Below are 144,179 nucleotides of genomic sequence, written 5' to 3' on the forward strand. Positions count from 1 at the left end.
TTTACATTTCGAATTAATGGAGTTCTAATTATTTAATGCGTGTTATTTTGTAGCCTAATGAGTTTCAATATCTCTTTACTGTTACAAACTCTTGCTTTATGATATCATCTCCGACTTAAGCATGAACACACAGGGAATGAAATGTCATTATGTCTTATTATTATGTCGGGGTTTCTCCATACATCATATTACTCCGAAGTAATGTAGTTAGCTCTGTATCTCTCCAGAGGTGATTATATTTATGGGCCATGGGTTGCAGTATGAACCATGTGTAGCGTATTAAGAATACCCTGTAATCATATCTTGCTACACGACATCATTTGTAAACTGTTTATGCTGTCTGACATTTGACGGAGTTTGAAATTTGTCCTGCTATAACAATAACAGCGTCTTAGTCAATAGGGTGTATGTGGTAGTTTAAACTATTTTACAAATATTTTACTTCTACAAAAACCACACTTGAATGACTAAATTTATTCTGAGTGAAATGAGCTAGAAAGTGCACTGACGTGCTCGAATAGTCGACTTCCATTCTGCATCTGTTTAATAAGACCGTGCCTCTATGATGTGTACAATTAAAGTTAATTACATTGTGACCCTTACTAGTTAATCCGTTGCTTCAGAGGCTGAAGTGCCATCTGGAAACTTTCCTTCTGTTTTTCTAAACCGTCCGCAAGGGTTATATATATATATATATAAATATATATATATATATATATATATATATATATATATATATATATATATATATATATATATATATATATATATATAACTTGCAGTTTCTCTAAAAAGATACATTTAAAAGATAAGTGATTAGTCATGGTCAAATATAGCCTTTTGTGTCCAAAAAATTATTTTATTAATATAACAGTGATGTTTTTTTTTTCAAGACGGACAAAGAAAAGAGAGACGAGTTTATTACACGACATAATTAATTATGGATTAATGATTACCCATATGAATTAGGCTACGTATGCCTTAATTTTCATTTACATGGCAAATGGAGAAAAAATAGTAAAGCGAATATTTGAAAAGCCATTAAATTGTAAAGATGATGCACAGTACCAGGTCGCAGTAATAATAATAATAATAATAATATTATTATTATTATTATACTTTTATCTGTATATCTTTAGATGGTCTAGTTTATGCGATTTTTATCACAATTTCTGACCGCATGGTGCCTGTCTTTCTAAGCTGTGCTCATTGAATCGAATCATAATTGCAGCCATTTGGTTTTGTGCATCCTCGCGCATTTTCCTCTGTCTGCCGCAATTACGAGCAATTTCTGGCGCTGAGGGAATCTTTTCAGTCGGACAAAAGAAAAAAGTAATAGGCGGAGAATCAATTGGCGTTTTTCTTATGTAGATACAGCGTGCAGCCTATGCTGAACCGTTTGCAGGTGTTGTTTATTCTGTCATGAAGGATGTTCTTGCGATCAATATGTCCTTAAGTAAAGTTACATTCGCAATTCGAATATTTTTCGTTTAGTTATTTCCATAATATTTTTAATTACACCTTATCTTGTCTTTTGTTTTTATTTTCATTTGTGTCTGCACATGTTGACTGTGAAATGCTGATTCTATAGCCCAAGATCCTGCAGTTCTTTCTTTAGCCTATTCTTAATCTTGTAATATATTAGTCGTCTAAATATATAAATATCTTATAGAAAAAATATAAATATTTTAATCCCATTAAATCGCAATTATATAAATAGATTATAATTCGCATATATTACATTATTGAGTACACCCCTCACATATCTCTTGTAATAAAAAAAAATATTGGATAGTTTACAATAATGTATGTGTATATACATTGGATTAATCATTACCAAAGCCAAAACTGGAACTAATCTACCAACAGTCCAAAAATTTGTAGACCTAAATTAATATGTTGGAGCAAATATTAAATCATAATTCTTGTAAATATGAAAAAAATCAATGAAATAATAAATAATAATTTTTTTTACAATATTAGAGTTTTTGGTTGCAATGTAACTCGTAAAATTTAAACATAATATTATTTTATACCTAAAGATGTTAAGTGACCAAACTTATTTCAAACGGTTTAGTAAAACTGTTTTGTTTACATGCACCGAAATATATTGTCTATTTTCACTAAAATTTGATAAAAATATTCATTTTCTAAAAGGGTGTACTCATTTCTGCTGCACTGAATACATATCTATATAGAAAAGAGATGAATGAGATCGAACAAAGTGTTGCAAATCAAATTTGTCCATAGTGACAACCCACCCAGCGCGAAAACTTGCAGCAGCTTTAACAAAACTGATTGATGCACTAGAAACAAAACCGCAAAATGTTTCGTTTCGAGAAATATTACAGAGACCCTCTCTTTCATGCAGATGTAGCTTTGAATCCAAACGGAAGCAGTCATTTGGACTCATAGTGGTGTGGTTGCAAATAAGCCCTGGCATTTCAATTACTCCCAGCTGTGAGTGTTGACATAAGGAGTTAAGCAAAACAGTTCAAATGTGCTTATAATCATAGTAGCCTTTGCCGTACCCTACATACGCCACCACAGATACCTGCTGCGTTCGAGAATGAGATGGTACCCAAAATCAGATTAAAAATAGACGTCTTTTTCAATAGGAATCAAAGGATCCGGCATCAAACCACGAAGTCCTTATTTAGAAAAACCGCGGAAGCTCAAATGAACCTCAACAGAAACAAATCATGTAAGATAAACAATTAGTAACAACAGCGCCTGAAAACGCTATTCTTTATAAATAACTTCGTGGGTAAACTTCGAGAACACAAGTGATAATGTTATGATGTTTGTTTGTTCGTTCAAGCTATTTGATTTCTTCCTCTGTATTTCATTTTTTTTATTTAACTTTAAATGCAAGTAAATATTTTAGCTATGTTGTGTTGGTTTATTTTAGAAATTAGACTAATAGTGGTTCATGAAAACAATTATATTTAGACGATTTGAGGGCCTAATTGTAAAATATGCATTCTGCGTTTTGTGATATACAAATTAATAATACTAATAGGCTAATAACAATTAACTAATGTCAATTTCCATATATGATAAAAGGCGACGTGGACATATTACATATAATGCTGCAGAATGCAAACCAGGCAGAGTCATATTAGTGGAAAGTAATGTACACTTGAGCAAGTGCTTGTATGCTTTGCTCCTATAGTAATCCGGGTTTTCCACCTATCCAGTATCTATTTTAGTTTCAAAAATATTGAAGTTGACCATGTAAAGACGTGAGGCAAGCTATGAGAACTGTGTGTCCCCGTACAAGAATAACTCAAGGCTGTGCTGGAGCTGGAAGCGAGGGCTTGAGGAGAATGTTTCCAGGGCGGTCTGCTTGAGGCGGTTTTATGTATTTTTTCTCTGGTTGAGTGGCGTTCATAAAACGTCTGGAAGAGGAGCGAGCTGACTCCAGAGAGTCTGGAGTGGGAAGAGCCCTCGCCGCACGCGGAACGCCCTCGCATCTCCTTCTGCGCATGCCAAGACGCGTCCGAATGCCAGGCGTTCCCCCTCATACCGAGAGGTACAGGATAGTACCTCTTCACCAAGACAATTTACAAAGGGATAAAAAGGAGTAGAGTTGTTGCATAATCTCTAAAGATAAAAAATATATACTTTATGCATTGTAGGAATTAGAGGAAGATATGAACAAAGAGAATCTGCATGTGTATTCTACAGAGATTCTACACCGTTAATGCGGACTGAATAAAAAAAAAAAATCTAAATTAGTCCATATGTTACTGAGTATCCATCTAATATTATCGAAGGATAATTTCAAGTGTTTATTAAAAAATCGTTGATGTCAGCTTAAAAGGATCCTTTATGGGACTTTTATGATCCAGTAAGATCTAGATTTGCTTTACAGCACAAACATATGGCAATATAAAATACTTTAAATGACAACCAAATAATGAAACCTTAACTGAGTAAAACGCACATTTAATTATTACTGCAGATTGCAAGCATTTTAATAGATTTATTACTAAACCTAATCATTTCTGTACAACACTCAAAAAGGCTACCCGTTTGTACTTGGAATGTGAATTAAAAGTATCTGATTACCATTTTCAACTGGACTAAAACAAATAAATAAATAGAAAAATAATTTAATGTGCGTTGCTCGAGCGCATTAGTCGCGCCAAAGAATTCCACGGCAATCATCTTTAACAAACCCAGCCTGAAAATAGATTTTGAAGTTAATGTTCTCCTAAAATACAAGTCCAGTGACAATAGGCCTATCATATCCTCCTACAACAGGTGTATTCGGCCATTTTAGTCCTCTGTTAGAATATGGTCCCTGTACTCATTGCAGAGCTGTGATGAGGTTGTATTAAGGTACTGGGTTGTAGATGTGTAACCGCATTTGTAGATGAGTACCAGGAATAGTTTGTTAAGAACGATGGGGCAGTGGTGTTTGGCGGCCCAGTGGGCTGCTCTGAAACTGTGTCCCCGTCGTTCTGTGTTGGGTTCGGTGGGAAATCCCAACCTGCTTGTGGCGGTGGAGAGCTGGAAGGAGAGTCACCGGAAGCAACCTGCTGGTCTGCAGGAATCTCGCCATTTTTCCACAACTTTTTGAATTTTGAGCGTCTGTTCTGGAACCATATCTTCACCTGTTGATATCCAAAAACGACGCGCAAATGTATGTTAAACATGGGATGCAGTTCTAGAAGAACTAAAAAACAGCAATGCAGAACTAAAGTCTAAACATGTTGTCAAAAAGTGCCGCGTTTTACCTGGGTCTGCGTGAGCCCCAAAGACGCCGCCAGTTCGGCGCGCTCTGGAAGCGCGAGGTACTGGGTCTTCTGGAATCTGCGCTGGAGAGCCGCCAGCTGAAAACTGGAGTAGATGGTTCGCGGTTTCCGTACTTTTTTTGGCTTTCCATTCACCATGCGCACCTCCGGTTCACTCTCTTCTTTTTCTTTGAAAATGAACCACAAAAACCATTGTAAACTATAAGAATTCAAACTGACTTTTCTTAACATTTGGTAAATCTTCAATAAGGGTAAAAGAAAACGAAGTTGTACAATGGCTGAGAGATGGTCTTACCCGGTTCAGTTGGTGTGGGTGAAGAGCTGGCTCCATACGTTCCATAAGCGCCATAGGAGGAAGCATAGCCTAAATCGTACGCTTTGGGGCTGTAATGAACATTACCCACCGTGCCAGGATGATAGGAATATGATGCCAGTTGTGCGTACGCTGTCCCTGCACAGTGACCTGTCTGTGAACTGCTGAAGAAGCTGCTGTCGGTCACCGTTGACACCGGCAGTGTTGGAGAATCCTGTGACTTGTGAACGGTGCTGAAGCTGCTCGAGGTAATATGGTTTGTATGCATATCCGAGCCAAGGCTATCCAGAACAGCGGTCATTTCGCAGGAAGAAGAGACTACTCAACGTGATCACTTCTAAAATATATTGCTGTACTTCCTAACAGTTAATAGTTGATTCAAAATCACACAACTTCTAGAGGTAGTTTGTTTTGCCTTGAGTCACATATCCATAGTTGATGGAGGGTTTGAGCTCCGCGGCGGTCTCTGCCTTGGAGATGCTACAGGCGGGCCATATACTGGGCGTCATGTGGTAAAGCGAACCAATCGGTTCACAGGCAATGCTAAGAAGCTCTGCCAGCTGAAGGAAGACATCTGACAAGTAGAAATAACAAAACATCCTACAGCTGGACTTAACATGCCTTTTCTCCATAAAGAGCTTAAAATGTAATTGGTTTGCTAAATTAATTTAAAATTTAAGCTAAACATTTTATTTTCAGATACAACACAGACCTTTTGTTTGTGTCCAAGACATTTATCTTTTTTAGGCTATATGTGTTCAGATTTTTTTATGTAGAAACTGAATTAAATAATCCGAATTTGTTTTGTTTGTGTGTTTATTGGCAACAATAACCTTTGAATGAGGAGTGCGCATATCAAATATTGAAGGATAAATTAATGTCTTGATTAAAGTATCTCTCTAGGTGAAGCAGAAGCAGCTGGAATGCCATCTATCGTTGAAATGTTGTCAGTGTATTTTACGGAAGCAGTCTGCATTCCACTGACTAATCACAGACGGCGCCAGTCTCCTCACACCCACAGGTGCGCAAAACAGCAATTATTGCCCGGTAAACACCAGGGATAAAGCGCGGAACCAGCCCTATGTGATGCTCTGTCGCGCCAAACGCCTCGTCCATAGACCTACATAGAAAACTACCTCAGTCACGAGAAGTAGCAATTTAAGTATTCTGTCAACTCAACAAACTTTGTGGCCTTCAGCTTTGCAAGCCATAATCCCCAGCTGTGATGCGATTTAAAATAGTTTTTTGTTATTTTATAGTATACTAAATATTAAATAAATGAAACATATTAGGATAAGAATAGCATATAAAGAAGCAATTTAACTGATAATGCACAGTGTGTAGGTTACAATACAGAGTTTGTAGTTTGTGGGCTGAAATGTCGGCTAAATCCAGTGTATGTATCTACACAAAATTACAAATAATAAACCAATATTCAAAAGAGTGTTCTGCTTTTCTTTTAAATTGCGCTTCCCTCAGGTATGCTGAGCCCTCAAAGGAGCTCTTGCGCCCTCTTTTGTTCATTGCTATGTATTTTTTTTGTTATATGTAAATAAAACAAAAACAAAATGTAGACATCTTTATTTATTAACTTGAATTAACTACTTCATTTATTAATGTATTTTAATGGCCCATATTTCGCCACCAAGAAACTATGAGAATCCAAAAGTCATAAGAAAAAAATGTGGTGGTTCAGTGACTAAGATTGTAAACGAATGCAATGACAAACACACATAGGCAAAAAACAGACAGCCCTTTTTATTTGCATTGTAATAAATGCAGTTTGGTCCTATGTGTTTTACAATGTAGCCTAAATATAAAATTTATTTTACAACTTAGGTATTGCATCTGCGAACTACATAAGTACACACAAGATGGCGCTGTTTCATTTTTTTAAATATTTATTTATAGAAGCTTTTGTAAAAACATAACACCAAATAATGTACATCATGTATATATGTTAACAAGCTTGTCTCAGTGTTATTACCTTATACTAACTAGAACATGCACCAAAACACAAGCAAACATAACAGCAATTTTACAGCACCATCACAAAACAATAAAGAAATTTTAGCCAGACTGATGTAATAAGAAACAAAATAGAATAACATGTAAAAAGGAAGTGGAGAGAAGAAAAAAATTATTACCAGAAAAAAAAATTACAGAAACATTAATAACCTATACATCTAAGGAAGGGGCCCCATGTTTTGTCATACAACTTTTTTTTGCCAAATCTAGAGAAGCGTATCCTTTCCAACTTGAGGGCAGAAATCATTTCAGCTAACCATTTAAAAAAATTTGGAGGTGTTGTGGATTTCCACTCCATCAGAACCACTCTCTTGGCCAACACCATGCCAAACATAAAGGAAAGTTGTTGATGTTTAGGCCAAGTTAGAGCCTGGTCTGACCATCCAAACAATGCTATTTCTACAGCAATTTTTATGTCCATTTCAAAAGCTTGGGAGTAAAGTCCGAAGATACTTTTTTTCAAAATTCAGATACTTCTGGACAGGACCAAAATATATGACCATAGGTCCCGACTGCGCCTTTGCATTTATCACACAGAGGAGAGACAGAAGGATACAGCTTATTAAGTTTGGCTTTTGAATAGTGCAATCTATGCATCACTTTAAATTGAATGAGCTGTAGCCTTACATTTACAGAGCAAGAATGAAAACGACTCAATCCCTCCTAGAGGGTGAAATGTCAATTCTTAATTCCCTCTCCCAAGAATCTTTAAGATGTGCAGTAGAGACCGAGACGTGAGAAAAAAAAACAGATCTATAAATTTGGTCACTAAATGTTTCTCCATTGGGCACTGCCTCAAAAGCTTGTACAAATCATGGTCAAGAGAGACTTCCTCGCACTGTGGAAAATTGTGTTTGATAAAATGACGCACCTGTAAATAACGAAAAAAGTGTGATTGTGAGAGTCCAAAAGTTTTATATAAGTATTCAAATGTGGCCAGTTTGTTATCTACATAAAAATCTTTTACTGAACGCAGTCCTTTGTTACTCCAAAAAGTAAAGATCTTATCAAGTTGTCCAGGCACAAAATCATGATTTTTGCAGATAGGTAAATAAACAGAGGGATGCTCGATCTTTAATGCCATTTTCACTTAATTTAAAATTTTAATAGAGTTAAGAACAATAATATTCTTACATTGAACTTTTTTCAATAATAGAGCTTTCGACCACAAAATTGCAGCCAAAGAACTGTTACCAACTGAACAAGCCTCAAACTGTAACCACTTAGGACATATATCTGACTGATCGGAAGCAACTTGATCACACTCATGCCAAAACATCATAGCCCTCATGTTAGCTGCCCAATAGTATTGACGGAATGTGGGCATTGCTAGCCCTCCCACTTCCCTAGACTTTTGCAAATGAGGTTTCAAAATTCTGTGTGCCCTATATCCCCAAATGAAAGTAAAAATCACAGAATCTAACAATTTAAAAAAGGATTTTGGGAGAAATATGGGTAAATTCTGAAAAAGATAAAGAAAACGAGGCAAAATAACCATCTTGATGGCATTAATTCGGCCTATTAATGATAATGGAAGAATCCTCCACTTCTCGATAGATAATTTTAATTTGTTAATAGCCTCTAGAAAATGTAATCTATAAATATCCTTAAAATGTTTGGGGATGATTAATCCCAAGTAGGTGAAATGATTATCTACAATTTTAACAAGATGGCGCTGTTTCTTAATTTATACTCTCAAAATAAACGTTCTTGGTGGTGAAATGAAGAACCTTTAATATTCATTTAAAATTTAGACTGCCAAAATGTTCTTCACGCAGGTGGGAGGGATGTTTCTTTTAAGAACGGTTGACTGAAAGGTTCTTTAGGGACATTTTATATACATATTAAATGGTTTCATGAAATCACTCTATAAAATTTCCATTTACATATCCTAATAAATCAATTACACACTGCTTTAGTCAAAAAACATAACTGATTCATTGACTATGCAATAATAACTTATACAATTATAAAATATATAACATAATATCTAACAAGAATCCCAATATAGCGATCACCTCAGTAAAAACCAAACAAACTGCATGCACATAGTAACATAGTAAGGTTCTTTACAGATCAAACCAGCAATAAGTCTAAAATAACATCCACCTAAAAAAAGAACATCACAAGAAAATAATTTTACATTGTGTGTAGTTAAACTTGTTCTTATTTTAAAATGGTTCTATTCGTTTATTTTTTAGCTAATTGTGTATATATTTACTGTAATCATATGTTAATTTTTATTGAACTTTGTTTGATGCAAGCTACTTTCCCATAAAATCAATTCACCAATAATCATTTATAGTAAGACAAAAAATGTGGAATATTACAATGCCCAACACATCATATATTACAATAATGTGGCACATCAGCTTTCTCCAGATCAAAATGACTCAAGTTAAATTTTGGTTTGTGCAGTTTCTTAGTCATCGTCCTGATTCATTTTTGCCCCAAGACTGTTAACTTCCTGTGTGCTTTGTATTTTGTACTGAGAAATGACCAACATCCATTCATTTATTTGCAGTTTCATAATCCTGATTTCCGGTGTTCTGGCCTACAGGAGGATCCTAGATATGCTGCGGCAAGAAAAAAATACTTACTTTGAAGAAAGCAAGAAGGAAATGTGTGCTGCAGGGTATGTATGTCATGAAGAACAAACAAATACACAAATAAACATGGTCCGCAGCGTTTGTCTCTGTAGGGTAACGTAAAATCAATTGAGTTTACTAAAAATAAGAGCACATATATGTTAATGAGTTAACCCTTTTAAACTGTTGATTTTGTTTTGGAGCCAGTTGGCAGATATTTCTTGTTAAACCTGCATAATTTGGTTTACAATCATGTCATTTTGTATCCTAAATAATGTTTATTTTAAAATTCTTGAGAAATCGCTAAAACAAGAATTTTGTAATTTTAAAGAATAAAATGTTGCTAACACAACTCATTGTCTGCTCATTTAAGAACACACTGACATAATGTGTTCACTTCCAGATTTTAGCTTACTGTTTAGCTTACTTTTGATACTAATCAAAGTATGCCTATGAAGTGGGGCAATTCTGTATCTGATACATTTGAAGTATGTAATGGAACACGACAAGGAGGTTTAATTTCACCTGCTCTTTTTAATGTTTAGATGAATGAGTTGTCTGAGAAATTAAGTTATTGTAGGACTGGCTGTGTGCTTATTGATGCTATAATAAATCATTACATGGATGCTGATGATTTGGTTATCTTTTCCCCAAGTAGTGTTGTTTTTTAAGCAGCTGATTAATATTTGTATAGATTATGGACAGAGATGTGATGTGCAACATAATTCAAAAACGTGTTTACAAGATGTGTAGAACCAAAGAACATAGAGAAATGATTTTTCCAGATTTTATATTTGTCAGGGCAAGTTTTAAATGTTAGTAAAACTGTAAAATATTTAAGGCATTTCATTACTGAAGATATGAGAGATGATAATGATATGTAGAGGGAACAACGAACATTATATGCTCAAGCAAATATGCTGTAGAGAAAGTTTTATTTGGGTTCAGAGCAGTTTAAGGTAAACATCTTTAGAACTTATTGCAGTTATTTATACACAGCCCCTCTGTGGTATAATAAAAAAAGAGTCTCCATAAGCTGCAGGTTGCATACAAGGATTGTTTGAGGATTCTTCTTAAAAAAAACATAGATGGTGTAGTGCAAGTGAATTATTTTGTAAGGTAGGCTAAAAGGTTAATCATTATTTGCTTTGATGAAAAACTTGATCTACAAATTAGTTTATCTGTCGATTGGAGAATTCTCAGAATATCATTTTAATGTTGTTGATAAACCCTAGGTGTCCTGAGGTGTGTTATCAGTCACCTTTGATGAAATATTGGCATAACTCATTCGGCTTAGTCCCTTTATTATTCTGGGGTCACCACAGTGAAATGAACCAGTAATTTATTCAGCATATGTTTTACACAGCGGATGCCCTTCCAGCTGCAACCCATCACTGGGAAACATCTTAGATAATCATTAATAACATGTAGCTCCCATTTGCTAGCATGAGTCAAACTAGCTAATACCCAGGTCCCAGAGTTTCAATAAGGTAGTTGTATATTTCGGGCTGGATGCTTGGCCATTTTATCTTATCCAATATCCATTGGGAAGTGCTATCTCAAATGATCTGCCATATGAACGCCACTGACCTTAACATTAATTTTGCATTAATCATTAATAATATATGTCATATGTATTCAATATAAATTATCCCTATGCAACAACAAACGCTGTACTGCATCGGATGTCATTCTCTCGCTGTAAATACTAGCACTCCTGGTTTTTTTTTTGCAACCTTGCTGCGCACACATCCTGAATGTTTACACACCCGTAATTTGTCTATAATGCTTAATAAGTGTGAAAGGGATGTAAAAAAGGGCCTGCCATATCAATAAAAATATGTAGTTTAAGTCAAAAATGGCTTGCCATATTTTGAGAAAAATAATGCTTTAAAATTATTTATTGGAAAACTATAAATCTGAATAGTCATAGCAAAAAATTCTCATGTAGAACACGACTTTTGGCCAATTTAAATAATTATTCATTACATTTTCTTAGAACAAGTCTTAAAATTGTACATTTTACATCAAAAACCTGCATAAACCCTGAAATCACATCATATGATATTAAATATATATGATTTCATAAATACAGATAATAAATAAATACAAAGACTACATCAAACGCCTTTTAACACGCACACACTAATTTTTTATATAGTAAATAATTAAATATTTAATATAATATGAAATATTTTTTATAAATTAATCTCTATTAGGTTCTTGCTAATAGATGTTGTATTGCTTCAATAATATCTATTAGCAAGAACCTAGTAGAGAGGTCATTCCACTAGATAACTAAACATCAAACATGCAGTACATAAAACACTTGCTGGCCCAGAGGGGGATTTTGGATTTTGCTAGCAAAGGAAGATTGCTTTCTCATATCTTTGAAGAAAGTAAGAAGGCAATGTGTTGTGCCGCAGGGTTTATGATAGAGTGGCATGAAGCAAAAACAAGAAAGCAGACAAATGAACATAATCAGTGTCTGCTTCTGAGGGTAAGATTCCAACACGCCACCCAGCCCCCCATGAATCCCCCTTTTCCATGATGGGACCTGCACACCTGTCAGTTGTGCTTTTGTGAATATCACTTCCAGATGAAGTTGACTGATCTGCTCTTCTCATGTTCTCAGTGGAATAGAATTTCAGTGTTCAAGAAGTTTCCTCTCTGTCCCCTCTTGATGGATTCCATCAGTGTGCAGGAAAGATCCGTTTGATGTTGATATAAATCGTCGTATCAGACCATTTTTAAGATTAGAGCTGGAAAAAGGGTGTTTTTTTTTTTTTTTTGGACAATGGTCACACTAGTTTTTCATTTTTAATTGTGATACTGTTTTTAAGTTTACTGTAAATTCCAATTTAGCTTTACTTAACTTTGATTAATAGTTTTGTTAGTTTCGTTTTTGTTTTGTGAACACATTTCTATTTTGTTTTTTATATATTTAGTTTTGGTTTGTTTTTCTTCTTTAGTAAAGTTAACAGAACATGTCCAGAGCAAAGTTTAGTGTTTGTACAGCTAACATTAATTGCTCAAACCTCTTAGTAATAAAAATCAAATAATCATGCACTAAAACCACACAAGCCTGGTACGGTGCAAGAAAGTTGCTTTTTCTAGCCTCACAGTCCAAACACATGTGCTATAAGTGAATTGGTTAAGCTAAATTCCTGTAGTGTATGTGTGTGAATGGGAGGGTATGGGTGTTTCCCAGTGATGGGTTGCAGGCTGGAAGAAGAGCATCAGCTGCCTAAAACATATGCTGGATAAGTTGGCGGTTCATTCTGCTGTGAAGATCCCAGATTAATAAAGGGACTAAACCGAAAAGAAAATGAATGAATGAATGAATGAATGAATGAATAAACCACACAAATGTAAAGAATAAAAGTTTAGTTTTAAAGAGCACCTATTTTTACAATATGTAAGATATGTTTTTGGATAATTCAGATTATAGTAGCCTCCAGAATCTGTCCATTTTGCTGTCTGAATACATTATAGCTGTTTTTGTAGCCTGTGGCTTTAAATGCAAATGAGCTGCTTCTCCCCACCCACCACTTCCACGTGTGTCTGCTTCAGTCTGCTTCAGTGTTGCCAACTTACGCCCCACCCCATTCACACGGGGCGTCTGCTTCAACGCTTCCCATCCATTTTGAATGGGTGACGTCAGGCATTGAAAATCTACATTGTAGATCTGTCGGCGTCGCTTCAAAGTCGTTGCTTGCTGCAGAAGTTGGGACTTGCTCAACTTTTCAAGTGCCGATAGAAGCGTCAGCCAATCAGATTGCTGTATGCAAATACACCAGCACAGACAGTGACCTATTGCTGACTAATTTGATTGGCTGACGCTGCAATGACAATCGCGTCAGCCCCAACTTTAAACGTGCCCTCTGTCAAGCGTTGACGCTGAAGCACCATGAAAATGGGGCATTAGTGACTCACTGTATTTAAAGACTTTTCAGACCTCCTAGCGACAAATTTGGAGATTTTTATAGACTCTCATGTGTCCGTACTGTACCGTTCCTACTCTTATCAATGAACTGCGGATGATGCCGTTGGCCCCTCCCTCGCCTCAGAGCACTTACTTGCGGCCCAGTCCTCATACAGCAGTCTCTCCCACCTGCAGCCTGAGAGCAGATCACCCCTCTGCGTACCAACGGCAAATGATTTAGTGAGATATTTCCCTTGTCAAACCGATCTGCTTCTCCAGTTTTAAATGTAACAGTTTTATGTGACTGTTTATTCTTTTCTTGTTTACAATGACAGATATTTCAGTGATAAACTTGTTTGAATTTATTATTACGTCTGAGAGATTACTGCTAATTTACTTCACATCTATACTGATATGCTGTATTCAAACAGCAATAAATTTTGTTAAATTTACATAAAGCGTACTGCAAATATAAATACACCTTTATTAAGCATAGGCTGTTTTTAAAAGAATCTTTTGATTGATTTCAATAACAAACATACAAATTCTAATCTTACAAAAAAAGGACAATGATAGTAACAATGATAATAACTTAACAGATCAGGTTAAATAATATTATAAACAAACATAAAACTGTAAAAAAAAAAAAAAAGAGAGAGAGAAAGAGATTTTTTTAAACAGATATATATATTTAAAAAACACAAATACAGCAAGTGGAAATGACTTATGTATCCATGATATTTCCAAAATAATTATCATAATAATCCAAGAATCTATCACTTTTCTTGTTTTTAATCAGTCTAAGAGATTTAATAAATACATTAATTTTAATTTAAAAATGTAAAAAAGGAGGCTGCGAATACAAGAATTTGTGTTTGTGAATAAAATATTTTCCATACAAACTAAAAAAGTTTATAGTGTAGTTCTCTGATATATCAGTTTTACCTTTATAGTAACAAATAATATAGTTGAAAGGGTCTGGAAGAAGCAATGTAATTACGTATATGGAGATATAAGCTATTCCAAAACAAAATATGAAAAATTTTTTGCCCAGCACCCATTCTTTAAAAGGTAATGGAAAATTATAATGAGTCATAAATTGTTCGCTGGTTCGATCCTCGTCTCCGTTGGCGTTTCTGTGTGGAGTTTGCATGTTCTCCCTGCATTCGTGTGGGTTTCCTCCGGGTACTCCAGTTTCCCCCACAGTCCAAAGACATGCGGTACAGGTGAATTGGGTAGGCTAAATTGTCCGTAGTGTATGAGTGTGTGTGTGTGTGTGTGTGTGTGTGTATGTGTATGTGTGGATGTTTCCTAGAGATGGGTTGCAGCTGGAAGGGCGTCCGCTGCGTAAAAACTTGCTGGACAAATTGGCGGTTCATTCCGCTGTGGTGACCCCAGATATATAAATAATAGATATATATAAGATAGATATATATAAAACGGGGACTAAGCCGACAAGAAAATGATTGAATGAATAAATTGTTCATAAGAAAAGAACTTGCCAGACTTCTCAAAAATTGAGAGAATCCTAAATATATTTCTGTTAAACCATGTGGATAAAAAATTATTTCTAATTCTAAATCAGAGTTGTTCCTTAACCATATGCTGTTAACAAACCCGGTTTGATGTGATGACATCAGTAATGTGCAAATTGACAGGACGTAATCTAGCGACACTTTTCATGCAGAGCTTTAGCGCCTTTTTATTGAAAACAATTGGGAACACTGGTCTGCTTTTCATTATTGCATAAGTCAGAAAAACAGCACACTAATAGAGACAGACTCGGATGAAGCTGAAACACAGCTCAATAGTCAAAAATACCAAGTGAGTTTATTTGATCTATTTGTAGTGGAGTTTATTCAAACCTTTCTGAGATGAGCCACACACTAATGTCGTTTGCAGTACACACACATATATTAGCGTTTACTGACACCATGCGGCCGTGGTGATTATAGCGGTTAAGAATTACATAGCTTTACTGTCTAATTTTACTATCTTTATTACAAACATGCTGTATTAAACATTTTAGACTTAAAAAATGAAAAAAACAAACAAAAAAAAAAAAACAGAGAGTTGGAACAAATACTTTAATTCCAGTTTATTTGCAAAAAAATATGTTCTTATACATGTCATTATGGAAACATGGTGCCTGTCAATTAATTCGGTGGGCGGGGAAAGTCACACTCCTTTGTCACATTGTGGTGGACCACAAAATCACTGGAATTTTGGTCCCATTTTAACATCAGAAAATTAAATAAAAGAGACTTGTTGGGTTTACATCACCCGAATATGACAGTGGACACACTAAACCTACACACGATGTTGTCTACAAAAGTTGATTTTCATCATAGGTGCACTTTAAAGATAATTTATGATACATTCACATAGTTTACATTTATTTTGTCAAATTAAGTAAAATTAGGATTCATGTTTTTGGTTTATACATAAAACATGTTTAATATTGTGCTCAAATAGTGAGTTTTGCTTTAGAAGCTTTTTTTATTTTTTATTTATGATAATTTTTGTACGTATTTATGAACATTTTTTAAATGAATAATAGTGGTAGTCTTAGTTTTAATTCACCCAAACAATTAGAAAATTTGGATCATTTGATTTAGACCAACCAAACTGTTGTGTTTTAAATTATTGTGTATGTTGAGTAAATGCCTACTTTTGGCTACACCAACACATTTATGCTGTTGATTTATAAGAACTATATGAAAACTATTAGCACACAATTGTTTCAAAATTCTGTGTGTACATTTTGTTTTGGGACAGTCTGTACAAACATTTTGGAAAATGACTGGGAAACTGCCAAAGTTACAATCATACTGTAGGTTGATTGCGTAAAATGTTGAGTATTTTCGCTGAACTGCCGTCAGCAGCTGAAAAGCAGTCTGAAAACAGGAGGACCTGCAGGAGCTTGTGAAAAACAGAGCTGCAGGGCTGGGAGGAATCAAGGGAGGGCGAGGTGAACATGAGGTGGGGCTGGGTGAGGCACACAGACACGTGTGATGATTGGGCAAGCTTTTACTGTGGCCATAAAACCTTCAAAATCTCAAACTTTCACAAGTTTAGGATTTAGTAAGATTACTGTTATTATTTAGAATTTTAAAAATGGGGAAATTTGACAGGACATTTCAGTGTATGTTAAATGAAAAAGTAACTTTAATAAATGTAATTAAACATAGAATACTAATACACTTCCATATAAATATTTAGCAGCATTATAAAATATTGCCAAATAAATTAAAGTTTTTTTTTTTGTTTTTTTTACACTTTTACTAAATAGATTTCTATATTCCTCACCTCTTTAATTGCATGTATTCGGACAACTTTTGTGTTTTATGTCCTTTGCTGGTCTGTGATTAAAATTAAAGGGATAGTTTACCTCTCAAAGTGTTAACATTTTTCACTGACACAAAAACATGTCACCCTGGACCACAACTTGAGATTTATTCATCACCTAAAAGTAGAATAAACCAGTTTTCATGATTTATGTATTGTTTGTTTAAAAAAATACAAATATTTGGCTATTAGGGTACATAGAATCTGATGGTTAAAAATAAATAAATAAATACAGAGAAAATGCATTTTAAAAGGTTAAATGAAGTCAACAGTAATGCACATAGTTTTGATGTATTTACAGAAGGAAATTTACAAAACATCTTCATGGAACATGACCTTTACTTAATATTCTAATGATTTTTTTCACATAAAAGAAAAGAAAAACATATATTTTTTAATATATAAAATAGCACAAAATAGCAGCACATTTGTGAATGCTTATTATGAAGGTCTCCGCAATCTGGAAAGCCTGTTGTACTCTATCAGCTTTTCTGAAGGATGTTTATAAACATTTTTACTCAAACATTTTTTTTTACACTTGCAGGCTCACATACACTTGAAGAGGAATGTTGAAAATGCAAACATTATGTGCAACACAAATTAAAATGGTACATCTTACTTAAAGAGCTTACTACTACTACTAAAGAGAGTACAACTCACTATCACTAGTACAACTACTTACACTCAAGAGGTTCTGCAATTTCCATGAATTTCTACACAAAACAAGATATTCTAAAGATTGTAGAAAAAAAGACATTGGCATCTGTAGTAGGAACAAAAAATATGGAAGTCAGTGACTTTTTTCCAACACTCTTTAGTAGGTTATATCTTCATTTGTGTTCAACATAAGAAGTAAACTCAATTGAGGGTTAAAGGAGAGCAAATGAAGCAATGAAGCAGACTCGTTCCCTGGGTCAAAATCGAGGGTTCAAAGGTATATCCATGTAAACATCCCCTGTTCATTTGACAAAGTGGAACACACTTTAAAATGGTGGCAGGGATTCCCCCGAAGAGAAGTGCTTATAGGGAAGTTTGCGAATGTCCTAGTTTTCTGCCCTATTACCCTCCCGAGTGACAACTTTGCAGGGATTTGGGCAAAGGGATGAGCTCTTCTGCATAGAAAGCAGTGTGCAACACCAAACAACTGCCATGTGCAAAGGACATCGATGGGCCCAAAGTTTTTTGAGCATTTCCTTTTGGAAAGCCATTTAAATATGGCGGCCATGATTGTTTTTACTCCAGCGCACTCTTTGCAGGGTGATATATCCTGTTTGGAAAGCGTTGCCTCTTTGCTGCAGAATTCAGTTCCATCCATGATCAAACTCACTTGCATGTAACTTACTTGCAATCCCGAAGAAATTCAGAAGTTTTCTACAGGTATTTTTGCATTTATATCCTATTTTGTGTATGGTGTCATCTTCAAAGTTATAGTGTACATTCCAGATTTAAGCATTTGAATGAACACAAAATCTGATGGGATCAATGTAATCAAAATGGGTGATCAATGTGGCAGAAACAAGGTTGTGCATTTTAAATGTTTATCTTCGAAATTCAAATTGTGTTATTATTTTGGAGCATACTTGATAACCTTAAAAATATATATACAAAAAAAAAAATAAATAAATCAAACTAATTGTTTGTCATACTCAATGCTTGCTAATTTACATATTTGATAATACTAGCGTCAACTTAACTTGTTCAAGTTAAACAGCTGCCACCAAACTGCAGTTATGAATCAGTTGCGATCTTAAGTCAGATGTAGTGGCTGTTTTTGGTTGACTACTGTTTAAAGTGTTTTGAAGTGTGGTAAAGGAGAATACATGCTTGCCTAATTCTATTCACACACTTCCCAGAACATGTATCTGACTGTGAAAAACAGACAGACAAAGAAAAGTAGAGGAAAATCTGGACTAGTACATAAGTGTATCTCCTCTGGGTAATAAATATTACACATTTGCACAAAAGCTCTTGCAGATGTTCTATGTACTGAAGCCCTGCATAACTCGCATACACTCAAACAACGGCAATAATAAACTTTTGTTTGCATATCTTAATTCAGTAGATCAGCTTAAATTCTAGCCAGCTTAAATTCTAGCCCACAAAACTAAGTAACACTTTATTTTGATGGTCCCTAATTAAAATAAGTACTAAAAGTATTGGTCAAAAATAAAATAAAAATAAAAACACAATATATGAAAATGTACAACCAATTAAAACTAACAACAGTCACTGAAAACATTACTGAAATAAAATAACAATTAGCAAAAATCCTTACCCATACCGCATCTCAACAGCAGCATACGTGTACACAATAAATACATTGTACTTAAGTTTTTGCTGTAAGTACCAAGTAGTTAAGATCACTTAATATAAAGTGGGACCAGTAAATCTAATATTCAGCAGCAGAACTTGTTCAACAGAACTTGAACTTCTTTTTAAATCATAAATGATGTTATAAAAATGAAACAAAATCAACATTTAACATTTCTAAATACTCACACTGTTTGATTTGCCTCATACTGTATATGATTCTGTAAATGTTCCCTTTATTACGCTACCAAGATGCTAAAACAAAGGTGACTTTATTTGACTTGAGTTAATTAGCTGTCCTACATTGACTTCAGTTTTATGTAGTTTTAGGTAATAAAACATGCATTGCAACAACAGTTAAGTATTTTAGGCTAACATTTACAGTCATGTCACTACAAGTTAAATGACATACCCTGGTGTCTATTCATGGATGAAAGCTGTTATAGTCACAAGAAAAAGATCATCCTCCAGCAGACTTCACGTTCTTATTTCTTTAGGGAGAAGGAAAGATTAAAAACGACCTTCTCACTATAAAACCTACTAATTCCTTGATGAAAGGAGGTAAAATGAGTACAGAGGTAACTGCAATAACAAGCGGTAATAAGAGAAATTAAATAAAGAAGAGAGAAAGGCTAGGAACTGAGTTGGTGTGGGGAATTCTGGGGGAAAAACAAAGGGACATGTGGGAAGATAAAAAGCAGCTGCCTTATTAGCATGTGTGTTAACATTTGTTTTTGATTTTTCAGGATTTCTCAATATATCACAAATTCCACATTAGTTTGAGTTATGGGGTAAGATCACAAACAATCTGTATTTTATATTTGGAAATGGTAAAACATGGTAATTCTTTAATACTACAGTGCACATGCTTCCATAACACATGGTCAATTATAAAAAGAGCCAGTCTAAACAGGCCCATGTTTAATCCTTTTTTGAGCTGTGATTGGCTACAGCTATATCAGAATGTGATTGGTAAAACACTTTTCTCTGCTTAATGGTGCTGATGTGTATGTGCATGTGTGTATTCTGTAATTGTGGGTGTGTCACACGCTCCATGGAAACAAGGCAATTTGGTTGCAAATAAAATGCAGTCATTTAGCTTCATCCTCGCCGGGGGTCAAACACTCATGTTATGAAGTGTGAATTAATCCATGTATGTCCTAATCATCTTTTGTATTCTTCCTCATCTCCTCTTTCTCTCTCTCCATTCCTCTACAACCGTGGTTTATAAACCCTCTGGGTGTGGTTCAGGCATTTGAGCTCAGTCAGTAAAAGTTTATCAGCGCATCTGTTTAGGATTACAGAGCTTTGGGTGAGATTTCATTTACACTTTCATAATGGAATTTTTTTTATAAACATTTAAATAGTTAGTTGACATAACATTACTTACCCGCATTTTGTTATTTCAAACCCAAAAGATTTGTATAACATTTTTGAGTATAAATAAAGCTCCACTAAATTCTTCATACTTTTAAAAAATGCAGTTTAATCTAAAGTCATCTGAAGGGATAAAAGTGTTTTATACTGTATGCATGTATATTTAATTCGACTTTATATACAAATTGATGCACACATGTAAACAAAACACATTAAACCTCTTTAATGTGTGATAAGTTAGTTTGGGTCGTTTGGCAGTCCCAAAGTCAATTATTGTTTTTATTTAACCGCTCTGCATCAGCTGAAAGTACTGTAGCCCAATACTTTATTTGACGTCAGCTGTCACCCAGATGTCCTGAGTAGAAAGTCCTAAGTCAACAGAGCTAAGTAGAAAGTTTGTGACAGGAATGTGAGGTTTAACTGTCTGCTGTGTGGAAATATGAAAGCAGTCCGATGACAACATGCAGTGTATGCAATACAGTACATGAATATTTAGTATGGTAGCATTCATTCGTTCGTTTTCTTTTCGGCTTAGTCCCTTTATTAATCCAGGGTCGCCACAGCGAAATGAACAGCCAACTTATCCTGCGTATGTTTTACGCAGCAGATGCTCTTCCAGCTGCAAGTCATCGCTGCGAAACATTCATACACACTCATTTACACTCATACACTACGGACAATTAAGCCCGCATGTCTTTGGACTGTGAGGGAAACCGGAGCACCCGGAGGAAACCCACGCGAATGCAGGGAGAACATGCAAACTCCACACAGAAACGTCAACTGAGCTGAGGCTCGAACCAGCGACCCAGCGACCTTCTTGTTGTGAGGCAACAGCACTACCTACTGCGCCACTGCTTCGCCCTTTCTTCTAACAGTAAAATATTAAAGTCTTGTGTCAGTTCTTTCTCAACAAAATTGAGAAAAGTAATATGTTTACTATTCATTAAAGCATTCTAAAAACATAACAACATAACACTCATGCAAAATCGCAAGTAAAAAAAAAAACAATAAAAATGAATAAATAAAAAAAAATACATTTAGAAATAAAGAAGCAAAGACAACAGAGAAAAATACATTAACAAAGGTCCTAATAGGTATTCTAAAAATTAAGTATATTTCTGAATTCTTGCCCATCTTTTCTGGAGTCATTTGTATGTCCATCAGTCACTCCCACTCAAAGATCTAAAACTTTTTGTGTATACAAAAGGCCTGTTTTTGTCAAAAATTGTACACACTTTAGTCTAAGGCTCAATCCTAATTCTACCCCTTAGCCCTGCTCCTTACCCCTACCCTTTGCTTTGCATGTTCACGTGAAGGCATAGGGGTGTCCCAATACAGCTTGAAGAAGTAGGCCTAAAGCCCCCTTTCCACTGCACACAACATTTGGGTACAACTGTCGGAATACGCCACTTATGGCAGCCGCACAGTATTTTCAGTGTTGTCGTGCACCACAAGGGAGAAGCTGATTCTCACAGTGTCTGAAATAAAGGAGTGCAAAAGCAAGAGCCTTTAATCTCTGTGCGTTTACATGATTTAATGGATGAATGAATACTAGAAACTCATAGACCGCTAAAATATTGGAGGAAATGGGGAAACAACTGTAAAAATATATACTTTTATTACTTTCTTACTTTCTTTGTAAACTTACTTACATTTATGAAAAGAAAAGTTTTTTTTTAAATATAGACTTTATAATTAAAAAAATAACCAAATAAACTCCTATTTCTCATCTACCGTGCACGGATCTGCTTGGACAACACTGGAATACTTCACATCCGGTTGGGCGGTCGCATACGGTCTAGTCGCAGGAGTTTAAATATTTCAACGTATCCGCAGCTCAATTCGGATCCGAATTTTCCACATATGGAGATGATCGGAACTCAGCGCAGCTCCTGGACTGCTCTCCATTGGAAATGAATGACTTCCGGTCTGTCGTTTGTCGTGTGCAGTGGACAGGAGGTTTAAGGGGAAGGGCTAAATTGGCATTTAGAAATTGTAGAAACCAAGGGGTAAAAAAATTTCCAAGAATACACCAGCTACAACACAACATAGCTGCAATACAAAATTATTGGCATTAAGAAATTTTACAACAAATAGTAAATGAACAAACTAACAATAAAAAATAGAACTGAGATCGGACCTGAATCTGTGTCAGTGGGCACTTTGACGAGTTAATACATCAACCTTACAGGTGTGTCATATCAAGATGGTGATTAGACAGCATGATTGTTGCACAGGTGTGCCTTAGGCTGGCAACTCAAAAATGTGCAGTTTCATCCGAAGATGTTGGAAGTTTGAAGGGAGCATGCAGTTTACATGCTGAGCTGTTTACCATGAACATTTATTTAAGCTACCTCCAAAGGCGTTTTAGAGAATTTCAGTACATCCAACAGGCCTCACAACCACAGACCACAGCATCTTCACATTCAAGATGCCTGAGAACAGCCACCAGGAAAGCTGCTAAACAATCAGATAGCATGAGCAAATCACTTCTGCCAGAAAGCATCTCAGGAAAGCTCATTTGCTGTTTTATTTGTCTTATTAACATACACTTGTATATTTTACATATTTTAACATATTTTACTGTCAGCACAAAAGTAAAAAAATATAAAAATGTCTTTCACATAAGATTAAATTTGAAGAAATTAAAACTCGCCTTACTAGCTGTAGAACCACTGTAGAACATTTAACCACTTCAAGTTCAAACGGCGATATGCTGTTGTCAAAAGATGTAAGAGTTGGTCAGCCAAACAATTCCAACTAAATGAGGCGAAGTTTAATACCAATGTCTGGTAAAAATGCTGGTGTTCATGTTTAGTGCACTAGTTTCACAATTTTAACTGCACTAAGCTGAGTTATTATTTTACGAGAAAATGCATTTAATTGGTTTATTTAGTAAAATCACAAATGGTACTGTTGGACCAAACCGGTTGGACCTTTTTTCTTTATGCGTTACCAAGGTATGTAGTTAGATATAAACTGTATTGATTTTAATAACCAAAATGTGTCTTACGCGACCTAGTACTAGATAAATATATCAGATTGGAGCTCATGATAGTTGAAAACTCATTTTTAAAGACTTATCTCTGAGGGTGTACCCAGCCACATAGATTAACTGGTAAACAGAGAGCATTGCCTTTTGGTTCATCTAGTTCTTTACCACAATGAACCCCTACATCAATGACATTCATGTTCCATCCTTTACTGTTCACTTGTGAACAAAACCACACGATACTTTAACTCCTTCATCTGGGGTAAGGACTCTCCTGAAACCTGGAGATGGCAAGCCAACTTTTTCCGGTTGAGCACCATGGCCTCAGACTTGAAGGTGCTGATTCTTATCCAGGCCAGATCATACTCAGTAACAAACCTTCTCAGTGCATGCTGAATGTTTATGTCCGATAAAACAAACAGGACAACATCATCTGCAAAAAGCAGGGATAAAATCCTGTGGACCCAGAATCTCTTCGAGTCTGACCAGTAGTCTTCCTTCATGGGCCTGCCAAACCTTTTTCATGTCTGAGTTTCCTATGCCTGGGCTGCAGCACGCATGGCCTGTTGGTACCCATCAGCTGTGTCAAGGAGTCCTACAAACCAATAAAGCCTGGTAAAACTCCCTTTTCAGATTGACAGACTCCCTTACATTTGGTGTCCACCATTGGGCTCATGGAATGCCACCACAACCGGCACAACAGGCCTTACAGCCACAGCTCCTCATGGCTACATCAACAATGGTGTCAGAGAACATGGACCACTCAGTTTCAATGTCTCCAGCCTTGCTCAGGATCTGGTCAAAGTTCTTTTAGAGATGAATTCCTCTGACATGTGATTCAGCCAGATGTTTACACAGGACTTAACTCTATGTTCGGGCATGCCAGGTCTTTATGGCCTCCTCCTTTGCCAGCAAATCTTACCACCAGTTGATCAGTTGACAGCTCTGCCCCTCTCTTTATCAGAGTTTCTAAGACACATTGTTAGAGATCAGATGAAACATCTAGAATGTTGATCACTGACCTCTGGCCTATAGTGCCTTGGTGCCATGTGCTCTGATAGAGACTATTTTGCTTGAACAAGGTAAGTTTCAACAACAAAACTTAACTCGGATTTGGATCAGAGAAGCCATTCCTCTCTATCCCACCTTTTCAGGTATCACAGTCATTATCCATATGGGCAGTGACGTCCCCAGATAGAACAATAAAGTCACCAGTTGGAGCCACCATCGCTTCCAAGAACTCCAAGGAGGTGAAGTAGTCTGCACTGGTGGTTGACTTGTAAGCACAAACTAAAGTAAGAGACCTATCCCTGATTTGAAGGTGCAAGGAGGCTATCCTCTTATTCAATGTGGAAAACTTCAACACAGCGTGGCTAAGTTGGGGAACTATAAGCAAGACCACACAGTCCTTCACTATGGGCCTCTCACCATGGCCAACTTCAGATTAGAGGAAAGTCCAGCCCTTCTTAAGAAGTTGAGTTCCAGAAGCCAAACACTATAAGGAGGTGAGCCCAACTATCTCTAGTCAGTACTGTTCAACCTCCTGGACAAGCTTAGGCTTATTCCCTCCAAGTTAAAAAAAAAATCAAAATATAGGCTAGGTTAGGCAAGATATAGTCCAGAAATGTATTACATCCAAGTTCTCAGCTTTTAAATGGCTATTGTCTTGAAATTTTCATATATGACGACTCTGAACTTCAAAATTCATAATTTATTATTTTTTAAAGACATTTTGTCTATCTAGAAAATGAGTTTTAGCCTGTGAAGTTGGTCAAGGTCTTTAGATTCTCACAGTAGTTCATTTCATCAGTCTCTAGTGGAATCACATGATCACTAATTATGGCTAACCACAGGAATGCATAACAGACACTGTAAACTCACATCACCTGACCCTGATCAAAAGACAGCAAAATATGGACATAAAGAAAGGTAAAAAAGATGCACAAATAAAACAGCCTGTAAGTAATCAAGCCTATTTTTTTTCTTGTTCATTTTTAAAGCAAGGTCATGCCTTTTTTAGCACCAAAAATAGTGGGAGTTTCTTGAGTTTATTAGCTGTAACTTTGGAACAAATGTCTCCCTTTACGCTGTTAAGGCAACACCAAAGCATCTAAGTTGCTGAATTTAGGAGAGGCTGAAAATAAGCATGAAATTAAAACCAGGTGTGTGATAGAGAAATAGAAAACAAGACAGAGGGAATTATAGTTACTCAAAAAAGTTCATAAATCAATAATAATCATGTCTTGGAGGGCACCATGGAGTTCAATTATTGTGTCTCTGCCTAAATTGGATTATGTTCCTCTTAATGTAAAATGACTTAACTTAATGGAGTGCCTTTTATGAGTCTAGTTTAGTGAAGCTGACCTGTATCTGAACCTAAATGTTCACTGAAGCCGCCTCTCCACAACATCAAAATGAACGTAAAGATATACTGTAGATTTCAATAGAAAATAGATTTCACTTTTGTTCAGTTAAATGTAATAAAATTAAATAAATGGAAAAGCAAAATACCAAAGATAAAGATGCACATAATGGATCATTTCTGTCGTCAAACTGATTAATTGTAAATAGTTTTGACAGAAATCCATATGAAACATTTAAAGAGACTTGTTACTTTAAAAAGTAAGTAAACCTGTTGTAACTTGGATCTGTTAAGTTGACAACATAATTTTTTTATTATAATGCTCATACACTGTAAAGATTGCTGGGTTCCACACAATCGATTTGTTGAGAGAACATGAAGGAATTAATTTAACTTATTCGTTTTTAAAAAGTTAAATTATTAAAAACTATTTTACATTTATTGAACCATTTAAATGGTTCCATTTAAAACTCATTTAAATGTATTAAACCATTGACATGGATTTGCGCCCACAATGAAAAAAAGCTAATTTTTAATAAGTACATTTAAACAAACAGCATTTTTAGTTCATGTACTTAATAATTTAAGGCAAAGTCTTTACTCAATTTTTAAGTACAGTCAACTAATTGCTTTAAAACATGTATAATCACACATTTTTTTTACAGTGTCTATTTAGTTCCTCTTCAGTGGGAATTTCGACGTGTGTCTGGAAAGACACTTTTAAAAAATCGCTAGATGACCAATCACCCTAAAGAGTAAGAAACGGGACAATGAATGCCAATTAGTTGGCAGAGCTTGGCTCTGCAGGTGCCAGTCATTAATCATTAGTAGAGCGAGCACTTGCAGAGCAAGTAGTTAAATTTTCACTTCAGAAACTCAGACTGAGACAGAATAGTGCTTTCTGCCAACCTGATTTCAACACATAACCAGTTCTCCTACAAGTACAGGCGACAATGTGACAGTGGCAGTGCAACTAGGCTTCTTTCCTTCCCCCTGGACATCTCACTGGTAGCTTAAAGAGCTGTTTCTACTAATAGAGCAAATCCTGTAAGAAAGCAACAGTCGAGCAGGGTGTCTGTTTAAAGATTTCATTCTGACCATGCATTTCTGGATACGGTGGTTTCCTCGCACGTGATGATGGAAACAAGTACTGCATCACGTTTCTGGGGGTCCAGCATGTTGCGGCGGTGCTAACGGACAGCCCTTGCCCTCACTGCAAGGGCTTGACTGTTGAGCAACTGAGGTTGTGGCATAGTTTAGCATTAGGGTGTGCCACCCCTCTTGCTCCCTGCAAACTGGTTAGCCGACGGGCAGGCCTGGGGATTACAGTGGGGGCTCATCCGTGGCCTTCAGGCTCGTGGACTCCTCACTCCTTGACAATTTGCTCCATCCAAGCTTTGAGTAAGAGTGTCGGTGCAACCCCCAGGATGGATGTGCTCTTGTTAGATGACACGGGGGACTAGATGTCTATCACTGCATCAGAGGACATGTTCTGATAATGATCTGAATCCTGCCACCCTCCTAGGTTGTAAATGAGTTGTCAGATTTAGAATCAAACATGTTAGCCCTGTCATCCTGGGCTTCTTTGGCAGTGTGGATGGAGATGGCTTGTTCCCCACTCCTGCAGCCAGACTGCTTAAACAGGTGTTACGTGGGGGCTACGAAGAACATCCAACTTCTAAGCCTCTTTTTTTTTTCTCCCTTGCAAAACATGCAGGTTTTCTATGTCTATCACGGCCAGTGCCTACACTACTGCAGGCTAGGCTGCTTCTTGTTTCCACGCTATAACCACCTATCAACGCTACCAAGAGGAGAAGCTGGCTGAGCTGCAGAAGGTGGTTCTTTTCCAGGTTTGATGCACAAGCTCCACACAGTGACCAATATGCTATCATGACCAGCAAATTGGCCACCCATGCCCTAAGAAAGATGGTGTTCACACTAGTGGTCCAGGAACAGCACCCCTGGTTGAACCTGGCTGAAATGCGTGGCATTGACAAAGCTTGCTTTCTTAAGTTAAGCTTTCTTGACTACGTGTATGTAAGATGGAAGTCGTACGACATCTTCCCTGTCCGCCTTACTCTGAGGACAAAGTGAACTCTCAATTATCTCTTTTGGGTTTGGGCAGGTAAGAGTTGTGCCAAAGTAACAAACAAACAATCGAATATAAATGTACAGAAATCACAAAGTCATTCAAAAATGGGCAGAAAATATACTAAATAAATTTATCCAAACGAAAGTTAAGCAAAATTAATGAATAACAAAATCATGTCGGCAAAAATACACAAAAACGGGATCAAAGGAAAATCGCGCTGTCATCCGCTCTCCCTAGCGTCCTTATTTGTGACAGCGCCACGTCACCCAATGATGAGTGACTGGTCTCCTGACCAATCAGATTCCGCGAAGGCGGACCTAAAGGATATGACAGGTAGAGATGGGGAGAGAGAAAGAGAGGGAGAGAGAAAAAGAGAGAGAGAATGGGATGCAAAAATTCCACCAATATACGGCAACCGTTACATGCACCCATATCCCAGGCCGGCCTATTCAGTGACACCATCAGGGACATTACCCAGGAGTACTCGGTGGTGAAAGACCAGTCAAAGGCAATGGGTGTTGTGGTTGAAAATCTGCCACATCAAACTGTTTCTACCTGTGGCTACAAGACTTCCTCTGCCTCCGCAGCCTGCTCTACCAGCCAAGCGGTAACACAGAGCCCCCATGAGACTGAGACACCCCCAGAGAAGAGAGGACCTGCTCTTTTCTCGGTGGAGGGCCAAGGACTTCAGTCCATTAGGGTGACCTCAAAAACAACACTGCTGGCCTCCAGGCCGGTGGTGACCAAATTTTAAGTAAAAGAGCAGTTCCCTCTCTCTCCGGGTGTGCAAACCCAAGCTTTGCCAATGTGGGACACTCTGCCTTCCAGCTTGAAGCGCCAGGCCATATCACCACAAGCTCCCTGAGTGCAAGATAAGGGTCTAATTTTTCTCACTACAGCCTTATCATGGGATCCAGAAGGAAGGTAAGAGACAAGCTCTTATTTTCAGCTCTTTCTCAGAATGCTCTACTTCCTAAGGTGAGCATTGCTCTCCCAAGCTGCCCCTCCATCAGTGATTGCTCCGATGATGTCATTAGCTCTGCCATCCTTGTTAGCACTTCCCAGCCCATTGCTGTGGTCAATGTGGATGGTAAGACCCAACTATGCAATTTAATTGACCATTCTCCCTACCAAGTTCACAGGTGTACATTTTTACGGGGGTCAGTCCAATGTCTGCCCCTGTCTTGCCTAGGAGATTGCTGCCCTATTGGTGAAGGATGCAATCAAGCTGGTCCCTCCAGTCAAGATAAAGAGCGGGTTTCATAGTCCTTGCTTCATTGTAACCCAAAAGAGCAGTAGGTTAAGATCAATCCTAGATCTGTGCAAACTGAACTGTCATTTACACAAAATGCCGGCTGAGCTGGAGGCTTGTGCGAAGCTGGCTGAGCTGGAGGTCAGTGAGGAGCCGGCAGGGCTGGAGGACTGTGGGGAGCCAGCATGGCTGCAGGCCTGTGAGAAGCCGCCTGAGCTGGAGGCCTGTGAGGAGCCAGCAGGACTGGAGAACTGTTGGGAGCCAACAGGGCTGGAGGCCTGTGGGGAGCCAGCAGGGCTGGAGACCTGAGCAGAGGCAGCAGGGTAAGGAGTCTGGGTGTGGCCGGCAGGGCAAGGAACTGGGCTGGGGCCGGCAGGGCAAGGAGCTGGGCTGGGGCCGGAAGGCCAAGATGTCAGGGTGGTGTCTGCAGGGGAAGGAGCTTGGTTGGAGGTTGCAGGGCAAGATGTCTGGGTGGTGCGGCAGGGCAAGGAGCTTGGCTGGGGCCGGCAGGGCTAAGAGCCTAGGTGGCACAGGCACTGAGCTGTGCTCTGGGGCTAAAGCTGACACTGGCGAGTGCTCTGGGGCTGGAGCCGACACTGAGCTGCGCTCTGGGGCAAGAGCTGACACTGGGGGGCACTCTGGGGCTGGAGCCGACAATGGCAGGTGCTAGAGCTGCACAATTAATCGAAAAAAGTTTGCGTTCTCGATTCGACCCCCTAGATGATCTTAATACAGCATTTCTACGATTCTGTCAATCATATTTTCAAGTTCAGGAGAGAAGAAAAGGCGGCTACACCAGTCTTTTCATTATTTCACACACATTGCTCAGTGACATGGATACCTCCAAATGATGTTGAATGAGTCACATACTGTATTTATAAGGTATAATTCACCTAAAAATGTCATTTTTGTCGTCATATAATGATGTTTTCGCGGCCAGGAAATCACACGTGATGTGAGCTGTAAGAGGACGCGTCTACTTTAGTGAACAGAACTTGCATATGCTGTAACAGGTAATACAGTTGTAAATAATATTCAGTTTGTGGCACAGAGTGATCGTTTGGGAGCCGCGCGCGAAGTATGAACAAGCACTTAGCAGTCAAAATGAAACCGAAAGTGTGCACTTAATTTAAATGAACAAATCGCGTTTTAGAGTTATGATTACGACAAGCATTTAATATGTGTTTTCTTAGCGAACAGAGTTGGGCATGAAAATAAATGTTTACAGTGTCAGTATACCTACTCTAGCCTATATATTGTTGAATATAATCTAATAATGACAAATGTATGATTTTACCAGTGAATAAAAATGTCTAATAATGTTGTCAATGACAGATTGCAATCTCAAACATAATAATTCAACATCAGAATTATTATAAGTAGAACATAATTATGTATAGAAACCAGTAGACCTAAACATAATGTTATTATTGATGTTTTGCCATATGTTTGTTTTTACCATACCTTTATTTTACATCTACAGAATTGTGAGAAAATCGTGATCTTTATTTTAAGCAAAAAAAAACAAAAAAAAACGCGTTTTTCATTTTAGCCAGAATCGTGCAGCTCTTGCAGGTGCTGGGGGGCTGGAGCCGACACTGGCGGGCACTCTGGGGCTGGAACTGACACTGGCGGGTGCTCCGGGGCAGGAGCCAACTTCACTGAAGAGGCCTTTCTCTTCAGCCTCCGCTTTTGGGTGCAGGTTAACCCTTAGGGGTTGGTCATGGGCTGAGAGGTGGTGCTGGTGGTGGTGAGAGGGTTCCATTCTCCTAGCAGGATCTCCCTCTCCTTCCTAAGGCAGGCATATTCCACCACCTCCCAATAAGTCCATCTTCCAACTTCAACCAGCTCCTCCCAATCAAATGGATCATCCAATCCAGCCAGAAAGATGTGGATAAGGTGGGTCTCGCTAAACCCAAGCCCCTGGACAGCCTTAAGGAGACCTTTAGCGAAGATGCCGAAGGGGCAATGGTTCTGCTGGTGAGGCAGTTCTCTGGCTAGGGGTTGGTCTGGGGGTCCTTCTTGTTGGGAGTGAGCTGGGTGCAGAAATAAACCCATCTCTGTTGAGTCTTGTTGTGGCAAGTTCGTAATGTCACGGTTTGTGGTGGGGAAAAGGAGCGAGGACTCAGGTGCAGTAAAAAATGGGTAATTAACAATAATAAAGTAAAATAAAAGGCAAAACAAACTACCCCAAGGGGGGGAAACATTAATAAAACAAATAAACATTAAAAAAAATAGACGGGGTAGGCTGGCAGGAATCAGAACTGGAGGACAGGACAAAGCGGGAAACAACGGCAAACTGGCAAAGGACAGCAGACATGAGGAGAATATAAGCAGAAATAAATTACCACAAACAGGTGAACCTAATGAACCAATAATGGGTTAACAAGGAGGGTGGGACAACACAATAGACAGGAGAGCACATGACACAAAGAGACAACACAAGCCATGCGCTCACATAAAACTAGACTAGAACACGCAGCCAGTCATCAGCAGGAAACGTGCTCACAAATGTGCTCACAAATGGCACTCAGACACACACAATGAAAAAAGCAGTGCCCAACCCGAGAGAACTCAAATTGAGCACAACACAAGGCATGACCGGACTAGCGTCTGTACTGCCACTAAAACAATAATTAACAAGACCAGAGTGGCAGAACCCTGACACTATGAAGGCAGCATTGCTGGTTGCATTGGCATCGATCAAGAAGGTTGGAGATCTAAGTAGTATGCGGCACCTCTCTCACTGATATGTGTCGAGTTGCGGGCTAGGTGACACCTAATATATTTGAGAGATTTTGTAATCGTCGAGTGAAGCCGGTATCCTCTCGATAACCCTGGTCAATAGGAAGTAAACTAAGCTTGGTGTCAAGAGCGCTTGCTGCACCATGCTCCCTAACCTGGAGATACATGTGCTTATTCTGCTCTGCTAAATCAAGTTGGCGTTTGGCGAATCCTAGAGAGTTCCTGTTTTTCAGCCAATGCCTGTTACCCCTTATCAGGCAGACCCATGTCATATGTAGCACTCCCCTGGATAGGGCTAGTCCATATGTCAATATTGCCATCAAGTCTTCCCTTTTGGGTAACAGGTGACCCCCTCAGCATCCTCCTTTTTCAGAGGAGACTGCAATTAGCTAGGTAAAAGCACATTTACGACCCCCAATCTAAATTATTACTAATTATTCCCATGTAATAGTAATTAATTAAAAGGGCCTATAGGGGACGTTGGACGGTTGTGCTCTTGGTGATGCTTGTGCACTCAAACTATGCTTGACAAACTTCACATGAAGGGCGTGACAGGCATAGCTGCTGTGGCGTTTTCCATACACTCTCCCAAAAGTGTATTTCCAGACCCCTGTCGAAGTTTCCACCGAAGGAGTTTTCTTGTTGTAATCGAACATATTTAGTCTATCATACTAAAGGATCATGAAACATAAATGTATGTCACTTTTCACCATAAATTGATAAATAAACATATATTATAATTTTGATTGACTGATTGATTGTAATGTATACAAATTTTCAATATATTTATAATGTTAAATATTTACTTTTCTTATCTATTTTTGTTTGATCTTCATGTGATTTTTGGGCAAATATTAAATGTTTTACACTAATACATTTCTAAATTATCACATAAAAATTTTTAAGTTTGTTTCTCCTGAAGACCTGAAGAAAACAAGGCCAAACAGCTTTAAAATGAACTACTTCCACAGTAACATTGCATCTAATGTAAATGTTTTGTGAAAAAACGTGTGTGTGTGTGTGTGTGTGTTTTAAAGAGATAGCAGATTCAGTTTGCTTGTACTTGTCCTTAAAGGGCAGGGCTGAACACTGGCAGCTATGTGTGCCCTAAGGGTGCACTTTCTCTCTCTTTCTCTCTCACTCTCTGTTGAATCTTTTTGTTTTGTTGAGCTGTGGGGGAAACCGGTTTGACTGTTTCACTCTTTCAGACACATTTTCCTGCCACCAAGGAAAGAGAGGTCAGAGTTCATTCATGCATGGATTTGTAAAAACCAAAACAAATGTGAGGAAACCTGGCAAAGTCACATTTTTGTTTATTTCCCCCCAATTTTCTCTTCCTCCTCTTTTCCCTTCCTCTCTATGCCCCCTTCATTTTCCACACCCAACATGAATATAAAGAATGCACTGTGAAATGGCCTTTGAGAAAATGAATAGGAATAATTATGAGCGGACAGTAGCTGATATGAAACCGCTTAGAGAATGAGAATTTGTTTGATGTTTAATTCAGTTTTACAACAGTGTGTTAGAAAGAAGTTCCAGTGTATTTAATGATAGAGGCAGTTTTAGACCCACCCAATATCTGCAGTTGAAGTTTTCTCTGTAAAACCATCATGACACATGCTCATTTCTCCTGACTTGCAGCCATGTTTGCTCTCTTTTTCCACTAAAGTTTTATTTTTAACAACAATGGTTTAATAGCTGCTTGGACTCGACAAAACAACTGGAAGGAAGTCTTAGGGTTTGAGAGGAGGGAGGAGGACAGGGAATAACTGAGGACATGCAAATTTCAAACATCTGAAAAGTACTGACACACACAAGCGCAGATACCCACACACAGCTTAGGATTCTTTAAAACCTTTTTACATAGTTACACAAATGATCAGTATGTCCCAAGACAATGAAAGAATATCTGTGTGTGTGTTCCACTCTAATTAGAGGGCAAAGTTTTCCATTTAATTTGTTTTATTGCAATGGGTTTTGAGAGTAATAACTGAATGTTAAAACATAATGAATTTACAAAACTCCTAAAGTAACCTCTGGAAATATCTAGTGTTCCAGAGTGCACTGGTCTCAGTCAGCAACTGTAATAAAAGACACAGTAATCTTATTCACACACTAAATATGCATTCTGGGTGCAAGTTCTTACAGTATTGTTTTCTGTTGCCATGGCATTACTCTGTTTTCCACGTCACTCCTCCTTTCTCTCTCTCTCTCTCTCTCTCTCTCTCTCTCTCTCTCTCTCTCTCTCTGTGTGTCTGCTTAGTATGACTCGCAGCAGGATTTAGTTTGCTTTTGTTTGCTCAGGCAGAAACAGCCACAAATCTGTGGTGTACAGCACAAATAATTATTATAGCATTTACTGTTTTTCTCTGAATATCTATCTTTCCCTCAACCACACCCTTCCATAAATCCCATATTTCTGCAGTCAACAGGTTCAGCAAGCTTATTTTAATCTCTCACAGTCACTGCAAACAGATACATTCATTCATTAATTTACTTTTCGGCTTTGTCCCTTTATTAATCTGGGGTCATCACAGCGGAATGAACTGCCAACTTATCCAGCATATGTTTTACGCAGCAGATGCTCTTCCAATCGCAGCCTATTACTGGAAAACATCAATACACACTCATACATACGGACAATTTAGCTTACCCAATTCACTGATACCATGTCTTTGGACTTTGGGGAAACCCATGTGAACATGAGGAGAACATGCAAACGCCACAAAGAAATGCCAACTGACCCAGCCGAGGCTCAAACCAGCAACCTTTTTGCTGTGAAACGATCGTGCTACCCACTGCGCCACTGCATCGCCAAAGGATCGGTGAAGAACCTCAAGCTTGGGTTGCCATCAGCGCGTCAGTGTTGTCGCCAACAAACAGATGTGATCAGAATTTAATCATATTTTTTTTTCATAAATTATTAAATGAATTTTGAAGTTTGACTCATAAATTTTTTTTTCTGTTTTTGGATAATCTTAAAGTTTCCTCCAGGAAAACCACCTCCAGGAAACTTTGAAACATTTGTAATTTTATTATCAAGGCATGTTATAAGTAAAATGAACGATACAGATTTTAATGTTTATGTTAGCAGTGGTATGATTTTAGAACCTGAAACTGCAACTTGCTGTTCTTAATGATTATTAAAAAAAAAATAAAACTAAATATGTTGCTCAAAAAAAAAAAAAAAAATACATACACTTTGGGATACAATCAGGATACACTTTGGGCTTTATAATACACCTGGCACAATCAGGCGCAAGACTTGTTTGACACGATTTGTTACCAATTTCAGACCAGTGCAACCCTCAATTTTATGTTTTGCGCCACATTGTTTAAATAGCAAACCTACTTTGTGGACTCATGGGTGTTCCGGTCTAAAATGGAGGTGTGTTAAAATGCATTGTTGGTGCATTGCTGTTTTGAGGAATTAAAAGACACTGCACTATTGACCAACTAAAAACTGGTCTAAAGTCCAGCACAGGGCATGTCATGCACTTATGTGGGTCCAAACACATTGTTTAATACACACAAGATGAACAACAAAAACACACATATCTTTACAAATGAAAAAAAAAAAAGATAAAAACGTAACAAAATATATATTTTTTTACATAAATCTAAAATAAAACACTACCTCCATGCCCTCTTCACCAAAGTAAAATAAAGAGAAAGTAACGAGGCAGATGGAAGGAGGCTCGTTCTTTATCCTCGATGCAGATGATCTGTTTAACTGTATTCTCGCTTCTTTTTACAAAATTTAGTCTCCACTTCACTTCCTAATCTGCAATTGCTTCTCTAAATATCACACTAACTGTACCAAAAAAAAAAAAAAAATACTAATACTACTAATACTTTCCTTCTTAGACTTTACAGACCTGAAACTTGCCTATAGCACTTATTCATTGTTGCTCTTAGTTGTGTAAATTGCTTCCTTGTCCTCATTTGTAAGTCGCTTTGGATAAAAGCGTCTGCTAAATGACTAAATGTAAATGTAAATGTAAAAAAAAATAGCAAAGGTGCCAAGGCATGACGTAAGTGAATCTTAAAGGGAATGGGAGATGAGACTGAGATTGGTTTAATGCATATTATGCTCAAAGCACACCCATAACTCATTAAGAAAATAAGCAAAACCCTGTTAGATCATCCGCCGGGGCGCAAAGCATATTTTTTCATCCTTAAAATAGCAAAAGTGGATTCGGACATGACCCTTAATGCTTTTGTGCCATGTGCTTTAGACTTTGCACTTAGGTTGGTAGTTGTTTAAGTGCTCCCTTTATTTTTTTATTTACAGTAGCAGTATATATAAAAAACTAGAAAATGTGTGAACAACAAAAATTTAACTAAAGCTAAACCATCAAAGTAAACTAACTAAAGTCAAGCTGAAATTTATAGCATTAATGTTAAAATAAAAACAAATTTAAAAAGGCAAAACTATAATAACTTTGGTTCACATCCACCAACGTATAACTATGCATTTAAATGACAATTTAAGGAGCACTCAAGCCGTGTCATAAATTCTATGTTTATAAGATTACCACTTATAAAAAGTGTTCATGTCCTCTTGAAACTCATCATTACAATAGTAAACTATGCATTTTCTGAGAGCTACGGCTTGACCACATGACCACTGACCTCAGATTCTTTAAAAGTGCTATTTTTGGTATGTGTGCTAAAAAAGTGCTATTTTATTCTGGTACTAAGCATAATTTTGTGTCAGAGGATGGAGATCTGTGACGAACCTTACATGCTATCTTAAAATTACAGAAACATAGCATAAATGCAGTAAAAGCACCTAAATGAATCCAACGAGGCAGGTGGTACAGAAATGAAATAATACAAAAAATTTGAATTTTGAGATGTGCACAAATATTTTTAACTTATTTGAATAATAGTAATTCTAGCATATTGTGAACACACCAAAGTGTACCTCTCTCTCATTAACACATTGCACCCACTAAATTAATCTACTGTCCCCAATATGTTTGCCTTATTTACAGTTGGTTACTAGGTTTCCAATGGAATCAGCTGCTCCAACAACTTGAAGGAAAAGTTTGGACAGTTTTTTTTTTTTTACTTTGAAAAAATTGCTACACATTAGGATGGAAACTGGAGAGAAAACCAACTATAATCACACTAGCATTTTACTACTATTCTGCTGCTTGCCTGATATGCTAAATATCCATTTTCTTTTCAGCTTAGACCTTTTATTAATCCTGGGGCGCCACACCGGAATGAACCACCAACTTATCCAGAACGTTTTTACGCAGCAGATGACCTTCCAGCTGCAACCCATCTCTGGGAAAATATGCTAAATGTCCCAAAAAATCAAATATTGCTATATGACTTTACCTATCCTAATAGGGCTTAGTGACCACATACTGTACGTGGACAGCAAATTTTTACCTCTTAAGTCTTACGTTTTATATATTTTGTTACAGACATACAGTGTCATCCTGCAACTTTTTTGCAGCATATGAAATGGCTAAATCACTGTTTTAACTGTCCAAAATGGGCAAAAAAGTAGTTTTTACTGATAGTCAAATTATGTTAACAAATATGTGTGTATGTTTTATTAATGCATCAAAAACAGTCAGGACAAAACTGCTGTGTTCAAGGCAGAAATAAAGAGTTTTTCATTCTATTACACAAAGGTGACTTTATTGTGTTTAATGTAAATTCGGACTACAAGCCCACATATATGGGCATCATTTTCTCTAAAAGAGCACCATATCAAAAAATGATACTTACGTTTTATTCTAATTAAGTTCAGGTAAGCCCAAATAGCAAAGAAAAATAAAAATGCATGTAAAAAAACACCTTGGCCCTCAAGAGGCTATATGTTAAACCTTGCAAAGTGGCTTTGTGACAGTCTAAAATGCTATATAGCAATATAGGAGACCTGAAAGGTTTACACAGGATTTATCGTTTATTTAAAATTTGTACGAGAGATAGACTAAAATAAAGTTTTAATGCAAAGATTTCCCTGACTGCAGTGAGAAAGTGATTGACATGCGGTTATTCAGGGTACTTTGGGGATTATTTAGTCTAATGAGTCTCGACTTGTTGAGATCTGTGCTGAGAAAAATAAGGGAGAAGAAAAGAAACTCATTCATAATTCATGTCCATCTGTAGACAAAAAGTATACAAGCACTTTAATTTCGGTGCTTGATTATTTGCAACTGAGTGTGACACAACCTCAGTTGGGACAAAGATTTAAAACCCAACCTAGTCATTGGAATCAGTAGACAGTGAAGAAAATGCTCAAAAGCTTTTATTTAGCTGCTTTAATAAATTTGTGTTTCACACGATACAAAAAAATAAATAAATAAAAAAATCGCATCATACAAAAACTCATTACCACAAATGCTGTAAAGCTCATACCTTGCTCATACCTTCCCAGGCAGGCAAAATCTGATGGATTATCTTACATTGCTGTCTGTGCATGGGGAAAAAGGAGATTACTGTAAAAGGGCCCAAGAGAGAGAAAAAAGGTCATGAGAAATGAGTTGTAGAATTGTAAAGAGGATTTCAGTCTCTTGTCAATAATCAATAAAGAGGAAGAAATAATAAGATTCAAATCAATAGCTTTCTGCCTCTTCACACATGCAGCCTACTTTATATACATTCCTAAATACTAAAGCCCTTTAAATCTCCACAGTTTAAAACCAATGTATGTGATGATTGTACAATGTAAAAAAAGGCTTTGTTTCACACAATTCTTTCAAGTTGTCCCAACACAAATTGATTAAATTAGTTAATTGTTTTTACGAATGTAAGCGAATTGAACATAAAACAATTAATATATATATATATATATATATATATATATATATATATATATATATATATATATATATATATATATATATATGATTTCAATATTACTGTACCTCTGTGTCTGCATGGAAAAGGAGAAAGTAAATAAGGCTTTTAATATAAAACACTTGGGAATCAATCAAAGTGCACAGACATACTGTGGCCTAATGCTGACATGAAAGACTAGACAAGGAACTGGGGAAACTGAGAAACTTAAATACACACAAGCTAATGAACTGAAACAGGAACAGGTGTGTGTTATTACTAAACTAATGGGAAACCGAACAAACACAATTAAGACAGGGTTTACATGTGACTGTGTCATTATCATTATGGTCATGATGTCAGAACTCTTTAGTCTTGTTTATTCTTGTTTTGGTGGTGAAGTCCAGACACTAGTTCTGTCCATTCTTAGATGTAGTGTTCAGCTCAAGTTTTCTTGGGCCGTGAACTCTATTTTCCTGTCTTTGTGTCTTTTAGTTTTAGTGACGTGTTAGTTAGTGTCTTGTGTTGCTGTTGTATGAAGCACATGGCTCAAGCTTACATATGGCCACGTGCCTTCATATTTTGCTCAACCCTGTTCCTGGAGATCCACATTCCAACAGAGTTTAGTTACAACCCTCATTAAACAGACCTGAACAATTAATTAGGACCTGAACAGCACCAAATGATCACAGGCAGGTTTATTTGATCTTGGTTGCAACTAAAATCTGAAGGAAGGTAGATCTCCAGGAACATGGTTGAGTACCTCTGATCTTGAGGATGTCCAGTGGCTTTGGTTTACGTAGACCACCCTCATACATTTCTTTCTGGCCATATTGGATTCAACTGCAAGGAGCTGGTTAAACAAGAGACATGGAATAATTGGGAGGTGGTGTAGTATATCTGAGCACCTACAGTGGGATTGAACCCCTCTCACATCCAACTCCATCTCATAGTCTGTGTCCAACCCCCAAGAGTACAGTCACTCACAGAAGAGGAAATGGAGAAGGAGGAAGTGCAGGGCACTGTTGGCTTTCAGCTTTAGAGTAGCCACCAGTGTGGATTCCAGCCCAAAGCTCTTGCCAGTGATGGCTTCAACCTTAGAATGTGGCCCAGTGTCTGCGCTGCCCAGGCTCCTTGTCTGCCAGCCCCAGTCCAGCTCCTTGCTATCCAAGCACTGCCCAAGCTCCTCCTGCTGACTTCCCAGGTCTTCAGCCCTGTCTGCTACAGTCAGGCCTCCAGCCCTTCCTGTCCCCATCAAGACTCGTGCCCTGTTTGGTCCTGCTTGGATCACCCTTCCTGTTCCTGGTCTGTCCCTCTGGCTCCAACTTGACCCCTGCCATCCTTCCAGTTCATAGCTCTATAGCAGGGGTGACCAACCCTGTTCCTGGAGATCTACCTTCCTGCAGATTTCAGTTACAACCCATATCAAACACACCTGCCTGTAATTATCAAGTGCTGTTCAGGTCCTAATTAATTGACTCAGGTGTGTTTGATCAGGGTTGGAGCTGAACTTTGCAGGAAGGTAGATCTCCAGGAACAGGGTTAAGCACCACTGCTATATAGCAACTTTAAATATGTGTTCTATATAGCACCAGTTATCCTATGATTATGATCCAGTAAACCACTCTTATGGTATTTTGTGCCATTTTCGGTTATAAAGTGTAACATCCATTCCCTCATTCATACAAATAATCCAAACTCAGTTCTTGTCATAAAGGGGAAATGTGGTGCAATTAGCTTAAAGATCACTTACACCTTGGACATGTTAAAACTTGAATCTGTGTAAATCTCAATCAACTCCCTTGGTCCTGAAGTCACAGGTCATGTACACAATTTCTGGCACGTGTAAGGACACTGTTAAAACTGTGTTTACCACACATTGGAACTCTTATTGGGACATAAAAACATTCTTGCAGTACATCAACAAATCTGGAATTTATGAAAAACAGCAGAACTGATATTTTTTACATATTCATTTTTGAAATCATAACATTTCTGAGATATTTAGTATGATAATTAATATGTATGGCAATAGTGATGTGTTCATGGCATTGTTGATGTGTTTGGTCTAGATTATATATCTGCTACGCTGCTGCTTTGATTTATTATGGCATAAAATGTACTGAGATCTGCTACTACAGCCATGCAGTCTGAGAATATACACACTGCTGCTGCAAACAAAATATATATATAAGTAACCCCCTTAGCAGATCACACAGGTGGAGCTGGAGGAGTGTCTTAAAAAAAACGCTCTGCACATACAACAATGAGGCATTTAAAATACTAAGGAGCAAGCTCATTAGAGCAAGCTCATCTCCTGCACCATGTTGTTAATGACATATGAGCAGATTAGGTGTAACCTTTCAGTCTGCGTAATCAGAGTTTCATGAAAGATCTTTGAATTGTACATTTTTTTAAAAGTATGTCAAAGATAAACAATTTAATTATTTCGAAAACCAGCAAAATTTTAACCAATCAACCCTGTTTCCTAAATTGTTACTTGTTTAGTATTTGTTTAATTTAAAAGGGACTTTCAAAACAGCTGTGGGCTTGCACATAAAAAGAATATAAGAGCAATATAAGATCCTAAAATTTAGAACATAACTGAAAATAAACAGATTAATACTAGTTAAAAACTAAGGAAAACAAATTAGTTTTTAGAAGAGATTGAAAAAGGGGGCCATTCTAAGTTACTCTAAGGCCATTATATCATTTCACAGAACATCCATCACAGAGAAAAAAGCTTGATCCCATCTATGTATCAGTATTGAACAAGGAACTTTCATTAAGTTAATATTACAAAAACCTAAACTTCTAAAAGAGTTATAGGAATACAGAAGTTAAGACTGGTATTTTGGATTGGTATTGAAATCCTGAAATGTGGTCATATTTGCAACCATGAGTTTAAATTTCAATTAAAAAAATACAAATAAAATAAATGTAAAAACATTGGTTTACATGATTCATGTTTTATGATTTTAATGTGCTCTGACTTTTTATGGAGCAAACATTTCAGTGCACTGAAAGAATTTTGCAGTTGAGACATCCCTTAAAATGGCTGACTCCCTGATCAGTGCCCTGACAACTGAACAAGGCAATTGATTGAGATGCACCCTCTGTCATCAAATCTCTCTATTAGCAGCCCTAGCACAACCTCTGGAGATAGAAGAATCCACTTTCTCTGGCCAGACTGCGACATCCCTGAGGTGTCTTCAAAAACGCTAACAGTCTGTCAGATCTACAATCCTCTAGAACGGTGTACACAACAAAAACTGAAAAACTTGAGTGGAATACAGAACAGAGGGGACATTAATATGATTTAAAGCAACCTGAATAGAACAGCAGCAGCAGATTGAGATTTACGGTGCTGGGATGATTTTGCTCTCCATACAGATTTATTTACTGCTGGCGCTGTGTGGAAACACCGACCACCAAAGTCACTGAGAAAACGGAGGAGGAAAGGGGGAATGCATATTAAGTGATTGGAGTGGCTTGTGTTTGAGGGATGGGGGTTGACAGAGAATGGGAGGAATAGATGTAGGAAAAGGAGGGGTTGTGAGTGTAGAAGAGGGGTCTGATTGCACACTTTGATCCACACCCGCCCAGTGTTTCTGAACACTCACAGCCTGAGGCATTGCATTTCAACACTACTGACATCAGAACAGTGAAGTTCACCTGGGTGAGGAACACAGAGAGAGAGACACTAAGATAAAGTGTGTCCTATTTCAAAGGGTGTGGCTGTAAGGCTATGCCAGGGCAATGAATCAGACAGCCACTGTATGCCCATTTGTTTTCACATGTCTCACCCTAGAGATTCTCCGTGGTAGCCTCAATCCCTGGCATGGTAACACTACAATCATAAAAGCCACTGAGAAAAGAAAATTCTAATTTGGTAACCATTAGACAGTTGATAGTTGCCATGCACTGACCTTCTATGGGAATCAACTACAGTATATATTTTAATGACAAATCCAGAAAGCACAAAATATTTTTGAATTGGTCTGCTTTATCCCACATTGTAAAAAGTGATTGGTTACTTTACAGTTATGCTCACATATTTTATGTCCTATATAGAATAAAGAAGCTACATGCATATTTTAAACAATATAAAGTTAAGTAAATAATGGCATAACTGTTTAGATGAATGTACCTTTATGTGGAATTCCTAGCAGCGCTGAACTTACAACTTTTATATTTACTATTCTTAATTTACTATTCTTAGATTTGAAAACACTGTTTAGGGAGACTTTAAAGATGAATTGAGCTCCTTTGCCAGCAATATTGTTATTATTTTAACTGAATAATGTAAATGCATGGCATTGAATTCCTGCTATGGCATTTTTAGACATTTATGTGAGAGAAAAAAAAATAATAAAACAGAGGTTAAATTTCACCAAACTTGATTTTCCTATGAGCCATTCCTAATGAAGTTCATGTGACTGTGTTTCTTTGTCCAAGTCATGTTCATTGAGTTAAATCTGCTATTTATTCAGATTCTGATGCACTTGTAGTTTTTGTTTTGGTATTATGTGGCCATTTTGATAAAGTGATACTCTGACAGTTTTATGTTTGATATTAGATTAAATGACACTAGTAATGGGTCAATAAATGGGTAAAAAAATATATATTTTCCCTTATTTCAAATGGCAGTTTTGTTTTTTAGGCTATTTATGCCTTGTCTGCAGTGGTGCAGTGGGTAGCCCTGTCACCTCACAGCAAGTAGGTCCCTGATTCAAGTCTCGGCTCGGTCAGTTGGCATTTCTGTGTGGGGTGTACATGTCCTCCACGTGTGGGTTTTCTCCAGCTGCTACGGTTTCCCCCACAGTCCAAAGACATGCAGTATAGGTGAATTGAATTAACTAAATTGGCTGTAGTATGTGTGTGTGTGTGTGTGTGTGTGTGTGTGTGTGAATGAGTGTGTATTGATGTTTCCAAGCTTGGTAGTGGCTGGAAGGGCTTCCGCTGCGAGAATAAGTTGGCGGTTCATTTCGCTGTGGTGACCCCTGATTAATAAAGAGACTAAGCTGAAAAGAAACTGAATTAATTAATTAATGCATTGTCTTTCGTTCCCTTTGTGTACTTCCACCACCACTTTCACCTCCCAAATCCACTTGGTAGCATTAAGCAAGTTCAGTTATATTTGTATAGTTAGTTACAATGCTTATATAGTTTTAGTGTCACAATATAAAAGCAGATCTGGGATGGCACCTTCTAAACATTTAGCCTGGTTCAACCAAATTGTGTAAAACACAGAGGGGTCTAATAAACCTAGAGATTATAGGCTGTAATGTATGTGTTCATTAGCATATATGAGAATTCATACAAACACTGATAGAGATAAACAGATAAAATTGTAATGCTTGTGTGATTCATTGCTAAAAGCAATACATGGATGAGCAAATTTTAATTCATTGCTTTAGGGGGAAGAGAAATGACAGTAAGTAAAATCATTTTTAATGACCATTATGAGTTAACAGTTGATGTGTGTAAAAATACTAGAATAAATAAATAATAAATAAAATAAGTTTTTTTTTTATTATATTTTATTGTTATTTTATGGGAAATGCTCTCAATAACTATATATTTGTTAAATTTGAAAGAAATTTCATCAGCGATAAATGTTTTACTCATAATTTTAATTTTGAAGTGTTTGTTGTTGCTGCATAAAACAAAAATAATGCGACGTTTTCAGACACAAGTAAATCCAGCGAAATTGAGAATGTAGCCTAGTCACCCTTTCACACACACTCTTTTCTCTCTATCCTTGTTATATTGTTATTTAAACGTTATAATACGTGGTCTCTACTCAGTAGCCTATGAGTTGTGTGAAAAAATGAATAACATGAAGGAAATCGTTACTATTTTTTAACGACGTTTAAATCCCCAAGATTTGCTCGAATAACCAGAAGAATGCTGAATAATGACAAAAAGCGAAGCCCGGGGCTGTATTAGCAGGTAGAGGCACGGCGGAGGAGGGTGGAAAAGCAGAGGAGGGACGTAAGAGTGATTCCTCCCTTATAGACATTCACAACCCCACCAGAAGCGGACTGAGTCTCATCTCTAAAGCCAGAACTCACACAAACTGAACCTGAACACAGACATGGAATCTTACAGGACTTTAACCGTACCGCTTCTCAGTTTGTTGGGATTGACGCTGATCTCCGCCTTTAATCTGGACACAGTGAACGTCATCAGGAAAACGGGAGATGCCAACAGCTTGTTTGGGTTCTCCATGGCCATGCACCGACAACTCAGACCAGCTGATAAAAGAATGTAAGCATTTATTTGGTTATTGTTGCAATAGGCTACAAGGCTTGCAGCAGGCAGAATCCGCAATCTTAGCTTGAACAGTCAAATATTTTAATTGTAATAGCTACACCATATATAATAGCCTACAATTGTATTCCGTCTTGTTAATCTACTTGCCTATAGGTTATGTAGAATAGTAATGTTTTCCTCATAATTAATGATTATTTACACCTGATAACGTCGCGCCTCACTACACCACACTAACGTTACAAGCAAGTGCATTGTAAGGTGACCCTTGTAGCCTATATTTTGCAATTTAGGTTTACTAACACTATTTACTCTAAAATAAATATTTACATTATTCACGATTGATTCACATGAGTTTAAATAAATTACTCAAATCGATTAACTCAATGACTCAATTAGAAGGTTTTATCATCATTTATAAAAAATCTGTCATCATTCACTCATCTTCCACTTGTTACAACCCTTTCAAATAGTATTTACTGTTCCTATACTTGTCAACTTTCCCTTTCAAACTTTCTTGTGTCATAAAAGATTTGAGGGCACAGTATGACTTAATGGAGAATTTAATTTCAAACTCTTTGTTATGCAATGAACAGCAGTGCATGTTTTGGAATAACAACTGCATGAGCACAGCATGAACTGCATGAAGACATCTGCTAAAATCCACAACAACTAACAAAGACGTTATGTCATTTCAGGGCATAACTTTAACCACCCAGAACTGTGCCCATTACTTGAAAAAAAAAGTTTAAATGAATATTTAGCTTCAGTAAGTTCTTTATAAATGTTTTTTTCTCCTTTTCTTTGCACTGTGATGTCTGGTCTTCTTCATCCTTTAATTTTCCTCTTTGACCTCAAGCAGTGACTAAGATTAGATGGTATCAGCGAGGACCTTTAGCACTTAATTGAGACCCACATATTTAAGAAAATGTTTCTAGCATACCTTTTAATTTATTTTCAGTCTTGATAGTTTGGTGGTTCACTAAAAACAAAACAAAGCAAAAAACCTGAGTTGCCCATGGCAGCGTCAGACACGCATTGTAAGTTTCTAGCCTAACACGCAAGTGAAAGAATGCGTGCAGAAGCCTGTAACTCACTACTGCCTTCAACCCTGGTAGCTCAACATAGAGACCGCCAGGACTGACCTCATGTTTATCCTGCAGAGAGTAAGTCCACCAGTTATGCAAGAGGCTGATGTTGAGTTTAGTGTAACTGCACAGATGTGCATTCTGTTAATCACACAAGAGCCAAATACTCAACGTACCACAATGCTGAGTTTGATGACTAATCAGGACTACCACATAAACAAAACTGCAGAGAAGCAAAAAAAGATAAATTAAGAATATTATATGAAACACTTCATTTAAAAGTCACAAATGACTCATTTACTCACTCTCACATGGTTCCAAACCTGTATGAGTTTCTTTTTTTTATGTAAAACACAAAATTAGTTATTTTGAAAAATGTTAGAAACCTGGGTAATACTTTAGTTTAGGTCACAATTCACAGTATTAACAGACTATTGACTAAAATAGGCGGCACATTGGCTCAATGGTTAGCACTGACATCTCACAGCAAGACGGTCGCTGGTTTGGGTCCTGTCTGGGCCAGTTGACATTTCTCTGTGGAGTTTGCATGTTCTCCCCGTGTTGGCGTGTGTTTCCCTTTTGGTGCTCCGGTTCCCTCCATAGTCCAAAGACATGCACTATTCACCTTATTCTTAGCCGACGAGCGGGCGCAGCCATTTGAATATTTTTGGCTCGAGACTTCCGGTCTCATTCACTTCCATTCATTTTTAGACATTTAAAACTGCTCGTTTCACTGTTTGATGTTGCAAACTGATATTTTCTTATTATAATATTCTACTTGGTCTGTATAGTCATGCAAACATTTGTTTGTAGAGCAAGTAGTTTGACCTTTTTCTGCCGTTTATTATTCCTAGTCATTTCTCCCATAGGCGACTGAATCGGAAGTTCTAAAACAATCGCGAAAACAGGCGCACTTCCGCATTTTCGAATAAGGTCAATAAGTAAACTGAGTAAACTAAATTGGCCGTAGTGTGAGAGTGATGAGAGTGTATGGGTGTTTCCCAGTACTGGTTTGCGGCTGGAAGGGCATCCACTGCTTAAAGCATATGCCGGAACAGTTGGCGGTTCATTTCACTCTGGTGACCTCTGAAATCGAGCCTATGGAAAATGAATGAATTAATGAATAACTAACCACTAGCTTAATAAACTACTAGTTAGTTGTTTATTGAGGAAGATGTTGAGAAGGATTAGGAATGCAGAATACGATCAAGCTTTATTATAACTAATGAACAGTTAATAATAGGGAGGCAAAAAGCCAGTAGATAAAGCATGGACGGTGACATAAACTAAAGTGTTACAGAAACCTGCAATAATTGACTTTCATAGTAGGAAAAACAAAAACTATGGAAGTAAATGGTTACAGGTTTTCAGCATTTTTCAAAATATCCTTTTTTGTGTTCAAGAGAAAAATAAGACTCAAACAGGTTTGTGAAATGAGATGGTGGAATAAATAATGACAGAATTTTCAGTTTTGATTGAACCATCCCTTTAATTTAAACAACTTTGGTTAGCAGATAAACAATTTTAGTAAGACAAACTGCAGTTTATTAGCAAAGCTCACATTGTGCAACCCCTCTCAGCTAAATTGTGCAATTTATATAACAACATTTGATTTTTAGGATTTATGATGGATTTCAAGTATTTCAAACCACACCCAGTGCAGTGTATAAAAGTGTTTTTTTTTTGTTTTTTTTTGTTTGTGTGTGCATGCACTGACTCATATCCTCAGAGTGTATCATACGCTTGGCAGACAGACTGGCTGTGTTGAAACACAACAAATGTGCTTGTCAGTAACACATGCCCTACAGGTGTGTGAATGTGTGGAGGTGATTCACATTACTGCAGGCCAAGGCAGGGCAGTATGCGTGTGTGTGTGTGTTGGGGGAGAGTAGCATTGATGTAAAATTCCTTGGCTTGTCAGAGCTGTCAGGATAGAGCTTCTACCTAGGTACTGTAGGCAGTGTGTGCATGTTTGTCTGGCAAGTTAGTACTCTTTTTGTTTTCAGGTGATAGTTAAAAAGTTTGTAATGAGTAGCATAGTCATAATAAGTGATTCCATTGTTCTTCTTTGTGTGCTTACTACAAAAATACAATGGAAATCAGATTTGTTATATATATATATATATATATATATATATATATATATATATATATATATATATATATATATATATGAGGTATCCATTATTGTCAAAGTAGTCAGTGTCTGTGCATATGAGGTTGTATTTTTGTAGTAAGCACACAAAGAAGAACAATGGAATCACTTATTTTGACTATTCTACTCATTCCAAACTTGTTTTTAACTATCACCTGAAAACAAAAAGAGTACTTACTTGCCAGACAAACATGCATATATGCATGTATACAAAAGAATATATATATATATATATATATATATATATATATATATATATATATATATATATATATATATATATATATATATATATATATTTATATTCTTTTGTGTTTTTAGAATACATAAATTTAATGAATATATAACAGATTATGTGATTTTATGATTACCTGTTTCTCTGGAAATCTGAAAATTAAAAGATAGCTAGATGGCAAATATAATTTTTTTTGTGCTATTATATATATTAATTATCTCTGGTAAAAAAAATAGATAAATAAGTACCCTGCAATCTCAATTTGCCTGTATTAATCTATGTGAAACAATCTAATTCTAAGAGAAAACATATATGATGCTGATAAATGCTGGTGCAGCTATGTGCCAATTCAGGGGGCAGAACTTGGCGGTCGTTTTATGATCTAAGCTCTCACTGAACTCAAATCTTGGCACCAGCAATTGATTGGTTTTGACTTGCCAGTACTCAGCTGAAGCTGTCTGGACTGGTGGTGCTTTTATAATGGGACTAGTTTCATAAACTCATTGCAACACATTACGTCTGTTTTGGAAGATTTAGTCAAAATGGCATCCACCTAGTGTTCCATACAGCATCCTGGATGAGATTGAAGGATTGCCTACTTACCTATAAATCAACAACTGTGCTAAAAGAATGGCTTTAAACTTTGCCAGTGTATTTTTATTTCATTTCCTTTCGGCTTAGTTACTTTATTCATCAGGGGTTGCATCGTAGTGAACCGCCAACTTAACCAGCATACGTTTTATACAGTGGATGCCCTTCTAATTCTAATATGGCCAATTTAGTTTATTCAATTCACATATGCCACATGTCTGGACAGGGGAAACTGGAGCACCCTGAGGAAACCCACATGAACATGGGTAAAACATGAAAACTCCACAAAGAAATGGCAACTGACCCAGCTGGGACTTGAAGTAGAGACCTTCTTGCTGTGAGGTGACAGTAGTGCTAACGACTTCGCCAGTTTAGCTGCAAACAACTAAAAACCCCAAATGATAAAATAAATGACAAGTTCAAAAAACTCCCTGCAGCCAGAGTTCATCTAATGCCTAACAATACGCATTAAAAGCTCCTGTTTTTTATTTATTTATTTTACTTTCATGCATTTTAACCACATTCAGTAACACTCAGACATGGTGAGTGATGCATGTAGGCCAAAATCATGCATTTTTGCAATTGGAGTCCTCCCTTTTGAAATACGATCTCAAGTGGTCTCAAGAGACACGTTTGAAGATGCATGCTGTGGCGGCAGGGGTCTTTATCAACTTATTTTAAAGGTTTCTTAGGGTGTTTAGTGTTTCCTTGGCACGTGCTCGAGCAATTGTAATCAAACTTTAATCTGATTTGGCTTTGACAAATGACTGAACAATGTAGCCGCCAAAAACACATTCAGTATTATCTAGAATTATATGCTGGCCCACATCCTAGAGTGCAATGGGTTCAATCGGCATGGAAATGGGCTACCTTTCCTTCCTGTGATTCTCTTTGCTTCCTGTACAGGAGTAGGCATGAAGCTTGAGCTGAATTTGTACGTCAGTAAAAATAACAGGTAATGGTCTTATACTTTAGTCAGGATAAATTGCACTGCCTATTGAAAAAAAAGTTTCAAGTGTTATTAACCCATAAAATGTTTTATGCCAGTGTCTCACTGTTGTGCCAGATTCACACCTTAATGAGAAACTTCAACAGTGCTGTCTGTGTGTTTAAGGGTGCTCATAGGAAGTCAGTGTGCCTCTTTTTACATCTTTCATTATTATTATTTTAGTTTTATTCACAATGTAATAATGACCATAAACCAATTTAACCCTTTGATGCACAAGCCATAAAATAGATATAGAAAAAAATAAACTTAGGCGAGTCACTTTAAACCCATGTAGTGCATTAAAGGGTTAAAGACACTATAAAATATAGACCATGACATGCAGCAAAGAGCTTTGATAAAATACACATTGATTTGACACGTAAATTACATTTTTCATTTGCGGGGAAAAAAGAATGAACATTTTCTGATAGATTGTAATTAATGGCCATTTTCCATATATTTACAGTGCACCCGCTTCAAGTGTTATCACTCGATTGATTGGGCTTTACCAGTGGTTATCAGCTGATAGATATGGGCCAGTAGGGGCTTTCTGTGCCTACTGGTAGGCACAGAAGGCTGTTTACATCCATCCACATGAGACTCTAGATTCAGGATCTATTTTAACATTACTATGACGTTTGGGTTTTGGGTAGGGGTTGACATTAATTAACTTCCGGCTGCAGCCATAAGTGATATATAGCTGATTTACCATGTGGATGGATGATAAAAGCCTCATGAGCCTACCAGTAGCTGCAGAAGGCCCCTACTGGCCAATATCTATCAGCTAATAACCCCTGATAACACCCATTCAATCAAGTGATAACATTCGAATCAGCTGTTCAGATTCAGTTTCAGGTTGCTTGATTTGAGATTATACCTAGATCTAATTTTGAACCATTTTTGATGTGGAAAATGTAACTCTGTTGTTTAACTAAGTGGTCATTATTAATAGTTAAAAAAACAATGTGGTGATGTCATTGAACATTTCCTGCTTGTTGTCAAACTATTTCATAATTATAACAGGAGGCAAACCAATCATAACGTATTGTTAAAACAGCTGTCATAATATTTATTAATATGTGGACCTTTTTGTATTTTTGGAAGCTATATGGAAATTGGGGTAATACGTTAGAACCATTGTTATTGTTTACATCCCTCAAAATGGTCTGTAATATTTAGACAAAAAAATTCAATCCATAACAGAAATGGTAATGGCAGCTCATAACCCAGTTTTGTACTGTAATTTACATATGTAAAAAACAAACATATAATTTCAAACTACTAAATATCCCAAAAAAGTCACTTTGTTAAACTTTTCACCATCAAAAGCTGCCACAGCAGGTCCCATAGTGTAATTCTAAAGCAAAAATAAATTAATAAACTTTATCAAATTAAATAAATATTTATATAATTTTTTATATACTGTATATTACAGGAAATATCAAACTTCTACCCATTATTCAAACTACTGAACACAAGTTTTGTCTTTATTACATTTTAAAGTGAAAATTTCACCCCCCCCCCAAAAAAAAAAATATTTTTTTTTTGAAAATCTCTCATTATTTACTCATTCCCATGTCTTTACTTTCAAGTCACAAGTTAATATTTACTGAAACAATACAGATTGTTGGACCTTCAATGCAAGTCCATTTCTAAAGATTAAAGTATATATTTCTTAACAAAAATATTTCATACGAGGATTTTTTTTTATTATTATTTAGACTGTTTAGTATAAGAGTTTAAAAAATCAGTTCTCTTTAAAGATGCTTACTGAATTTTCAAGCAGCATAACAATAAACTCTGGTAAAAAAATGTTCCTATTTCGTAATATAATTTAAAACAGTCCAATAAGGGTGGAGCAAACCATTACAAAAAAAGAGAAGGGGTGAAATCAACAAATGTACATAACTAAACTTATCAGTTCGTGTAAACTGTACATGAATTAGAGCACTATTAATAAATTATATTAAATCAAATTATGGCTTTCATACTGTTACTAACATAACCCCCCCCCAAACACTCAAATACATCAAATGTAGTCAACATCAAGTGACACATGCATGGACACAAATCTCAGTAATTCCTATGTGTCAAGTAAGCATGCGCATTCTTTGAACTATACATGATGGGCTTTATGTATGGCTATTTAATGCTGTTTACTGTATCTGTAACATCTCCATCCTATGATGAGTGGCCTATTAATGTTTTGAACAGTGGCCTATTAATGTTTTGAACAGTAGCCTATTGAGGCATGGAGAAAGATCAAACTCCCAGAATATCAAAGCCACCCACGCCTTGTTATCTGTCAAGCCCTGTGAATTTTAATGATGGCTGAGCTCTGTCCAGCACAATATTTTTGGAATGTCTACTCTATGTATGCAACAAAGTATCATTGCCCTAAGGGAGTTAGGAAATCTTGTTCTCCAGCAGCACCTTCGTTGTGCACAGTAGATCAGGTAATATCACTTTGCACTCTGAATCTTTAAGCCTGGAGTCTTTGAAATCTTTGAGGCACATCTGGAGCTGTAATTCAGCTGCTGTCAGTTTGTAATGTGAACCATGACACACCAAACCTCTTGCACCATAGCAATGGCCTCCTCTGTAGATTCTTTCAAACATCAGTGCTTAGCATTCCGAACTAAATTATGATAGGGTGTTTAAAATAGTTTTAGCTACTACAATGTGACCTCAATTTACTGCTTCTGAAAAAAGCTGTTTAATTCAGTAAACGTGTTGGGTTGGATTTTAGGCAAAAACTGCAGATGATGTTTTGAATTAAAGTCTGGAGAAGAGTTCATGCCATGTTGTAATTAGCTTGCTTTAAGTAATTATCTACATACTAACTTCTTTGATTGTCTTGTAAATTGTTTAGATATCACTAACATTATATCTGTGTTCTTAACTAAAGTTCCAAGTGCAGTTTTGCTGGTAATGATAGCAAGAATGACCACTCTTCACAAAAAAAAAAAATAATAAAAAATAATTTGTTGACAACAATTTGTTGTTGTTAAAAAAAAAAAAAAAAAAATTATAGAATACAAATACAAAATATCCATTATTAAAATTACTTCCTATTAGACTCAAATTTAAATTGATGTGCCCCATTGCTTTAAAATCTAAAAACAACTAAACATTTTTTTTCCATTCATTTGTAATTTACCAACTTGCAAAAATTGAAAAATACAAACACATTTAAAAATTGCATAAAAACACATATTCTAAATGTGCATGCTGTATATTGGATGACTTTGGATTAGGGACTATTACGTTTTGATGACAATGCTCAATTTGTACTAATGGCCCCAAAGTTTGCCAAGAAAGTATTCCCCACACAATTACACCACCACAAGCCTGAATCGTTGGCACAAGGTAGAATGGATCTATGCTTTCATGTTGTTGATGCCAAATTCTAAACCTACCATCTGAATGTTGCAGCAGAAATAGAGACTCATCAGACCAGGAAATGTTTTTCCAATCTTCTATTTTGGTGAATTGTTAATTGTAGCCTCAGTTTCCTGTTCCTAGCTGACAGTATTGGCACCCTGTTTGGTCTTCTGCTGCTGCAGCCCATCCGCCTCAAGGGTTGGACGTGTTGTGCATTCAGAGATGCTCCTCTGCATACATCTGTTATAACGAGTGGTTATTTGAGTTACTGTGCCTTTCTATCAGATCAAACCAGTCTGGCCATTCTCCTCTGACCTCTGGCATCAACAAGGCATTTGCACCGAGGGAACTGCCTAATGGATATTTTATCTTTTTGGACCATTCTTTGTAAACCCTAGAGATGGTTGTGCGTGAATATCCCAGTAGATCAGCAGTTTCTGAAAAAAACAAAAACAAATTTTAAACTGTAAAATATTATTAAAGAGAGACAGCTGGAGAGCCACATAATTTTGGTCAAAGCCGCTTGCACCTTGAAAGCCATCAGTTCCCTACCATAGCTTGCAACCCTTTTGGTTGTTTACATGATGTCACAATCAAATAGAAGCTTTTACAAAGTTGTTGTAATTACATATTTACAAAACATGGGCAAGATGTAAACTAGTAATTACTGTAATTTTAACATGAACAACAGAAATGCACCATAATATTTAACTCGCCAGATTCAACATATTGCCACCAGTGCCAAACACTCTTGCCTCTTTTATGTCTTTTGTTCTGCCATTTTTCAAAAGGAAAATATTTGAATTATAACAAAAAAGTTAAGTTGGGAACAGATAAATCATCTATTGTGCTATATTCCAGATTATCCGAAAGAAAACATATTTTGTTTTATGAGCCGATTTGTTAAAATCAGTAAATAGTCAAATATTTAATAAATGAGTAAATAATCAGTTTAGTTTGAGTAATTGAAATGCTCTAACAAATACTTCACAAGGTCAGAAGGATAAACTTTTTTTCTGGACCTACTGTATTTTGAAGATGCTTTAGAAGTCAAGACCATTTGTTCTTTTGAAAAAGTAATTAATCGCTTCATTCTCAGTGTTGAGAGCATGACATATTTGCCAGATGAGACATATTTCTTTATGTCTGCATCTCTGTGTGCATGACTGAATGCCAGTGTCAGACTCAGGCCTCAGGACACATGAAGCACTCTCACTGAAAAAGTTCTCAGTAAATTGTAGACTTGTCCTCTCTGTTCTCCCTCCCTCATCCCACACACCCCTTTTCCATTCTATCCCAATGATCTGAAACTTCGATCTTCTCTCTTCTGTCATGTAATGGACACTAGGGCTGCACAATGTTGGAAAAATGTACTCATTGCGATATGAATACAATTTCATCAGATGACTTATATTCTCTATTTGTAAAGAATTTATAATGTTAGATTGATTGGGATGATTCTGCAATGGGAGTGCATCTCTATTAAATCTAATTTACAGTCAGTCTTAAAAACATTTTTTTTTCATTGTGGTCTGTGCCTTTTGCAGTGTATTTCTGTATCCCCATGTGTTGTGAGTATTTTCATGCATAACAATCTAAAAATTAAGAAAAAGATACAATTGAAATAAACGGTTTTATCATGTCCTGAGTCTAACGGTATTCAAGTAAAGTAACTAAATGATAAAAAAATATATAATTCAGTAAGATTAATTGTAGTTAAGGTCACAAATGGTACTATTTCTCATACCTGATTGCTTTTAAAATCATTATACAATTATAGGCATTGAAAAAACACATGCAATTGATAAATTAGAATATAAACTTAACATTACATATCCTGCGATGTCTTTATTGCGAATGATCACATTGCGATATCGATGCTGAAATGGTATATTGTGCAGCCCTAGTGGACACATTAGCATTATTAAAATGGTTAGCTGTTGTAACTGTAAAAACATATTAGAACATCACTTATATTTTCAGTACAATTTAAATATTGTACAACCTTAAACTAAGGCATAAATCCAAATTATAATGATTAAAAACTATTCAACTTACACTACCAAAAAGTATAATAATTAAAAAAAAACTACTAAATTGTTTTTTTTTATAATAAAAAAAAAAAAAAAATATATATATATATATATATATATTTTTTTTTTATATATATATATATAATTTTATGTGTAGGGTTTGGAAAAGGGAATTTATAGCTTGTACATTACAAAAACTATAGAAGGCCTGTAAACCTTGAGATTTTTAACATAAACGCTTAGCAAAGCCTTGAGGTTTTTATTTATTTGACTTACTCTAAGCATTCGAGAAATAATTTAAAACTACCAGGGAAAAGTTTAATAAAAGTAGTGTTGTTAAGCAGTATCAAATATTCATTCCGAAAATGTTGTTTGTTTTAACTGCTTAAAATAAGATGAAACAACACATTTTCAAGTTTTTTTTGTGACAACCTAATTGTTTTATGTTCAGTCCACTTAAATTAGTAAAAAAAACAATAAGTTCATTCCTTTGATTATGTCGAACTCTAAATTATGTGTAATTATTTACAGTGTTATTAGATAAAGTATATATAAAGTTTCCATAATAAAATCTGAAAGCTAAAAAAATGTAAAATAAATAGGCATAGTTATTTGTCAAAACCTTTTCCTTGACATGGTTTTTAAAGTAATCCCACACAACCCTCCCCAAAATTAAAATGAATAATCTCATTCACTATCCACTTGTTCCCAATCTGTATACATTTACTTCTTCTGTTGAACACAAAATAAAATATTTAAAAAATTGTGTACACACTTCAATAGTATAGTAGAAAGGATCATTGTAAATGTAAATGAATACTGTCTGGTTTTCATTTTTTTCCTTTTAACATGTATCATCGTCATAAATTAATAAACATCATACCAGCAATTAAAGCTTTTAAGACTCCAGACGTATTACTGTTTAAATATTGCTAATAAGGACAGAGTGTGTTGAAATTAGCCAAAAACAGGCGTATCCTTGTTGAGCTATTGGTTACATTCCCCAGAGGGTGATTAATGAGGACACATTACATTACCCACAAATCAATAGGGATTTGTCAGGATCGAATGATGTTTATTGAAGTTATCGCAATTCCCAGAAACTTGCAATCCTCTCAGTTTTCATAAGAAATGATGGTCCAGCAATAAAGTGTTTAATAATAGGTAGGTATTTAATAATTTTGAGAACTATTATGAAAGTATAAATCAATTAAATCGCATAAAAAAAATGTGACTTGTTTTACATACTGCTGATTTTGTGTGTATTTGTACAATTTAAGCATAGAGGTCCAAAAGGTTATACGAAAAAGTATAAGCTTGTGTATTATTATTACATGTAAATATTGTTTCTTTTGGAAAGACACTTTATAGCTGGAGGTTAACTATGTTTATACTACCAACGCTTCATTAAACTGCCTAACTTTTCAGATTTCTACTTTAATGTAATGATGTGCACTTTTTGTGAAGCTGCTTTGGAACGATAATTATTGTAAAAAGCACTATACAAGTAAACTTGAATTGAATTGAACTTGTTATCAATGTAAAATAGCTTTAGATTAGCTTGAATCTTTATAAGTATTTTTTATTTTTATAGATAATGTGTAAATGACTCTCTTTGTTCTTTGTAGCATTGCAGGATGTGTGTAATGTATAATGAAGAGATTTTTCTTCTCTTTTTTTGCCTGTGCATTGCATTAGGTTTAATGTAATCATGGGCATTTTCATCAGATATTTTGATCTGCATGCTCTGGAGTTCGCAATGAATAGCAGGTATTCAGTGGCTATTTTTACCCAACACAGAAAAGTTTGTGTTGCCCTTTGAGAAAAACAGTGCTTTCTCTGTCTGTTTGGAAAATGTGACTCTAAAGCCATTCTCTTTATTGTGATGCAGACATAGAAGAGTCTTACTCTATATGGTTGTTCACATAGAAGGATGAATCAGTGGTTAATGGCATTATCAGTAGATCAAGGCATGAAATGTATAATTATCAGTTAATGAAGGCGTGACATTCTGGAAATTTATATGTGTGGACTGTGCAACGTACAAATGTAGTCCATTACTGATTACGAACATGATGGAAATTGTAGTAAATAATCTATAATCTGGCATCACTGTTGCCCAGTGGGTGGCATGCTCACCTCACAGCAAGAAGATGACTGGTTCGAGCCTTGGCTAGGTCATTTGGCATATCCGTGTGGAGTTTGCATGTTCTCTCCGTGTTTGCGTGGGTTTCCTTCGAGTGCTCCGGTTTCCCCCACAAGCTCAAAGACATATGGTATAGGTGAATTGAAAAAGCTAAATTGGCTGTGCATGTGTGTGAATGATTGCGTATGGATGTTGTTTCCCAGTGATAAGTTGCAGCTAAAAGATTGGAAAGCTGGAAAAGTTGGCGGTTCATTACGCTGTCAACCACAGAATAATAAAGTGACTAAGCCGAAAATAAAATAAGTGAATTGATGAATCTATAATCATATTCATTAATCCATTCATTTTCTTTTCGGCTTAGTCCCTTTATTAATCCGAGGTTGCCAACTTATCCAGCATATGATTTACGCAGTGATGCCCTTCCAGCCACAATCCATCTCTGGGAAACTACACTACAGACAATTTAGCTTTCCCAATTCACCTGCACTGCATGCCTTTGGACTGTGGGGGAAACCGAAGCACCCGGAGGAAACCCACACGAACGCAGGAAGAAAATGCAAACTCCACACAGAAACTCTAAATGACCCAGCCGAGGCTCGAACCAGCGACCTTCTTGCTGTGAGGCGACAGCATTCTAGCATTTGTTTACCTGTAGTTGTGTGACCATATAACAGCAAACAGTACATGCCTTTTTAGCAATTGAGCAGTTTTATTTCATAAGAAGACATGTATGTGCTTGAAACATTACGTGATTTTTGTTTTAAGTAAAAGATTTTTTAAATAATTTTTGGAGCCTTGATGAGGCAGATTATATATTAGCGTTTGAATTTTATTGTGATTGCTGTGTGTGCTTTTGTGTAGAATTATTATGACAAATGTGTTTTTAACAACATCTAGAGTATGTATGTATGTGTGGATGTTTTTTTTTTTTTTATATGCTTATTTTTAAGAATTATTTAAAAACAAACAAAAAAATGACCCTTTTTTATTGTTTTACTTTTTAATTTTAGTTTGTAGATAGTCAACATTGAAAGGAAGGTGACACAATGCATTAAGGAGTAGATTTCTGTCTTTTTTTATTTTATATTTTTTTATATTTTTAACATTGATTTTTCAAAAGTCAGCCAGTACCATACTAGATCTAATTCTAAGGAAAGCATTATGTATGAATAGAATACTGTTAAAGTTAATTATTTATTAGAAATTAGTTTTTAAACTTTTGTTTAAAAATCTTCTCATTTAAACAGCACTTACACTTTTACAGAAGCTCACTGAATTTGAGTGGAAAACTTCTAATAAAGTAAGCAAAAGGGGTATTTACAGTATGATGGCTTTTATGATAAATAATCAGGTTAGTTAATTAGTTTTTATTATTACAAACTTGACGAGGATCAGTGCTGACTGTTTTTGTTTGTTTGTTTGTTTGTTTTGTACGGTTTGTTTATTTAATTAATTTATTTATTACTTATGTGATTGTGATTGGGTTAATGATGGCAGCTGCTTTGAAAATTTTCTAAATACCAAACTGCAGTTCCTGGAGGGCCGCAACCATGCAGAGTTTAGTTCTAACCCTTCTTCAACACACTTACTTGTAGGTTTCAAACAAGGAAGTCTGAAGGACTTAATTAGTCCGGTCTTACAGTGCACACAACTACCTCCACATCTATCCAATCATTAGTTTGTAGTATCTGTGTAGAGTAATAGAACTTGCCCTGCATTTTACTCTTTTTGCACATTTTGTTTAGGGTATTAAGTGGAAATGAAGATTTTGCTCAGTCAGATTCTTTTTGTTTTTGCTCACAAAGAGAACTTTGTGTAGCTGAACTCTGTGAAGTGTTGGGATGAATGTTATCTCTGAACCAGTCGATCCAAAGAAAAAGCCTTTCACTCTCATAAATGAAGTGAAATGAGAGATACATCATTTCAGAAGTGGATGTCCTAGGTTTTCAGTGTTTTATTCATAAAAGAAAACACCTTCTCTTGGGTTTAAAAAAAAAAAAAAAAAAAACTGAATTATTGTATGAAGTCTTTCCCCCTCTGATACACAATGTGAAAGTAATGATTTATACAATTGTTTCATTTAAGTGTGGGTTAAGGCAGGGGTGTCCAAACTCGATCCTGGAGGGCCAGTGTCCTGCTGAGTTTAGCTCCAAATTGCTTCAACACACCTGCCAGGAAATTTCTATTATATCTAGTAAGAGCTTGATTATCTAGTTCAGGTGTGTTTGATTAGAGTTGGAACTAAACTGGAAACCGGCCCTTCAGGACTAAGTTTGGACAACCCTATAGGTTAAGGTAAGATTCAGGGGTAGATTTAGAGATAGTATGTGGTTATACTATTTGTGTTATATCTACATGTATGTACATGTGAAACATGACTGTAAAACAAAGTGCTGCCACTATTCTGATGACCATTGCTCCATTTCATCCCAAAATTATATTAACCTACACCCTTAACCCAAATAGTTTACTTTACTAGAAATTTGCATGGAAAAAACCCTGTTGCCTTTAATTCCTTCAGGTCAAACTAATGAGCCCTAGTTAACTTAATATAGAACTTAAGGTTCTGTTTAGTTCTATGCTTATTAAACTATGTCTGTTTAGTGTGTACAACTATATAAAAACATTATTTTCCATGCATACATTATGATTCAAATTCCAAGTAAATTAGCAGCTATGATTAATAAGACATAACCTTAATAGTACTTTTGCATTTTCTGTACTATTACTTGCTCAATAGTATTTCTGTTTGTTGGTTTACAGGTTGCTTGTTGGTTCCCCAAAGGCAAAAGCATTGCCCAATCAGAGGTCAAAAATTACAGGAGGCTTGTACAACTGTGACATAAACATTCCTGGTCAGTCATGCCAGCGAGTAATGTTTGACAATGAAGGTAATCTCAAACACATGAAAGCATGCCATGTTATAATGAGTTACACTTTGTGTTAACTGAAACTTTGTGCTTTTAGAAAACCTGCAGACTGAAAATAAAGAGAACCAGTGGATGGGAGTTACTGTACAGAGCCAGGGTCCTGGTGGAAAGATATTGGTAAGAGAAAGAGAGAGATATAAGGTGTAATTCTTTATGTTGTTTACCAATGCTCTCACGGCAATGCATAACTTTTTGATGGTGTGGCTAATTGGTATGAATTTTTACGATCTCATTCACACAATTTAGTATGGTTTGCTTATCCCCCAGTGACAATTAGGTTTAGGGATAGGGTTGTGTGCCAGGCCTCTGACTGAACTTATACAAATTAGCCACTAAACTGACAAAAACATAGTAGTTAATCGTTACGTTTCCTAATGAGATCAGACTGAGTTTACATGAAGAAAAAAATATATAATGACATTAGTATGATTTCCTAGAGATGGGTAGAGAAGGATATCCGCTGCGTAAAAACAAGCTGGATAAGTTGGTGGTTCATTCCGCTGTGGTGACCCCGGATTAATACAGGGACTAAGCTGAAAAGAAAATGAAGGAATAATTGAATGACATTGGTATGACCTAGGTAGCAACTCAAAAAAAAACAACTTTTTTTAAACTTATGTCTATAGATGTGATGTGCACTTCATTATTTTGTTTTCATTTCAGTATTTTTCATTATATTTCTTTATGGTCTTTAATCAGATATCATAACATTCCCTGTCCCCTGGAAATATCTTTTCTTCACTTCTGGTCACATGGAATGCCTTTCGAGAGGGGTTATCAGGGCTTGTCTCATTTCTGTCCTGCTTTTGTCCATTTGTCAATCTTTTTTTTTCTCATTTTGTTTGCAACTGTTTCCAAAGGACAAAATCGTGCAACACCCTACATTTTCTTTCTAATTGCAGGACCGTTTCAAGTGGATCTACATATTGATAGAGAAAAAAGCACAGTCTTAACTTCTTTTTCATGGCGACTTTAATGTAGTGTACAAGGACATGCCTTGTGTCCTCGTAATTCAAAATGCTTGAAAAAATCATACTTAATGGGGATGTTCAACATTTTCCAGAGGTTTCCTTTGAGGGTTTAGTTTAGACTAGATCTTGCTACATTTCTAGTTCTAGCCAAGGTCCGATTAGTGTTATGGACACACTGTGGCCTAGGATGTGAGTTTATTGTAATTATTTTCAATAAGTCAGCCATTATACCTTACAATATATTGTCTAAACAGGATAAAAATCTATTTTTATTACAGTACAAAAATAAAGAGTGTTATCTAAATGACACTCAAGACGTGTGACCGTTTTAATTGGAGCAAACTGTAACTGTCAACATGGTGAATGAAGACCCACCTTCTAGTACAGGAGCCAATTAGCGATCGATATAGACAAACCTCAGAGGGAGGTGATCTGAAATAAAACTGCAGACGCAGTTGTTGTTTAATACACTTGGTGATTGATTACATAAAATTTTATCTTAAGCTTGGCAAGCAAATTTGGAGAATTTGGTGTTTCCTCTTGCATGACAAAATGCCTGAGCATACTGCCTGAGAGGCGTTTCAAAGATGTCTGCCGAGTGAAATTACTTGCCTTAAAGGAACTTTTTTAACATGCACAGATATAGTGTTATCCAATAGTGATAGTGATATATCCAAAACCATAGGATTTGCAACTCCAATAACAATTTTGCTTAGATTATCTTTGCAGTGGAACCACAAAATGAACATTTGCATTTATTGCATGTACAGTTCAATCACAAAATCATTGTGATTGAAAAACAAGCCCAAAATCATACAATTCAATAGTAAAATGCATCCTTGATTATTGTCAACTTTTTCTTTGTTTTGAGCCATATATATATATATGCATTTTTATCATAACAAAAGTATTCAACCTGTAGGTTCAATTGGGCTGAGGACAAGGACAGTGACAGAGTTTGTACAGTGTAAAGTGTTCCTTTACAGAACAACCGTAGCAATCAGTCCATTTTAGAATATTTTGGGATGAAAACTTTAATCACTGTATTTATGTTTTTATTTCAGGGACAGATAATGAACATTGCTTGTAGATTGTCCCGTATGTTTAGTATTTATCAGTAAATGCTATTTAAACTTAACTCCCAATGTCTCACTCCAGGTCTGTGCACATCGATACCAGCGGCGCTTATTTGTTGGCTCAGTTCAGGAACTGCGTGACTTGACAGGTCGTTGCTATGTACTTAGTGAGGATGTGACGATTAATGAGATCTCAGATGAAGATGGAGGGGATTGGATGTTCTGCAATGGGAGAAACAGAGGGCACGAGCGGTTTGGATCATGCCAGCAGGGCATGTCCGCCACGTTCACAAAGGACTATCACTATCTGGTGTTTGGAGCACCAGGCGCTTACAACTGGAAAGGTATTAAAGGAAGAGCTTGTATTATTTAAACTTTTGTTAAAATTTGAATAGTATTTGATGCTTTTTTGCAAGGTCAAAAAATACTTTTATTGTCTTATGATGTGCATTTCTTTTACCGAATTATCCTAGCGACTCCCATATGATTCGTTCAGTGATTCATTTGTTCCCAAAACCCCTCCTTAGTGCGATGCCAGTCTGCGCTGATAGGTCCGATGACCCAGTCTGTTGCGATTGGTCGACTGCTTTCAGCGTGAGGCAGAGAGAAATGCCCACCATGGCTTATCAACAATTTTGAAGTAGAGTGCAGAGTGTATGTGTGAGCCCAATGTAGGAGTGCATTAAAACAATGCAGTAAACACCAGCATATTGCTATATTCTTAACCATAAGTAAAAACAGTGACACACATTTAGTATTAATCCACACAGCGGCAAAAGCTGAACTATTTGGAAACTTGACTGCCACACGTGTGTAGGAACAGCTGATTGTGGCTTTAGCAATGGCAAACCACAGTAGATTGTGAGCTCACAAATGCATTTAAATCCATAAATAAAGCGTCACGTTTTCAACGTGGTTTTAGACGCGATATGAGAATATAAAGTGTTAACCAGATACATTACAAGTGGCTACAAGTAACAAAACACAATTAAATACATAATTTGCAAGCTAGAGAAAACAAAGAGGCAACCATTTTAATCGCACTTAAGTTACTTACACTCAATGGACGAAAAAATGATCCATGAACTGTGTATTGTAAAGTTCCTGTCAAGTTCTGCAAAGTCCCATACATCAATAGTCTTTTTGAAGCACGCGTCAGAAAAATGACGGGAACACAGCACAAGGATGGGGCTATAATGCTGAGGTATTTTTGCTAAAATAAACTTCACTAAAATAGACTCTTCACAGCCTCATCTTTGCGTAGGGAAAAATAACACCAACTTTCCCTCACACTTCAGAGCACAGCGTCTTTGCAACATGATTCAACCAGGATCTGCTACAATATTTGTTTTCTTTCTACTGTGTTTGTGGGCAGGGCTGGGTTTTAAATTTTTCAACAAATGGGCGCGGCTTGAGTTCTGTATTGACACAGCTAAAGATTTGTTACCCTGACATTTCATTTAACCCACTATGAGTAGACTGTTTTATAGATTTAAGCCTTGTCTGGACATTTCACTTCACTTAGAGCTGTGTCACTCACTGCATGGAAGGTCATTTTCAAAAACCCATAATATGGGCTCTTTAATGTAGTTTTGAAATCAAGGTGACCTCTAGGTTAGAAAGTCATGTTTGATCAATCATGATCAAGTATTCCAGAGAGCCATGTATTAATATTATATAATGTAATTTTAAGTAAAAACCCCGCTTTAAATAATTTCTAAATGAAACGCCCCAACTCATTATTCCCTACATCACTTCATGACATGTCATTTCAGCTTTTCTTTGTTGCATCATTGCATCTGACGTGTTGTACTTTATCTCCCTTTTCCACACGTTTGCATCTTTGTCTCCATCTTTACATCCATTCTACACCCTCAACCCTTCCACCTATTCCTTTGCTTGTTCACTTAATCCACCGGTGTGTGGAAATCAGGAATTGTGCGGTTGGAGCAGAAGAACACCTCTCTATTTGATAAGGATATCTTTGATGACGGCCCATATGAAGTTGGAGATGAAAACCGACTTGATGCAGAACTGGTCCCTGTTCCTGCTAACAGTTATTTAGGTGAGTCCATCATCACATTCCATTCATCATTCACATCACCCTAAAACTGATCCTGATCCCCTGAACCTTGGTTCATCGTGTGACTTTGTGTCACACTAAAGAATATTACTGTGATTTAGAAAATATAAACCTTTCAGTACAGTTAGCTTCAATCAGTTGATAGGATATGAGGTGTAGCATCGACAGATAATCTTCTTTGTAAGTCTGTGCTTTATTTGGTATCAATCTTGTTTGTGCAACTGTAGGTGTTCTGTTCTTGACTAGCATATCCAGTAACCATCCTGATCAGTTTGTGTATCAGTCACCTCCCCTTCAGGTGCCCAAGGAGAATGTTTCTGATGTGGCATCAAATAGCTATTTAGGTTTGTGGCGTTTCCTGGATGGCAACATTATTAGACATTTTGTCACCTTAGAATTATTAGGTTCTATCTGACATTTTTGTCAAAATTGAGTTATTGACATATTCTTGTTAATTGACAACTTATTTACATTATAGGATGTTTTTTTTTTTTACATAAGTTCTTTACATTTTAAGATTTTCTTATTTAAAAAAATAAATGTTACACACATACTGTTTGCTATGGAATGCAAAAACTTTTAACCTTAATATCTTAAAATCATTCAGAATGCAGATAGAACCTTATAATTCCAAGGTAATGATTTTTATACAGCCTGTCATCACATCAGTTGTTACACATCCTGTCAATTTACGTGAACAAATGTGAATGTACATTCATCTATGTTTTGACACTTATAAGCATGACTATTACTGTCTTTTTATTACTGTTTTTTTTTTTACATTGATATTGCATGGAGAAAAAATATGGAGTATCCAAGTCAATCTGAATACACATTGTTGGTGTGTTTAAACATTGCAAATTTCATCATTACTGAGTATGCATTTTTATACATACTGTGTAAAAATATTCATACTCACCTCTTTTTACAGCTGTGACCTTGCACCACAAAATCAATCGTTGTACTGGTCTATGTTTTGGAAATACCAAAAAATAGATTAGATGGATCAAAAATCTAGAAATTGTTTAGGAAGATTATTTTTAGATTTGATGCTTTAAATATATCAAAGCTTATATTTGATTAGTAATGTGCAATGCTAAGCAAATTATTTGGAGATTTAAAGGTTATTCTCATTATTTAGTACTTTTTGAACCCTCAGATTCCTCAGATTTTCATCTCAGCCAAATATTTCCCTCTCTCAACAAAATATGCATTAATGAAAAACAGATTTATAGAACAAAAATGACACTCATGACTTGGTTCGTGGTCCAGGGTCACATGTATAATGTCACAGCTTTGTTATTCAGCGTTTATTGACTTTTTACCCACATCAAACTAAACTCCACACACCATGACGATGAAGCGAAAAGCTGCTTTATGATGACTTAGCACATTTATTAAAATGGAAAAATGACATTGTAAAAGCATTTATGCCCTGAACTGAGTACTTGGTTAAACAGATTTGACAACAATTGGTTTTGATGTGGCAAGATTTTTGCAGATCTGGATTTGGAAGTTTTCTGTCACTTTTCTCTGTGTACCATCTCACACTCTGCTAGACTGATGAGGACTGTCAGTGGACAGCCATATTTAAGTTTGTGCAAAAAGATGAAAAGAAGAAGTTTGATTGGGTTAAAGCCCAGACTCATGTTGGGATGACATTGTGCAGGGGTCTGGTTTCCTCATTATGCTCATGTCAGAGATGCTCGTTTTTCATGTTGCTCGTATCTGAGGTTCATCAGGGTTGAGAACCTTTTTTCTCACAGTCTGCAAGTTGTTTATAGGTGTCTTTACACATACTAAGCTGATTGTCATGTATATTAACTGAGGAGAAGCTTGGATCTAAACGCTCCTCCATAAAGACCAGCATTCTCATTTAAAAATGTGGCACAAGCACAAAAGACATCCCGCGCAAAAATTGGGATCTATAAAAAAACAAACTTGACAGTAGAATCTCTAAATAAATTTTGAGTAAACATACTCAGCTGGAATACTGAGTTAATTGAACCAATTTAAGTCATCATATGAGCAATAATAATTAATAAACAATGATAAATTTATTCTGGCTACATTCATTTTTAGGTAGGTTTCTACGCAAAGTTTATAAATGAAACCCCAGATCAGTGGAGTTTTGCATACATGATAATGAAGCACAACCAGAGCAACCATTAGCAACCCAGCAAGCATTTTATGTGTGTGTGTGTGTTAAAAAAATGTATAATAGACATCCAAACATAGATGTCCAGGCTAAAACAAGGCCAAATGTGGTCTGTCAGTGAAAATCCAATCTAATAATAGTCAAAAAAACAGACTAGTCTTCAAATACACTGTGATGAATGACTACACGTGAGGTTTGTCTAATCTGTATTTTTAATGACTAGTCTATTTTTTGGCTGTTGTTAGATGTGTATTAGATGTATATTTTCACTGACAACTAAAATGTAGCCTTGTTGAAGCCAAGATGCCTATGTTTGGATGTCTTATTAAATGTCTTTTTTTAAATCATGGTGCACTCAGACAAGCATCTCAACATAGCTCTTTCTCTCACCTCTGCAAGTTGTGATGTGCAAACTCAGCTATTAGACCTTATATAAACAGGTGTTTAACTATCCAAAGCATGTACAGTCAATTGAATTTGCCACAACCAATTATCATTATTAAGATCACAAAGATGAGCTTGGAATGCTCTTGAGCTAAATCAAGTGTCATAGAAAAGGGTATGAAAACTTTTGCAATGTAACTTTATTTTTTATTGCCAAATCTGCTGACCCAGCTTAATTGGTTTTATCTGCTTCAGGTTTCTCTTTGGATTCTGGAAAAATGCTGACTAAGAGAGGTCAGTTGACCATAGTTGCTGGGGCTCCAAGAGCCAATCACAGTGGGGCAGTTGTGCTTTTAAAGAAGGATGAGGCTAAATCCTCCTTGTTGACGGCTGAGTACACCCTAGAGGGTAGTGGACTTGCCTCTTCCTTTGGTTATGACCTTGCAGTGCTTGACATCAATGGAGATGGGTAAAAATTATACATTATATTAATTTATTTTATTTTAATAGAAATTGGGATTATTTTGCCTTATTTGTATTTTTATTGATATTTTTGTGATTTAGCTTTGTGAGATTAGCTATGTTTATTTTTTTACTTTTTCATAATCATTTTAGTTCATTTCAGTTTTGTAATGTTGTAATGTTCTTCTACACATCTTTTTTTCTATATATGTTTATTTTAACCGAATTTTAAAGTTTAATTAATTAAAAAAATACATTTTTGTTTTATTTATTTATTTATTTATTTATTTATTTATTTATTTATTTATCTATTTATTTATTATTTATTCATCTTATCACATTTTTACAGCTTTATTAACAAAAGATCAATATAGTTTAATAGATGTACTGCAAGTTTTTTTATCTATATTTTTAATATAATTTAATTAAAGTATTTCTGTGTTAATAACAAAACATTTAAGTTTTATTAACCTTTAGTTTTATAAATACACTATTCCAGAAGCATAATTATTTGAACTGATTCTTAAAACAGGTGGCAAGACATTGTAGTTGGAGCACCTCAGTACTTCATTAAAGATGGTGATATTGGTGGAGCAATCTATGTTTACCTTAACGAGGAAGGAGCTTGGGACAAGATTACTCCAAAGAGAATTGATGGACCTGCTTATTCCATGTTTGGTTTGGCTGTGGAAAACATGGGAGATGTGAATCTGGATGGATATCAAGGTATGTGTTCAATATGTGTTATGAATACAACTAATGCAAACATATTAAAACATATCTTGCCACATGTTATTAAAGCAGAACCAATTGCACTCATTTAAATTATTTTTTAATGTGACCTATACTGTATCTTCAGATGTTGCTGTTAGCGCCCCATATGACAGCAATGGAGCTGGAAACGTGATTATCTTCCACGGTTCACCACAAGGACTGAAAAAATCCCAGGTGCAGCCATATATCCACTTTACTTTCTGTTTACTTATTGACACATTTTCCATACACTTTTTTATGAATGGTTCTTTGATAATTTAAGGTTCTTGGAGGAAAAGATCACAATGTGAAACTCTTTGGATACTCTCTTGCTGGGAACATGGATCTGGACAGAAATAATTACCCTGATCTGGCCATTGGATCTCTTTCTGATTCAGTGTTTGTGTACAGGTATGATCCTACTGATGGACAGGACAAAACCATATTGATAATACAGTTTATTTAATTTAATAATATCATCAATCATCTTTGATCATACGATTTTATATTTTATTGAATATTTAATAATATTTTATTTTAAGATTTATTTATTATTATTTTATAAAATTGCATAGAGCAGCCACACATTCTTTTATTCATTGAGCACTGTAAAACATAATTAGTTTTCAGTTTTTCCTATTTTTTACAATTCATTTTGAGGCTGATCTCTGCTCTGACAAGCTTTGATGTTGAAAAGTTTAACAAAGACATTTTTATTAACATTTATTCATTTGAAATCATATTCTCTGCATTGGTCAAGTAAAAAATGGTTAAAATGTATATACTTCTTCTTTCACGATATAAAAATGTCAATAAAGGTCAATTTACACATAAGTAAATAAACAAACACATGTGAATGAAAAATTTGTGAATTAATATTTTACAAAATCTTTTTTTTTAAATGTACAGATAAATCATTTAACCTTGAATGCATTAATTATGTTGTATATACTATAGGTCGCGTTCCGTTATCAATATTGAAAAGACTGTCACCACCACACCGAAAGAGCTAGACCTCACTAAGAAAAACTGCAACAATGGAAACAATATATGGTGAGAAAACTATGAACAAAATAATCATTCAACATATTACTAAACAGAGCTTGTCTGAAGTAGATTTTGATTGTGTGTTCTAGCCTTGATGTGAAAGCCTGCTTCAAATTTTCTGTCAAACCCAAAACCTACAATCCAACTCTGAGTAAGTACATGTCTAACTTACTTTTCAGTAAATTAATCAGCAGTTGTTCATCTCTGTCGAGCAGAAGATCATCTCCATATTATTTTTCCTCATCTTCTTTAGAGGTGGCATACACCATCAGGGTTGAATCTGAAAGGAAAAAACTAAATCTTCCTTCTAGAGTCATTTTTAATCCACGCTCAAACAATGATTATGAAAGCACTGGGATTGTGGAGCTCAAGGGTCAAGGCACAGAAAGCTGCATCTACAGAAATCTCATGCTGCAGGTACGAAACTTACTTAATAACAGCTTTAGATCATATTTTCATTCATTTCTATTTGTAATAATTGTTGTTATGCCTGTTTAAACAGCATGGTTGCTGTGATCTAGTTGGTCATGAGTTGGTTTAAGCTGCTTTTAGCTGGTCATGAGCTTGTTTAAGCTGGTTTTAGCTGTCCATGAGCTGGTTTAACTTGGATCTAGCTGGTTCTAGTTGGTCATGAGCTGGTTAAAGCTGCTTCTAGCTGTTCATGAGCGAGTTTAAGCTGGTTTAAGTTGTATCTAGCTGGTCATGAGCTGGTCTAAGTTGGATCTAGCTGGTCATGAGCTGATTCTAGCTGGTTTTATTTGGTCATTAGTTAGTTTAAGCTGGTTCTAGCTGGTCTTGAGCTAGTTTGAGATGATTTTAGCTTGTCATGAACTTCTGGTTATAAGCTGAATTATGATCTTTCTTTGTTGGTAGTGTGCTGGTTCTTGCTGGTCACATGCTGTTTTTTGCTGGTTTTTGATGGTCAGCAAAGACTCAGCATTAACAACCTCATGACCAGCAAAAATCAGCTTAAACCAGTATCTATGTCTCAACACCTAGATTACCAGCATATGCTGGGAAATTATGTAAAGTATCAATAAAAACGTTTTAAAATACAGCTTTTCATATAGGCTACATAGTAAAAGAACATTGTCCGAGTCACATAAAATTGATTACAAGAAATTAGGATTTCAGAAGTCACAATACACTCGCAAGCCACTTTATTTGCTACACCTTGAACAATAGTACTGGATTACAACTCCTTTTGCCTTCTTTGTGGCATAAATTCAGCAAGGTTTTATACACATTCCTCAAAGATTTTTGTCCATATTGGCATGATAGCATCAAATAGCGGTTACAGATTTCTGGCATCAACTAGGCATTTTTTGCCCACAGAACTGCTGCTTACTGGATGTTTTCTTTTTTTTTAAACATTTTCTGTAAGCCTTAGATATATTTGTGTTTGAAAATGACAGTAACAACAACATTTTTAAAGTACCCGGTTCAGCAAAGTCACTTAAATCACCATTCTTTCCTGGTGCTTGGTTTGAACTTCAACAGGTCATTCCTTTTAAACACATCTATGTGCTTAAATGAAGTGAGTTGCTATCATGTTATTGGCAGATTAAATATTTGTGTTGAACATATTGAAATGGTTAGTAAGTGTAAATCTGGGGTGTCCTGGAGGGCCATTGTCCTTTAAAGTTCAGTTCCAACTCCAATCAGACAAACCTGGGCTAGCTAATCAAGCTCCTACTAGGCTTTCTAGAAACATCCCTGCAGGTGTGTTGAAGCCAGTAGGAGCTAAAATCTGCAGGACACCTGCCCTCCAGGACCAAGTTTGGACATCCCTGGTGTAGATCAGTTCATGTTCAGTGTAGAATTGATTTACTGCCATCTAGTGGTGATGAAATCAATAGTTTTTTTTTAATATTCTGCATTGAAGGGATAGTTCATAAAACAATTTCCTTAATGTTTAAGCATTTCTTTCTTCTGGTGAACACAAAAAGACATATTCCGCAGAATGATGTAAAAAGCAGCTATTGACATCCATAGTAGGAACACAAAATTATACTATATGTTTTTCCCCAATATTTTTCAGTATGTCTTATCCTCCAATTTTTCCAAAACTGTTAAAGTTACTTTCTTCTGTTGAACACAGGATAAGTAAATGATGACAAAATTTTTTTTTTTTTTTTTTTCAAAGGAAGAAATGAAGCTTTAGTAATGGAAAGGTATCACAATGCAAACAATGGATCATGCTATCGTTTTTCAGTAATGCAAGTATGTTATGTGTGTACAAAGGAAACCCTAAAAGACAAACTAAGAGGCATTCCTATTGAAGTGTCTGTGGAGATCCTGAATCAAAACAAACGCAGGAGAAGACAGGCTGCTCTCCCTAACCTTCTTCCCATCCTGGACTCGAACCAAGAAGCTACCACTGTGGCCATGGTAAAAAAACATACAATATGTTCTAAAGCAGTTAATGATAATGAATTTTGTGACTTCTTTTTCAACTGTAAACCATAATCAGAATATGAATATATTTCACCTAATTTTTCAATGCTGAAGTAAACTGTTTATGGACCTGCAACACTTTTGTTTCATTAGCTGCAATAGTGTATTTAGAAAAAGAATATCACAAAAAACGGTTTACCTTACAAATCATTTTAATAAGTGGGACAATGCTATAATATGGTAAACAGAGGAGAATTGTAAAAACTAGACTTTTGAAAACCTTTTTTTTTTTTTTAAATAATACACTTTTTTTGAATATCATTAAGATATTTGATAAGGCTTTAAAGAGGAAAATGCAGTAAAAGAGTAAAATAATTACAATTTAAAATGAGGTTTCAATATTCTAAAATGCCTGTTTCAACATAATTACTCCCGTATTCAGTGTTGTGTTTCTTCAGAATTCATCCCTAAATGCTCACTTGGCACTAAAGAAATACTTCCTATAGCATTACAGCAGTTTTTTTTTTTCGATTAAAAATAGAAAAACCACTAGAATAGAGTTATATATTATATATTTATGCACTAACATTACACCAAACATTTTAAAGAATGCTAAAATGCAACGAAATAAGCAATTTTAACTAGCGTAATTAGTGTCATTAGTTTAACCCTTCTGTTGACGTACAGTAAGGGTCAAAAATGACCCGGGCATCATTTTAACAGCAGTAAAAAACATTACAAAAAAAATTATAATTTTTACATTTAGGGTACAACGGTTGTCCTTTGTGTAAATTTTAATCCACTAATTATAAAACCATTTTTACATAACAAAAACTAGTGGCACAAATATCCTCATTCAAACATACACACTTTTTAAACACAAACACACAATAAAAATCTGCTGATTGAACTTTTGAAACTTTTTTTTGCAGGGATACTTTTAGCATGAGAAAATATACCCTTTACGTTAGTCAAAACCTAGTGTTGGCCACTAACAAAACATTAATTAAATTCTCCACACTAATGAGGGAAAACCCCTAGACATTTACAGAGTTTGTTAGGAAGATCATGTTGTTTCTTCATGTAAAATAGATTTGAGGACTGAAATTAAATGTAGCTGCTTTATTTTAGAGGTTTAGTGAAGGTTGGTCATTTTTGATCCAAAGAGCAAACGATGTATAGGGAATTCAAAGACAACAGTAAGGTTAACCATGTCATTGTGAAGCCAATTTTTATTATTTTTGAAGAAGTCAAGATCATTTATTTTCATTCACTCTTTAATGAAAGAATTATGAATCTATAATATTGCTCAAGTAAATCCTCTGCTTTTTACTTGGAACTGAATTATACCAAAACCTGCAAACCAAATACATAATTACACATCTAATCGGGTGTTAACTGAATCTTATTGGCCTTTAGGTTCAATTTATCAAGGAAGGATGCGGTGCTGACCATCTGTGCCAAAGTGACCTGCAGCTACAGTATAAATTCCACACCAGGGAACCAAACAAAGACAACTTCTTTCCCTTTGACGAGTGAGTTTTTATTTTCATTTTGTCAATATTATATCATATTGTTCATTCTGTATGTCAGAGTGGACTCACTTCTTGTTCAAAGTACAAGCATTCGTTTTTATATACAGTATATGCAATTAGTGTGCTCTGGTTTCCCCCACAGTCCAAAGACATGCAGTATAGGTGAATTGAATAAACTAAATTGGCCATAGTGTATGTGTGTGAATGTGTATGGCTGTTTCCCAGTACTTGGTTGCAACTGGAAGGGCATCCGCTGTTTAAAACATATGCTGGATAAATTGTCAGTTCATTCCACTGTGCCGACTACTGATGAATAAAGGGACTAAGCTGAAGGAAAATGAATGAATGAATGAATGAATGATTATGCAAACAGCAACAGACAGTGGCATGTAAAATGTGTTTAAACTTCTGGAATTAACTGAACTCCTGTGAACAAAACCAGGACTCCCTTCCCTAACAACTGTATGTATTTTATCTTCTTATTGAATTATTGAATGCCTCCTAAATGTAAAAACTTCAATTTATATTTCTCACAGAGAAAAAGGAGTTCCTATCCTGTCTCTTAGCGATCAGAAGGAAATTGCCCTGGAGATTAAAGCAGTCAACCTGGGCGAAGATGCTTATGAAACACAGTTGACTGCCTCATTCCCCAAATCCCTCTCTTATTCTGCTGTTCGCACTCAGTCTGGTGTAAGTTCAACTGCAAGATTAACAAGTCATTAGTCTTTTTTTTGTCATCATATAATATTAATGGGATATTCACCCAAAACTGTTTACTCATACATTACTTGTTCCAAAGCTGTTAGACTTTCTTTCTTCTGTTGAACACTAAAAAGATATTTTAAGGGAAGCTGGAAACCTGTAACTATAAACTTTCATAGCATGTAGAAATAATGGTTTTGAGGATTTAGCTTTGTTCAAAATGTTTTATATCGTGTTTAACAGAATAAAGAAACTCATTAAGTTTTGAAATCACTTGAAGGTGAGTAAATAGTGAGTACATTTAAATATTTGGGTGAACTATCCCTTAAAGAACGTGCTTGTCATAACTCCGGACTCTTTACAGGATAAACAGATCAGCTGTTTAGTCAATCAGAATGGCTCACAAGCAGATTGTGACCTTGGAAATCCATTCAAAAAGGATGCTCAGGTGAGCATTTCAAGTATATTTGAATACGTTAATTATGTTTTTGCCCATTTTGAATTTTTATTAAATATTAAGAACATATAAAACATGTTTTATTTGTACTGTAAGATGCTTTTGTATATAATCATGTGCTTGACTGAGGTGTTTGGATGTGAAACACCATCTATCAGGCACGTAGCCAGCCTGGTGAATAGGGTGGTTCTTTTATCTCTTAAAGTGGACCTTTTTGCAGTTATTATCCTTATTCTTTAATTTAATTATATTATTATTATTTTATATGCAGTTTACTGACATTTTAGCACTATTTTTAGCTGGATTAGCTTGCCGGATGGTCATCATAACCAAACTTTTTGAGGTATCAAAAACATTTGCAAAAATTTTAGAAATAAATATATATTGTTTTTTTGTTTTGACTGAAAGTCAGACTATAATTGTTTGCATTTATTGGAAGCCTTTTTGATGCCTTCACAGTTTATAATTGTGTAGCACTGAAAATAAGACAAATGAGCTCATGTATGGGACAAATTCTGGACCTTTTATCAGTCGGTGGGTGGCTACGGGCTACGGGCCTGAGTTATAGTATTACTCTAACTTCTGCAGGTCAGATTTTCACCACAGAATGAGTGTTTATTAGCTCTCAGAATGACTTATACTTTTGCTAATTATTATTTTAATTCAGTTGTTAATTTCACTTTTCATTTATTGTGAATTGTAAAGTGTTTTTCCTATCAATAGTTTTAGTGGTTACTAAAATAATAATTAAAACAGCTAGTTTAATTTATGTTGTGGCCTTTACATTAATAATAATAATTATTATTTCTGTTTCAGACAACATTTTACATTATTTTGAGCACGGGAGGAATTTCTTTGGATACCACTGAAATTGAAATCGACCTTAAACTCAAAACGTGAGTAGTCATTCTTGACAAAAGCATCATTTTAATTCAGTACATTAATTTACCTTTAACATGTCAGGATTCATAGACTTATGCTTCTGTTCCAACTAAATAACTCTAAATATTGAACTTGTTTTCAAAGGAATGAACTGATCTGAATGCACATTTAAAAAACAATCTCTACTGACTTCTATAAAAAATGTATGTGACTTGAAGTGTTGTAATTTGCAGGACAAGTGAACAGAAGCAATTGCAAGCAGTCAAAGCCAAAGCCATTGTTAAGATCCAGCTGCTGTTGTCCCTCTCAGGGTAGGTTTGCTAACCGCTATCATTTTTTTGGTTTGTATTATCAATGTTCTATCTTTGTAACTTCAACTTTCATCATGTATTATCTGCAGGGTAGCCAAGCCATCTCAGGTCTTCTTTACTGGAGAGGTTAAAGGAGAGAGTGCCATGAAGGTGGCAGGTGATGTCGGAAGTCCAATTGACTATGAATTCAGGGTGAATATTACACTGCAAAAAATGCCCTTTTTTGAACATAGCTCTTACATTTAGTTAAAACATTATAAGAAAATAAATGACGAGTCCGAGTCAGAATGAACCCAGAACATTCTTAAACTCAATCTTTTTATATAGTTTTAGTTTACTGCATTTAGATGTAAAGGAAGTGGCTCCTTGGTGTGTTCTGGACGTTAATGCATTTCAACACCCTATTGTCTTGTTTTCTGTGTCCCTCATCAATTCTACAATTGGTAACAATTTACTCTAAATGTGATCATCTCAAATATTGCAGATACAATAAACTGCTGACTTCTCTGTCATATTTCAATCCTTTTGGGAAATGATCATCAACACATTTTAGAGTAAAAGTTGGTTGCAGTGAATTTTAGAATATAGTTTAAGAGTTTTTTTAATATTTCTCTTTAAATCTCTAAATGGTCTTGCCCCACCTTATCTCTGAGCACATACACCCCTATTAGCCCACTCGTTCTCTTAGGTCAGCTGATCAGTTTCTCCTGATTGTACCATTTAGAAGTGTAAGTTTAGAGGGGATTGTGCTTTTGCTGTGGTAGGTCTTAGACTTTGGAATGATTTGCTGCTGCCCATTAGACTGGCCTCTTCCATGTTCTCATTTAAATCAGCTCTTAAAACTCTTTTTTTCCTTGGCATTTGACAACTGATGTTGATAACTGGTTATTTTAATCCATATGCCTTTTTAGGTAGTTTAGCTTTATTTTAATCTTGTATTTTGTATATTTTATATACTATTATGCTTATTTTGTTGTATATTTCTGTACAGCACTTTGGCTCACTTCTATGTTTTTAAAATTTGGGTCGAGGCAAATAAATTACTTACAGTATAATAAAAAAAATGTTTTTAACGAATTCCTACAAACAAAAAGAATATCTATTCTCTAATAAATACTATTGGTCCATAAAACAAGAAAAAATTGCTTAAAACTGTTACGTTTTTTAAAAATGTCATATATTAAGCAATTTTAGTAAAAAAATATAATCAAAACAGCAATATTTTGGAGAGGGTGCTCGCTGCAGAGCCATTTGAGGAGAGCTGAGCTCCAGCGAGGGGGAGCATGAGCTGTCGCTCCTCCTCCTGTAAGCTGTTTTAATGCGTACACCAACCCCACCCCTAACCCTACCCCCAGTGACATCACTCGTAGAAGAAGTGCAAAAAAGGTGGAGCTCAAGCTTAAGCTCCTCCTCGCTGGAGCTCAGCTCTCCTTAAATGGCTCTGCAGCGAGCACCACTTGAATATTTGATCTAAGATCTTGATAGAAAAAAGACTGTTGGGTCTTAAAAGCATACCATTTTGCCTTACAAGCATAGACAATGCACAGTTTGGTGCACAGTTTTGGTGAAGACTGCATTAAAAGCAAACAATTAACTGCAAGATGAACAGTAATTCAATTCAATCAATTCATCTTTATTTCTTTAGTGGTATTACAATGTAGATTGTGTCAACAGTTTAAAATAGACGTTCTAGTACAGGGGTGGCCAACCCTGTTCCTGGAGAGCCACTTTCCTGCAGATTTCAGTTGCAACCCATATCAAACACACCTGGCTGTAATTATCACGTGGTGTTCAGGTCCTAATTAATTGGTTCAGGTGTGTTTGATATGAGTAGCAACTGAAACTTGCAGGGAGGTGGCTCTCCAGGAACAGGGTTGGCCACCCCTGTTCTAGTAGATTAAAACTGTGTCAGTAGAGTTTTCAGAGTTGAAGTTTGATAACAATAACATAAAATGAGATAACATTTCTTTAAAAATATGCCATATATATATATATATATATATATATATATATATATATATATATATATATATATATATATATATATATATATATATATATATATATATATATATATCTATTATTATTTTTTTTGGACTCTTAGATTCCTTATTTTCCTAACCTTAAACATCATACTTTTTTGTTTGTGGTTTTGCATGCATATATTAAATTACATTCTAACTGTCGTACATGCCTGTTATTATTATTTTGCTATTATTTTGTCGCCAGGTTACAAACTTGGGCAAACCCCTGAAGTCTTTCGGCAGGGCGTCTATGATCATCCAATGGCCAAAGCATAACTCTCAAGGCAAATGGCTGCTGTATCTTATGAAGATGACATCAACCGGCTTAGACAGCTTGAGCTGCACCAACTCAGATGAGGTCAACAAACTCGGTTTAAAGGTAGCTCTTGATTCAGTCAAAAAGATTATTATACTGTACATACATTTTTCTCTTGTTTCACAAATAAATCAGCTGCCTAAGAAGTGACCTGATCACATGTTCTGCTTTTTGATCATCAAGGAGCTTTCAGTGTCAAGAACTAAACGTGAAGTTGGGGAAACTTCAGCAGCAGAGGGAAAAACCGCCTTTTTTACAGATAAAAGGAAATACACACTTTTGGTAAAGTCATATAAACATTAAGTAAACATTGCTTCTGAAGTAAAAGACTAGTAGTTTTGATCAGATTTAATTTTTTTACATTAGTCTGCACTAGATCTCCCATAATGACTGACATCTTACAAATGTTTAACACTAATGTACTCTTGGGGAAGTTTTCATCTACTCTGGGGTGATTTTGAGTCTTAATTTGGCCATAATTTTTTCTGTGTTTCAGCTAGCAAAATGATATTGGTGACGGATATTTTAAGAAAATGCTTTGACATTTTTAAAAAAACTCAACAATGCACTCTTGGCAAATTTACTACCTATTTGTGTTGTTAGGGATGAAAACATCCACTGAATTAAATTGCTGTAAAAGTTCATTCATTCATTTTCTGCCGCCTTTCTGGGGCCAGGTTGTGGGAGCAGTAGTCTCAGGAGAGAACCCCAGACTTCCCTCTCTCCCTTTCGGTCATGACCCATAGATGTGAGTAGGAATGTAGATTGACCTGTAAATCGAGAGCTTTGCCTTCCGACTCAGCTCTTTCTTTACCACAATGGACCAGAACATTGACCGCATTACTGCTGTTGCTGCACTAATCCGCCTGTCAATCTCACATTCCATCATTCCCTCACTCGTGAACAAAACTCCAAGATACTTAAACTCCTCCACCTGGGGTAAGGATTTTCCTCCAACCTGGAGAAGGCAAACCAACCTTTTCTGGTGGAGCACCATGGCCTCGGACTTGGAGGTGCTGATTCTAATCCCAGCTGCGTCACACTTGGCAGCAAACCGCCCCAGTGCATGCTGAAGGTCCATATTCGATGAAGTCAATAGAACAACATCGTCTGCGAATAACTAAGATTAAATTTTGTGGTCCCCAAACCGGACACCCTCCTGCCCAAGGCTGCACCTTGAAATTCTGTCCATAAAAATTCTGAATTGAATTGGTGACAAGGGGCAGCCCTGCCGGAGTCCAACATGCACTGGATACAAATGTGACTGATTGCCGGCAATGCAAACAGCAATTTTTTCAGCAATTTTTAAATTGCTGTAAAAATGCATCAGATAATTTTTTCAATTTTTTTAGCATAAATCAGTTAGTCAACCTCAGCCCTGATCAAAACTACTAAATTGCTTAAAATATGACAGGATTCTCTTTAATTGCCAAATTCACAAATTATGTCACTGACATGGTGAAAGAACACACAAAATGACGTATTTTCAATATAAAAAGCTATTGTGGACTGGATTTTTTACCTTTTATCAAGGTTTTGGACATGTAACACAACATTGCCTGTGATGCATTGTTTTTCATTGATTTTCATTTTTCTCCTTAATTTACTGTTGGTGGCTGTTTTTGCCCCAAAAAGCTTAGTTTATGTATGGTTTTCTCTCGTGTGTAAGAATATATTGAATTCTTTATTTAATACAAAATTATAAACAGCACGTTTTATTGCTTTAAACAAAACCATATTTCCAAATCACACAATGTTTTCATCAAAAACAAATACATTATTTTCAACCCAACACAGCATATTTTTTACACTCCGAATGACTTTAAACTTGTCCAACATTTTCATTGACATATTAAAAAGTTAAATCATGCCTTATTCTTGCTCTTTAAAAAATCTGATCAATTTTGTAATTGGTATCATACAAACCCTTGTGCCTCCTACTAATGTATGTCACCATTATTGCTTGTCCTAAAATAAAATTTAGCAGACGCCCTTTTTCTTTTTTTCGGTATTTGTGTGTGAGAGTGACCTTCGCGAACTTATCTTGATGTGTCTGAGAAAATCTAAATATGCATCTCAGCGTTCAGAACTTCATGGAGTAAATAAAAACGAAGACTGCATATTTATGCACCATCAAATGTGGTTATAATGGAAGTCAGTGGTGCAAAAACAGCCACAAACAATAAATTAGAGAGAAAATTTAAAAATCTAACACGCATCAAAGCCAATGCTGTTACTAATCGTTCCATTTCCAAGACTGTGATAAAAAGTAAAATAAAATCTATTCCACAATTGCTTTTTATATAAAAAATACGTCAATATTTGTGTTTCCACCAAACCAGTGGCATCGTTTGTGAACTTTGAAATTAAAGATTTAAAATCCTGTAATTTTTAAAAACATTTAGTAGTTTTGATCAGGACTGAGGTAGATTAACAAATTTATGCAAAAAAAAATTAAGAAAATATTTTTCTGATTAATTTTTTACAGCAGTTTAATTCAGTGGATGTTTTCATCTATAACATAACAAAATTATAGTCAATTCAAAAAAAAAAAAGAATCATTCAAACCCTAAAAAATATGTATATTAAAAGTGATAATTCACCCAAAAAATAAATATGCACTTAGCCATTCTCAAGTGATCCCAAACCTTCATGAGTTTCTTTTTTTTTCTGTTGAAAGTTTACCGAAATGCTAATGGCTACCAGTTTCAAACATTTTTCAAAATATCTTATTTTGAGTTCAGCAGAAAAAAGAAACTCAAACAGGTTTAGAACAAGTGAAGGGTCAAAAAAATGATTGTTAATGTTATCCCTTTGAGGCTCCTACATGAACACTGAATGTGTCATAATGTATATATATGGTCAATGTTTCTCACTAATAATCATCCTCTTGTTTCCAATCACCTTTCAGTCATGTGATGATGGTGCGGAGTGTATAACTTTCATATGTCCTCTTACGGGAATGGACAGCAATGCTGTTATTAGTCTGCGTGCTTACCTTTGGAATGCCACTTTCCTGGAGGTGAGTGGCACTCTTGATTTTGTGATGTATTAAAACCTATTCACATTTAATAAATGTATTCAAAAACACCTGAAAAAATGCAATCTTAGTTACTGTAACTTTAAGACAACTTTATTTCATGAGCAGATTTTACATTTATGAGTCATAATTACACACACGTACACAAGTATAGGTGTCTATGGGGACTGTTTATAGATGTAATGATTTATTTACTGTTCATACTGTAAATTTCACCCCTACACATAAACCCAACTCTCACAATAAACAATCTGCATTCATACATTTCCAAAATACTTCATTCTGTGTGATTAATGAGCCAAAAAATGTCAAATTTTACTGGCACTGCTATACTTGTGGGGACATTTGGTGGCCACAATGTAATAAATACAAGGCTCACACAGAAAATTATTTTATTCTTTATTAATTTTCTTTTCGGCTTAATCACTTCATTAATAAACATACCTTTATTATAAACATTTAACTTATCCAGCATATTTTACACAGCGGATGCCCTTCCAGCTGCAACCCATCACTGGGAAACACCCATACACTACGGACAATTTAACTTACCCAGTTCACTTATAGCACATGTCTTTGGACTTTTTTTGGGGAAACCGGAGCACCTGGAGGAAACCTACGCCAACACGAGGAGAACATGCAAACTCCACACAAAACACCAACTTACCTAGCCAAGGCTTAAACCAGCCACCTTCTATTTGTGAGGTGACAGTGCTATCTACTGTACCACCGCGCCACCCATAAAACACTTATTATCATATACTTATTTAAAAAAAAAATAGCTTTTTTAATTTGTACAATTGCATTTTATTTCAACAGAATTAAAAAAATGTCCTTTTATTTTACTTGAGTAATTGCAATTATGATTTCATATCTCATCTTTAAATCTTGAAAGTGTATGCATTTTTTCTCAGAATTGCATGGAAAAACAAAATTATGAGAAAAACTAAACTCATTATCTAATTTATCACTTTTTTAATTCTGTGGTGAGAAATAAATTTCCTTAGTGTACAAAAATGATTTCTTGATATTTTAATCAATTATTATTTTTTAACATTAGTACAGACGGAAACGTTCTGAAAAACTTGACACTAGTGTTACAAAGCATAAACCACATGTATTTTTTATTTTGTTCATCCTAGACAAAATGTTTGCTAATGTAGACTATATCTTACAGGATTATGCAAAATTGAACTACGTTGATATTATTGCCAAAGCATCACTTGATTTCAAGACCACAGCTACAAATATACAGCTGAAGAATGAGCCATCTCAGGTGAGGATATTCACTGCATTCACTGTTTTGATTCACTGAGTCTTTTTCTATCAGCTTGACTTTATACTAAACTCCATTCTTAAGTAATAAATGCATTCCAAAAATCTATCGATCCTGTTCCAGGTACGCGTTACTGTATTTCCAGAACGCAAAGTAGCACAGTACGGCGGTATGCCCTGGTGGGTTATACTGGTGGCCATTTTACTTGGACTCCTCTTGCTGGGCTTACTGGTCTTCCTGCTTTGGAAGGTAATCTCATTTGCAGATTCAAGAAAACTATTTTAACGCTTATTTTATTGAAAACTGACCAAATGTTTAACATATTTGTATCATTTTGTATTATTTTCCTGCTGAAGAAAAAAAAAAGATATAGAAACCATGACAGGTTCTTGTTGTCCCTATTGCAAACATTTAAACACCCTTAAAGGGATGGTTCACACAAATAAATGATAATTTACTCACCGTTTACTTACCTTCAAGTGGTTCCAAACCTATGAGTTTCTTTCTTCTGTTAAACACAAAAGAAGATATTTTTAAGAAAGTTGGACATTTGTAACCATTGACTTCCATAGAAGAAAAAACAAATATAGTATTTTTTTTTTTCTACTATGGAAGTCAATAGTTACAGGTGTCAACCTTTCTTCAAAATATCTTCTTTAGTGTTCAACAGAACAGAACAGAAAGGCGAGTAAACAATGACAGAATGTTCCGTTTTGGGTGAACTGTCCCTTTACAGCCAGTAATGATTAATAGTTTCTAGTGTTTATTGGATTATATTCTATTAAGACTAATTGTTTTTAACATGGATCAAAAAAGACCAGACCCAGAATAACATTGTAGTTATATTATTAATACTTCTGTCATGGTTTCTATGTTTATTTCTCCAGCAGGGTCGTGTGACTAAGTATTTAAAACACAACCTTTACCCCTTTTAGTGTGGTTTTTTCGGCAAAAGTGGCAAAGAACCTGAAAAAGAGAGACTGACTTCAGATGCATAGAGAAACAGAGAACAAGAACCTCTCTCTTAGGGTAAAAAAAACCAACAACCTCAGATCAAGTCTGCCTGCGTGCTCAGAGCTAGCATGAAGAGTTGGATTAGCCCATGCTAACCCACTGTAGTCTGAAGCACATGCCTAGATGTGGGTAATGGTGGCAGTTTCCATGGCTTACACTGCTCAGACATAAACAATGCTATGAGGAATGCAAACTAATCATGTATGAAGTCGTCATTGTTGGAAAAAAAAAGGGTTTATACATGTTTACACGGCTTCAGCTGCGTGTGCCTGAGTATGACTGAATGTTTGAGAGTCTATAAACGCTTTCAGAGGGATAGTTCACACAAAATGTAAAACAATTCTGTAATCATTTACTCAAACGTCACTTTTAACAAACCTCTTTGAGTTTCTTTTTTTCTTTAAAACACAAAAGAAGTTATTTTTGAAAAATGGCGAAATCCTGTAACCACTGACTTCTATTGGCTTTATTCTGAAATGTGGATGTGCGCTTGTTTTTGCGCTTGTTTTAGAACTTCAGTTCAATTGCCTTTGAGAGAAATGACTAAGAATAATGAATGGCATAAAACAGTCAAACTACTTGCTTTAGAAACAAATGTGTCCATGACTATACAGACAAAGCAGAATGATATATTGAGAAAATATCAGTTGTTAATCTGTTTTTAATGTCTAGAAATGAATGGAAGTGAATAAGACTGCAGTCTTGAGCCAAAGAGATACAAATGGCTGCGCCTACTCATTCGAGAAGAATGAGGTCAATAGTGTTTGCTTTTCCTATTATGGACATCAATGGTTGCAGGTTTCTAACAGTAAAAAATAGATATCTTCTGTTGTGTTTAACGGAAAAAGGGAACTCATAAATGTTTGGGAGCACTTGAGAGTGAGTAAATAGTGAGTAAATGTTCATTTTTGGGTGAACTGTCTCTTTAAGCCTTCAGATTTGGCTTAATTTGGGATCTTGCGCATTTGTTTGGCCTGCTTCGGTTGTTTATAGTAGCCTCTCTTTCGCTTTAAGCATATCTGATTCTTGCTTACCTATGTTCTTTAAAACATTAAATGTATTGTTCTTTCATCATGCTAGGCATGCTCCACACACTGCAAACAACACTACAGTATATAGCTTTATTTGTGTAGACATTAGGCTGTTTAGCCTTGTTAGCATGCCGCTAATTGTCTTCTTTTCTTAACAGTGTGGATTTTTCAAACGTTCTAAGTATGATGACAGCGTGCCCAGTTATAATGCTGTGCGGATAAAGAGAGAAGAGAGGGACAATCTGTCAGGCAAAGACGAAATGGATTCTTCAGAGAAGAAACAATGGATGACTTCTTGGAATGAAAATGAGAGCTACTCATAGCTAAATGCTAACCTATTTGAAAGCAAACCCAAGACTCCCTTGCTGAGGTTTTAATGCTTACTTTTGCACACACTCAACTCTTTTTTTCTGTTATTATTCCATCAAATTGCAAAAGGAAACATTAGAGCTTTTACTTCGATGTATTGAGTTTCAAAGATTGTATTTAAAAGTGTGTCTAAAAGACACGATGAACGAGGATTTAAAAAGATTACTTGAGTTTCAAGAGAATTTGCTTTCATGTTCCGCCCCATTTCAATTTGCTTCTCATTCATACATGTGTATATACATCTAATGTATTTATTCTCAGCAGATATTTCTGTTGAACAAAGGCCAAAGATTTTACATTTTTGTTTTGTTTTATGAATGACTTTGTGTGCGTCAAGACTGCTTGGTTTATACTTTTTTGATATCTAGCAAGAAAAAAAACTGCCTGGATGTATGTAAATAATTTTGTCGTTTGATTTTTTAAAAAATATTTGTGTTGCCTAATTGTTTAAACCAATCAGGTAAATTTCATTTCATAGGTTTTTCACTGTACTTAAACTACTTCAACTGGGACAGATTTTAATGAGGAACTACTTTGTAATTATCAGATATTTGGTTTAATATCATTTGACCACTATCCCTAATCAGTTCAGCTTTTAGGTGTTTCTTTTATTTTTTGATGGTCATTTGAAAATGTCTTTGTATAAATGTGAAGTTCCTTTTATTTTTGAAAACAGCACCTTTTGGCAGTGCAAATGCTTTTATGACAAAACGTTCATTCTTTTGTTTGTAAAGTGACACTGAATTGGACAGCGGCGATTACAAATGTTTTTACAATTTAAAAAATGTATTAACTCACATGAAATACACTGAAGTAAAGAAATAGATTATTAAAGATTATTTTCATTTTTGAAATAAACATTTTGCTGCCCCTAAATTTACATAAGAGGTTTACATTTTTGAGTTAAACTAGCTAAAGCATAAAGTTTTTGGGGTTTATGTCAACTGAATTGGGTAAAACTAAACTGGCTGTAGTGTATTAGTTTCTTTATGAATGAGAAAGTGTATGGGCCCTATCATACACCCGGCGCAGTGGGGCGCAAGACGCGGCGCAATAGTCTTTTGGTAGTTTCAGCTTGGCGCAAGAGTCGTTTTGAGGCGTTGCGCTACGCTACGTTGTTTAAATACCAAATGCATTAGCGCTCATTTGTGCGCCCATAGGCATTCTGGTCTAAACAGGAAGGCTGGGTCTTAAAGGGAATGGGAGATGAGACTCTAATTGGTTTATTCTGAAAACACCTATAACTCATTAAGAAAATAAACTCAACCTTTTTAGACCAAGGCAGATTTCCCGTCCTTAAATTAGCAAAAACGCGTCCTGACACGCCCTGAAAGCGTTTGCGCCCTGCGTTTTGCGCTCTGCGCATGGACCGTCAAAATAGAGTCCTATGGGTATTTCCCAGTGCTGGGTTGTGGCCGGAAGGGCATCCGCTGCGTAAAACATAAGCTGTTCATTCTGCTTTGACGACCCCTGATGGATCAGGGACTAAGCTAAAGGAAAGTAATTGAGTGGGTTTTGTCAGCTGGGAATTTAAATAATCTCTCTACAGAATGTGCTTTTGAGACAAACAGGAAACAATATTGCAAATAAATAAAACAAAAGAAGACCAATATACTGTAGTAACCTCACATAGAGATTTCACAACCAGCAGTCAGGGATATACAGTTGAAGTCAGAATTATTAGCCCCCTTTTGAGGTTTTTTTTATTTTTATACTTTTTTAAATATTTTCCAAATGATGTTTAACAAAGCAAGGGATTTTTCACAGTATGTCTAATAATTTTTTTTTCTTCTGGAGAAAGTCTTATTTGTTTAATTTGTCTAGAATAAAAGCAGTTTTTAAATTTTTAAAACCATTTTAAGATCAAAATTATTAGCCCCTTTAAGCAATTTTTTTTTCGATAGTCTACAGAACAAACCATAGTTATACAATAACTTGCCTAAATACCCTAACCTGCCTTGTTAACCTAATTAACCTACAGTAGTTAAGCCTTTAAATGTCACTTTAAACTGTATAGAAGTGTCTTGAAAAATATTTAGTAAAATATGATTTACTGTCATCATGGCAAAGATAAAATAAATCAGTTATTAGAAATAAGTTATTAAAACTATTATGTGTAGAAATGGGGACGCAGTGGCGCAGTAGGTAGTGCAGTTGCCTCAGCAAGGTCACTGGTTCGAGCCTCTGCTTGGTCAGTTGGTGTGGAGTTTCCATGTTATCCTGACGTTCACAAGACGTGGGGTCCAAAGACATGCGGTAACTGGGTAGGCTAAATTGTCCGTAGTGTATGTGGGTGAATGAGTGTGTATGGATGTTCCCAGAGATGGGTTGCAGCTGGAAGGGCATCCGCTGCGTTAAACATATGCTGGATGAGTTGGTTCATTCCACTGTGGCAACCCCAGATTAATAAAGGGACTAAGCCAAAAAGAAAATGAATGAATGAATGTTTAGAAAGTTTTTAAAAATATATTTTCTCCGGTAAACAGAAAATGGGGAAAAATAAATAGGGGGCTAATAATTCAGGGGGTCTAATCTGACTTCAACTGTAAATATTAGGATGAACAAACAATGGGCATTATGAGCACAGAGATTTAATCAAAAACTTTGAAAGAAAAAAAATTTAAATCTCTATATAAAATATACATTTAAAAAATCTATAATTTTTTTATGATGCTTTTTACAATGTAGATTGTGTCAAATTAGCTTAGATGGAAAAAATAGAAAAAGCCATAATATTATAGTATGGTTGTCATGAGACTTTAAAAATGTGCATTTCTCGTTAATCTTTGAGGATGTTCTTAAACAATTCTGATTTGCCATTGTGTTTACTTGCTCAACAGACATGACTATGTTTGGCCGTGAAGGTCATCAGTTTTACCAAACTCACCGAACTTTGCTGAGTTTAATCACAGATACAGGGACACTGGAGCGTTTCAAAATCATGTTGGTCAGCTGGTTTGTCTATAAGCTGACATATGAACGATTTGTTGATGAATCGCTGCTTTAAAACGCTGCACTGTAACAAAAAAAATCTGTTAATGTTAATTTACGTACTTTATTTGATTTTTTTGGCAGCTGGGGTCTATATGGGGTGTCTGCAGACTTGGATCCAGGCAGTTTTACGACCCAGTTTTACGCCCCCTGTTGTTCCTAATGCGTCCAGTAGGGGGGATAAAAGATACATGGCCAAATAATACATTTGAAGTCAACACTCCCAGATTATTAAATGTCTTGTTCATAAATATATATTTTTAATTAGATTACACTAAATATAAACACAAAGTTAATGTATCAGAATGTGCGTTATAAACTCACTAGATAATATGCAGAATTGATACACCGAATAATTTCAGATTTGAAAAAGCCCAAATGCAAATAAATTTAGATTCATTTAATAAGAAAAATTAAAAACACAAATAGTTGGAAAGTGTAATGGCTAATTGTAGCCTAGTTATACGTTTTCATATAGAGGTGCATTTTGTTGTATTGTTTTTATATAAAGTTGCATTTTGAAAATAACAAAATTATAACCAAACAATACAGTGTAATGTGATGTGCTGTGATAAGAATGCAGTGGTATTGACTACCAGACAGCTGCAGAACATTTAGACAAACAGTTTACTAATTTCTAAAATTCCAAGGACCATTTAGCTACCTGACAAACAAAACCCAGACAACATTAGATTTTTTTTAAACATTTATTTATTGACAACAATATCACTAGAGATTGCCAGTTTTCTATAAATGAAGCTGAATCCTTGCATCAAATTCTTTATGCTCACTAAAAAAAAAAAATAAATATGTATAAATACTCTGCAAAAATCATTTTCTTAAGAATTTCTGACTTGTTTCTAGTCCAAATATCTAAAAATTCTTAATCTTTAAAAACAGTAAGGAATAGAAAATGAAAAAAAAAAAAAAAAACATTTCATGCCATTTTATATATTATCTGGACCTATGCAAACATATCAATTTTTTTTATTATTTTTTATTTGATTTATGATTTAAGAATTATAACTTAAGGTGTAACAAAAGGACCAAGTCCTTATTTTTTATATTTAGTTATTTACAGCTACAAATTGTGATCCTGACTTTCCCATATTTAACATATTAGATTATTTTATTTGTAACAAATTGTTACAATAAATATTATGAAACAATAAGTGATAAACAATATGAATGCATGTACAATGCAAACTTCATTGCTAATATATAAAATGTACTGTATAGCTATATGAACAAAAATTAGTAGACCATTTATAATTGGGAGTTTCTCTATGCATTTATAGATATATGATAGTTTAATTGTTTAAACTAGAACAGGATTGCATTATATTAAATGTAATTAAGTGCAATGCAATTTTAAATTTTAAAATAAAATCAATTTAATTTTCAGATCTGTTTAGATTTATTTCAATATGTAAGAAAGTCAAATTTGGAGGAATAATGTAGTGTAGTTGTATAGTGTATATTTGGCTGACTACCCAGACCACGCAAGTGTATGGTCTAATCTATAAGAAAATATATATCTTTAAATAGTTAATAAATATATAATAATTACTCCCTTGCTGAGACGAAAAAAAAAAAAAAGAAAATTAGCCTACATAAGACACTTTCTTATGTAGGTTATTGTTCTTTTACTTTTTTGTTGATGTAGAACATGTAGCTAGCCTGCACATAGTTTGCTAAAATTGAGTCAAACTAACACATTGCTGTTATATTACACCAATTTGTTTGTGACATACACTCATATCGACCTTAATCCAAAAAAAAAAAAAAATTAAGTTTCATGTTTGATAATGTTTTAAACACGTATTTAACATACCTCTTCATCGTGTCGCATTTGGTTGGGTGTGATAAAGTTCCGAAGGCTTATAATAATACTGTACTACCTCTACTGGACGCATCAGGAACAACAGGGGTTTAAAACTGTCTGGGCCGTAGATCTGTCTAGATCCAAGTCTGCAGTGTTCCCCTCCTCGCTGGGGTGGCAGAAAAAAAAAGTGTAAAATAATGGTGTTAAATAACAAAAATTTACCATAGAATAACAGACGTTAAATTACAGAAATTTAAGTAATTAATTAAAATATAAATAATATTTAAGTAAATAATTCAAGTACATTTCTGTAATTTAACGGACATTATTTTTTGGTAGATTTATGTAATTTCAAGGCTGTTATTTTACGTTTTTTACCTGGCACCCCAGCTGTCAGAAAAAAAAAAAAACATAAAATGAGAGATTTTTTTACAGCGTGTTTAAAAAGCTGTTTAATATGTTAGCAGGAAATGGGACGTTTTTTAAATTACAGTATCGATTAGAACTGAATTCCAATATCGTGACAATATAGTATGAAGGTCGATGGTTACATTTTTCAAAATAGCTTTGGTGTTAAACAGAAATGGGGAACTTTTAAAGGTTTGAATCCACCCGATGTCAGTAAATTAACATTTTTGGGTAAACTATACCTTTAAGCCAGGGCTATGCCTTATCTAAATTAGGGTATTTAGGCAGTTTTTATTTGAAAAAAAAAAAAAAACTTAGAAAAACAAATTATTGGAGTGCATCTTGAAACAAATCAATAGCGTATAATGTATTTTAATTTGTCACTGTGTATCTCAGCTAAGCCAACTCAAACATGCAATTTAGTTTAAAAATAGAAAAGAATTGAGTCTGTTTAAAAGGTTATGATGTAATATTTATTATATATATTTTTTAAAAATGATAACCAAATGTGTGTCATGCACAGCTCATTTATGCTGAAGGGGAACAGATAAAGAGAGCATTGTTGACTTCAGTGCAACAAATCACCAGCAGCTACAACAGTGGTGACCAGGGCACTGTCACATTAAACAGTTCACCACAGACTTCTGTGCAAAAACCTGCATAACTGATGACCAGACAGGTCCTCATGCTAGCTGTTGTTCACCAATCCTATATTATATAATATTATAGTTTATAATATATAATAAAGTTGCATGTCATTTTTCTTGATCACAGAACTCTGTCCCACAAACTACAGAAAAGGACTACTATAGCTTTGGATTTTAACTATTACCTAGTCCTTAGTCCATTTACACATGAAAATTTAAAAGGTCTAATTCTCTTCCACCGTGTATGTAGTCTGTTGATGTTTGATGATTTGAAACATTGATGGTATCTAGCATTTTTCTGCCCAATCGAATGCTCCATCAGAAAATCAAAACACAATATTCACTGGGCACATAAACAATATACAAATGCTTGCCAAATAATAACATGTTAAAATAAAATTCTCTGTGATCAGGGACTTGGAAGGCATTCAAATCACAAGTCAGAAGTCTGCAGAGGGTATATGTTCCTGCATTCACTGCACCTGTTTGTAACTACCTCCACCCTACAAAAAATGGGGATGAGTTTGTTTCAAAAGTGATGCACAGACCGACAAATGATAAACAAATGTGTGTTATCCACAACTCATTGATGCTGAAGGGGAGCAGAAAAAGAGAGCATCGTTGACTTTAGTGACAGTGCAACAAATCACCAGCAGCTAGCTAGCTACAACAGTGGAGGCCTGGGAAATGAGTCACAGCACACAGTTCACCACTTCTGTGTAAAAACCAAAAGGGTCCTCATGACAATTCAAACAATGCATGAAAAGGGCCCAAGATCATCAAAATTGGACTGTGGATGTTTGAAAGAAAGTGGCCTAAGGCCTGATGAATCAACATGGTGAATTACTTTTTAGCATCTTGGTCTCCAAATCCACCTGACATAAACCCAATCAAACATCTGTGGTTTGTTGATGTTGACAGTCTAGTGGGCAGTGCACTAACATGTAGAATCATTTCATATTGGGCATTCAGAGTTCAATCATATTCCACAAAATGTAACCGAGAGAATTTAACAGAATATTACTGACGTTTGACATTATTTTTTTAATTATTTTAATTATTTACATCTGTTAAAAGTATCATTAATGTAAAATACTAACAAAATTTAATGGTTAAAAATATTTTGACAATATAGACTTAAAATTAAGAATTACTAGTTACAGACAAACCTTAACCACATATAAAAATATTCAACTGAACATTAATATTTATTGACTAGATCCAGTTATGAGAATGTTTACATGTGAAATAATCCATGTTTTAACTAATGGCTTGTCATAATAGTAACATAGTGCAATCTATGAATTAAACATTAACTGGCAAAAAAAAAAAAAAAAAAAAAATCTAACAGAATTGGAAAACCATTTTAAAATTGAAAGTGTTTACAGTAAAAAATAGATTTAAAAAAAGTTGCAAGCAATACTCATAAAATTCTGCCTTCACCAGACTAAAAATAATCACTTGGTCCATACAATCAAAAACAAAACAAAACAAAAAAGCTCAAACAAAATGAATGACAAATTTAATAATGTGATATAAAAAAAAAAATAAAAAAGAGTAAATATTTTAAAACCCAACCACTATGAAACCACAATACAAAAACTTCAATAAAAAAGTACACTAATAGCTGGGTTTGTCTATATACATCACCTTAAATTGGGTTGAAACCATCCAGCATTTTTAATGGCTCAATGTTTGTAGTTTGAAATCTCATTTATATAAATGAATGTTTACACAGGGATCCACATAAATCCTGTAAAACCTGCAAAATTTAAGTTAATGAAATAATTATAACAACATGGCTATTTAGGCAATAAAGCATTTTCACGGCTGACTTAATTCTATTATCCTCATATTTCAAAGTGACAATGACCATATAAAGAATACTTTCAGATAATTTAGTTTTTAATATTTAATATATCTTTGCAGCTAAATATGTTGCCTCTTACATACATCTTACAATCAAAGATTCATAAAAAAAGATCTGTAGTTGTAAAATATTTATTTATTAATACACATGTAAAATCATCAGCTGTGACATAGAATACAATGAATTGCTCTCCTCTCTACAGTAAAATTTACATCACTAAGAGTTATGTACAGTAAACATTAAAAAAAAGATGACTCTTAAAAAAAAGACACCTGACTTGTGTGGTGAAGTGCTCACTTAAAGGGACAGTACAACTAAAAATCAAAATCCTCATTAACTGATTTGTTCTTAACCTGTTTGAGTTTCTTTTTTTGAACACAATAAAAGATATAATGCGGGAAACTGCCATTGACTTCCATAGTATTTTTACTTCCTATTATGGAGGTTAATGGCTGCTTTTTTAGCATTCTGGACAATATTTAATATGTGTTCAACAGTAGACAGAAATTCATAAAAGTTTAGAACTACTTGAGAATGAAGTTTTTATTTTTGTGTGTGAACTATCCCTTCAAAAGTGTACACTAGAAGAGGGAGCACAAGTTACCTGATGAGGAGTATTAACCCTGTGCGCATCACATTGAAAGATTCACACTGGGATTATTTGTTGACGTTTGGCTAAAGTGCAGATTGTGCACTAGCAGCTTGGCATTGTAATTTGGCATTTGTCTTAATGCTGAAGAACTAGTTTGACCATCTCCACAACATTACCGTGCCACATATTTACATCAGCGCCCTCTGGTGGACAGCATTAAATCACTTTTAGTACCACAAACTGCATCAGTCAGTCATATCACTTAAACAAATCAGCTCAAGGCAATAAAAAATATCCTTTTGGATAAGTAGGTTATAAGTTCCCATTCTCTAAGTGCCATTATGCATGTTAATGTCAATGTGGCAGACAGGAATTGATTCTTTAAATGTTGGTTTGTGTCAAAAACATGTTAGAGGCAAGCCACATTTACAATAAAAATATGTATTCAGTCAGGCTTAAAGAGTGAATAATTTTTCACCAGTCCTCAAATCACCTGTGAAAGATGGTTTTGTCAATGTTTGTTATGTCCTCAGCAGGCTGATTCAAAGTTTGTTGGTTGTCTGCTTTTATTATTGGCGTCCTTTTCTCTTCCTCTTTCTTTTTCTTTTTTTACCTGCTGTTTTTCAAGTTTTTCCTGAGCTTTCTTCATGTCCTTTAGTCTCCTCTTGATGGTAGCACGATCTCTTTGGCTAGAAACACCAAGTTCCTGAAATACAGTGATTTAGTTTAATACTATTTTGTCACAACACACTCTCTAGGACCGTTTACACAGTAACTTTTAAAAACACTGAAGAAGAAAAAAATGCCCTTCAATAATTGTACATTGCTAATTTGCACACCACAAATTTGACATTCTCACATGTCTACTGAGGGAGAATATTGGAATTTTATGCAGGGCTTTTGTCAACTGTTTAACAGAGAGAGACAGACAGGTACAGTAAGGCTAACAATTAAAAATGACAAACTTCACCATTTTAAAAAGTTATTTATAATTCAATGTGATATGACTAGAAACAGAGCTGTTTCTTTACATACTGAAGTGGAAAACTGACTACTTTACAATACATGTGGTTTGGAAATTAAGTTTTCCACTGAGGGGTAACATTTGCCTTCTGGATCTGATTTTCATTCCATTTCTATCTTCATTTCAGACTTTTTTTAATGGCAGACTGTCAGCTTTAATTTGAGGGTATTTAAATCCAAATCAGGTGAATTTGTGCCTCCCACTTGTTAGGGGCCCAAAAGTAATGGGACAATTGGCTTCTAAGCTGTTCCATGGCCAGGTGTTTGTTATTCCCTCATTATTCCAATTACAATGAGCAGATAAAAGGTCCAGAGATTCCAAATGTTAATTTCAAGTGCTATTTGGATTTGGAATCTGTTATCGTTAACTCGCATAGATCCAAAGGGCTGTCACTATCAGTCAAGCAAGCCATCAATAGGCTGAAAACACAAACCTCATCAGAGAGATGGCAAAAACATTAGGCGTGGACAAAACAACTGTTTGGAATATTAAAAAAAAATAAATAACACATTAGTGAGCTCTGCAACACCAAAAGACCCGGACAACCAAGGAAAACAACTGTGGTGGATGGCCAAAGAACTATTTTCCTGATGAAAAAAACACCCTTCACAACAGTTGGCCAGATCAAGAACACTCTGCAGGAGGTAGGTGCATGTATGTCAGAGTCAATAATCAAGAGAGGACAACACCAGAGTGAATACAGAGGGTTTACCACAAGATGTAGACCATTGGTGAGCCTCAAAAACAGAAAGGCCAGATTAGAGTTTTACAAAAGCCTTCACAGTGGTGGAACAACATCCTATGGACAGATGAGACTAAGATCAACTTGTACCAGAGTGATGGGAAGAGAAGAGTATGAAGAAGGATAAGAACTGCTCATGATCCTAAGTAGTGAAGCATGGTAGTAGTAGTAGTGACAGTGTGGGCATGTATGGCTGTCAATGGATCTGGTTCTCTTGTATTAATTGATCATGCGACTGCTGACAAAAGCAGCAGGATGAATTCTGAAGTGTTTCAGGTAACATTTTCTGCTCATATTAAGTCAAATGCTTCAAAACTCATTGGACAGTGCTTCACAGTGCAGATGGAGAATGACCCAAAGCACATTGCAAAAGCAACCAAAGAGTTTTGGAATGGAAAGAAGTGGACTGTTATGCAATGGCCAAGTCAATCACCAGACCTGAATCCGAGTGTGCATGCATGTCACTTGCTGAAGACAAAACTGAGGAGAAAATGCCCTAAGAACAAGCAGGAACTGAGGCCTGGCAGAGCACCACCAGGAATGAAACCCAGCATCTGGTGATGTCTAAGCGTTCCAGACTTCAGGCTGTAATTGACTGCAAAAAGATTTTTGCAGTATTAAACCAAGTATTAATAAGTGAAAGTTTGATTTAGGATTATTATTATTATTATTCCAATTACTTTTGGACCCGTAACAAGTGGGAGGCACATGGATTCTGTTTTGGACAAGGACCAAGAATAAATGCTGTGACAAACAGCAACCTCCAATTAGAACAGCAGATATAATGGGTCATTATAAACATAATGTGGAGTGATGGGAAGATATGATTTGATTGAAGATGGATAAGACATACAGTGATTATATGATTGTCTGATGGAAATTATGACTAAGAAAGTACATAAGTCTGAATGAAGCTGTATATTCTTTGAGTTGGTTAATGATTTTAGGACCTATGCAGAACTATTGTTTGTAAAACCCAGTGACCATGACTTGAATATGGCCTTAAATAGCTCTATAAAATTCTCAGAAATACTAACCTTAAGTTTACTGCTGTCCATGCTCAAGAGATGCTGGCCATCCACGCCTTTAGCTGTAAACTCGGCTATATACTGTTCCATGTTCATGCCCATCAACCAGTGGCAAACTTGCTGATTGGTCCACTCTGAAAGAGGGCGGCTCTGCCACATGTATTGCTTTGCTGCTGGAGTGGAGACGTCATCAAGAGTCTGAAAACAAGAGCAATACTTATTAAACTGTAGTCATGTTTACACTGGAAACATGATAGGAGCTATAAGGTGTAAAAGACTGCAGTACAACCAATTTTGTGTGCCTGAATTTAAAAAAAAAAGTTCTTATTTACTGATCAACATAGATCCTTACCAGGGCAGAGCACATTTATTAGAATCTGGAGCACATTTATGAAACCAGGTCAGAAGCAGCGGAAGACATAGAAAGGAGGTAAGACCAAAATAGATTGAAGTCTGAAAGGAGCTGTTCTGAAAATCATTTCTGAAGCTCTTTACAATTAAATGAAAGCATACAGCCGATTCATCATGAATGCATCACGATGCATTAAAAATTGTTTGCTCTCATCTCGCCATATGTTGGTGGAATGCTGCCCACGGAAACATGGTTCAAGTTAGAATTCTATAAAATCCTTATTATTAATGCATTATGTTAATGCATTAAGCGTCACTGGCTCTTCAGTGTTTGTGTGGGATATTAACACCCACAACCAGTAAAATTCTAGCACCTTTTAGACTCAAAATGTTTGTTTACCCCGACCATGACATTTAAATCAATGCATATGATCCATACATTTCTTTCACTACCCAAAATTATGAAAATAAATAAGTAAAAACTGGTAGAAACTATAATTGATAGTATCAAAAATCTATATGGCAGCTTCTACCTTCAAAATTTGACATTCTTGGTGTCGCACTTAATCATGCACTCTCGTCTGTTCTTAGAAAAAGACAGTTCAAAATATATTTTTAGGATAGGTTGTTGGCCTACAGTGTTCACCAATTTATTACATCATAATTATTGTGATTATTTTCACAATTTTGGATTTCAGATAAGAAATTTAGATTTTGACTTAACGCTATATAAATTCTTCTTCCATTGTAGAAAAGAACAGTGAAAACATTTTACAGAACATCTCATTTCCCTGTAGTAAATGAGTCATATACGTGTTTGGGATTGGTATAAAGAAATTAAATGAAGACTTCAATGATAAACAATTTCTTTAACATTAAGTCACCGACACACCTAAATCATCTTGTGAAATAATGTTACCTGTGGCGACATCTGCCCAAGAGGGCGTAGCAAGACTGTTGCAATCATCTGGGAAATTCCACAAACCATGAGCATAACAATGACACTGGAAAGCAGTTTTCACACACAACCACACCCAAATACTCCATATGGATAACAGAAGCTACTCTGGAACGATCCAAACCATAAGCAGGAAGAACATAATGAACAGCCTGAATGTATTAGAGACATGTTCGCTTCCCTGAGCTGGTAAAAAAAACAAAACAAAAACACATTTACCACTGAGTTTCAATAGGAATCCATGAAACTGAAGATTCGTATGAGAGTGAAAAGTTTCCTTTGCTGATTTTAACTACATCTTCATTAAATAAATAAATTTATCTAAATTTTAGCTTAATCACTTCCTGCTCTGGCTTTTATTAATGTAAGACATTTTACAACAGATTCACTAATACAACAGATAATAGATTGATAGAATTTCCCATATGTGATAATTCACTTGCCACTTTCTTTATTTGGAAGTCTATAAATGTGTCTACTAAAAGACTAAATGAATACAATGAATTTCAAATTCAAACATTCAAATTTCAAACATTCAAATTGGTCAAGCAATGTGCCATGTATTACATTGGGTTTAAACAGCCCCCCTAAAAAAAAGCTGGTCTCCGAGCTTGGCTAGGCTAGTCAAGCAGTTTCAGTCTCCCAGTCTGACCAGTTAAGACCAGTCTGACAAGCTAAGAAAGTGGCCAAAACCAAATGAAATCAGCAGCCTGGATGACCATCTAAAGCAAGCGAACCAGGTTTAAGATTTTTTTTTTTTCAGCTGGGAGTGAATAATCTGCCTTTTTAACTGCACCTTTAAGGCCCCAGTATACTTCAAACTAAGATCTTGTTAGTTCTTCATTTGAAAGCAAACGGAAGTTCAAAAAGGTAGAACAACACATCAACCCTTTAACATCCAATGCTGCAGTAGTGGGGTTGTAAATGTGTCACACTGTTCATGTGTATCCCCATACACAACGATGGCGCCTGGGAGAGAACAACAGTTTCATATACATCTGGCAAACAGCCTTCTACACAAGTCCCACTATGGTTTATGACATCCTAACATTATTTTCTATTTGCCACAAACAGACAACACTGGTGTGTGTACGCCTATAGAAAAAATGTGGTATGATTATGTGGGCTTCTCGTCTATTGTGTGACCCCCTCCAAGTCTTTAAAATCTCTCTGCGAGTGATCGTACAGGTGCGGATAATTCTGTTTAGTATTGCTACTCGACTCTCCAGTGTATTCATGTGGCTAGTATTGTTGCTTTGGGTGTTGTTTTTCTGTGAAACCCTTGTAGAATGAGGAACATAAGATGACATAATTTTAAGAGAAAAATAAATGTATAAAATTTACATCACAGAAAGCAGCATTCCAAGACTAATCAGTTGAGTAAATGCAATGAACCAATGGTAAGTAAAAGGTCTTTAGAAGTCAAATTTACTCCTCAAAAGTGAGCTGTTTCGAACTGCCAAAATGAACTCAAAGCAAAGTTGGTTTCAGTTTTTTTGTAATTATGTAATTTCAGTTTATTTTTTGATTTAGTTTAAACAACACCATTGCCTTTACACTACAGTTCTAAGCAGGGATAAAGTAAAACAGAAAACAAATGTCTTAAATTGTTCTCTCAAAGCTATGAGCATGATCTCATTCTTTCCATTCCCGCTTGGAATACACATACATTCCACTGACGAGAGTAACTTGATGTCTAGTTGATCATTTGGTATCAGAAGTGGCTTATATGAAAGGCAAAGAACTCTAGATTATGCTTATTTAACCAAAATAAAATATGATCATGTCTTGATTTTTAATTATTTAATTAGGACAGTGAAGTCCGACTTTGCTTAGACAAAAGTCTTGTCACTTAACAGAAATAATGTACAGTATAGAATATAAAGTCATGGTGCAGTGGAAAAAGAATTAACATTGTGTTTGATTCCTATGAGTTTGAAGGACTGCATCCATACATCTCAGAAATGACTCAAATAAAGTCATTTGGAATGGCAAAGAAAGCATTCTTGCAGGACTCCCAGATTCTTTGGATTCATTTTCAATGTCTCCTCATTCACCTTACCCTTAGAAGTGTGAACCTACACCGGTCTCACGGTTCGGTTCAGTTCTGATTATCATGCTATCAATTCGGTTCAAGTCAATATCTCGATGCATCATGGTGCATTTTTAATGCCTTCCATACAGTTTTATATTTTCTTCACAGCACAGCAATTCTTGTATTAAAATGTATTAATATATTTATATACTATTTGTAATACTATTTTGTCCTTTAATACAGTCAGATATATAAACTGTGCCTATAAACAACACGAGCATTTATAGCAAATAAACATAAATATGCCGCTCGCTTTCTCATCCTTGTCTAGAAAGTCTTTTCTAACACCCCTTTAATTATTCACGTACTCAACTGAAGGGGCTGTGATTGGCTCTACGGGCCGGCACTCTTCACAGATGAGTAAAGCCTGCCATGATAGATGGGGTGGAGAAAACTCAGCAGACAGGCACTCGTGTCTGAATCCAGAAGTATCGCTATAACAGCCGAGAGGAGAAGAGAAGTCAAGCCAGCAGGTCAAATGGGCCACAGTGAGAGAGAGATGGAGTAATTCCATTCTCTTAAATCGCAGTGAGATAGGGGCTTCTGCTGTAAGTGTCAGTAAAAGACTGTCAAGTAAATTCTGAAATTGTGCACAGTTTCTGCATTTAAGTAGTTGGAGCGTTGTAAATACTCGCCCTCACCTCCTTTGCAATAGTAAGCTACGGTGACATAGTGCACATGACATAAATGACGTCAGTACATAATAACCCGTTACCGATACAGCATTGTCCGCGTCTGCATCGTGGTGCAGCGAAAAAACAATTAATTTTGACACCCCTACCAGACATGCTCAATAATGTTCATTTCTGGTGACTGAGCTGGCCAATCCTGGAGCACCTTGACCTTCTTTGCTTTCAGGAACTTTGATGTGGAGGCTGAAGTATGAAAAGAAGCGCCATCATGCTGAAGATTTTGCCCACTCCTGAAGTTTGTAATGTAATAGGCAGCAGAAATGTCTTGATACCTCAAGCTGTTGATGTTGGCCTCCACTCTGCAGATCTCTCGCACGCCCCCACACTGAATGTAACCCCAAACCATGATTTTTCCTTTACCAAACTTGACTGATTTCTGTGAGAATCTTGGGTCCATGCAGGCTCTAATAGGTCTTCTGCAGTATTTGTAATGATTGGGATGCAATTCAACAGATAATTCATCTGAAAAATCTACCTTCTGCCACTTTCCCAAATGATAAACTATAAGTCAAGTTGTTATTTGTTGCTCTTACAACTGGGATCAACAACAAGACTTTTGTTAGGCAGTGTATAATGTGACTAATAATAACAACAAACAAACTATGGGAAAAGCTGATGCAGTGGTGACCCTGCGGCCACTCACCTCACACGAGGAGAAGGTGTGTGTGTGTGAGCGCCCAAGGACACGGGGCTCTCTCAGAAACCCTGCCAACAGAGAACGAGGACTACCTGCGACTGAATCACCCGTCACAGATAAGCTCTGCAAGTAGGACAAGGGACGTACATGTAAGCATACACAACAAACGATTACAGTGTTTTCAGATGCACTGTTATAAGGAATTTCGAATGCTAATTAGCATGCATTTCTCAGTTTTAAATGAGACACTGCTAATGGTGGTAATGCTAATGAGGTAAAGTGATGCAAATGTCATTAAATGTCTAATATCAATGCAAATTTCTAACTAATTCCTGTTATTCAGGGTATCAGGGTGAATAAACAGCTGAAAGCAAAATGTGTTGGCGTCGTGTAAAATAAATTATTTTACTAACATTTTCCCAAAGTACTGTTTAACAGAGAAGTACGATGGCCGAGAGAGCTTAACATACTGCAATTATAAAAATGCATGCAATTACAAAAAATGCCAACAAATTAAAAAAAGATCTTCATCAGTTTGACAAATCCTCAAAACTCAAAGTTGCAAACACATAAAAAATGAGCTGCATTTTCTCACAATGCAAACTAATGAATAAAATGTGCTGCAAATTCTCAACACTTGCAAAAAGAATGGAATGCAACGGAAATGTTTCAATGGCACCAAAAACATGACAGATGTCACTGTGCTGTGAATATTGCCAAATTGCAAGTTGTAGGTGATCTTTGAAAGCAAGTTCTTGTTTGTTTGTTTAAACATCCTGATCCTGTTGTCTTTTGTATTTTATTAGCCTAAATAACCATAACCATAAGTCCTTCACATTTTAGGGTCTCCTTGAAACATTTCTATTGTGTTCTGAGTTATTTGAAAGTGTTGAGAAAAAGCAGCACGTTTTCTTAATTAGTTTGCATTGCGTGAAAATTCTGCATATTTTTTTAAAAATGTGTTTGCGATATGAGGATATGCAGCACTTGTGCTGTCAAAAGGATGAAGATATTTTCTCAATTTGCAATTTTTTTGTGCTTGAATGAGTTTTCTTAATTTGCAGCACATTAGGCTCTCTCGGCCACTGTAGAGAAGACATTTGTTAACTTTTTGTGTTGCGTAGTAGCTTTAATAACTATTTTCTGTTTTTCTGTGTTTGTCTTGCCATGATGACAGTTCATAATAATTTACTAGTTATTTTAAGTGCATTTTAAAGATTACTTAGAGTCATCTTAAAGTGGCTAATAATAATGACCTTATATATATATATATATATATATATATATATATATATATATATATATATATATATATATATATATATATATATATATATATATATATATTAGCCATCAACTGTACATGATACAATGTGGGTATTGAAATCTTTGTATGTATGAACTGCACTGGTATTTTTTAACTAAATACATTAATAAAACTGAAAAAGAAAATTGCATCATTGACTTAATTTCTAAATTACCCTAAAAACATGCATATTTGTGGCTTTATTAGTTTATCTTTCTTAAACATCTTGAACGTCTTAAACATTCAAACTAAATCTAGGCCAATGGCATGGTGACAAGCAATGCTATACCTTTAGTGCATTTGGTTCCAAAATCCAAAACCAGTAGAAACACAAAGCTATTTTGTATTACTTGGGAGTTCTATCAGTGTTATTATACTGCATCTACAAGCATGCATCCATCTCATGTGTTAGTGAAACTAATGGATGACCAAACCAGAATTAAATAAAGCATTAAAACCAGAAACTATCACAGGCCACTGCACTTGAATGCAGTCCAGAGCAATGATCCGTTATGAAACAGAATTAGGTGTTATCGCTGTGGGCCAAGGGTTATATTGTGAAAGAATGCATTTACTACAATGGAGCAATTCATATTTCAAAAAAAAAAAAAAAAAAGAAAAAAGAAAAAAATTAATCTGCTAGGGTTAGTAGTAACTGCTATCAACTGAGAGTACTATTGTCCTAAAAAAAACAACAACAACGGGAAAACTGACTGCATACTGTACCAAATCTAAGGAATGAGAGAGGAGAGATGGCCAGGAGAGGCTGGTCTGTTTTAAAGAAGAATTCATGAAAAACACATTTGGCATAAACAAAATTACACAAATGATATTGCTATACAGAGTGATTTTTAGATTATCTTTGTACGTCAGTGGAATAGGAACATCTGAGAGATCTGAGCTTTTGAACAACAAAACTTGCAATGAGCAGATTTTTAAAAATGTTTTAATTAAATTTACATAACCTTCTTTATAAACAAAATCCCAAGTGCCATAAAAATCCAAGTCAACTGGTGATGAGGATTAGCTTTAGTAGTGTTGAAGTGGCAGCTCATTAAAGAGATCATTCTGATTGGCTGTTCAGTTTAGCAACAAGTCAGCGCACAAAAAAATGAAAACAAAAGGGACCAAAGAAGCCAATATTAAGCATATTAAACACCTAGAATGAAGAAAGTGATCACCATGACTGAAATTCAAAGTGATATGAATGGTATGATAATGAATATTGACTACTGAATAATGATGTTTGCTGATATAGACATGCATATGCTAATTTGTAGTCACTTGTAGATCTTTTGGTGGATTTACGTGCAAATCTTTGAGGCAACACATTTTCATTTGTCACTGGAGGTTCATTAATATCTGTTTGGCTTGTCATGACTAGGTCCACAATTTATCTGCATGTGCTGAAAACTGCAGATTTCCATACATTTTTTAACCTGTTACTGAGTGTCTTTAGTCACTTTTGCAAATGTGTGTAAAGTACATTTATTCAGTTTTTTGATTGATTTCAGTAATTTTAATAACTAATGTGAAAATGATTGTATGGTTTATGTAAAGTAATATTTTCTGTCTTTTAGTAGATGAGATTTCTTTGTTTACTTAACAAGAAGGTCTTATTGGATTTGGAACTTAAATAAAAGTTTTATAGTTTTTTTATTTAATGTTTTAGTTACTATACTACCAAACCCATTCCACATAAATCAGCAGAGTTTGTACAAAATTCTGCAGAGAAACTGCAAAAAATGTCAGCAGATTCTGTCTGACCCTGGTCATGACTTTAAAATTTCTTCTTTTTTTCCACTTTTAAATTTTAAATGCCAGATTTAATGGTTCCAGACAGTAAACCACAAGTGTCATAGTGCAGTCTTCATAATAAAGTATGTCTAATTACAAAACTCTACTTTTTTCTGTGATCAAAGACTGCATTGTGCTTAAATATTAACCTCTAATGACACTCAATTTGCAACCCTAAAAACGGAGTACATTGTAAATGGGTCAGACCTTAAAAGACATAAATGCTCTGTTTTTACTATATGAATTAATTTAGTAATTTGAGACAACAAAAAACATTTTTATATATATAAAAAAAAATAAAAAATAAATAAAAAACTCATCATCTGGATGCAACTTGCCTTGTTTGTATGATCCTCTATGTATCCTTCTGAAGGTGTGCGAGGCAGACTGCCACTGGATGCGGAACGCTCTTTTTCTCTCTCTCTATCTTTTTCCTTGTCTCTGTCCCCAAACCAGGAGAACGGCATACAGGAAGGGATGGAAGAGACGGAGCCAGAGGGGGAAACATTGCAGCTCGACTCATCCAGTAATTCTCCTGATCCCCTGAGTTTAGACAACAAAGAAAGGACCCATGCTAATCAAACTACTTATCTAATGGATACCAGCTGGTCTATATCAAAGGAGACCTGCAGATTTTTATCTCATTAACCTCAGTTAATATAGTGGGTTAATATTAGGGCATTTAATATTCAAACCTGCTCCCTACAGATCCTCGGAGTGTGATGCTCTCCCGTTTTTTGCCTTTGCCTCCAGACCGGCGGATACCACTATAGACCAATACAAAACACAGTGAGTTAGAATATTTACACATTTTAGGCCTTATTCACATAATTAGAACAGAAGTCTGTTAATCTGTCAATATTAAAATGTAATAAATTAAATAGTGCTTGAATAGTTTTTAGTTTTAAATCATTGTTAACATTCACCTTTTTTATTATATAGTATAATATTTTCCCATACATTTTAACCCTGGCAAACTTATATTTTATAAGCAAGATTATAAAACCAATGGTTGTGCTAAACAATAGTGCCAAACATATGCAGTGTGAAACAATATAAAGTGAAAGTGTTAAGGCAAGAAGAGCCTTAGCAACTGAAAGGCAATCATGTGCCTCATATTTACATGCTTTGGATTGTTACGAAAACATTGCATTGCAAGTTATGTTAGAACACTTGCTTTATTATATGAGAAGAAAGATATCAAACTGTATTTGAGCATAAAGCATTCTTACCTATATAGTATAAAATATGTATAGTATAAAATTATTTATAGCATAAAAATGCGTGATATGTCTCATATGTGTACACACATATAACATAAAATTAATGTAATAGTGGGATGCACAATGCTTGAGACTATGTAAATGCTTCAGGTTGCATGGTGCGTTCATCTGATCAAATTCACTGATGCTGCATACATGCAAATAAGGCAGTTAACTCAGGTTTTGCAAATGTACAGTGTGAAACATTCGTTTCCATATAGTCAGGATTCATTTGTTAGCCTTGGGTAAACTTATTCAAGTGTAAAAAGCCATATTAAGTCAATGGGGATCAACACATTCAAGTACCAAAAAGTACATAAAGATAGTGATTGCATCTATTGGATTGGTCTTATTCAGTATTATAGGGTTTCTGCAGGTTTCATCAAGTCAAATTTAAACCATTTTAAGACCTTTTTAAGACCCATATGAATGAAATTTTAGACTTATACAGGGCAAAACAAGAATGATTATTTCTAATGGCCTGGTTGGGCCAATGGATTTTTTTTGCTTGCCACAAAAAAATAAAAGTAATAATTTCTTTGCAACATACTTTAACGTGTCAAAACAGAATCCTTTTTTTAAGGACATGTTTAACATTGTTAAAAGTATATTTCTTGTGGAAGCGATTACATAAATAATCAAAAATATATATTTGTTGTCTTTTGGTTCAAATTGATTGAGTATAACTTCTATTCATCTAACGCATTTCTGTTGTAAAACCTTGTTTCATGCCTATAAATATTATGTCTACTCTTAATTACTTCTGTAAATAGTTTTTATGTGAATGCAAGTTAACGTATAGCAATATATTGCTCTGTTATTATGACAAGGAACTGTATTATTGTTTTAAGTTTTCTTTCCCTTATTATTAAGATGGATTGTTTGTGATTTTGAAGGATGTTTCCCCGATTGGGTAGCTTTACTTGGACAGAAGAAAATTAAGACCTGTTTAACATTATTTGAGACATACAACATAATATTTCAGAGAATTTAAACCTTTTTAAGGCCTAAAAAGTTTTTGAAAATTAAGACATTTAAAGACTTTAAGACCCAGCAGATACCCTGTATATATTTAAAACTTTATAAAGACCTACATTACACCTCATTTGTTGCTATTCTTCTTTTTACCAAACGCCATGAGCCCATGATCATGCTTATTACAGTACATTATACCAATGTGGACTAAACAGTCTTTGCCTTTTTAAGAGCCTGAAAGCGTGAATTTACATAAATTGACAAACATGGCAGTAACATTCTTTAAAATGTATATGATTTTGTTCTCCAGAAGAATGCATACAATTTTAGAAACATACAAGTTAATAAATGGTGCACAGTTTACTGTAAGTCAATCTTTAATTTAAAGATGGACTTGCACCTTAAAGGTAGCACTGTGCTATGTCTGACAGATCGTACTCGTATGTCTGTCTTTTATTTTTCATTATTTTATAACCTGTTTTAACACATTTTAATTAGCTGTTATTTGTTTAAAAACCTTTTAATGATTTTTTTCTTGTTTCTATTATTCTTGTTTATGTAAAGCACTACTATTGTGTGTGTATGAAATGTGCTATATAAATAAACTTGCCTTGCCTTGTATAGTTGGACAGATAGTTTCTTTTCTATGATCGGTAAGTAAACAAACAACAGATGCTACAGACTGTGTCATACCTGAAATCTGGAAATCGTCTCTTGGACTTTCTTGTAAGTGAACCATCACTCTCTTCATCTAAAAAACAAAAGAACAATCAAAGTCTTTTACATTTCCCATAAAGTCTTCAGCCAGAACAAGTAAGCAAACATGACTTTAGCAGTTCTGTGAGGTATACCTCGGCTGGCTCTGCTCTTGCTGCGCTCCTTGGCTTTACTTCTTCTGTTTCTTAGGTTGAGGAACAGACTGGAGGAGGACTGTGAAGATGATGGGGACTGAGGAGTGGAGGAGTCTTTAGGTGGAGAAAGGCTGGCTTGCGTGCTACTTCCTCCTTGAGGTGTTTGGCTCTGAACAAATACGTCACCTCCACCTTCACTTCTCAGATCATGTGTTTGGTTGTTGCCAAACTGTATGGTTGGAATGGGTATAGCTAGGCTCTCGAGGTAAGATCGCCTTCTTTCACTGTTTGTTCTTTCTGGTTTGCCTTGCGTGCACACAGATTCCTATGAACATGAAATAAAGTTAACAATTTGATTTTACACAGGAACTACCAGAATTCTATAACTACTAAAATGGCCATAACAGTCATTCTGGCCGTTCATATAAGACTGTATTGAATTTATTTTTTGTAACCTCATAATTAAATTCAAAAATTAAAAATAACTTTTTTTGACTGTCTGAGGTCTATATTTTATGAAGTCATTACCCTAAAAATATAATCTTTTTGTTATATCGTATAATTTTGTTGAGTTACTAGACCTCAGGCAAAGGTGCGTATCTCATGTTGTCCTACAAGCGGAAGAGCAAATTTCTTTTCTTACCACAGTAAAGTTTTTGAAACTTTGAAAGACGTGTCTAAAGTAAAGTCATGTTTTTGCTATTTATGTTAGCAGAAAGTTGCTATGCAACAAAGGCACACATATTTAATGGGAAAGTGGAAAAATAGCAGATGCTGAAACGAGTGCAGTCAATTGGTCCACTATGTTAATTCAAAATAGAAACACTCAGAACTTTGTGTTTTGTAATTGTAATTAAAATAATGAAATACACACACATTTAGAAAAAGTCAGGGTACTACACAGATAGAATGTGGGCCACTTTAGGCAGTTATGCGACAGTAGTGGTCTGCCTTTGGTCCAGACAAAATGAATGTGAGCCTGAAGCAGCCCACCTGTACAATGGCAAAAGGGGGGCAAAGATTCCAATTCATTTATCAGCCAGTTAAGGCAAAGATTTGGCACTTATAGCAAAATGTAACCTGAATGTGAGCCTAATGTGGCCCAGGTGGAAAATGGTAAATTTATCCCCAAATGACTGAGGAAAAATGTGGCATGGTCATTTAAGGGTAATCTAGGTCTAAACTTAAAGTGGCTCACATGTGCAGGTGCAAATGTGGCCCAGTTTGGCAAATATTTGGCACAGCAAGCTCTGGCTAATGCAGGTGTGAGCCTAAAGTGGCCCAGAGAAAATATAGCAAATATGCTCCAGTTATTTTAAAACATATGTGGGCAACTTTTGGCAAATATTCGGCACAGTAAACTCTGGCTAACGTGGCTGTTAGCCCATTGCAGCCCAGAGAACATATAGAGAATGTGGCCCAGTTATCTTAAAACATATGTGTACCACTTTTGGCAAGTTTTCAGCCCAGTAAGCTCTGGCTATAAGCTTTGAGATATGGCAAATATGGGTGAGCATCTTTGACTAAAGATGGTGTGAACTCAAAGCAGCTAAAGTAAGATGTGGCAAGTATGGTTCTGTTATCCTAAAACATATGATAGGTCACTTTTGGTAAAGATGAAGCACAGTGATCAATTGATAATAATAGGAGTCAAACCATAGCTCTTTGGCATGACAGATATAAGTAGTAATATACACTGTAAAAATTTTCATTGTAAATTTACAGAATAATACAGGCAGCTGGGTTGTCAGCCGCAAACTGCGTAGAAGAAGGTAGAGCAGATCAGTATGTGGTACGGATGCAAGTGTCTGGTGTGGGCCAGATCTGGCCAAGAATAAAAGCAAACTGTGGCCCAAAATAGGGTCAGCTCTAGTTCATATGGTTGAATTCTGGCTGGAATGTGGTATTGATATGGTTTAACTGTGGCCCAAATCTGGTAAACAGGAGTGGACCGCCCAAGTGACACAATTCCATGCAGTATGTATGTGGGCTGGATGCAAGTGTCTGGTGCAAGCCGGATTTGAGCCATATGAATTTTGCTAACTGGATATATTGTGTTTTGTATGGGTTATTTTAACAAAAGGTATTAAATTACAAAAATAAAATTAAAAAATTACATTTAAATTTAAATTAAACTGTTAAAATGACTGCCTTAGTAGTAGTTTTACTTCATAATATGCAGGAATGTGTTGAACCTATAACTAACTTGTGCTCTTTGTATAATGGAAATGTGCAAATATGTAGTAATAGTCAAAAATGTGTACATTAATTATATGTTAATATGATATATACATTTTACCTTAATTTCTCAACAAAATAAATATAGTCTTTATTATATGATCAGATTGTTTGTTTGTTTGTTTTTATAAGGATGCACATTTGTGATGGGAAAGGAGGCAAGTTGTTTCTTTTTAAGAAAGAAAAGTAGATAGATCATGATGTTATCTTCCAAAAACAGCATGTCTAATTCATTAGTAATTTAATTTAAAAAAGTCTATCATTTAAATTCAAGAAGTGAACAAAATGACCTTATTCTTCATGTATGAGCAAGGGGCAGCCATTGTAATATTTTTAGCTCAAAACTTTCAGTTTCATTCACTTCCATTGTTTTTTTATACGTTAAAAATGGATTGTTATGCTGCTTGATGTTGCAAACTGATATCTTCTTATTATATTATTCTACTCTGCATTGAAGAATAAGTTCAATTGAAGTGGCTAGTTTAAACTGACATTTATATGATCTACAATAAAATACTTTAACATGTTTAAATGTTAGTGGCTCAACATACCTGTGATTGGCTCTGTCCCTGCGAGCTTTTCGCTGACTCTCTGAGTTTATTTCGGGACGGCCGCTTGCGTTGGGATCCCTGCACCAGTTTGGCTTTGGCTCTATAGACACTGCAGTCCAGACGAGCCGTCTGAGGAACATCTCCCCAGTCTGCATCTAAGGACAGAAAGACATCAACATCTCACATCCAGAAAAGACTTCTCTAACAGACTAATTTGTTAGAGACTTTCTGAATGAAATAATGACCAACTATGCTGTCTAGCTTATTAAACCATAATATAGAAACTAGATAAAGCATTTCTGTTATCCTGTATGTTTGACCAGGTTCTAAAAGAAAATATTTAAAGAGCTCTTCTGTACCAGATTGAAGGTCGTCTGTAGAAAGTCCATTTCTTTCAGACGAACCAGAGGTTGGACTGCTGGGTTGACTCTCTCCTGCAGGGCTGCAAGACTCTTCGGGCTGGTCTGATCCAGCTTGGCCTTCCAGACAAGCAATCTGAGAAACACAGAGGTGTTAATTGTGTTTACAGCAGTACCAATCAATCTGGGGGCATCAGTATAACCTCAAATGTTTGTAAATAAACAAACAGTTATTGATTTATTAAATAATGTGTATGTATTTTTAAATATTTTCATAATACTTTGTCATTATTAACTATACATGTATCATTGTTTCTTTTTATATTTACCATTCTACAATTAATATACAGATTTTATATTAATAAAATATATTATATTTATACAACTTGTGTTACGATGATATTTGTTTCAGTTTTTATCATTATATGTGATGCCTAATGCAATTACCATTGGCTAAAAGCATGTTCACACAAAAGACAAATTCTCGATGAATTCTTAATGAATAAATAACTGGTAAGGTGTGTAAAAGGCATAGCTTAGCCAAACAAATGTACATTTATTTAGTCACTCTCAAGTGGCTCTAAACCTTTATGAGTTTCTTTCTTCAGTCAAACACAAAAGGTATTTTGAAGAAAGCTGGAAAAAAATGTAACCAATAACTTCAATAGTATTTGTCTTTCTAACTATGGAGGTCAGTGGTTGCTGGTTTCCAGCTATTTTCAATATATATATATATATATATATATATATATATATATATATATATATATATATATATATATAAGCTGGTCACCCAATAATATCTCAGACGCTCCCTTTTTTTCTGAGCAAGAATGAAGAAATTAGAACAAATCTGGTGAAGTTACTTATGATTGTGTCTTGAATTTGGTGTTGTTTGATATAAAAAAAAAAAAAACAAAACAAAAAAACATTAAAACAATTGTAAATACCTTTGGTACTGTTAAAACATGCAAATATCATTCACTTCGTTTTCATCTCATGTGGAAAAAAAAATGGCAAAGAAAAACAACAAACAAAATACACAACTAATTATTAGTAATATATTATATTAAATAAGACCCTTTAATGGAGAAATCAGAGACAAGATTGACCTTTTGTACTGCAAGTGTCAAGCTTTTAAGTTCTTCAAAGCATAGTGTGCTTTGAATATATAAATTTTAAATTTGAATATATTGCTTTATATATATATATATATATATATATATATATATATATATATATATATATATATATATATATATATATATATATATATATAATTATTTTAAGGGGTCTTCCTACAAATGTCCCATGTACATACTATAGTACTTACATTAAATTATACATTATTGAATGCAACTAAGCCTAGACCTTACATTATCAATATAGTAAAAATATTTAGTTAATTAATATTATTCAGAAGTAAAATTATTCCTAACACTATAACAAGGACACCTTAGAACAATGCTAACATTTGAAATAAAATATATCAAAAGAGATGACATGGCCATTTACCTTATACTGTAATTGCCTCACACTGGTCTTGTACTCTTTTTCCTTTTGCTCCAGTTTTCTTTTTAGCTCTGCCTCTTTCCTGCCACATTCAGCCTCTCTACAAATGAAGAACAGTCCAAGCACACACACATATCACAAAAAGAACCGCTGTTTAAGAATTCAGTTTAATCTATTTCTCTTTAGCACAAGTTCCCATAATTCAATTGAATCAGGCTTTTACTAATCAGTTCAATTCCAAGAATGCCTCACCACACTTCCCAGAAGGATTCCACTATGACAACACATTGCATGCTCAAACACACCTCTGTTGATGCTCCTGTAGAAGCGTGATGGTCTTATTGTATTTCAGCTGAAGGGAGTCATTTTGACTCTGGGCTTCATTTAAACGCTGATTGATGGTTTTGCAGAGCCCCTGAGCATCAAGCCAGTATTTTTCCAGCTTTTCAATGCGCTCTTTGCTCTCTTCCACACTTCTTTCAAGAGCTGCACCTCGAGCCTCCCAAGACTTACGTTCAGCTTCGCTCACTTCCAACTTGAAAATCATAAACATACAAAGAGTTAACCAGTTGTGTGGGTACAGATGTTACTTCGTAAGAAAAGCATCCTACCTTTTCTCTTAACTGACTGAGTTCTGTGACTGTGACGCTGTGTTTTATCTGCAGCTGTAAGACAGAATTCATATAAAAGAACACTTAATGATTAATGTGGCTTTAATATTTAAATATATGTAAATTCACAATCTACCTCTTTGAATTTGTGTTCTAGTTCAGTAGCATCTATATCTTCAGGTAGATCAATGCCTTGGCTCTTCAGTTGTGAAAACACTTCCTGTGCCAACTCGCTGGATGCATCCTCCGCACTCTGCTCCTCTTCGGCCTCTTTCTGTTTATCCTGTATCAGTCATTATATGGACACAACAATACCTTTAGTGACTCATTTATTCCTGACATCAAGCTTATCTTTTTATGCTCACACACCTGTTGCACAACATTCTTTTCAGCCAGTGGATCAATTTCCTGTTGATCCTGATGTTGGTAATAAATCTGCTTTTCTTCCTGTAGGTGATTGTTCTGGGGTTTGGGATGCTCCTCATCTTTTGGCTCCTGGTTTTCAGGGCTTGTCTCATGTTGTAGAGTCTCGCTGATCAGACGAGCCACCTCGCTCTCCACTCCTGGTTTCTCTCGGCCTATTAGGAATCTACAATGGAGGATGTAAAATTCCTTCACATGTTTTGGGACTATGACCCTGGCTGGTATTTTACTGACTATGCGATTAGATTTTGCCCTGGTGAATCATTACCAAACACTTCCCATTTAAGTGCTCACAACTTACAGTAAAAGTTATACAGCGAAAATCCCTCTTAAGAAATGTGGAGTGAGTTGCCTTGATGAAGGACATGGTGTGAGCTCATATGTTTTTAATGATCCTCTAAAAATTTAGCTACAACTCTACATGACTCACGTTAGGTTTAGTGTTTTTATCCCGATACTCACTTGACAAGACCTTTAGTGTTTTTCAATGTGGTGGCAGCAAAGTGTTGAGTGACACCAACCAGACTGATTCCATCTACCTCCACAATCTGATCATTTACTCGCACTCTGTAAAAAAAATAAAAAATAAATAAATAAATTAAAAATCATAATTGGTTTATTAATCATAATTTTCACAAAAAAGTCACACACAAAAAAAGGTCTAATACCTCTCTCAATAACAAAAAATAACTTTATATATATATATATATATATATATATATATATATATATATATATATATATATATATATATATATATATATATACATACATAACTATATATATATAAATAATTTTTTAATAAGTAACTTTTTTTAATTACTTTTTTCTGTGATGTTATTGAGATATACAGTTTAAGTCAGAATTTTTAGCCCCCTTTTGAATTTTCTTTTTTCATTTCCCAAATGATGTTTAACAGAGGAAGGACATTTTTACAGTATGTCTGATAATATTTTCTTTTTCTCTGGAGAAAGTCTTATTTGTTTTATTTCGCCTAGAATAAAAGCAGTTAATAATTTTTTAAACACCATTTTAAGGTCACAATTATTAGCCCCTTCAAGCTATAATTTTTCGATAGACTACAGAAGAAACATTATTATACAGTAACTTGCCAAATTACCCTAACCTGCCTAGTTAACCCAATTCACCTAGTTAAGCCTTTAAATGTCACTTTACGCTGTATAGAATGCTAATGCTTGCGTACAAGATCTGGAAAAGTCTAGCACCACAATATTTATCTAAGCTTTAAAGCCCACACACTCTTAGATGTAGGCATGGGACAATAACTGTTTTCAAGGTACAGTATACCGTGGTTTGGAAAAGTCAAGGTTTTAAAACCGACAATGTTTTCAGTAATACCATTCCTAAGGTATATGTAAGATTTTTTATTTACATTTTTCTTTTCTTTTTTTTTGTTTTTGTTTTGTGGCAACATTATCTCCAGCAGAATATATATCCAAAGATGTCTTGTAAATTGTAAATAAATCTGTGTTTTTGAAACTAATGAAGACAGCAGATTAATTTGAATTATTTAGCCTCACATGTTTACTGCTCCAAAATATTTTAAATCTTTGATAAAATAAAATAGATTGTGTTCAAAGTGGAAAAAGATTAAGTTTTTTAACTGATACATTTAAAAATAACTTCTTTTAGAGCAGTGATCACAATACAGTGATACCGTTAAACCTTGATATTTTTATCTAAGGTTATCATAACATCAGAATCTTATACTGACCCACGCCTTCCTAGATGTGCTTTACGCTTGTTTGATGTTGGTCTTTTAACTGCTCAGTCAATGCAGCTAAATTCTATGGGAGATCGGGCATTCTCTTTATTGGCACCAAAATTTTGGAGTTCTTTACCCGCAGATATTCACAATGCAGAATCCCTGAGTATTTTTAAATCATCTTTTAGAAATTAGTTTTTTTAGCATAGCTTTTATTTGATTTGATATTATTTTTTGATATATTATTATTATTTTATTTCTTTTTTATTATTATTTGTCATTACATTTTTAAAAATTATTTTACTGCTGCATATTTTATTCCTGTAAAGTGCCTTGAGATGCCACTTTTAAAGGCACTATATAAAAATAATGTTTATTCTCATTCTTATTTTTATTATTATAAATACTGTACACTATATTTATATTCTTACCGTCCATCCCGGTGAGCTGCACCTCCCTCTGTGATGGTTTTCACAAAAATGCCCAGCTTCTCCAGTCCTTGATCTGCTCCAACCCCCATCCCTATGATACTGATTCCCAGGCCATCATTTCCTATTTTAAAATATACAAGCAGAAAGCTGAAATTTAACACGTCTACACCTGTTGACAATAAACTGTCTCAACAATTTCATAATAGGGAAAACACATGCTTTGAAAAAGTTGTAAAATGAACCTTTTTGAATGTCTATGGGCACAACATCCATTTTTTCCACCCTCTTTTCCAACTCATATTCAGCAGATGCAGATACGGGGTCCACATCGTCATTACTACGGTCATAGTCTTCATTAGAGAAGGTGAAGTACACCTGCAGGAGAGGAAACTAATTAAACACCACACCTGTGCACTCTCATACCTGATTTCTTGTGCTAAGGGTATTAACTTGCACAAGCAAAACAATAATTCATTGATTACACAAATAATGTTGATATAAAATAAGTACCAATAATCCTTTACCCTGTGAAAAACATTAAAATACTCTGTAATTTTTGGTCATACAGAAAAGACAACACAGATTTGAAAACCTTTAACAGTATAACTTTTGCATATTTTTATAATTACAAAAAAAGATGTATGAAACATTGTAATTGTCTTCTCTGTCTTCTGTCTGACAAACACATGAAAAATAAATTGCTGAATCGCTGCCTCAGTTGCCTCACATACATGAGATACATATTTGCATAAAGCCTGAAATGTCTACTATTAAATTATCCAACTCTTTTGGAAAACAAATGTTCTCTGTTTTAGTAATCCGTATGGAATAAACACATAATACAGTCTCTAATCAAATTCTTTTTAAATGAGTTCCCATCTTCTACTTTCAAACACACATTCAAAATGACATCATCCACGGAAACGCAAATTAAGTCATGAAAGACATTTATAATAAAACCTTCCTGTTAACAATAACAGCTTTCACCCATCCTGATAAATAAGGCCTGAGGCATTTAAGCTTTAAAACACCGAAAACATAGTCGAAGTACAGCACCATAAAAGTTGCGCATACAGTATGACCCCTCCACTGTATACCAAGCCTCCAAAAGAAAAACAACTGCTTTGTGTAAGGAACAAACGTAAGTCATTACTCACTGATTATCTTTATTTACTGTTAAAGGATCAGACTGGATTATGCATTCAATGAGTTGACTCAAGAAGTGGCTCTAACTGATCTGAGAACTAATCGTTCAGAGTAGTTTTTTAAACTGACCAAATATTTCTCTGAAGAAACATTGACTTCAGTGATGTTTACAAATTAGACATTGCTACCTCTTGCATGATTAACTCTTGTGATTGAGGTGATATCAAAACTTTTAGTGATTGATTATTAACATTTTGGGCTCATCTAGGCAAGCTTCGGGAGTTATTAGTTCTACTGGTGTAGGTATGGGCCGGTAAAGGTTTCTGACGGTATGATAACCCTGGATAAAAGACTTAACCTGGATAAAAGACCCTGGATAAAAGATTAAGACTTTTTGAGACCCTTTTAAGACCACAAAGACTAAAATTTTAGACTTACACAAGGTTCAGATTTTTTAGAATGGCCCTGTAATATTATGAGGAATCATAAAATTGTTTTTTTTTCCTGATTAGGGAATTTAATTTTGGGAATTTGCTATAAAAATGTCCAACTAGATCTCTTTGCAATATAAAAACTAAAAAAATAAAAAAAAGGTTGTATCGATATGTGTCGTTGGTCATTAGTTGAATAAAGGCCCAAATTTGGTAGCTTTACTTGGACAAAGCAAAATTAAGAACCGTTTAAAACAATTGAGGATCTACAATACAACATGACTGTGAATTTAAGACTTTTTAGCATAAAGATGTTTCTTTAGACACTTGCCCTAACTAATAAACCTTACAGGACTTGGTGCTCAACAAATGTAGAGCATCAATCACATCTTTTAAACTTTGTGCTCAGTACTGCTACTATCTAGACACAGAATACCCCTGATCACTGATTTGAACACAAAAGTGAAGATCAGTCCAAATAAAATATTTGAAAAGGGATCATAATACCCCTCGTTTTGATTTGAACTTTTTTTTTCTCCCAGTAACTCCCCCACCCTTCTCCAGTATTACTTGTCATGCTTACAGTTGGTATTGATGAGACAGTGCAGTAGAATGCTTGTGTGTAAAAAATTTACTGACCTCTTAGGTAGATCCACACATACAGGTAGAATTCTTGGAATACGTAACAAAAGTGAACTTTGCATGAAAATTTGCATTCCTACTTGAAGTTTGAAAGCTACAGACAGTTCCCATTTCTTCCCACAAAACGAGTGACAAATATTAATGAAGATAAAAATTAAAGTTACGGTGACAATAAACAAGGTGGCAAAAACAAAAAAGTCTACTGTCAGTAGAGTACAATCACATGATGTACCACATGAGGTCACTTTCAAAGTTAAACAAACTTTAATTTGACACACAAAAAAGCTGCTATATTTTACTGCCACTGGCTTGCATGGTTTCCCAGAGATGGGTTGCGGCTGGAAGGGCATCCACTGCGTAAAAACTTGCTGGATAAGTTGGCGGTTCATTCCGCTGTGGCGACCCCATATTAATAAAGGGACTAAGCCGACAAGAAAATGAATGAATGACTTGCATGGTTTGAGACTTCAGTGCTCTTCAGTGTTTTTACTCCACAGTACTTTGTCGGTAGCTAGTTAAAGCTGATACAGGCAGTCAAATAGCAGGTCAATCAATGCTGTGCATTCCTAATTCCGACACCAGACTTGGACTACTACTTGAAGTACAGTAGCATAATCAGAAGTAAAAACAAAAACTGCCTACAAATTCATGAGTTGCGGCAAAGTAACAATATTTCCTGTTTACTTTTATTTGAAGATTTCATTTTGTTTACACGAAGCATTCTTTCCTTCTGCTTTCTTTTTCCACTACAATCCCATTTTTCTCTTCCTTCATTTATACTTTCTCTGCTTTCTTTTGTCTAGCGTCTCTAGTTGTCATGGAGTAAGCGTGCACCTCTGAACAATGTTCTTTTCTTCCCAATCATGCTCAAGCACAGTGTCTCTTTCTATCTCCCTCCCCTCCCTCTTTAGTCCTTTAAGCTCTGGCTTTTAGCAAGAACACAGGACTATTTCTTCCTGAGACTGAGAGAGACTGTCAGTGAGCTCTGAGTTACAATAAGGAAGAAACAACAGATGTCACAGCAGTCAGGTTGAGCGTCAAACCGGAATTCCACAGTTGGAACAACATAAAAGCAGCATGATTGCGAAATATTTTCAGAACTCTAGAAATGCTGTTCCATTGGCAGTATTAAAAGTTAGTTAACATGGCGGCAGCATTTACTCAATTGTTCCAAAAATATACATAATTCTCTTTTGGGTGATAAAAATATTTATTGGCAACTAACTTTAAATACACTACAAGATATTTGGCCATGAAAAGCTGGAATCAAACCATGAGTTTATGAGCTAATAATATACAAAGTTCACAGTCTCATCACAGTCCAAAACATAAGCAACACAAACATCTGTTGAAAGGAAATCCTCATTCACCACCTATATTGTCGAAGACAAACAACTGACTTCCTGCTGATCTTAAAAATGGAAACCAGGATGAGTAAACACAACTGCTCCACAAATAAAGAAACAGGCTCATCCTGAGGGTAAAGGAAACAAAAATGAAGGAGCACAATATGTACACAAAAGGGAGATCCTTATTTAGAGAGAATGCATAGAGCCAGAGAAACATTTAGCAAGTACCCACTTCCATAAATACAGAGAAAACGACTGACACTGACCTACTTCACATCAAGGAGAAAGGGATGTCATGGACAGTGACATAATCATGATTGTAGTAAACGGAAGAGATACTGAAGTTCACAACATTTACTTCTCACACACCTTTGTTTGGAACTACATGAGAGGGAGTACATGCTGATAAGGTAGGTTCCTGCTGGTATTTTGCTGCTCATGTGCTTCTCATGTGCTGGTCATGGACCAGTAAAAAAAAAATCAAACATACAATACAACTCATAAACAGCTTAGGCCAGGGGTCACCAATCTCAGTCCTGGAGGATCGGTGTCTCTAAAGGGGTTTAGCTCCAACTTGTTTCAACACACCTGCCTGGATGTTTCAAGTACACTTAGTAAGACCTTGATTAGCTTGTTCAGGTGTGTTTGATTAGGGTTTGAGCTAAAACCTGTAGGACACCGGCCCTCCAAGAACAAGTTTGTTGACCCCTGGCTTAAGCCATCATCATTTCACTCATCGGTCATCTTTGAAACGCCTCTTGGGCAGTATGCTCGGGCATTCTGTCTGAATGGGGTAATATCAAATTCTTCAAAAAGTTGCCAAGCTTCTGATTACATATTTGGAATCACCAATAAATTTAAACAATAACTGTCTCATAAGTTTGGTTTCTAAATGTTCAAATCAAACAAAGTTGGCATTTTTTCAAATTGCCCGAACTAATGCGCATGCTCACTCTAAAGGAACAAGATTATAACAAGATATATCTAACTATCACGATAATTTCTTTCATGATAGTGTATCGATAGTCCAACCTGAAGTATCGATTCAAGTTGTGCCAAACAACCTGCTCCAGTAGATGTTGCTAACTCGCAATCAACAAAACGCTAAGTAGTATGGCATCAGAAGTAAGCATGAGTGAGCATGGTGGAAAATACAAGGGCGCCTCCAGTTTTTAGAGCTGACGTGTGGCTGCACTTTGGTTTTAACACTATACCAGAGTACCGAATTAGACAAAAAAATACCATTTGCAAGCTTTGCAAATCTATCTTAAAATATTCAGGAAACACTACGAACCACGCAGATGAATAAGCGGCACTGTGACCTAATCCCAAACCTCTTGATTTGAGGCAAACTACACTGGATAACATCATTAACAAGCTTCCGTCTACCTCAGCTAACATTGTAGAATAACTGAAAACTGCATAGGTGGAATGGGACATAAACTGGAAGGATCTGTTGTTGTAACACAGGGGTGTCAAACTCAATTCCTGGAGGGCCAAAACCCTGCACAGTTTAGATCCAACCCTGCTCCAACACATTTACCTGTAGGTTTCAAACAAGCCTGAAGAACTCAATTAGTTTGATCAGGTGTGTTTAATTAGGGTTGGAACTAAACTGTGCAGAGCTGTGGCCCTTTTGGGACTGAGTTTGACATCTGTGTTGTAACAGATATCGAGTCAAACATGACCGTAGCAGCACAGCTGGCCAGCATGCTGCATGTAAAATGCTTGACGCATGCCATCAATTTACCTATGTCTGATAAGTTTTCACAGCAAAATGTTCACGATGCTGTCAGTCGCACTGTCAGTTTCTAATAGTTTACAGCATATTAGAGCACTGTGTTCCAGTTTTATGTTTACTTGATGTGTTTAATTTTTTTTTTACTTAATTTAGTTTTATAAATTGTTTATTTCGTTTATATGTGACTTTAGCGGCATGTACATTTTCGTAAAGTGTTTAATAACAATATGCATTTAATACATTTCAGTGAGCATTTATTGTATCACAATATATCATGATATATTGTATGGTGACCCATGTATCATGATATGCATCATATCGTGAGGCCCTTGCCAATACACAGCCCTAAGTTAGATCTCACTGCTCTTTAAAGCAATTCAAAACTTGGTCTTGATAGTGAATCTCCTCCAGAAATGACAGGGACTCTTTGTTTACAAGTTTGTGGGTATTCTTGTAGTTTCTGTTGTGTAATGTACGTATGACAGGATGCAAATGTTTTTACGTGCACTTGGTTTATTTAAAAGCACAAAATTTAAGCTTTATGAGAATATATTTCTTATGTTTGTGACGCAAGTATTTGATGAGATTTCCGTGTGTTTGTTGACCACAAAATCTGTCGTAATGGAGAAACATCAGTAATAGTGATCAATGATTGGCTCCTGTACTAGTAGGCGGGGCTTCATTTGCCATATTGATCAGTATACTTTTCCCCATTCAAAACTATACTAGTGACATGTCTTGAGTATTCTATAGGCTTTGATGTGGACAAGTTGGGATACACATTTATACTGTACCTGGTGTTTCAGGTACAGTTGTCTTGTTTGTCCACCTTCCTGATATCTTTAAGGGGACGGTCTATGGACTGGTTTATTTTTAGGCTTTTTATGAACTTTCCATGTAGCAACTACAGTGCAAAAACCAACACTCAACTTTATCAATTGAAAAGTGTAGTTAACTTAAAATTTACAGAAAATGTATTCTATTCATTTGAAAAGAGTTTTTAACTGAATGTTAAAGGTAGCGAGCTAACTAAATACCTCTCTTCTTCAACTTAAATGGAGTAAATTCACAGTACTCATATAGATTAATTTTTTTACTTAAATGGTTTAATGCAATCGGTTTCCTCAAATGGTTTGAGTTGCCTTATTGGGTTTACTGTACTCAGTTGGTTTGAGTTCTATTCATTTATTGGGTTTTACTGTGCTCAAATTGTTTACTCGAATGGATTAAGTTCACAGTACTCATTAGGATTAGTTTTTGAACTTAAATGGTTTGTTGCAATCGGTTTCCTTAAATGGTTTGAGTTCCCTTAAATTATTGGGTTTTACAGTATACTGCAAAAAGTTACATTAGAATGCAAAAGTACCAGAAATAATTAAAAAATACGGACAACAGAAGCTCAAGCTTTACTTTTTGCTCTAATAGCCATCAAAACAATGCTGAAAATGTGGGTTAGTGTCAGAAGCAGAACTGATTTTTTTCTCATTCAAAACAAATTGACTTTTTTTTAGACAGCCAAGTTTAAATTCTGTCCAAATAGCACACTTCGACAACATGTCTTGTAATGACTAACTGGGTCAGTAGGCTGATGGTTTCATTTAGGGCTAGGTTCGACCACATAAGCGTCTACAATATAAAGCAATCAAGTCAAATTTGTTTTTGAATACTTCTGGAATTGTACAAGATCGAAATGTTTCAGTCACCCTTTATTCAGCATTGTTCACTTGTGATTGGATCAATAAAAATACATCTCGATACCAGGTGGAAACAGGTTCTGAAAAGTTACTTGGCATGTGTTCTGACCCAGACTACAAATCCATGGCGTCTTCAGCCTGCCAGACTCTAAAGAAATACATGACCTGGTTTTCAAACTTAAGAGATCCTTTCCTTTTCTCCAGAGGAAACAAAACACAGTAGAGAGATCTAGTTATTGAGTGGTTTTGGTCAGTTAAATCAGATCTTTATCTTGTTCTCAAAAAAAGTCCAATTAAAACAAATGTATTCTCAATTCTTCAAATGTATTAGCTTCTACAGCATCAAACAGGTAGTTACAGATGATAAAATGATTTACACATCATATTCAATCCTTTCCTTCTCTAAACAAAATCCACTTTTAAGGGGTCCCAAAGTCAGACACACAAATGACAGCATGATGCACTTTCTTTTTGATGCAACCAGTGCCAGATCTGAGACAAAAGGAGATCAAAGAGTTGTGTTTCTTGCTTTGATCAGGTTTGACTAAAATATCAAAATCTGAACTGACTATCAGAGCTTTCATGTAGCAGGAACAGATCGTTCACAGTATATCTTAAACCGTTAACATAATAATAGACACACAAACAATAATGAATTAAACACTGAAATTATAAAATTATGAAAAATTACGTGCGAGCTTGAAAACATTTCTGCTAATGGTTGGTAAACCTTTTAACTTAAACGTTTTTCTTGCTCCATTTCTCTTTGTTAAGCATTAACCTAATTTGATTTTTCAGAAAAGAAGACTTCATGTTTTACATAATTGGAATTTTCAATTTAATATCTCTTGTTTGACCCTGATTTTGCCTTCTGAGGCTGAACGAAATAATACTGACAGTGCTAACAGATGAAATTCACAGTACGATCAGTTTCTAATGACTGCAAGGAAGCATGTTGTTGTGACCCATTTAGTCTAAAATGTACATCCAGATGTACATTCACAATAATTTAGATTGTGAGATCGATATCAGCTACATAGGTATGTATGGTAAAGGCCCTAAAGATATGGAACTAAACCCCAACACATTTTTTTTTTGTTTGTTTGTTTAAGAAAAAGTCTGTCAGTACATGAAAGACATAGGATATTACATGCCTCAGCTGACGCAAGCTCAGACAAGACCCAGAGTTTTGTTTTCCAGGGTAAAGGTATTTAAACTGATCTATGACCCCTGGCAAAGTCATCATTTAAAGAACAATTAAGGTAAACAGTAAAGTATACCAGACCAAGTATACCAGACTAGATTTACATAACATGTACTGTGATAAAAATAGTGTTTCCTTATTTTAAGGCAAAACAGATACGGGAAATCAATGCCAAATACCTTAAAACAAGCAGGATCTTGTCAATATAAAAAATTAAACAGCTTCAATAGTACAATCAAAAGCAAACTATAGAATAAAAAAAAAACTAGATCTAAGGCTCTTATCAAATTGGGCATCTGGTAAACTTACAAAAAGATGTGGGTCACTGTCTGCAGGCTAATTCCTTAAGGCTTGAATGAAAACTTTCTGAAGCATTTCAGAGTATACAAAACAAAATACTGAAACAGGATGGAAAAAATCTTAACAGGTTCATGATTGTTAAGTTTACACCAAGTAAATGATAAGATTGAGTCAGGCATACCTTGATTGGTGCTGTAGAAAACTTGATTTTTCTCTTTGGATTGAGGTTTTCCTCATCAGAAAGTCCTGAAAGTTCTTCAAATTCCTCAGATTCCTCCTTCACTTGACATTCCAAATCGGTCCGGTTGTCCTTGTCATCCACAAAGGCAGCATTCTCAATTCCACAAATTAAAGATCGGTTTCCCATCAAACCCTGATCATCTTGCTGCTGCCTCTCTTTTCCTGCTAAGTCCTCATCTTCCATCTCTCGTTCATCCTCGTCCTCCTCCAAAGCTTCAACAGCTTCTTCTACCCTGCCATCCTCTTCCTCATCCTCTTCTTCTCTCCGTTCATTCTGCTGTTCCTTATTTTCAACATCAGTAGCTTTCTGCTCACCCTCTCCCATTACACTCTCTAGAACAACCTCCTCCTCAGTTCGGTCTGTCTTTCGGTCTACTTCCTTGTTGTCTTTTTTTCCCTCCTCCTCATCGTCATCTTCTTGTTCCATTATGTTCTCCTCAAGAAAATTTCCCTCCCCTCTATGGTCCTCCTTTTTTCCAGTGTGTACAGATTCCTCGCACAACTTCCCAAGGAATGTTAATCGGTGTTCCTCGCTATTGGTCAAAATTCTCCCAGAATTGTAATTTAGTGATTGTTCCTCCATTTCAGGCTCCTCAAAAACATCATCCTCAGCAAGTTCCTCCTCGTTGCCCTCACTCTCAGATGATTCGGTCTTCACTACCACCAGCTCAGCTCTGACTGTGGACAAACCAGGAACCTTCTCAGAACTTGTCCCTTCACCTTGCTGCTCCTGAAAAGCAGGATCCTCAGCTTCAGATGCATGACTAGTGCTTGTCATTGATGAGAAGATGTGGACCTTTTCACTTGTAAACAAAAGAGTGGGTTCTGATGATACTGTATCCTCTGGGGATTCATTAACATGTTCTTCAGGTGTGGAACTAGTATTATGTAAGGTTTTCTGCATACAGACTCCATTCAAAGGGGGATTGTGTAAATCTGAACCATGTAACTTGGGGAAACATGTTTCAGAAGGTGAATCAGCCCATAGTAAGTAGGATGTAGGGGAACTACAGCTGTCTGGTGATGAAGGTGGATCTGAATGGTCACTAGTAGCAGAAGGTGACTGGGAATGACTGATGGGACTGTGGGATTCTGTGGAAGGAGCCGCTGACAGCGATTCGCTATCACTGTCTAACATAAAACTCTCCAGACGTCTGGAAATTGGCCCGGCATTCATAGAGGTGCTCAGCTTATGTGGTGGTGTCTCACTTTCGCCTTTCTCTTTTTCCTTATCATCCCTTTCTTCTGCTTGTCCCTCTATCTCATTCGTTTTGTCCTTTTTCTCTCCAGTCACTGACACTTTCATATCCGGTCTCTCCATTGGTTGAGGCCAGATGACTTTAATGGAGGCAGATCTTTCAGTTGGAGATTGTTCTTTAAGGCCACTCTCAAACAGCTTTCTGGTCATTGAGAACTTCTCAGCCAGAGCCGCCTTGTTAATGGAAACATCCTCTGTTTTCCGTGTCTCAAAAGTGGCTGAATCTAGACTAGAAACACTGCTCTGGCTAGACCTGTAAGGGGTGGAATCCAATGGAAATCTGGGTGATGTGGGTTTGCTGATGTTGGGAATGTCTTGATTTTGTTTTCCATCCATTTGCAAGAAAATATTTTTTATTTTGCTCACTTTGTTACCCGACGGTCTGCCTCGAGTCTCACCGTCTCCATTGGAGAAGGGAGAAGTTGCGCTGATCGATGCACTTCCATCAAATGTGCATTTAATGGAATGAAAGTCTGATTTATAGGCGTTTCTGTGAGGAGATGCACTTCTCAGTGCACGGTCACTTTTGTTTTCACTTTTAATCATGATCAAAGATTTAAAAATGATGAAAGATTTAAAAGGTAAATAAAATACATAAAACTGGGGCTAAAAAAGCAGCGTGTATCCAGGTGCATGGTATGCCCTCATTCACACTGGCTGAGGCTGTAGACACAGACAATGGTGAGTGAGTGACACAGTGCCAACCGATCTTACCTACAACAAAGAGAAACAAAGACATCTGTCAGTTTGTAATTCACTGCAACTGTTTAACCCTCTTCTTAATTTTTTTAATCAAAATTTTTAATATTTACACTACACTGCATAATAATGTTTTTCAGAACACATAATTCAGAATATCTCTTTGCAAATGCAACCAAGTTGCACAGTATTTATTTTTACTTTACCGTAAAAATGCCAGCAGCTATGAATGCAGGAAGTAGTATCATTTAATTTAAATCTCAAAGAGAATTTAAAAAAAAAAATTTTTCATTGTAATTTTTATTGATAACAGCACATGTGGCAAACAGAAGTCCTCTTCGGCAATTTTTAATTCAGCAATTGTTAACTTGACAGGACATTAGGTTTAAGACATAATACTACACTTGTTACTTGATTTGGTAGATAACTTAATTTAACATAACACACAACTAAAACCTAACATAAACCCACTAGATAACTGATAAAACAACAAGACAGTTAAGTCTTAAGTCTAAGAAAATCTAAACAAAACGGTTTAAAGGTTGAAAGAAAGAATTCTGAACATGTATACTTCCTCGTAAATACCAAGACGATGTTTAAACAGAGAACTAAAAACCCATTAGTTTAATAACATTTACAAACAAAATAAAAAATAAATAAAAAATAATAAAAAACTATAAATACTTGCCATTAAACTTTTTACACACATTTATTTCAGCGTGCTATAACATCACATAACACAAACTGTAGGTCATTGCTGTCGCATTTTGACATTGCTTTATTTTTTTTTTTTTTAAAGATGTAGCAGGTGTTTAAATAGTACACCGTAGCCTATGACCATTTACACACCTCCTTTCTGACAGTCGATCTGTCCCCAGTGACTGCTGTAAACAAATTCAGTCCAAATGAAGCCTGACTTGTTGGAGTATCTTTAAGAAAGTTTATCTTTCCATTTTCGAAAACAAAACGACCGGATAAACGAGTTTAAACATACCTGAACTTCATTCATTGCGACTTACGGACGAACTGAGAAACCATGCCAAACTCCTAAAAAAATCACAAACTTGTTAGATTATTCGTCGTCATTCCTCTCCGAAGTCTTTCTCTGAACGTAACCAGCTCAACAAACCTTATCCCCATAAGCGGCCACGCGCGCGCTCCCTCGGCGTCTTTCCGGAGTTCGAGAGTAAAACAAGCACGCGCACGAAGAGGCAGGGAGAGAGAGACATTCCTGGACAACCGTGGGAAAGTCAGTAATCTCACCCATAAAGTAACAACCAAATCCAGATAGAGGCTATGGGCAAATGTTGTCTTTTACAGACATTTAGGGGAAAAAAATGTTTCCTACATAGTATAGAAACAATTATTCGAATTTAAAGATACTGTTTCTAAATAATTCTCAATGTCCATCCTAAGATACAATGTTTGTATGTAGGCTATATATTTTGAAGATAAAATCTAAACGCTATGCTTATGGTTTATCCTTTTCAAATTATAGAAAAAATATTATATATAAAAACAATAATAAACAAATAAATAAAATAAATATGCATTAAATCAAATTAGTTCATTTCTAGTGCACCATTGATTTTAGGCCACATTTAACTGCCATGTCTGATTTTGATCTCTCTGACAATTACAAGTAGGTCACCATCTTATTGGTTCTGACATAATTCGAGAGGAACAGAGGATAAGGGAAAAGAAAAGGTGCTAACGGCAAGGATTGAAACATTTTCAGTGCAGATAAATGCCATTACCACAAAACCAATCTCACCAGAATCAAAGAGAAAAGTGACTAAGACAAAAACAAGGTCCACTACTGACATTGTAAACTGGCAATAAAATAACACAAAGATTGATGAACCATTTTACACCAGACATTTAGTCTCATTTGAATTTGAGAGGACTGTGTCCCATTGTAAATTGCAGTGTGAAGTGTGACCATATGAAGCCTCTAACAGATGGCAGTTTGTAGCTACATATTGAAAGTAGATTATCTCTGCTGATCCACTGTTCAGAGTGACAATCAGCATAACTGAAGCATGTGGTTCCATTTAAAATTGCTTGACCAATACAATAAAAATATATCATCTGCAGGGTGCTGTGTTTATTGCTGAGCAATATAAATCAATAATAAATGCTTTTTAAAACTGTACATTTGACATTCCAAAAGCTTGCACTGTTATTCCTCAGTCCCTCATAAATAGCAGCAATTTACTGATCCTGAGAACTGGGCAGTTTTCTAATTAAATGTCATAAGGTTTATTCTTAGAGACCTCTGGTTTGTTTTTCCTGGGCTTTACAATCAATGAGAAAAAATGCCTCACACTAAACCCACAATACCTCAGTTATGCAATCATGCAGTAAAAAAAAGACAGAGAGTCTTGGTAGGCAAAAAGAGCAAAATGAACACTTACCATATCTTTGATATTCCTTTTCTTAATAACAAAAAAAGAAAGAATAATATTGCAGATTTGATGAATGAAACAGGTGTCTGTAGCCTGCGTCACCAAGCTGCTAGTCCTGATTCACTATGTCATGACCTCTGTTTGTGGAAAGTTATGATATGACGCATCATTGTCGAAGTCCTTTTTGCTCGGCCCGGGTTTGTTACATGGCCTGAATTTGGTGCTGTTTTCCCCAGGTGGCCCCAGGACCTAGATTTATAAAAATATCACCCAATCATAGAAGCAGCAAGGATGAGAGAATGAGAGAGAGATTCGAGAAAATTAGCTGGAACTGGAATGCAATGAACCTCATTTTTATAATGCACTGTAGAAATTGTGATCTGTTGCATACTGTGCATGCTTCTCCATGTTCACAATATATTTATATTTCAAACAAACCAGAGATGCTTAAAAGAAAGAAAAAAGAACAGAAAGAGAGAGAGAGAACACTTACAGGCTCATTTTGATTTAAAGAGATAGTTAAAGCATTTCAATTTACTTAGTATTTACTCACCTTTTTTATTCTGCTGAACACAAAAGAGGGCATCACGATGGCACAGTGGGTAGCATGATAGCTTCACAGCAAGAAGGTCGCTGATTCGAGCCTCAGTTGGGTCAGGCATTTCTGTGTGGAGTTTGCATATTCTCCTCGTGTTCGTGTGGGTTTTCTCTGGGTTTCCCCCACAAGGCCAAAGACATGCGCTATTAGTGAATTGGGTAAGCTAAATTGTCCATAGTGTATGTGTGTGAATGAGTGTGCATGAATGTTTCAGCTGGAAGGGCTTCCGCTGCATAAAACATCTACTGGATAAGTTGGCAGTTCATTCCGCTGTGGCATTTCTTGATTAATAAAGGGACTAAGCCGAAAAGAAAATCAATGAATTACAGAATGAACACAAAAAAGATATTCTGAAGAATGTTAGATACTGGTAACAACTGACCTTCATAGTACGAAAAACAACTATAAAAATCAATGGTTTCGATCATTTTTCGAAATAACTTCATTTGTGTTCACCAGAAAAACTGAAACAGTTTTTTGACAAGTGAAATGAGAGTAAATGCTAACAGAATGTTCAGTTTTGGATGAACTATCCTTAAATAAAGCAGAATCAGGGGGTAAAAATCTAATGTAAATGCTTCTGAGTTGCGGAACCCCCCCACAACCCCCACAATCTTTCTGATCCTTTTTTCAACAGTGATGAATTGTTGTATATTGTACATGCAAGCATATGTCAATGGCTGTAAGAGTTTCTCTGACCTCATTTGGGATATAAATAAACCTTGTTCTTGGACTGAAGTTTCAAGCGGAATTCTTTTATAAGCCACTCCAGTCTAACACTAGGCTTTATCTTTTTACAGAATACCAGCCCACACAATGAAATCTCAAAATATTTATTGAGACGAATATTTGCGGTAGATATGCTATGGGGGAGTTGGTAATGAATACACAGAGATAACATTTAAAATTAACTGTGGAACATTGCATTTTCAAACTCTCAGCTCCATGTATCAGATATATATGTAGGACTTTATATAGCATACAGTAAGCCGTTCTGGGAGATCTGAGGGGTGATGGCACTGCTAAGACACAGATGGTGATCTATTTACAACTCTTAGTTTAGAACTTAAAGTTACCCAAGTGTTTTGGCTTGCTACACTTTATTCATTATTAATCACGTGCAAAACACTGATAAAAATGAACACTCCTACCTAAAGCTAAATTTAGTCTTTTGTTTAAAGAAAACTTACTTGCAGAACAGTATTTTAGAAAACCAAGAGATAATATCTGAAAACGAGATTAAAAATAATTAAAGTTAAATAGTTTGCCCAAAAATATTATATATTGTAATATGTTTCTAAAAATTATTTTATACAATAGATGATTACTTTTAGATCAGTACCATGCTATAAAAACAATAAACAACCAAATAAATGCATACATACATACATACATACAAACATACATACGTGCATGCATACATACATACATACATACATACATACATACATACATACATACATACATACATACATATATACATACATACATACATACATACATACATACATACATACATACATACATACATACATACATACATACATACAAACATACATACAAACATACATACACACATACATACACTCACTGGCCACTTTATTAGGAACAACTTACTAGTACTGGGCTGGAATCCCTTTTGCTTTAAGAACTGCCTTAATCGATCATGGCATAGATTCAATAAGATACTGGAAAGATTCATCTGAGATTCTGGTCCTTAATGACATGATAGCATCACACAGTTGCTGCAGATTTGTCGGCTGCACATCCTTGATGCGAATCTCCCATTCCACCACATGCCAAAGGTGCTCTATTGGATTGAGATCTGGTAACTGTAGAGGCCATTTGAGTACAGTGAACTCGTTGTCATGTTCAAGAATCCAGTCTGAGATGATTCACGCTTTATGACTTGGTGCATTATTCTGCTGGAAGTAGCCATCTGAAGACTGTAGTCATAAAAGGATTGTCATGGTCAGCAACAATACTCAGGTAGCCTGTGGCGTTGACACAATGCTCAGTTGGTACTAATGGGCCCAAAGTGTGCCAAGAAAATATCCCCCACACCACCATCAGCAGCCTGAACCGTTGATGCAAATCAGGATGGATACATGCTTTCATGTTGTTGACATGAAGTTCTGACCCTGCCATCTGAATGTTGTAGAAATCGAGACTCATCAGACCAGGCAACATTTTTCATTTTATTTCATTCTCTTTAAACCACAGAGATGGTTTTCAAATCTCAGTAGATTAGCAGTTTCTGAAATACCCAGACAAGTCCGACTGGCACCTACAACCATGCCATTTTCAAAGTCAAGTAAATCACCTTTCTTTCTCATTCTCATGCTCGGTTTGAACTGCAGCAGATCGTCTTAACCATGTCTACAAAAATTTGCGTTAATAAGCAACTGGAGAGGTGTACCTAATAAAGTGGCCGGTGAGTGTACATACATAAAAACATACATACATACTTACATACATACATACACACATACATACATAAATACATACATACATACATACATACATACATACATACATACATACATACATACATTTATCTGAGCTCATTGCTTGTGACTCATCTATTTTTCAAGCTCAAGTGAGAAAAAAAAACATATTCACATTTTGACAGCTTACTGTAACAGTTTGCCAGTTTTTCATCTCTGGCCACTTGGAAGTTACTGGCAGGTACAGTGATCTTCCATTTGTGAATGATATTATTTACTGGCTCAAGTCACCTCATGTAATAACAACTGGGAAGATGATTAAACTGGTCATAAAAAAGATAACAGCACCTAACACTCATCAAACAACGAGTGTACATATTTACATAGTTACCATTGAGGCTTTGGTTCATGATCGTTTTTATTATATCAAATGCCATAATTCATCTATAGTCTAAGTATAGCTGAAGTCAAGGGCATTTGAAGGCCTTAGATGGGCTCAGACCCTCAAATGACTCAAAAAGAAAAGTGCTTAGCTTTCAGGCTTTCTAATTAAACCCATTAAAATAGCATTTACTTGTCATTACTGTGGCACATTGGATTGTACCGAATTGTGAGATTTTACTAGCGATAATAAGAATCACACTTAAGGTATAACTCACTCCAAAATAAATTAAAAAAAGTCATCATTTGCTTGCTCTTTCTGATGAACATACAGGAAGATATAACAATAAGCGTGAAGAAAAACTTCCATTGTTCTCCATAGTATTTTTTGCTCTATACTTCCGATGTCAATGGTTGTTTTTTATCCAATATTCTTCAGAATGTGTTCAAGAGAAGAAAGAAATTCATACAAGTTTAGAACTACTTGAGTTTGAGAAAATGTTGAGGATTTTTTTGTGGTAAACTATCCCATTAATAAAGCAAACTTTACAGTCTGGTAGAAGTAAGATTTACTTATTTTGACCAAACACAAAGTGAGAGTGACATGGATGTTGGTGTTTTTCTTCCCTCTTAGAGAGATGATCTTGTCAGTTGGAGAGTTCCAGCATAGTAAGTGATGCTTTTGTCATATGATGTGATGTTTAAATACAATCTGGATTGTGTTTAATGTCTAGTCTCTGTTGTAGTTTATGTGTCAACCGGTACCATATAATGTGTCAAGATAAAGTTGACTTCAGTCTTTTGACTGTTGCTGGGAAATTATGTAAAAACCATTTAGGCTATAGTGTTTACTGATATTGTCTTTTAAAAATGCTTTTGCCTACATAGAAAATATATTCAATCCAAGGGAAGTTTATTTTAGAACGTTTCAAGTATCTTCTAATCAAGAAGATCTAAATGTTGTGAAATATTTTTTTAGCATCATTTAGTGTGTCAGATAATTATGTATAAATCAAATAACATTATTCTGAACACATTTTATTATAAATTGATTATGTCAAAAAAGTCTTGGCAAACTATAATTATTTGACTTTTTATTTTTTTATAAAGTAAGTAAACTGGTTGCTTTGAAATTAAGCAAATTTATTTTATGCATATTTATAAAATGAAGTCAACTTAACTGTTCCAAGTCATTTACAGACAATTGCTTTTAAACATTGTAATAAATGGGTAAAACAGTTTGAAGGATAGTAACAAAGTACCACAAGATTTATAATTAAAAATTTCCTTTTGGGGTTGCAATGTGGATCATAAACAGACATTTTTTTGGTATATAAAGTACATTGAATCAATTTCATTTTGGTAGGTTCACATAATGTAGGTTCACATAATGTAGATAATGTATCATTAAAATAAAGTAAAAAAAAAAATAAAAAAATATATATATGTATATATATATATATATATATATATATATATATATATATATATATATATATATATATATATATATATATATATATATATATATACTTCTAGAAGAATAATTAAAATAATTTATGCAAATTAGCATTATCAATTTAAAGAAAAAAATCAAACCTTAAGTTCCATCTGTAATTTCCTTCGAATATATTCAGTTATTTCATGTTAAAAATTATGAAAATAACATATTATTTGCAATAAAAGTAAAATTACTGAATCAAGACACAGGAGCCTGAGAATAATGCTAAGAAGAACATTTCAGATAGCACTTAGAGGTTTTTGCATTTAAACTCTTCAAAAAGATTATTTTGATCCTTAAAACCCCTTTATAATATTTGACTCATATAAAATAAATTTAAACATTCCATAATAATAAATAATGAATAGAACTTACAGTAAGGTGATACAATTAATATCTGCAGGGGGCAACAGCTAAAAATTAGGCTAACTCTGACTTATTTACAGATAACTAATGAGCATTATTTCTAAAATAAAATAAAACAAAATAAAATAAAATAAAATAAAATAAAATAACAGGAAACAGAAAATCTGGAAAAAAAAACTCCCCTCATGCAAAACCTATTAAGCATCAAAAAGTCAAATAGGCTCTTTTGTTATGGTTACCTATTTTGTTCATCCTATATTCCCATAAAGCCTACCCACATTTGTTATTTTACATCTCCCTCTAGTGGGTAAATCTAAAACACGCTTTTATAACACGGCGACATCAGCGGCACCTAGGCAGCAGAGTCATCTGATACAACAGACAAACATCGCGACTCACTCCTGCGTCCCCGGACTACGGGCAGCTCTCTTCAAGGTTGGACACCTGAAAAACACAACGTCTCGTTTTCTATTTACGATATCGCTTTACAATGACTTGCTGGTGGGGATAAGCGGTCGGGAGATTTATTTGGCTATTAACGAATGCATGATGAGCGGTATTTGTGTTTTATTTGCAGAAAGGACATACAGTAATAGCTACAAAAACAGGGCGCTGATGCAAATAATATTGACTGTTATGGAACGTTAATGTTATTTTATTCCCTTGCGTTTTAGCAAGCAGACAGTCATCATTTTTTATCAGGCCACACACATGGTGTGGAGGGCTTTTCATACTGTACATGCATGCCGTTATTACATAACCCTGTCATATTTGTTAATCTTAATATGCATATCGGATTCTTTGGGATTATTATTGAAATTGTGTACACATGAGAATTAAAAGAGAGCTGAAATCAAATATGTTTTCGTTTTATTTAGATCAGGCTATATTAGACTAGTCAAGTTTTGCCGCATACGGCTGGTGGCCATTACTGCTACATAGTAACCCAGACAACAGTAGAAAAAAGACGTGAAGCATTCAAGGATACTGTGACTTTAGCTCATGTATCAGCCGGATAAAATTAGTCACTTCAATAGTGGCCTAGTGTGATTTCAAATTTAATTTCAAGTTTATTGTTAATTTGTGCCAAACAATACAGATTTTTAATACTTTTTACTAGATTCCTTTCAATGACAAAAGAGTCAATTATATAACCACCGTCATAAACTACATCTACAACAGCATAATGTAACAGATTTACTGTCTAATGTTATGAGTGAGCATCATGTAAGTTGACATATGACTTATATTAATATTACTTAAACATGTTACATATTAATATGACGTAAACAAAGTTGAGAAAATAACAAGTAAAAGCAATTAAAGGAATAATCCTAACTCAATGGGGTTTGGGTAACACTGTAGTTTATCAGTTCCAGTTATATTAGATTAAAGTATTAAATAGAGGCTTATTTCCTGCATATTATTGATATACGTGTTTATTTGTTCTTACAAAGTAGATTTTCTGCATTGTCATATTCTCCATCCCTAATCACCAAAACCTACCAAACCTAACCTTAGTTACTATTAATAAGTAAGCTTATTGTGCTAAAAGTCATAGGTAATGGTTTGTAAATAGTGAGAATTGTAGATAAGTGGCTGGAGTTTGTGTTCTCTGCGGATTTTTAGAGATTTTAATTGGTATAATCTGATATTCTGTTCTTAGAACATTCTCTTTTTTGTGTTCAATAGAAGAAAGAAACTCATAAAGGCTTGTAACAAATGGAGTGATGATCTATTTCTTTAACTGGTGGTCGCAGTACATCTGACCGCAATTAGACCATAAATAACTTATTTGGATGATGAATTATTTAGTCTCCTTTTTCCTTTTGCAGGCTGGCTGTAACTCAATGAGAGCGCAGCGATGGGCAAGGAGAAGCTCCATATCAACATTGTGGTCATTGGCCATGTGGATTCAGGAAAGTCCACCACCACTGGCCACCTCATTTACAAGTGTGGAGGCATCGACAAGAGGACCATTGAAAAGTTTGAGAAGGAAGCTGCAGAGGTATAGCTGATTGATGTAGTGTTATTAATACAATTATTTAAACAGACTCAGTGTGTGAAATATGACTTACTTCCACAATATTTAAAAAAAAGAGTGCTGAAGTACTGAATATCAGGGTGAGTCATACAGTAGATGTAAGCATTTCCCATTGTAGGTAATTTTATAAAAATAATTTAATAATTTACAGGTATAGATTTTCCCAAAATAAATGTCTATTGAAATCAAGTTGGGTATACAAGTTTATATACAGTTGCAGTCAAAGTGATTATCCCTCCAGTCATTTTTCTTTTTTTTTTTTCAAATAATTCCAAAATATTTTATAACAGAGCAAAGAATTTTTCACAGTATTTCCTATAATAATGTTTCTTCTGGAGAAAGTCTTATGTGTTTGATTTCAGCTATAATAAAATAAGTTTTATTTTTTGACTGTCTACAGAACAAACCATTGTTATACAATGACTTGTCTAATTACCCCTTACTTGCCTATTTAACCCAATTAGGCTAGTTAGGCCTTTAAAATACAATTTAAGCTGAATACTAGTCTCTTTAAAAATATCTAGTGATGTATTATTTACTGCCATCATGGCAAAAAAATAATTCAGTTATTAGAAATGATATATTAAAACTATTATGTTTAGAAATGTGTTGAAAAAAGTTAAATGTTCTGTTCGTTCATTAAATAGAAATTGGGAAAAAATATACTTATATGTATATTTATGTATATTTACATAGTTGAAGTCAGAATTATTAGACCCCCTAAATTATTAACGGAGAGATTTTTTCAATTCATTGCTAAACATAAAATTTTAATAACTCATTTCTAATAACTGATTTATTTATCTTTGCCATGATGACAGCACATAATATTTTACTAGATCTTTTTCAAGACACTTATACAGCTTAAAGTGACATTTAAAGGCTTAACAAGGTTAATTAGATAACTAGGCAGGTTAGGGTAATTAGCCAAGTTATTGTATAACAGTGGCTTGTTCTGAAAACAGTCAGAAAAAAGAGCTTAAAGGGGCTTATAGTTTTGACCTTAAAATTGTAAAATAAAAAATAAAAACTGCTTTTATTCTAGACGAAAAAAAAGAATTTCTCTAGAAGAAAAAATATTATCAGATTTACTGTGAACATTTCTTTGCTCTGTTAAATATTTAAATAACAAAAACTGACTTCAACACATCTGTATATATATAACATTGACTCAACTTAAACTGTAAGACAACTTGCTGCACAGTTTTTTTGAGTAGAACCATTTCAACTGCAGTATTTGGGTTAAAAGTTAAGTCAACTAAAAAAAATGTTGTGCAGCAAGTTGCCTTACAATTTTAAATTGAGTCAACATTTTATCTTTTTACAGTGTACACCACTGCTGCTGTATGCAAATAGTACCCCAGCTAACCATTTAGTTCTGAAAATGTTGACGTAATGTTCCCATTTAGTTACATAACTGGATTTTTGTAAATGTGTTTAGAATATACAAAGCATCCTGTTTTTTAGACTATACACATGTTTTTGTTTTATGATAATGTTATTTAAAACATTTTTTATAATGTTTTAATCTCATCCAGTGCTGGGGAAAGTTACTTTTGAAAGTATTGCATTACAATATGGAGTTTCTCCCAAAAAAAAGTAACTAGTTACTAGTTACTTTTTATGGTGAAGTATGCTTTTTGATACTGTTGAGTTATACTTTTGCATTAGTTTTTATTACCTGGCTGAGGCTTCTTTTTTTTAGAACTGGTTTGTGGTCTGCAATTAACAACGCAAGGTGTAACCTACAGTATACACCTATATTTACCTTTTAAAAAAAAACAATATAATATTTAGGATGTTATCATGACGCCACGGCTATACATGCCAAACATACAATCTGTGACTGAAAGTTTAAAGCAATGTGTTCGCTACTTTTGTACTATTTCTCTCAAGCAAAATCACTGTCCTTTGAGACAATCCCCTTTTCCTTTTTCTACAATGCTTTCAAAATAATGAACACATTCTTTCATTAACTGTGTGATTCATTGTGACTACTTTCACAATTAATTTTTACAAGCTAATTAAATAAACGAAGTAAATTTAATTACATTTTTAAAAAAGTAACTCAAATATTATTACTTTTTTTAAGTAATGCCTTACTTTACTTGTTACTCAGAAAAGTAATATTATTATGTAACTTTCCATTACTTGTAATGCGTTACCCTCAACACTGCTCTTATCGCATATTAATGTTCTCTGAAGGTTTTTAAAACATCATTAGAGCATTCCATGCCCAATATATTAATGTTCTAAGAACGTTTTCCTATCAACACTGCAAGAATGTTTCAAAAAAAATGTTTTCAAAAATGTTTACATTTATATATATATATATATATATATATATATATATATATATATATATATATATATATATATATATATATATATATATATATGTAAAAAAATATGTATATATATTTCTGGACACTCAAAGCGCTTTACACATTTTTTGGAGAAATCTCCTCATCTACCACCAGTGTGGTAGCACTGCGGCAGCATCCACCAGAATGACATGACGGCAGCCATATTGCGCCTGACTGCACACCACACACCAGCTGATTGGTGGTGAGGAAACAGAGTGATGAGGCGATTATAGTACGGGCATGGTTAGGAGGTTATGAAGGACAGAGGCCAGTAGCCAAATTTGTCCAGGATGTCGTCGTTAAACCACTACTCTTTTTTTATTGATTTTCAGGACCTCGGTTAAACATCTCATCTAAAAAATTTTGTTCACTGCGCAGTATAGAGTTTCCATCAATATACTGGGACGTTAGGAACCAGACAGACCACAGGTTAAACACCCTCTGCTAGTTTTACTAACATAATTTCTGGCAGCAATCTAGCTTCCCATTCAGGTACTGATCGGGCCCAGCCCTGCTTTGCTTCAGTAGGTGACCATGTGAGAGCTCTATGCTTGCTGTTGGCTATTGTTGTTTACGTTTTGCAGCAAATAAATCTCAAATATTTCACATTTGGCGGATACTATTTAATAATGCTAGAATGCTCTTTCGCTAATTAAATTAGTAAACTGAAAATTACTTCTGCAAAATGCAATATAAAGTGTGACAGGTCAGCCTTTTAAGAAATGTGTTTATAGAGTTTTTTCTTTAACAAATATATTTTCTTCTCATTTGATAGATGGGAAAAGGCTCCTTTAAGTATGCTTGGGTCCTTGACAAACTGAAAGCTGAGAGAGAGCGAGGCATCACCATCGATATCTCCCTGTGGAAGTTTGAGACAAGCAAATACTACGTCACCATCATTGATGCACCAGGACACAGAGACTTCATTAAGAACATGATCACTGGCACCTCACAGGTTTTTATACTACCACAAACCAATGTCTTTCCCCTTACACTATTTTAATAATCTTATACATTTCATTCCTCTTGTTGATACAGGCAGACTGTGCTGTGTTGATTGTAGCGGCTGGTGTTGGTGAATTTGAGGCTGGTATCTCAAAGAACGGGCAAACACGTGAACATGCCTTGCTGGCGTACACTCTCGGTGTTAAACAATTGATCGTGGGCGTTAACAAGATGGACTCTACAGAACCCAATTACAGCCAGAAGCGCTATGAGGAGATTGTGAAGGAAGTCAGCACGTATATCAAGAAAATTGGCTACAACCCTGATACTGTGGCATTTGTTCCCATCTCTGGATGGAATGGGGATAACATGCTGGAGGCCAGCCCAAACGTTAGTGTTTTATTAGCTATGTTATCAACAGATTCAGTATTTTTAGATATCACTTTATAGACATTTTGGCTCTTTACAAACCAAACTCTGATTTATTAGATGCATACTGTTTAAAGAGGGAAAACATTATGTCAGTCAGTGTTTGCTATACATTTTGTAAATACCCTAGCACTGAATAATTTGTGATTTTATAAATCTTTTACAAAAGAAGACTTTTGTGACCACAAAAATGTGTGACCTGTATTTATCAATTATACAGTAAAATTGTAATATATTACAATTAAATAAAAGTTAATAATGTATTCTTTATACGTATTGATTTCCATTATTGTTTTATATATTTAAAATATGTTGTATTATTACTATTAATAAACTGAATGTTTGGCAGCTATAGCATTAATCCAATCTTTGACATTGCATCCCATTTCTGTTTTATCAGAAATATTTTATATTCTACAACAATCTGGTAAACATTGGTTAAAATTGTGCTATATTTTTGTATTCAGATTATTGTTTATAAACTGTAATCTTTTGAAATCCGTAGTGGAGCTAAATGTGAATAGAACATTCAAAAGAGTTTCAAGGAAAAGATTTCCATTTAACCATTAAAAATGTCTTTACTATGACTTTTTGATCAACTAAATGTATCTTTGCTAAATAAAAGAAATAATGTCTTTTAATAAAAGAATATCTTTGAAAAAGAAATTTACTGACCCCAAACTTTTTAAAAGGTTGAACATGTGAGTCCTAATATGTTCTTGATGTTCAAAACCTTCCAATCTCTTACTTTAACCTGCTATTATAATATGTCTCTAGATGACATGGTTCAAGGGCTGGAAGATCACCCGAAAGGATGGAAGTTCCTCTGGGACGACTCTGTTGGAGGCTCTAGATGCCATTCAGCCTCCAACCCGCCCCACTGACAAACCCCTCCGACTCCCATTGCAGGACGTCTACAAGATTGGAGGTACAGTAAGATGGCTATTAATACTTTGTTTAGATGTGTGACCATATTATTCATTCATTTTAAGTTGTCTATGCATTAATTAGATAACTTAATATACTCCACCTTTATGTATGCTGATCTCAAAATATTTTAGGAGATAAAATAACTGGCTTTCTAGTTGTTGGTTTGCGACTGGAAGGGCATCTGCTGTGTAAAACACATGCTGTATAAGTTGGTGGTTCATTCCACTCTGGTGACCCTTGATTAATAAAGGGACTAAGCTGAAAAGAAAATGAATGAATGAAAATAACTGACATTGCAGATAAACTCAGACAATTCCTATTTGAACTTTGTCTTTTCTGTCACTGTTTAGGAATTGGTACAGTGCCTGTGGGGCGTGTTGAGACAGGAATTCTGAAACCTGGCCTGGTTGTGACATTTGCCCCTGTGAATGTAACCACTGAGGTGAAATCTGTTGAGATGCACCATGAGGCTCTTTCTGAAGCTCTTCCCGGCGACAATGTGGGATTTAATGTGAAGAATGTCTCAGTCAAAGATATTAGACGTGGAAATGTTGCTGGTGACAGCAAGAACGATCCTCCACAAGAGGCAGCGAGTTTCACTGCTCAGGTAACCATGTAGGCCTTGATCACACCAAATGCAGTTTATGTATTGACAGGTGCCTTTTTTGGATACAATACCATACGAAAAAACTTTATTGTCAGACACACACACACACACAAAAAAAAAAAAAAAATATTTTGCATGACTGATGTACAAATTACTTTTTAAATTTCACTTCATTAAAACTTGGTACTTTAATTGTATAAATTCATAATTCTACACATGACTAGGGTTCGAAATGATGTTCCTTGCATTGTGAGGTTCTTGTAATATGAACGGTCATATAATTTCTCAATTTTTCTTCGCTTCGAACAGATTTTAATCTGGTTCATCAACTTTGTTTTTAGACTCACAGACAGACTCATCTACCATACAGATTTACAATACTGCAGAACACTCATAAGTACAGACATAAAAAAAAGTTCAAGAATCTTTTTTGATGCAGGATCTAAGACATTGCAAAAATCTTGTTACACACTATCAATATAATCTTTCTATGAAAACTTGTCTGTTACTACACCCAAATACTTATATTTGTCCACCTGTCAGACGTTATATTATTTTTTATATTATATTACATCAGACATTGTGGACCTAAACACAATTTCCTCTGTTTTCTTGAATGGATACTATCGGCTGCCTTGCATTTTAACCGCCTGCTGCATCTAGAATTTTTGCTGTCTTGCACTGTGTGCCTGCAGCTGAAAAAAGTCAACTCTGAGTGTAAAAAGTGAGCTATGTCAGTTTCATCCTTTTCATTCTCAAATCAAATGAAAGCAGAGGCAGGGTTTCGATTGAGGTAACGGCAGTGTTTGTGTTGTCAAGATGACTACAGAGACTTTTAAAGGTGGAGGAGAGACTAGTGGTCGATGTTTTGTGTTATCCGAAGCTGATTGATCTCACAAATTGTGAATGTCACAATAATAAATATTACACATCGATATCAACAGCAACGTTCTCACACACAATACACAGCCGACTCAGTCGTTGCCCAACCACAAAAAAGCACACCGCACTTTAACACACTTTGCACTTTCTTCTTGTCAAAAAAAAGGCAGCGTGGTCCGCCTCACATTCTCAGATTGGCCCCTAACTTACACCAAAGGCTTCTTTGTTTCTAAAAATGTGAGACACAATGCTTTGGAATAGTTTGAAAAAATCTGCTTTAATTGAGTCTATTCTATCCCTTGCTTTGGGGGCATTGCTTGGAAGTCACTTCCAGGTCATTAGGTTGAACTATCATGGTACGTATGCATCGTTTAGGAAAAGAACGATGTAGTGACGAGTGTTTGCCAAAACGCATAGTTTCTCTGTCACAGATCCATCGCTTGAACCATCTTAGTTATAATTATAATATAATTATAATTATATTGTTTTACACAAACACGCATTTAAAATAAAATCCAATATTAGGTTTGCTAAAAACATGTACTCGCTTTTCATATTAACCAAATTATTTATTACATATAGAATTTCCTTTACAAATATTATTGAGAATATGACATATCCTATTCTATAACAAATCACTTACAAAAGCTAACACGTATTCTAATATCATATATAAATCATATGAATAAATAAATAATGAGGCTATTTATTATAAAATTAAATGTATTATTTATTATATTAGGAAATGAAAAAATCCTAATTTAATAATAATATTAATAATACTAATGATGATCTTGAGGATGATGATGATGATGATGATGATGATGATAATTGTTATTTTTTTGTTATTATGTATTAGAAATAAAAAAATCATAATTTAATAATAATATTAATAATATTAACGATGATGATGATGATGATGATGATGGTTATTATTATTGTTACTACTATTATTATTATTATTATTATTAAGTAGGGTATTGTTTATTTATTTTTTTTATAAAAGTCTACTTTTACAATTTCACACTTGTAAACCACAGCAGAAAGTTCTAACCAGCAGGCCCATGTCATATACAGTACAGATACTTAATAAATAACCCACTATAAATTAAAAGAATTAACGGATGCTTTTTTGTTTTCACAAGCTTTGGTAACATAAATTCCGCTTTTAAATAATAAGTCACCTTTGTTCAAAGTTGCATCCATGTTTTTTAAAGTGCACTGCGAAGGGAACACAATTGTAAACATGAAGATTGCTTAAACTGAACTGTAAAAATAGTTTGAAAGCAAATTACACCTAAGGGAGCTGACCTTAATGTTTTTTTTTATTTTTAATAATTCCAACTTTTCATGTTAGAATGTTCTAAATTAATAGGGCATAGGGGGGATAACTGGCAATAAAACACAGCCAGGAACTATGCTTATAATGACAGCTCCAGAGCTGTAGTTGCGAGTGCTCAAGTTTGCGATGCAGTTTGCGAATGTTAGTTGGAGCGCCGGATTTGGTAAATGCCAAATCAACAAACTATGCTTGTAAAGACGAAACTTGCGACCTTAGTTGGCTGACGATGGTTTTGGGAAATGCACCCCAGAACATCAGTAGCTGTAGATCTCATCCTTTGTCTGTGGAGTTTAACCTACTCCCTTCGGATCGAAGGTTACAGATGCGTTTTACTAGGACAAAACATTACAGGAATAGCTTTGTATGATTCAGTTGTTTGTATCAAATGCCAAACTTTGCTGTTAAACGAATCTACTTATGGGTACCAATAAAGTCAACTGAAGTGAACTGAAAATAATGGGCCATAAAGCACAAGGGTATTTGGACACAGACACTGAATCAATGTAAACAAACACTTGCATTGATTGTCTTACATCCGAGTGCTTCTGATTGGTCTACTGCTTTGCAACTGACAGTGATGTGCAACTTCACTGTAAAAGCTAAGTGGCGATTATGTGTGTGGGGACTTCAAAAGACATAAGCATAGTGGTAACAAATGTCCATCAAGCATGTATTTACATTAGAAAAACAATAGAAAAGTAGCACACTGAAAAGGAAAAATACATTGTCAAAATACACTTATCAGGATCTAATATTTACATCAGATGAATGTATATGCATGTAATGGTCTAACAGATGCTGGTGTTTTTAAATATCTCCTCTCTGCGCTGGTCAGGTGATTATTCTGAACCATCCTGGTCAGATCAGTGCTGGTTATGCCCCTGTGCTGGACTGCCACACAGCTCACATTGCCTGTAAGTTTGCTGAGTTGAAGGAGAAGATTGACCGTCGCTCTGGGAAGAAGCTGGAAGACAATCCCAAGTCCCTGAAGTCTGGGGATGCTGCTATTGTAGACATGATACCAGGCAAACCCATGTGTGTGGAGAGTTTCTCTGAATATCCTCCTCTTGGTGAGCGTCATCTTCATCTATAGTCAAAGCTATAGATTTCTTTTGTGTGTTTATTATTAATTACTTTACTTTAGAAAAGCGCATGTTGTGACATTTTGCAAACAACTGACGCATGATTTAGGACATTTTATGCTGTGGTGATAGTATGATGGCTGAGAGAACACAAATGCGCCGCAAGTTATATACTATTTTGTAAGATAGCACTGTATAGTCTTTATTGTATACAGGATATACAGTGCATCCA

The 144,179-nt window shown here is 35.3% G+C and overlaps 4 protein-coding genes and 1 long non-coding RNA gene across 22 annotated transcripts in view; 3 read left to right on the forward strand and 2 right to left on the reverse strand.

Annotated features, from left to right (window-relative positions):
• Positions 1-3,522: 3,522 nt before the first annotated feature.
• On the reverse strand, positions 3,523-5,497 carry dlx2b (distal-less homeobox 2b). The gene is given in 3 exon segments (NM_131297.3): positions 3,523-4,622; positions 4,746-4,930; positions 5,059-5,497. Coding segments are annotated over 3 exon segments (831 nt in total). The 5' UTR covers positions 5,378-5,497; the 3' UTR covers positions 3,523-4,295.
• A 39,429-nt stretch (positions 5,498-44,926) lies between these two features.
• On the forward strand, positions 44,927-85,889 carry itga6b (integrin, alpha 6b). 2 transcript variants are annotated; one of them, XM_087235633.1, is made up of 26 exons: positions 44,927-45,172; positions 60,559-60,686; positions 60,763-60,842; positions 62,855-63,116; positions 64,706-64,837; positions 67,653-67,866; positions 68,392-68,585; positions 68,719-68,807; positions 68,896-69,023; positions 69,570-69,665; positions 69,749-69,810; positions 69,913-70,076; positions 71,904-72,050; positions 73,476-73,591; positions 74,128-74,281; positions 74,658-74,741; positions 75,567-75,646; positions 75,866-75,943; positions 76,033-76,135; positions 78,173-78,346; positions 78,467-78,565; positions 81,195-81,305; positions 82,501-82,599; positions 82,723-82,848; positions 83,535-83,628; positions 84,803-85,889. In XM_087235633.1, the coding sequence occupies exons 1-25, from the start codon at positions 45,000-45,002 to the stop codon at positions 83,595-83,597; spliced, it is 3,156 nt and encodes a 1,051-aa protein (XP_087091759.1). In that variant the 5' UTR covers positions 44,927-44,999; the 3' UTR covers positions 83,598-83,628; positions 84,803-85,889.
• Positions 85,890-92,869: 6,980 nt separating this feature from the next.
• ppp1r9alb (protein phosphatase 1 regulatory subunit 9A-like B) lies at positions 92,870-128,295 on the reverse strand. 16 transcript variants are annotated; one of them, XM_087237289.1, is made up of 22 exons: positions 126,749-126,862; positions 126,614-126,666; positions 126,469-126,503; positions 123,604-125,634; positions 115,158-115,290; positions 114,916-115,036; positions 113,221-113,325; positions 112,705-112,924; positions 112,472-112,618; positions 112,336-112,389; positions 112,030-112,259; positions 111,728-111,824; positions 110,213-110,348; positions 109,854-110,008; positions 107,065-107,389; positions 106,907-106,964; positions 104,672-104,743; positions 104,315-104,519; positions 102,906-102,950; positions 100,880-100,996; positions 96,150-96,338; positions 92,870-94,052 (listed from the first exon to the last, which is right to left on the reverse strand). In XM_087237289.1, the coding sequence occupies exons 4-22, from the start codon at positions 125,464-125,466 to the stop codon at positions 93,876-93,878; spliced, it is 4,449 nt and encodes a 1,482-aa protein (XP_087093415.1). In that variant the 5' UTR covers positions 125,467-125,634; positions 126,469-126,503; positions 126,614-126,666; positions 126,749-126,862; the 3' UTR covers positions 92,870-93,875. The 16 variants fall into 16 exon arrangements, with proteins under 16 accessions (XP_087093415.1, XP_087093417.1, XP_087093414.1 ...); XM_087237291.1 differs by lacking the exon at positions 126,469-126,503 and having other exon boundaries at positions 123,604-125,410; XM_087237288.1 differs by lacking the exon at positions 126,469-126,503.
• Positions 116,646-123,368, forward strand: LOC147846882 (uncharacterized). The gene is made up of 2 exons (XR_015476653.1): positions 116,646-122,086; positions 122,160-123,368. It is a non-coding gene; the product is annotated as an uncharacterized LOC147846882 (long non-coding RNA).
• Positions 128,296-133,648: 5,353 nt separating the features above from the next.
• Positions 133,649-144,179, forward strand: part of eef1a1b (eukaryotic translation elongation factor 1 alpha 1b) — a 14,084-nt gene continuing 3,553 nt past the window's right edge. The window contains exons 1-7 of one of the 2 annotated variants that reach the window (XR_015475445.1): positions 133,649-133,755; positions 135,156-135,328; positions 138,506-138,685; positions 138,769-139,065; positions 139,882-140,032; positions 140,385-140,641; positions 143,701-144,179. The exon at positions 143,701-144,179 is cut by the window's right edge and continues 1,171 nt beyond it. Coding sequence is in view for 1 of the 2 variants with exons in the window: in NM_001017795.3 (NP_001017795.1) it covers positions 135,185-135,328; positions 138,506-138,685; positions 138,769-139,065; positions 139,882-140,032; positions 140,385-140,641; positions 143,701-143,935 (1,264 nt within the window). In the remaining variant the exon portion in view is untranslated. 2 annotated transcript variants of the gene reach the window in all.

Source organism: Danio rerio, chromosome 1, assembly GCF_052040795.2.
Source record: "Danio rerio strain M-AB ecotype USA chromosome 1, GRCz13ab, whole genome shotgun sequence".
Lineage (NCBI taxonomy): Eukaryota > Metazoa > Chordata > Actinopteri > Cypriniformes > Danionidae > Danio > Danio rerio.

What these genes read in the sequence shown, in the direction of transcription:
- itga6b (XM_087235633.1), top strand. Translation starts at nt 45,000, where the DNA reads ATGGAATCTTACAGGACTTTAACCGTACCGCTTCTCAGTTTGTTGGGA. An exon ending in AAGCTACCACTGTGGCCATG is followed by an intron (nt 72,051 to 73,475) that starts GTAAAAAAACAT and finishes ATTGGCCTTTAG; the next exon opens with GTTCAATTTATCAAGGAAGG. An exon ending in TGAAGAATGAGCCATCTCAG is followed by an intron (nt 82,600 to 82,722) that starts GTGAGGATATTC and finishes ATCCTGTTCCAG; the next exon opens with GTACGCGTTACTGTATTTCC.
- ppp1r9alb (XM_087237297.1), bottom strand. Translation starts at nt 125,466, where the DNA reads ATGATTAAAAGTGAAAACAAAAGTGACCGTGCACTGAGAAGTGCATCT. An exon ending in GCAGCTCACCGGGATGGACG is followed by an intron (nt 113,326 to 114,915) that starts GTAAGAATATAA and finishes TTTTTTTTACAG; the next exon opens with AGTGCGAGTAAATGATCAGA. An exon ending in AAAAGAATGTTGTGCAACAG is followed by an intron (nt 112,619 to 112,704) that starts GTGTGTGAGCAT and finishes TGACTGATACAG; the next exon opens with GATAAACAGAAAGAGGCCGA.